This window comes from Misgurnus anguillicaudatus, chromosome 12 (assembly GCF_027580225.2).
Source record: "Misgurnus anguillicaudatus chromosome 12, ASM2758022v2, whole genome shotgun sequence".
Taxonomy (NCBI): domain Eukaryota; kingdom Metazoa; phylum Chordata; class Actinopteri; order Cypriniformes; family Cobitidae; genus Misgurnus; species Misgurnus anguillicaudatus.
This window is the reverse complement of record NC_073348.2, coordinates 27,278,687-27,400,400: the sequence shown is the minus strand read 5'-3', so window position 1 is coordinate 27,400,400 and position 121,714 is coordinate 27,278,687. Positions and strand designations below refer to the sequence as shown.

The 121,714-nt window shown below is 37.3% G+C and overlaps 2 protein-coding genes and 1 long non-coding RNA gene across 4 annotated transcripts; 1 reads left to right on the top strand and 2 right to left on the bottom strand.

Moving 5' to 3' along the window:
* Nucleotides 1-1,813: 1,813 nt before the first annotated feature.
* On the bottom strand, nucleotides 1,814-69,777 carry frem2a (FRAS1 related extracellular matrix 2a). 2 transcript variants are annotated; one of them, XM_073874260.1, is made up of 25 exons: nucleotides 64,636-69,777; nucleotides 59,637-59,726; nucleotides 47,592-47,738; nucleotides 43,693-43,923; nucleotides 33,703-33,828; nucleotides 33,197-33,448; nucleotides 22,176-22,325; nucleotides 19,882-20,091; nucleotides 19,503-19,700; nucleotides 17,696-17,860; nucleotides 16,857-17,039; nucleotides 16,425-16,555; nucleotides 14,063-14,221; nucleotides 13,233-13,536; nucleotides 12,913-13,044; nucleotides 11,721-12,052; nucleotides 7,816-8,008; nucleotides 7,184-7,288; nucleotides 7,030-7,059; nucleotides 6,477-6,604; nucleotides 6,242-6,376; nucleotides 3,875-4,001; nucleotides 3,576-3,763; nucleotides 3,339-3,485; nucleotides 1,814-3,070 (listed from the first exon to the last, which is right to left on the bottom strand). In XM_073874260.1, the coding sequence occupies exons 1-25, from the start codon at nucleotides 69,620-69,622 to the stop codon at nucleotides 2,561-2,563; spliced, it is 9,360 nt and encodes a 3,119-aa protein (XP_073730361.1). In that variant the 5' UTR covers nucleotides 69,623-69,777; the 3' UTR covers nucleotides 1,814-2,560. The 2 variants fall into 2 exon arrangements, with proteins under 2 accessions (XP_073730361.1, XP_073730362.1); XM_073874261.1 differs by having other exon boundaries at nucleotides 7,030-7,056.
* Nucleotides 69,778-89,550: 19,773 nt separating this feature from the next.
* Nucleotides 89,551-101,197, bottom strand: ufm1 (ubiquitin-fold modifier 1). The gene is made up of 6 exons (XM_055208483.2): nucleotides 101,096-101,197; nucleotides 100,949-101,005; nucleotides 100,255-100,312; nucleotides 96,043-96,082; nucleotides 93,735-93,767; nucleotides 89,551-90,279 (listed from the first exon to the last, which is right to left on the bottom strand). Coding segments are annotated over exons 1-6 (273 nt in total). The 5' UTR covers nucleotides 101,098-101,197; the 3' UTR covers nucleotides 89,551-90,196.
* A 12,668-nt stretch (nucleotides 101,198-113,865) lies between these two features.
* LOC129423102 (uncharacterized) lies at nucleotides 113,866-117,554 on the top strand. The gene is made up of 4 exons (XR_012372615.1): nucleotides 113,866-113,954; nucleotides 114,685-114,717; nucleotides 114,843-114,990; nucleotides 116,648-117,554. It is a non-coding gene; the product is annotated as an uncharacterized lncRNA (long non-coding RNA).
* Nucleotides 117,555-121,714: the final 4,160 nt, after the last annotated feature.

Sequence of the window (121,714 nt, the reverse complement as noted above, 5' to 3'; positions counted from 1 at the left end):
TTTCTCCACCAGCAATATGTTTTAAAATTACTGCATTTGCTCCAAAAAGGCAATTCAATTAGATTTCTCATTAACTATGCATTATCCACAACTAAACAGATTAGCGGTTTCAGTGGAAAAATAAGACTTTCAAAGCTGTCAAGTCACGAGACTGTTTATTTTGTGCTTGAAGGCCCGGTAAATAAAAATGTGTTTAGCATTGGAAATATTTAGCAGTGAACCATGTACAAAAGCACAACATCTCACCATAAATACCGTTTCACACATAGAAAATGAATGTTATTGTGCCCAAAATGTCATGTTTACATTTGATTGCCAACCTCACAATGCTCTACATATATAGAAAGTATCCACGGATTTCATTGCATAGCACATTTCTTTTAAAATATTAACAGCACGGTGAGAAAAAATACTATAGTGGTGACGTGTTCAGTGAGACAGACAACATGAGGTTGGTTCTTCACTGAAGTTGACGTTTAAAATCGAGTCTGAGGCTAAAAGACATAAACAATACACTTGAATATATGCATACAGTAGTAACATAAAGAATGAAACAAACATAAATGCAGTTTTCTCATTGTGAATACTGTGCATTAAAAAAAAATACATTTGGAAATCTGAAAGATTTCCAGTGTCACAGTTTTTTCCCCAACAATCAGCTGAATTATCTTGATGATACAGTAGGACTGCAATATTTACAGTAAGAGGTAATATTTGGGTATGCATACCCCCATATGAATACATAAGGAATAATTGATGACAGGCTGTTGAATAATTTGAAAATAATGCACGATGCAATGCGGCAGGATGCAAAGCGGGTGTGCATTATTTTTAAAAAATCAAAAGGACCGGAGTCAAGTATTCCACTTATACCACAAACATTTCTCTGGTGGTTATTTTAAGACATTTGACAGGTCAGGTGTGCGTTTTACAGAAAAATAACCAACAACCATAGAACATTTCTCAACCAATTAGAATAAAGCATTCAACAGACCCGTGGTATAATAGTGTATAAATAACAACAAATGAATATTAATTAAAAACAGCAGCAACCAGATGAAATGGACAACATTTGACTAATTGTAAACTTTGTGACATCAATGATATTAGATCTTACCATTAGGTAATTCACACTGAACAATTGAGAAAATAATAATAATAATAATAATATTTAAAATTATATTCTTCAAAGACATCAAGTAACCCAACCTTGAATATAGCAACCAATACTGTAGTACAATTAACTAAATACAAAACACTTCAGATGAATAACAGTGATACACGATACCTGTGTAAGAGTACGTTTTAGTCCATTTAAATGTGCATACATCATTTCAGCCATAAACAATGATCATTTCTCTCTGCCATTTTTATAGTCGTCTTTGTATCATCGTTACGATGGTTGACCTTAACAATCTGTCCATGGTGGACATGCAAAATATGAAGTAGAGACAATGTTGAGGGAGATTTCTTTGGGCTTGGGTCATAATTTCCCCTTAAAGGGACACTGCCATTTTTTTTGTGCAAATTTTCCAGCTCCCCTAGAGTTAAACATTTGATTTTTACAGTTTACAGAATCAATTCAGCGGACTCCGGGTCTGGACCGGCGTTACCACTTTTAGCACAGCCCAGCACAATCCACTAAATCTGACCAGACCACCAGCATCGCGCTCAAAAATACCAAAAAGTGTTTCAATATTTTTCCTTTTTAAAACTTGACTCTTCTGTAGCTACACTGTGCACTAAGACCGACAGAAAACCAAAGCCGCGATTTTCCAGGTCGACATGGAACCATACTCTCATTCTGGCGCAACAATTAAAAACTTAAAATGAGGCGCAGTGATATTACGTGTGCTCGAAAATAGTCCTCTGCTATTGAAAGTAACCATGGGGACTATTTTCAGGCGCTGCGCAATACCACTGCGCCTGCTGCAGCCATGGTACAGCAGCAAGTCCTTGATTATTACGCCAGAATGAGAGTATAGTTCCTAGCCATATTGGCCTAAAAATCTGAACTTTTAATTTTCCGTCAATCTTAGTACACGATGTAACTACAGAAGAGTCAAGTTTTAAATAGGAAAAATATCAAAACTCTTTGGTTATTTTTGAGCGGGATGCCAATGGTCCAATCAGACTCAATGGACCATGCCAAGCCACGCCAAAAGTGCTAGCGCCAGACCCGGAGATCAGCTGAATGGACTCCAGAACTGCAAAAATCAAAAGTTCAACTCTAGGGGAACTGGAAAATCAGCATATTTTCAAACAAAAGTGGAGTGTTCCCTAAAGTGAAAGTACACCCTAAAATTACGTTATTACGTTTCCTCCCTTTCATTTATTTCTGTCCAACAAAAATGTAAAAAAAAATCTTCAGCTTTGGCAGAAAGAGAAGTCTGTCAGTAAACAACTTGGAAAAGCACAGGGTGAGAGTGAGTAAAAGTGAGTGTTCATTTTTGGGAAACTACTCCTATAAAGTAAAATTTGTCAGAGGCACTTGTTTAAAACAAATAAAACGAGACATCCAATTTACAGACTATATGACGAAGTGTACTCCATTAGTCCGTCAGACCTCCGAACTGTCACCATTATCAAAACTACTGCTAACTATAACAGGCTGCAGGCTAGAAGAGACTCGAGGGGCTGTTTTCGCAGGTGTCCGCCTTGAGCGAACCATCAGCATGGACGCCGCGACAACAAGGATGGTGAGAAACAGCCCTATGAGGGCTCCTGCCACAGTTACTGCCTTCTCTTCTGCATCTCCCCCACTGAGCTCCCTCGGAGACAATCTATCTGCGAACAGCTCCTCCCCAGATTCGGCGCGCCGACGGGTACGGTCCAGTGCAATGTGCATGATGTTTGTTCCTCGGTTGTTCTCAGGTCCGATATCCTCTGCCAGCACCGGGACGTCACCACCGGCCGACCGTTTGAAGCGACTTCTGGTTTCCGCTGGTAGGAGGTCACTGGATGTCATCGAGTGGTACTCTACACTTCGTTTACCAATGCCACGCTTGGCGTTGTCTTTTGAACGGACCGTGTAGATGGTGTGAATGTACCATTCCCTCCCTACTGCCACCTAGAGGATAAAAATAATAATAATGGAGGATTGTTTATAAATCTCAGTATTTTTATCTTATGAAAGTTTCTGAGCCATCTTGGTTAGGTTTGTACATCTTAATAAAAAGCCTCTGCATTTGGAGATACACATTTTATCATTATGTGTGTTCCCTGAGGACCGAACCCATGAGTTCATTCACATTTGCATTGCTACTGCAAAACTCTACCTAGCGAGCTACAGAAACAGTTTAAATCATCTTATCATATTGCCATAAACCACCATTAACCTGAAATAGAGGAGTGGAGTTCATCCTGAATCCATCAGATCCTGGCTGCTTCACCAGAGAGATGGCAGACGGGTCATCCACAGCAAGCAGGGCGTTGAAATCCACATCCCCAAAACTCTTGGCCTGAGTCTCTGGCTGTGTTTTGTCCTGAAGGAAGGTGAATTCACAAGACCATTTTAAACATGATTACATCAGACTGATCGATTACAGATCAATTCGGATGATTAATGTACTCACAATGACTTTGAATCTGTAAAGCAGGGATGGTGAGTCTGCAAGGCATCCAAACTCAGATCTGGTGGGGTTGTATTTAGGTACGTATCCGTCAGCTCCAGTGCACAGATACACCTTCTCAATGTTACAGTGGAAAGAGTCTCCTAAGTTCTGAACAGGGTCAACCATCACCCGTCCATAGACTGTGTCGCCTTGAGGAGAACATGTGCACGAATATGAGTACAAACCAGAACGTGACAGTACTAAACTTTAGTACACAGAGAGTAAATGCTTTAAATAAAAAGGTTTTTAAATAAACACACCCTCAGAAAATGCTGCATCGCTCTCCTGACCAAAGCCCATAGATCCATCTGACAGCCACAATGCTTTCTTAGACAACAGGAACAATTGTGTGTTAAGACTGAACTCCACTGCAACAGGGTCGCTCACCTAAAGAAGGACATGAAAACAAGGTTTCTTTTGTAAGTGCTTTGGGTTTAAATAAAATCATATTACACAATGTAAAGAACATTCTGTGAAAATATAACCTTGATATCTTTAAAGGGACACTCCACTTTTTGAAAAATATTCTCATTTTCCAGCTCCCCTAAACATTTGATTCTTACCGTTTTGGAATCCATTCAGCTGATCTCCAGGTCTGAAGGTACCACTTTTAGCATAGCTTAGCATAATCCATTGAATCTGATTAGACCATTAGCATTGCGCTCAAAAATAAGCAAAAAGAGTTTCGATATTTTTCCTGTTTGAGGCTTGGCTCTTCTGTAGTTACATCGCGTAAGAACGACGGAAAATTAAAAGTTGTGATTTTCTAGGCTAATATGGCTAGGAACTATACTCTCATTCTGGCGTAATAATCAAGGACTTTGCTACCATAACATGGCTGTAGGAGGCGCAATGATATTACGCAACAGCCGAAAATAGTCCCCTTAGTACCTTTCAATAGCAGGGGACTATTTTCGCCTGCTGCGTAATATCATTGCGCCTTCTGCAGCCATGTTATGGGAGCAAAGTCCTTGATTATTACGCCAGAATGAGAGTATAGTTCCATATCTGCCTAGAAAAATCACAACTTTTAATTTTCTGTCGGTCTTAGTACACGATGTCATGAAAGAAGAGTGAAGTTTTAAATAGGAAAAATATCAAAACTCTTTGGTTATTTTTGAGCGTAATGCTAATTGTCTAATCAGATTCAATGTATTATGCTAAGCTATGCTAAAAGTGGTACAGCCAGACCCGAAGATCGGCTGAATGGATTCCAAAACGGTAAAAATCAAATGTTTAACTCTAGGGGAGCTGAAAAATTAGCATATTTTTTAAAAAAGTGGAGTGTCCCTTTAATACTGACTAAGTTAGGCCATGACAAAGATTCAAATCAATGTGAAATCAAATTTACATACTCCTAATCTGTTCATTAGATTATGAGACTTCAGCCTGGATTTGGGATGAAAGATTCATACCTAACAATCTTGCTTTATTTCTTTTATGCGCAAAGTACAGTGGAAGTCCTTATATGGGCACGTTAACCCGGAATAGCGCGCAAACACACAACAAGCAAACGCTGACACAAATCAGCCTCACCAAAGATGTGTGTTGTGGTTTGTGAGGGAAATTTGAGCAAAGAACCCTGCCTTATGGAAACAATGGATATAGTTTGTGTATCCGGGGCAGAGTTGTGAGTGTGGGGCGGTCCCAACCAGGTCATGAGTCGCAAGCGGTAAGTAAAACTGCATCAAATGTCTGTTTTTTGTTGCCAATAGGCATGTACGTGCATATAACGTAAATGACATGAACATGTAGTGAATCATAAGATATTTAGAGCTTGCTTGTGACTCGTTCCGAGTTTGGAGCTTAGTTTTATTCTGAAAGAATCGGTACAACTGATCCAGTGGCGGCTGGTGACGTTTTTTTTCGATGGCGCTTGATGGGAAGTTCGTCACAACATGTATATAGCCCATTGTGTGTGGTTCCTTATTTCAAAATATGTGTTCGGCGCATCGAGAGATTCTGTGTTCATCACGTGTCTTATCAAAATAAGTGCCTGCTGCAGACGAGTCTAAAAGGTTTATGATAAAAGAAACGCTCGCGTTTGCCAGATACTCGCATAATCTCATGCGTAATCAGAGTTTACTGTCAAGGGAGTGTCTTGCGTGTATTTTGTGAACGTGAGCGTCTCTTTTATCATAAATGGTTTTGACGCGTGTGCAGCAGGCACTTAATTTGACAAAACACATGGTTCACATGACGCAACAAACACACATTTTGAAAACGCAGACAACACACATTACACTCCGAACACATATTTTGAATTTGCGCCCCTCGAAAGAGCAGTCACGAGCCGCCACTGAACTGATCTGTCTTTTATAAATCTGATGACGGCTCTTTGGATGAATAAAGGATATAATACTACTCCCTAGGTAGTCAAGATTAACATGAGATAAGCAGAAACAGTGTGTGTGTGTTATGTGAGCTTTAAATGTCATACTGATACAGAGAACGGAACATCAAAATTTTATAATATATGAAATAAATAAATAAAAGACAAGATAAACTTGAAATATATACTTATATTTAATTTGTACTGAACTGAATGATGTCTGATCGCTTATAGTACATTATAACAAGACATTCACGCACCACATTTTATCAGTAATAGCTAAACCTTTGTTTACCTGCTGAAAGCGGATATCCAGATCAAAAGTAACAGGCTCTCTGGGATTGCAGACGGGAGGAACAGTGTATTCGACATTCAGCGCTGTTGTACAGGGGATCAATTTGATTGTGTATGTGCCTGAATAATCTCGAACCTGCAAATCACAGACACATCAATTTTACAGATAAATGCGTCAAATACTTATAAAATGTAATCAAGACAGAGTCTCATCAAATACAGACTGAGAAACTCACAGCAAAGTCTGATATGAACATCCACTGCTGGACAGGTTGGTTGTAAGTGGGCTCGGTCCTTATCAGAGTGAGGTTAAAGGTCAAACCCGGGCGATCTGCACTCAACACCATGGACGTCGCAAGGGATTCTGGGTAATCGGGTGAAAGATAGCAAATTAACTTTATTAATGATATTTGCCTGGAAATATATTTAAAGGAATGGTTCACCCAAAAATGAAAATCCTGTTATCATTTTCTCGCTCTCATGTTATAAATTTCTTTGTTCTGACGAACACAAACGAAGATATTTTAAGCAATGTTTGTAACCAAACCTTTTGTGAGCCCCATTCACTTCCATAGTAGGAAAAAAGAATACTATGGATGTGAATGGGGCTCATGATCGGTTTGATTACGAACATTCCTTAAAATATCGTCCTTCATGTTCATCAGAAATTGATACAGGTTGAAAGTGAGAAAATGATGACAGGATTTCATTTTTGGGTGATCTGTCCCTTTAAGGTAATTTAAACAACACAACTGTTCACATTCATGATCATACGTCGTTTGACCCTACCTGCAGATTTTAGACCCCTCGGATTTGCTGCTGCAAAAAAGGGGAAATTTTGGAAAAGTGCTTGTAATTCATATTTGTTTGCAGGAGAAGTTTGTTGATAAATGAACCTTGCGGCATCTAAAGGAAGAGACTTATAGTAACAAAAAAAACTTACCATGATGTACTGCCACAAACAGGCCCCTAAAGCGAGCTTCAGTCCGGAAGTTCACCACAAGTCTTCCCTGATCATTAATCCTCATGCTGGTTGGATATAAGGCTCCTGCATAAACAAAAAAAAATTTACCTCTAATTTCACAAAACTATTACAGCACTACACATTTAAAAATGCATGAATGTCTTTGCATTTCTAAAACATTAAACTTAGTGGCATCTGCAAACAAATGATGCAAGCAAAAATAAAGCGCTTTTTTGGCAATTTAAAGGTGCACTGTGTAACTTTTAGAAGGATCTCTTGACAGACACGCAATATAAAATACATAACTATATTATCAGTGGCGTATAAAGACCTTACATAATGAACTGTATTGTTTTTATTACCTTAGAATGAGCCGTTTTTATCTATTTTATTAATTTACATTTATTGCATATGGTAGATGCTTTTATCCAAACAACTTACAATATATATCAAACCCATGACCTTTGTGTTGCTAACACAATGCTTTACCAATTGAGCTACAAAAACACTTTCTGGGATCACTGTACACCTTTTCAGGAAAGGAAATAATAAAATAAATGTTGTATATGATGGTGGTACAGTGCAAGGTTGGAGCATTACTTCAGACTTACCCTGTAGTTCTGCCTGCGGAGGGCTGCCGACACCATCTTTCCACAAGATGGCAGTGTCGTATACGAAGGTGAGCCGCAGTTCAGAATGCAGGTCAAAGTGTTGCCAGCCTCCAGCGCCCACAGGCGAATGAAACACATATGAGACATAGAGAGGAACTCGCAGGGTCACGTACGACTGCACCAGGTTGAGCACCTGTTAAGACAAACAATAATGATCATGTTAAACGCTCTCTCATTCGTGAGTCACTTTGAATGTAGCGTCTGCTTAATGAATAAATGTAAATTTCAAAGATGAATAATCAGGTATATAAATAACCAATATGCTCCACTACAAGTTGCTGTAAATCAGCTATTGCCAGCTATTGATTATTTGTCAAAGCAAAGTTCATCAATAATCACGTTTAGTTTTTTAGCCGTCCCAAAGCATAATCTTTTTTGATTGAGTAAAACATTTGCTGATTTACATAGTCAATTATAATCAAAATAGGAGGCGATAAAAATGTGCTCCTCTCTAATGAGGCCGTTCCGAACACCTGTCGGACGAAGTTTAATCAAGATGAGAAAAATCCGTTCGCAAATCTGTAGGGAGAGAGAAGTCAGGCCTTTCATATACTTCATCTGTTCAATATCTTTAGCGGGGTTTGAGCTTGTCCATCACATAAAGTGATTTTAAACCCATGTCTTTAGTTAGAGGAAACAGGTTTAAGAACAATTTTGGTAATAGCACTGAAAATCATTCAGAGGTTTTGATCGAGGGAAAGCTATTAAATAAAGAGCTAAGATTTTGAATTAACCCAGTGGGTTATGGCAAAGTCAATCCTCTCCTTTATTGACCACAGTAAAGAGAGTAATGACTGCCACTTAGTGTCAAGGATTATAATAGACTAAAAAGTACTAAATTCTGAATAAAGAAACTTGTTCATAGCAAATCAAAGCCAGAGTTAGAAGCTGGTCACACTTTAATGATAATATTAACTATGACAATAATAACTATATAATGATAACGTTGTTTTAATGTAAATTCGATTATATTTGGCAGTCAATAGTTTATCGGGGAAAAAAATGCTCCGAAAGTGATTCCAACTATACCGTTCCCTGTATCTGTATTGTTATAGTTGTGGTGCGAACTTCGCTTTTCTGTATATTTTTATTATATTTTTGTTACGGTCCATAGTGTGAACAGTCCTTTAAGCTCGGTACACACCAAGACTATGGTCGGCATTCGGGAAGGTTTTGAGCGTCTTATGGTGCCTTCACACCAGACGCGAATGAAGCGTTAAGCGTGAGTGACTTACATCTAAAGTCCATGCAAAGATGCGATAGACATCTTGCAACGCGAATGACGTGATTCGTGCGAATTAAGCCTTTTAGGCATTTGGCGCACGTAACGTGTAATTCATGTAAATTGCGCAAGTCGAAAAATCAAAATGACGCGAATTTCACGCGAGAATGAAGCGTGTTGACTCAAAATGTTAAAGTGCGAATAGCGCGATTGATTCGCATCTGGTGTTATAATTTTATCATTTGCTTATCCTTGTGTTGTTTTAAATCTGTATGAATTTTTTTATTCTGATGAACACAAAAGAAGATATTTTGAGAAATGATGGTAAGCACACAGCTCAGAGTCGTATAATAAGAGAGTTACGACACTCACATAGACGCCCGTTGTAAGAATGGAATGCGGAAGTAACAGCGTGTCATGGATTGACGCATAGTTACAAACGCAGCACTAAAGCCCATTCAATTCAATGGCACCTGCTGGTAAATCGATGAAATTACCGTTTCTCTTTACATTTTCAGACATTTTATGAATATAGTCAACATTGATATTTTATGAACTCTGCTGTAGGTAATGATTATCGTTAATAATAACTAGTAAAATTTTTATGTTTTAATGAGTTGTGTATAATGTGTGAATAATATAGATTTAATGGTTTAATATTTTATTACTGGTGGCCATCTACTTTATACTTATGTTTTTTTATATATTACGAGTAACACGAGTGATGTATCTTCGATAAATGGTGTATAATTATATTAAGATTTAATGTGTACTATAAATACAATTAAATATTAATTTAGTGTGTTTCTGTTATGTTTCACTGTTACAAATAACCGCGTTGCCGATCTTTTTTGTGATTTTAATACAGTAAAAGTGTAGGAATTATGTTTTTAGCAGATTGATAGCCATTTATATAGCCATATTTTTGCTACAAAAATAAAAGATAAACAGTGTTGCTGTAGTTGGTATAGATAACCACAGTTATCTTTGGGTCACCATTAACTGTTTATCTTTATTAACTGATTTAATGTATTTCCATCACTCCCTAGTAAAAAAAAAAACGTTATAAACATACATAGTAAGTATAGTAATCAATTCACATTACAAGCTAATATTTACCTAAAATAGCTGAAAATCTATGCAAACAGATTGACAGCCCTGCTTGGTTTGGAACTGTAGAACGTTACATGAATCACGTGACCGCGCGGCGGCAAGATCAAAGCGTTTTGTAACTCTCTTATTATACAACTCTGACACAGCTGGAGTAACCATTGACTTCCATAGTAACAAATACGATGGAATTCAATGGGTACCGTAAACTGTGTACTTACCATCATTTATCAAAACATCATCTTTTTTGTTCATCAAAAAAACCAAAACCTCATACAGGTTTAGAACAACATGAGAGTGAGTGAATGATGACAGAATTTTAATTTTTTTGTAAACTATCCCTTTAAAGGATTAGTAAATTTTCTTTAAAAAAAAAAATACAGATCATTTACTCACCACCATGTCATCCAAAATGTTGATGTCTTTCTTCGTTTAGTCGAGAAGAAATTATGTTTTTTGAGGAAAACGTTCCAGGATTTTTCTCATTTTTATGAACTTTAATGGACACCAACACGTAACAGTTTTAATGCAGTTTAAAATTGCAGTTTTAAAGGACTCTAAACGATCTCAAACGAGGTATAAGGGTCTTATCTAGCTAAACAATTGTCATTTTTGACAAGAAAAATAAAAAATATGCACTTTTAAAACACAACTTCTCTTCTATCTCCGGTCCTGTGAAGCGACAGCGCAAACCTCACATAATACGTCATCACGTCAAGAGGTCACGGATGACGAATGCGAAACTACGCCCCAGTGTTTACAAGTGTGGAGAAAGAGGACCGTTCTGACGTTGTTGTTCATGAAATGATACTAATTAATGTCTTTGTGTCAGTTTATTGTTTAAAATGGTCCACAAATGTGCGTTTCATATATGTAACACATGACCTTTCCACGGCATTACACAATTACGTGAGGTCGCGCTGGCGCGTCACAGGACCCGGAGATGGACGAGAAGTTGTGGTTTAAAAGTGCATATTTTTTGTCAAAAATGACAATCGTTTCGCTAGATAAGACCCTTATGCCTCATTTGAGATTGTTTAGAGTCCTTTGAAACTGCAATTTAAACTGCATTAAAACTGTTAAGTGTTGGTGTCCATTAAATTCCATTAAAATGAGAAAAATCCTGGAATGTTTTCCTGAAAAAACATAATTTCTTAATTACTGAACAAAGAAAGACATCAACATTTTGGATGACATGGTGGTGAGTAAATTATCTGTTTGTTTGTTTTTCAAAGAAAATTGACTAATCCTTTAAGCAACTTTGGGCATCTAAAAAAATAGGATACCATTAACTTGCTGAATGCTGACTTAACAGTTTAACCAGATCTGTACTAAAATTACAGTACTATAAACATCTGCAGGTGTTTACGGATGGAGGAACCTAAATGTCTATTGTCTGCTTAAATCTAGGATTCCTTTCATGCCCAGTGTTTTAGCTCTAAGGCAAGAACAGATGCATTTTATACACCATCATCAGAATTCAGAGGTTTCTCGAAACTGTGTGGCGCCCCACCTGCCCATCTGTTCCGATGCTTCCCCCGCAGTCTGTGAGGAGTTCAGACATGTCATAATAACTCACAAACTCCCACAGACAAGCCTCCAAATTCAGGTTCCTGTAGTAGCGCAACGTGCTCTGGCCCCTAAGAGCCACGCTGTACTGATACGGCAGAGTATCTCCGGCGGTCTCGATGTTTTGTGTGGCATCGGTCAGGAAGCCGTGCCGCGTCGAGACCTCGTTGAAGTCCAGCAGATTGGAGCATTTGTGGTTTCCCACCCGAGTGCCGTCGGGACTGAGCGTCAGCTCGAAATTGGATAAAGCGCGTGTGGAGACGACAGGGAGCATGCCTGGTGAGATAACAAAATGTATACAAAACAATGACAGTTAATATTTTCACATTTGTATGCAGTATTACAAAACAGAATAAAATTGTAAGCTAAAGTTTAAAGTGTTTAGTTTTAATATATTTAATATTTAAAAGTTTGTATTCTATTCCACATTCAGTGGTACATTCAATACAAATATAAGCCAATAATTCTCAATCACGTGTAAAAGAATTCGTCTTTTAAATGGCAAAGTTTACATACTTTTGCTTTAAGTGTCAGATAAATAGTATATGCATTGTTTTGTATGATTCGATCAAAGAGTTACGTCAGTCATTTTCGGATGCGAATAGAGGTCATGCGCACCCAACACGGACGACCGCCCACTCTGCGTTAACGTCTTTTTTGCCGTGTGCACCAACGCGCTCATGTGGATGCGTCGCGTATAAACAATACTTTAGAATGACATAAACTATGATTTTTTTTTTCATTTTTAGGTGATCTGTTTCTTTAAATGCACTTTTATTCAGGGTGTCAAGGCACTGACATTACAAGTGGCTTTGATGTGCAGGGCGACAATATTAACATACCTGTATCTGGTCAAACATTTGCATATGGCCTAGATTTCTGACGTGTTGTGATTCCAAAATACCTCAATATGACATTTGGACCTTTCTTTCACAAGAGTTTTGTCATAGGGAGAAAACTTGTTGATGGATTTGGTTTGCAAATTCGTGACATGACACTTATTCGTGTTTATGCATCATTCACATTTGAAACTGACAGCAAATCAACAACAGTAGTTTTTTTCCCAGGGGATATATTTCTGGAGGGTCCAGACTAAGCCAACAGTCTGTCAGCCCGAAGGGAAATGATTGTCTCACCGTCTATATGGGGCATGGTGACAGTAAGCTTGATGAGATTGGCATATCCGGGGTCTTCGGCGCCCGTGTAACGCAGTTTGGCAGAAAAGGGCTCAGCACCCACTGTGCCCAATTTACGTGGCTGGCACATCCCTGCTCGGAAACATCAAAGACATGAAACATCACTTCAAGCGTATTACCACCTACCGGTAGCCTAATTCCACATTGCAAGTGCTATATTATAACCAGCAGCAACGGAAGAGCATAATGTTCTTTGGTGCTGTGATACAAAGCAAAGCATTTTTATATGATCCCTCGTAATTTGATGGTTTGAGGCTCACCTTCTTCCTTACTAATAGTCACAATGGGACTGCCGAGTTCAAGTCCCTCATCCCCGTTCGAATTCACAGCTCGGGCCGCGCACTGCACTCTTGAGCCCGCTTGGAAATAAATGGAGTCTAAGGTGATTATTTTGGAGGAGGTAAAGTAGGTGTCGAAATCAACCTCTTTCATTGGGCTGGTGACACCATCTGGACCACTGGGGGCGCTGATGAGCCATCGGTAACGGGTCAAGGTGTTGTTGATGTGTTCGCTTACGCAGATGGAACCAGTTTTGTCGTAGTCGGGATATTTGGGGTTGCATGCCTGGGAAAGAGGAAAAAGTTGTTTAAAAAATGTTTAATAATATGGTACTGTGTGTCAAACACAACGGTGTGGGGAAAATCAAATCATGGTGGCGTACAAAGAAATGTCATGGAGGATTTATAAGAAAAAAATTTACTGTTTCATAATGATGCTTTGATTTAGGAAATGCTCTGAGGTCTTTATTACAAAGTATTTTAACCTTTAAGATTGTATAAGAATAACAGTAATTGCAATCTTCTACATTCACATGTACTTCAAGTTTCCTTTGAGAACTTTATAAATGCTAACCTATAATTATCATTAAGTTACATGAAATTCTGAATCAAAAAATGTAAATTCAGTTGCATGGTACATGAGTGCTATTCATGGGCTGAACAGCCTAAAAATGTATCCCAATTGATGACAAATGTCATGGGTTTGATCCCAGGAAACACACATGCTAATACAAAATGTATAGATTGAACTTTAAGTTGCATTGGATAAAGGCATCTGCATAGATGTTAAATAAAAATAATGACAAACCTACCGTAACACAGATGACGGGGTAGCCGGCGGGTGGTTGAGAATTCTCTTTGGTTTTACGAACATCATCATAGTGCAGCAGAGACACAACGTGAGGCAATGAGGGGAACGTGACATCAGCTATACTGTTACCCTCCTCAATGTACACTATGACTTTAGTCATCTGCCAATACAAAATTCACAAATATCTTTATCTAAAATAAAATGTTTAAAGAAATGGTTTACCTAAATATGAAAGTACTCTCATAAATTACTGATCCTTCATCCCAAATGACTTTCTTTGTTTGGTTGAACACAAATAATTTAAATTAAAAAGCCATCTTATATCTAAACCAATACGGTGAAGCTCCAAAACCACATACATCCACCATTAAGCAATCCAAATGACTCCAAATGGTGGGTTAATAAATGTCTCCTGAAGCTAACTGATACGCTTGTGAGAGGACACAATATGTTGAGCTTATTTAGCTATTGGCATGCTGATAATGCTAATTTTATTGTTCAATCATTGGTTCTTGCATCTCTTGTCAAATGCATTTCTCATCATCATGAATATTTAGGATTCAATGCCATTGATGTGCCGCCATATAACTTACAAAACTGATCTGTAAGTTTTAATGGATACATGATGTATTAAAAGCTAAAAGGGTCAAAATATTAATTGTTTTCTCTCACAAACGTTTTGTTTCACTGAAGAGCTTAGATGCAAAAGTCGCTAAACGCCACCTCCATCAAAAATGAGATAATAAAATGAGATATTACACAAATGCTCTCGGCACATATTATATGTTAATCAAATACCTTTGCTTCAAATCTGCTTAATCCCAGCCTGAGGCCATTCAGAAATATAAGTTTGTTTGCAGAATCTGCCGATTTTTCAGCAAAGTCCTCTAAGTGCTGGGAAGATGGATCACATTTCTTCATTTTTATATTCTGACTTTCATCATTGGCGACGTTTCTAGTGGCATATTTAGTGATTTTGCAACTATTTACTATGTTTTGTCCATAGAAGTAGATTTTTGGAGGTTTTTGCCAATAAAGCTTGCAATGCACTTAGAGTGTTTTGCAGCGAAATACAGTCAAATATTTGAAATACCAATCAAATGACTAAAGTCAAATTTGTAACACTAAACCCCGGAGTATAGTCAAATATAGTTTTTTATGTGCACGCGTAGTACAAACACACCACCTTGCAAAGTATAGTTTATTTGACTCGTACGTGTACATACGGTTAACGCATGCTCATTGTGCAGTGTTGCCACACCTTAGTTAACTTCAAATTCAAGGACCTTTCAAGGACTTTCCAGGTCCAATACCCTCAAATTCAAGGACTAAATGTGGGGACACATTTCAAGTGAGAGCAAGGTTACATTTTGTTACCTTTTAAGATACATTGTTACAGTATCCTTTCGAGGGAACTCGCGCTGCGTCACTGCGGTGACACTTTGGGGACGCTTCCAGGGGTAAGTGGGTTTGAAAGTGTATATAAAATTCAACCAATGGTGAGGCTTAACAACAAAGACAGGGTGACGCGGGAGCCAGGAAGTATATCGCTATCTGAAATATTACAGGGACGCAGGAAGTATGGCAAGGAAGAAGCAGCGTCTCGTTCCCATCTCAGGGAACAACAGTTACATACGTAACCAGAGACGTTTTCTTGTGTCAAACACAACTATGCAAAAAAGCATTTTGGTATGAATCAACTTTCGCATACAGAAGATATAAGCATTTAAAGCAAACAGTTTAGCATTTGTGCATAAAAGGCTAGAAATTTCTACACAGGGAATAAGATGGATTTTTTTCCAGAAAACGTCTTGCATAAAATGATTCAAGCACTTTCAATGACTTGTATCTATGTGTGTATTTTTTCAAAAACTTCCCAGGACCTTGAATTATTTCCACCAGATTCACAAACTTTCAAGGATTTCAAGGACCCGTGGGAACCCGGATTGTGACAAAATGCAAAGCAGCTCCTGGGATACATACTACATTCTCCTGTAGGCGCATATGCAGTTATATTTCAGCGTTAAAGACATTTTAATTACTGACTAATAACATTTTCATTGGCATTAAAGTGAAATTACTGAACCAAACATAAGAGGCTGACACCCAGTGGAATGTTTTGGATTACTTTAATAATGGATACATGTGATTTTGCTATTCTAAGCCCTATATAAGAAGATAACATGACAGCATTTTAATACAAAATTATTTGTTTGTATTTAATTCAAGAAAATTTGGGATGACAGGAGGATGAGAATATGATGAAAGAATTTTCATATTTAAGTGAACTATAAAAAAATCTAATTTTAGAGTCTGTTTTGTAAACTGAATGTATCCAACCGAACATTGAGAACATTTCTCACCTGTGTTTCAGCAATCATGTTCTCGTCTGGTTTCAGGTGAACCGTGAAAGCTTCTCTCATCTCTTTAACACCATCAAACAGGACCTCCACCTCCACTACGTGTTCGATCTCACCCGCTTTAAACTCGACGTCTGCACGCACACACACAAAACAGCTGATTACACGCACTCCCGAAAAGATAAACACCCTCGTGAAGTATCGCACTCCTCCACTCATCCTAAATGCTTCCACACTTGATTGCACATGTCATTTGCATCCTGAACTCTATATAACCTGATTTAACTGGAAAATGCATGCACGAGGTAGCTGTTTGAAAGCGGTGCTATAAAACACCTGCCAATCTACAAAAGATAATTAGATGCGGCATATTCAAAATGCAAATGACGGGGTCTATCGATGTGAGTTATGCACGGATCTCTGTGGATTCCTCACCCTGAGAGATGGGATGGTAGTCTTCTCCGGATACAGCCGAGCCGTCCTTGGTGTGAACCCTGACCAGGGATACTCTCGAAGCGTCTCCTGTCCGGCGGATGGGAATTTTCACCAGCGTCACCTGCCCGGACTCTTTCGGTTCGCTGACGCTGAACTTGGTCTCGGCAAACTTGATGATGGGCTCTGAGATTGAAAGATGAAGGGTACGAGAATAAAAATGAAGGAAGTTTATCTCTTAGATCTTTAGCTTTTGTTGTCTCAGCCAAAAAAGACAACATCACAGTTTAATGAAACTTTAACCAATTATGGAGATTTTAACGTGTGAGGTATTAAAGGAAAACACCACCGTTTTTTCAATATTTTACTATGTTCTTTCCTCAACTTAGATGAATTAATACATACCCTTCTTTATTCAATGCGTGCACTTTTAATCTTTGTACAGCGCTTCTTAAATGTGTTAGCATTTAGCCTAGTCCCATTCATTCCTATGGCTCCAAACAAAAGTTTTGTTTTGTGCCACCATACTTACTCGTGTAACTACTCATGTAACAGTCTTCAAATAGGGAAAACATGGAAGTGTTTGGTGGCTTCTAAATTCATTCCTGTTTGGATCCTAAGGAATGAATGGGGCTAGGCTAAATGCTAACACATTCACGAGGCGCTGTACAAAAATTAAAAGTGCACGCATTGAAAAAAGATAGGTATGTATTAATTCATCTGAGGTAAGAACCTAGTAAAATATTGAAAACGGTGGTGTTTTCCTTTAATTTTACGATTCATCTTAAGTCTATTAAGAATTCAAAGCACTTTGATGACCAATGTCTCTGTTGCCGCCTTACTGTCAGAGCTGTCTTTGATCTTGATGAGCGTCTCATTTTGAATGCCTATGGATGCCCCGTACGGCGAGTCGCTCTTTGCACTGCCCAGAACTAGGCGCAGTTCCTCTTCTTCCTCATAAATCAGATCATCCACCAGTTTTAACACACATGGTTTGTCAGCCTCACCTGAAGACCAAAAGAGACAAAAAAAATCCCACTTAACTTTGCTCCATTCCTTTATTGTTTTACAAATAAAGCATGCATACACAACTAAAGTCACTTTGATATGATCACAAGAATCCACTTGAAATGTATGAGATCCCCAAATATCACCCACTACCCCTAAAGCACCTGTCTTCATACCAAAACTGAACAATTCGAATACAGCAGATTACAATAAAGAAAATATATATTCGATAAATTTGAGATGAATGTAAGAAAAAAGTCAAATATACCTTATATTTATAAATTAAAATTAAAAATATATACTATATCTTTACAATCATCTTGTATATATAGGTTTTCAAGATATGTGATTTGAATCTGTATTAACACCTGGGTGATTCTCACGAAACCATTGAAACACCACGGCACTAATGATTTTAGCTTTAAAATGTGTAATATAGTAACATTAAAAAGCATCAGAATTAACACAATACTGTGTTCGTCCTTGCACAATGTGTGATTTCAACATAAGAATTTATAATTGGAAATTTTATCTCATTTTCTGCTGAAATTCTCATTACCGCAATGTGTCCGGCTGTGTTTGAACATGCGTTATGTTGTAATTTAATCAAATTAACACAAAAATATTAAGAAAAAAATAAATGGATGTTTTGCTAGACTACTTTAGATGACAGAAAAAATATTTACTGAATATTCATGTATAATAATAATGAAGAAAAATTAGGAAAATGATGTGTCCATGCCTGATGTTCTCATCCTCCGCAACACTTTTTGAGAACAGTTTAAGCACACATACAAAATTTTAATAAAGTTTGATTTTGAGTGACCAAGCACATGGACCAGTTACTTCAAGATGGCTACCAGGTAAGATCGTTTTTTTACAGTTAATTTGAAATATTGTCTTGTCAGAATGCTTACACGACCTTTTGATTATCATTACCGCAACAGATGCTTATTAAATGTTAATTTAATTAATAGAAGCATAATACTTTGATTTTAAATGCATGTGCAGAATCTCCAAATTATGTTCTTTCAGGTTTGTCATGTCATTTTGAAAACATGTCAGTGTTGATGTTTTCTGACTGTTGCGGTAATGAGATTTTTCAGGACTAATTTTTTAAATTATGTTACAAAAAGTGTTAAATGATAAGTAAAAGTTTTTAAATTAATGTTCCCATTTACTCCAGACTTTGTTTTTCAATGTCTGGTGGGGAAAAAAGTAAATTTAAGCAATTTTTACATTTTCATGCTTGACATTTTTAAAACCAAGTTTTCGTGAGAATCACCCACTAATAATACTACTGTATTAGATAATGAAAAACATATTGGGGCAGTTTCTCGGACAGGGTTTAGATTAATTCAGTACTACATCTTTAGGTATTTTAGCACATGTACGTGGTTTTTACAAAAATACCTTACAAAAAACGATACTGGTTCGGATCTTGAGACAAGACAATTGCACTGATATATGTTAAGATATGTCAATACAAGGTGTTTTTAAATTAAAGTCTAGGACTAGGATAAGCCCTGTCCTGGAACCCGCCTCATTGTGATTAATCCAGATTAATAATAATAAATGATTCATAAACTTTTCCTCTGTGTAGTTTTTTCCATCGCTCAAAAGTCTGTAGGGTTTGTTTACCAGGCAGGAAAGTAATGATGGAGGTGTCAGTGTTGGGTCTCTCATCAAAGTCAGACGCCACCTGTGCTGAGCCCTGCCGCGTGTAGCAGCGTACAGTGGACTTGTGTCTAATGTCGCCGCTGCGGTGAATCACTACTGAGATTTGACCTTCACTCTCCTCTGCAGTTATGACAGCTTGTTTGAACTCCACCTTCGGCACTGAAGAGAAAAAATATACGAAAGATAGACACTCAAATAACTTTATAGTAATAAGTAATACGTGGGTCCTTCATGTTATATGAGTAAAACAGTCAGACAATAATAAACAAAAAAATGAACAGTACCAGTAATTCAGACAATTTGAATTTTTAAAAACCCATCTTTGATTATAAACACTCACAGTCTGAAACTGAATCATTAATAAAGATTGTGGCTTTCGCCGGCTCTCCCAGAACTCCGTTTGAGGGCATCCGGAGTACAAGCTCGAATCTCTCTGTCCCTTCTAGAACCGGCTGGCCAAGATCATCCAGGATGGTGACCCGAACCGTCTGCACGTCCACTCCTGGTGCAAAGTCCAAGTTTCTGCTAATTCCCACATAATCCGACCCCGCTGGCAGAAGACAACACAGAGACAGGTTAAGCTCATGCTAGATTTAAAGACAAAGTGCAAGATATATAATCCTTGCTCCGAGACACTAATGTTCCTGTATGGTAGCTTACAGCGCAGTTTGGGCTGACTGTTCAGAATACTTGGATAAACAGAGAGAGATATTTTGTATATATATTTTTTGTTTAAGCTGTGCTCCGAGCAGTGCTTTTGATGCCACATATCAGCATTGAGCAAAAAAGAATTAATCAGAAGTAGGAAAAATAGACTGGGTTGCAGAGACAGAACTAAACAGATGGCACTCACAAAGCATTAAAGAGACCATATCATACACGTTTGTACATATTGCATGATTCGCGCGAGTATTTGTAAAGTTTGTCTGTTATATTTTGATCAAAAAAGGCAGTTTGGTATCACTTTACTTAAGACTGACATGACACCTTCATAATCTTGACATGACATGTGCCATGAATATGAAGGAGTTTTTATGCACATTTATGACAACTGTCATATGTTCAATTATGTCATTTTTAATGCAAAGATGACATTGTTTAAATTGTCTTGGTTATGACAACTTGACATAAACCAATACATCATAACTTGTCATAAATCTGTCATAAACATGACATAGCAGAATACTTATTAAACTTAAGAAACGACCTAGCTTTATGGGTTAACATTACATTAAACTGTCATTTAAATGTCATTAAGTGCTAATATATATCAAATAATTTTAAATACTTAACAAAATGCAACAGACATGTCAAAATATTATACTTAACTTTATGTATGTGTACAATACATAAAAAACTGACAACTAACAAAACTTGTTCTTACTCACACAGAGGGTTCTGACATTTTCTCACATAGAAGAGAAAACAAACAAAACATTTAATCAATTGAATTTTAATGTAATTAACTTTGCAGCGATATAGACCCAACGCTGCATGGCTTAACCCATTATTGTACAGTTTTCATTTAATTTTAGATGAATCGGTCTCCAAATGCAATAAAATATTATTTTATCAATTTGAATTATTATCAATATTATTAATGAATAATATTATTAAACACATGGAGGAACATTAAAAAAACATTATTAAGAATATTTATGACGTTGTTATAAAACTATTTGACAGAGTATTAACACTTAATGACATTTTAATGATAAATTATATTTGTACCACTGTTATTGAGGTCAAGAAAAATATTCATGATGCTGTTATAAAGCTATATGAAAGAGTATTAACACTTAATGACATTTTAATGACAAAATATATTTGTACCACTGTAGCTGAGGTCAAGAAAAATATTCATGATGCTGTTATAAAACTATATGACAGAGCATTAACACTTAATGACATTTTAATGACAAAATATATTTGTACCACTGTAGATGAGGTTTAAAAAATATTCTAGATGTTTTAAAACTATTTGACAGAGTATTAACACCTAATTACATTTTAATAGCAAATTATATTTGTACCACTGTAGCTGAGGTCAAGAAAAATATTCATGACGCTGTTATAAAACTATATGACAGAGTATTAACACTTAATGACATTTTAATGACAAAATATATTTGTACCACTGTAGATGAGGTTAAAAAAATATTCTAGATGTTTTAAAACTATTTGACAGAGTATTAACACTTAATTACATTTTAATAGCAAATTATATTTGTACCACTGTAGCTGAGGTCAAGAAAAATATTCATGATGCTGTTATAAAACTATATGAAAGAGTATTTACACTTAATGACATTTTAATAACAAATTCAATTTGTATCACTGGTAAAAAGTGTTGTCATGATGATGTATTGGATAATGTTAAGTTGTCATAACAAAGACATTTCAAACAATGTCATCTTTGTATTAAAAATTACATAAATTAATGAATGACACTTAATGACAGTTGTCATAAACATGCATAAAATCTCCTTTATGTTAATAGCACATGTCATGATTATGAAGGTGTCATGTCAGTCTTATGAACACCCCTTCAAGTAAACTGTTATACTGGCTGTTTCTTTTGATATGCTATATATAAGACATTGAATTTTTGGAAAAGCTGATGAGGCCTCTCACCTTCTGCAGATACAGGAACTGTTTTACGGGATCTCACAGTGACCGTAGCTGTTTTTGAGAGATCCGTCCCTGTTCTCCACACACGCACCTCAATGTGACCGCCGCTCTCGTCGACATGATACTCCTGATTGCCAAAGTAAAACACAGGAGCTTCGGGGGAAAAGAACCAAACAAATAAAAAATAAATATAAAAACCCAAATAAATGTGTTTAGTTGCCTACAGATATAAAATTGGTGTATAACTGGAAGTCTGAACCTACTGTGTTTTGTGGGAACCAGAGATGATCTTGTTACGATGTTTGTAATAATAATGTTTTAGAAATTCCCTTGTGTAAGTCTCCTAGTAAATCAAATTTTACCCAGTAGTAAAAGTGTATCTAAATTCAGTATTTAATAACCACCAGCTTCAGCCACCTGAACACCAGCATCACTTAAATTGATCTGCACAACGGTTTCCATGACAACAAAGGGACACCTTAAATCCAGGTTTCTCACCCGCGGTGTCTGGGAGCAGAGGTCCCTGCGAGAGGTTTGTCATCTTACATATCTCTACAGGAAATCACTTACAAAAAAATGCCTGTAACCTTTTTGTTTGGATCACGCTCCCAATACATAAAAAGCCAGACTGTAGTGTTTCATTTAAAAGGATTCACATACAGAAGCAGTAAAGATATGCATACCATTGTACCTCTATCGATCTATCAATATCTATATAGATATATCTATCTATCTACATTTAAATCATAATGTTTTATTGTGAATTATGGCCATATGCAGTGTTCCTTAAAGGAATATTCAATTTTCTTAAAAGAAAAATCCAGATAATTTACTCACCACCATGTCATCCAAAATGTTGATGTCTTTCTTTGTTCAGTCGAGAAGAAATTATGTTTTTTGAGGAAAACATTGCAGGATTTTTCTCATTTTAATGGACTTTAATAGAGCCCAACATTTAATAATTAACTCAACACTTAACAGTTTTTTTCAACAGAGTTTCAAAGGACTATAAACGATCCCAAACGAGGCATAAGTGTCTTATCTAGCTAAACGATTGTCATTTTTGACAAGAAAAAAAATGCTCTTTTAAACCACAACTTTTCGTCTAGGTCCGGTCCAGCGCGACCTAACGTAAATGCGTAGTGACGTAGGGAGGTCACGTGTTACATATATAAAATGCAAATTTGCGGACCATTGTAAACAATAAACTGACACAAATACATTAATTAGTATCAGTTGACATACAACGTAGGAACAGTCCTCTTTCAACGCACTTGTAAACACTGGGGCGGAGTTTCGCATTCGTCCTCTGTGACCTCTTGACGTCATGACGTATTGCGTGGGGTCACACTGGCACATCACGACCGGATCTAGACGAGAAGTTGTGGTTTAAAAGTGGATATTTTTTATTTTTCTTGTCAAAAATGACAATCGTTTAGCTAGATAAGACCCTTATGCCTCGTTTGGGATCGTTTATAGTCTTTTGAAACTCCGTTGAAAAAACTGTTAAGTGTTGAGTTAAGTATTAAATGTTGGGCTCTATTAAAGTCCATTAAAATGAGAAAAATCCTGCAATGTTTTCCTCAAAAAACATAATTTCTTCTCGACTGAACAAAGAAAGACATCAACATTTTGGATGACATGGTGGTGAGTAAATTATCTGGATTTTTCTTTTAAGAAAATGGAATATTCCTTTAAGCTCAATTGGTGGAGCATTGCATTAGCAGCACAACAGGTCATAAGTCCCAGCCAACTCACATACTGAGAAAAATGTATTGTAAAAAATGTAAGGCATTGTAAGTCGCTTTGGATAAAAGCATCTGCTAAAGGCATGAATGTGAATGTTGCTTAGTAGTTAATGCACTTGCTTTAAGATATAGAGCTGTGGTTCTCATATGGAAAATGTGCGATCGATCCCAACTCGTCGAATCAATGTCTATTGATAATTGGGTCAATAAAAATGGCAAAAAAACTTTCTATAAATTTCATTTTAATACTATTAAAGACTACTACAAATAAGCTTCAAAAGCTTAAAAATAACGAAGAAATGACTACAGTGAAATATTTAGTGCAATAAGTAAAATTTAAGGGTAAAGCACCGCTTTCATAAGCAGGCATTAAGCATACCCATTTAATTCAGATTTTATCACAGAAGAAGCAACATATGTAAATGACACTAAATCATTCAAGCATTACCATATTCAGTAGGGCTAATGTGGTATAATTCATTTAAAAAGCACATCAGAGACAACATCTGGATCTTACCAGAGAGACTAAACATGCACAAGATTTAATGTCACAAGATGCAAGGAGTATTTAGGAAAATACAATTAGCCAAACTTTACAATTGAGTTTTTTTACATGCACAGTTTAAGGGGGTGTGTACACAAAGGCATTTGCGGCCAGCGTATGTTTTTAATTGTTTTTTTTTTCAATGGAAGCCACACGATGCGATTTTCCATGCACTTTCCAACGTTGCATTTTGAAAAGTTGAAGTATTTTTAACTAGCTGCAGTTCTGACATGCCTGGACATGAATGTGTAGCACTGCATGCGCATTGCGACCATGACGCTCTCTATTTGAGCACGCTTGTCGCGCATCTACATTCAAACACAGTGTTGGGGAAAGTTACTTTAAAAAGTAATGCATTACAATATTAAGTTACTCCCAAAAAAGAAACTAATTGCGTTACTTAGTTACTTTTTATGGAAAGTAATGCTTACGTTACTTTTTAGTTACTTTTTTGTCTATGAGGCTTGATCTCTTTCAGGCCTTGCAGGTGTTTTTATGACTGAAAAGTTCTGCATTGTGTACGTATTGCGTGTACGCATAGAGTGCATAATGTGACTACGTTTAGTTTAATTCAGTAGATAATTTTTTCGAATTATGTTAAACTAATTAAATTATAATTAGTAGTAGAATTAATTAAACTAAAAAAGGAACTTGCATTACTTTTTTGAAAAAGTAACTCAAATATTAATGTGTACATTTAAAAAGTAATGCGTTACTTTACTCGTTACTTCAGAAAAGTAATATTATTACGTAATGCATGTTTACTTGTCGTTAACCCCAACACTGTTCAAACATAATGTATTTAAGCGCGGAAAAGACACGAAACGTGAACATTCTTTCAAGGAAAGGTAACTAAATCATATCCCAATCGGCACAGGTAGATTTCTGCCCATTACCCCGATTTTGCATTGCAGGCAACGCCTTATGGACAGTTCACATTTCGCGGCTAAAACCGCTCCGCTTGCCTCCTTCTTACCCATGCAGCAATCGTAAAAAATGTGGCTGCGTCTTTCTAACGGTTTTGTTTATGTGCACGTCTCCGTTTGTAAAAAAAATCACAAAGGGAAAATAGCTTAAAGTAACGAATAAAAATCTGCAAAATAAACTGCAAAATTAAAAAAACTCATGTTACATTTACAGGTTCTGCAGACATGAAAAGAGATACAATATAGCTTTTGACATGATTTTCAGACGGCTTTTTGAATAACTAGGCGGACTACAGGCGGTGACATCATTGCCTGCAAGAAACCTGACTAATCTCCAAATGCCATGTAAAGTTCACTTTCATGTGAATGCATAAAAACAGGTTTTTATAATAAGCTGATTTTTGATAAACATTCACTTATTTTGGGATATAAACTTAGCAGGTCTGTATCAATACAGACACCTGGTGTTCAAAAGCAGTTCCAGGAAGACAGACAAATAACAATCAACTACACGGTCAGATTCAAAATATAATTATGAAAATAGCTTGAGTTTTTTTCAAAATGTTTTTGGCAAATATTTGTGACTACTTTGAAGTGTCCTGTTCAAATCAAAACCTCAGCATGTCATTTCTATTTCTAGAAGCCTTCTTTCATGACAGTGACTGGCAGTGTTGTTTAAAGCTTTGGGTTATGGATAAAAGTCTGTGTGTTCTCCGGTTTTGGAAAAATCATGTTTGAACTCGCTGGTGTGTTTGTTGGTAGCAGAGGGTGCAGATGGGTTTGCAGAGTTTTGACAGTTTCATGAAACAGCTTTAACAAACTAAGTAGGAACAAACACAGTCAAGCAGTCTGATTTCTGCTGTATGTAGACAGTTGTCTCCTTTATAAAGAGGCTCGAGCTATTTTTAAAGATTAGAAATTACTGTAACTGATTACATAACCCTGTGTGTTTTGTTCAGAATCTTCATTTTCATTTCTTAAAATGTCCTCATCTAAATACAGATTTAAAGGGTACATTTCACAAGCCTTTTTTAAAATGTAAAATACGTCTTTGGTGTCCCCAGAGTACATATGTGAAGTTTTAGCATGCTGAAATTACCATTTTTTAAGGTGTAAGCAAAAATGTGACGTTTTTGGGTGTCTTTTTAAATGGAAATGAGTTGAACTCTGCACTAAATCTCAGTGCCGTAGTTGGAAAGTGCAGAATAATGGGCGGTTTTATCCCCTTCTGACATCACAAGGGGAGCCAAATTTCAATGAGCTATTTATTTATATTTTCTAGGTTGATAGAAGCACTGGGGACCCAATTATAGCACTTAAACATGAAAAAGTCAAATTTCCGTGATATGTCCCCATGGCCACCATTTACCATAGTAAGACCCATAAGAAAAATCACAGATGATCTCTTTAATATCTCAATAATTAGTAAAAATTAGCATGTTAGTATCCTGTGTCTCAGATATTTCTCATGAGAAAAATACATTAAAAATCTCACAAATGTCTCTATTAGAGTCTCAGAAATGAGCTCAACTATGTGAAAAACTGCCAAGGGACTTGCCAATATTATTGAAGATTTTTAATATGAATTTAAACATCAAATGTACCCAAATGTAGATTATTTCACCTACGTTTTATATTTACAGCTCCATAATAAAAACAACTGTTGGATCTTCATATAAATTATAGACAAGTCTTTGTAACACGATGAAGGACAGAGAATGTGAAGCAGATTAGATGAATAAATCTGCCACAGTTTACAGTCCCCACACCACAGTCTGAGTCATCTTAAAATATTCAATGTCCTAAAACTTCCTAGTGGATCACCTGCTGAATATTCTTTATAAAATATATGTACTTAAAAACTAAGTTAGTTGCTAAATTTTGAGTTAATTCAACTTAAAAAAAATATTAGTAAAACTCAAAAAAGATGGTATGTAAAATTTTTTGTCAAATAATATTTTTATAATAAAAAAAACCTTACTTTTTAAAGTTACGTTTAAGTTTTAAGTTTAAGAAGCAACTTTTTTCAGTGTACCCTTAATGCATCCACTTTAACAATTGTCACATTTGTTTCTATTTTTGTTTTTTCTAAGCAATTTTAGCAAAAATATCTGATAAGTTTATACTAAAAAATTGTGTTCAATAAAATATTTATCTGGCTATATAAAACAATAGTAATGTTTTACAGAGAACAATTACTGTAACACTCTTTGCAAATGAAAAATTTCCTTTTAATTGATAACCTTAAGTGACTTTTTTGAAGTATACTTAATATATGACTCAAATAACTGGTTTACTATCTGAACATTAAACTGAAGTAATGCTTTCGTCTGCTACACAGGTGGTTTACTAATGCATAGGTGCTCTTCATGCCCTAGGGTTCTGTCTGCGCTCACAGGTTTATTACTGACAGATAAATAATACCAGTGTGTACATTCCACACCATAATGACACCACAACACAGAAAACCGCACACGGTATTTCTGCAGACAGCTGTGACTCTGATGCCGTTAATGGTGCTGAATGATGAAAAACCATTTCGGCTTAGCATGGAGGTCTGATGCTCTAGTGGTTTTGCGATCTTATATCTACACCCTTGAAAACTAATGGACATACATATGCATGTTACGTGAATGTAATGCTCATTGCATGTTGTATTGAAAACTGTTGGGCTGCCCCTACTTACTATCTACATAGACATACCTTCATAAACAGCATCATAATGGTCACTGAACCATATATATATATGAAATTTACATGAGTTCCAACAACTGCCTGAAAATGTGCCCAAAATTAAGTCTCCACAGGCAACTACCTAGGTTTTATAACAAAGCAGGTGTTTATGTACCAATTTGTTTCATGCTAATATTTGAGTACCTCCCGACAAAAACATTGGCACGTTCTCCGACAATGAACATCTGTCAGAAAGAAGCGCACGCTGTCAGGGATTCATTTCAAACCACAGACAGGTGTCTCCGTAGATTTGCTTACTTCAAACAAACACATAGACCGTGTTTGTTTCCCATCAGCTCCACTTCCATCCAAAGCTTAAACTGTCATACAAACAACGCAGACAAGACAGCGTTCTGACATATCACCTTGGCTAGCACTACAGTATAGGTCAAAAATAACCCATAACTTATTTTCAGTTTTAATCTGCCGGCCAAACAATCCAGAGCTTGGCACCCGGGCCATGTTTGTTTCTAGTGAGAGAAAGTAGAGAGTAACTTCCTGTTGTATTCCATCATAGATGTTCTCTGACAGCCCTCGAGTGACGTGCTTTAAATTTATTTATTGTTTATTTATAGTTCACTCGCCGATCACAAATTTGTTCTCAGACTAAAAGGCACTGTCACACCATCCCTCAATTTAGCACGCAGACAAACTCTCACACCTCTCGCATAAAACTTTGTACAGAAAATTGAGTTTTACAGGATTACTATGAGCCTGCAGCTTTGACCTTCCTTTCCTTGCTTCCTGAGATCTTCTCTCCAGCATTGTGAGATACCATCATTCCTGCATTGCCCGGAGGGCTAAACCTTTGTCTGTTTATGTGCAAACACACACACACAAACACACACAAAATCAAAGTCTTTTCTTCAGTGTCTTGTCTTTTGAGAGTAGTGTTTTGTTTTACTGTGTTGAAATGGTTTCTCTCACCATTTTTGTAGTCAACTATAAAAATCCACTCTCCAATGTTCATTAGGGCTACAACAAAACACTTTTTCATTGCTTGGCAATGAAATTTATGAAACGGCATACTTAAGCAACAGATCCAGGACCACACGTTCAATATTTCATGTGTGCACATGAGTGTTAGTGTGTGTGCAATAGAGAAAGATATGAAACCTATAAGGGGGATAAAAAAACGGAATTGCATTTTTAATATTCCCAGCTCTCCCAAACCTTGTAAACTAACATTATCCTAACACTCCACACAGGCAGCCAGAAACAGCAAAACAGCACTCCTTACATTACACGAAGCCCAAAGGAGACTCATCTCGTAATTGGTTCTAATAGAGTTTGTTTGAGTAACATAATGCATCCTATTTGCATAATGTTAACATAATGCAAAGCTAATTGCATGACGCTAATAAGCATAAAAATTCACAAAACACAAAAATAATCCACTTTAAGATTAGATCAGTGCTACTAATGCTATACTACTGAAGTAAATGCAAATAACATGCAAGCAGGTATCTCTCATCCAGAGGCGGACAGTATTTTTACTTTCTAAATAGAAGTACATTTTCAGGTGTTCGTATTTTATCAGGTTTTTTGTTTGGAAAACAAACATTTCAAAGCATATTATCGTAATTTTTACTCCACTACATTTCATAATTTCAAGTTTTTGGTTTATATTTAATATTTAAGTATATTAAACTTCTAGTAATTTTTTTTACTTTTACTTAAGTAAAAAGTACACAATTTTTATGTAATTTTGTATTAAAGGTGCAGTGTGTAATTTTTAGAAGGATCTCTTGACAGAAATGCAAAATAATTTACAAAACTATATTATCAGGGGTGTATAAAGATCTTTCATAATGAACCGTTATTTTATCTACATACACCGAGGTCCCCTTACATTGAAGACGCCATTTTGTGCCATGTTTCTTCAGAAGCTCTTAACGGATAACAAACTTTTTTATCAAGTTGTCTCCAACAATGACATGTTTGTCCTGTGTCGGCTACCGTAGCTTCTCAGTTTGCAACCTCAACACTAGATGCTGCTAAAATTTACACACTGCACCTTTAAATCAATTTTAATATGCAATATAAAAGGAATACACAGTAATTTTTTTCCAAAGACAAACACTATAATAAAGCACAGATGCTTGGAAAATGTAACTAAAATATTCAAGTAGTGTCCACCTTTGCTCTCATCTGTTTGTAATTGTGGTTTTACTGTGGTTTTATTAAATCAAGGCATTAACAAGCATATATTGTACAACACGTGTTCTGGATTAAGTAAACATATACGTAAAACCACAGATTCGTGTATCTTTACGGTATATATGTTTTTTTAAAATATAGCACTTAAAGCCTTTAGGGGCTTTGACTCACTTTCATGTTATCCATAAAAAATCCCAAGTAGGTTAAGCCCTGAATTTACGCCCTCATTTGATGGCTCAAGGCTTGACTTTTTGTCATGCATGTTTCCCATAGATGTTTTAGTGGTTGACTGATAAGAGGCTCAGATAGATGGAGATACAATCTAATACCGTCTGGAAATTGTACCATAGACAAAAGGATTCACTTTAGTACTGAAGCCTGGGGTTTATTGTTTGTGTGTGTGTGTGTGTGTGTGTTTGTGTGTGTGTGTGTGTGTGTGTGTGTGTGTGTGTGTGTGTGTGTGTGTGTGTGTGTGAAAGAGAGAGAGAGAGAGAGAGAGAGAGAGAGAGAGACAGAGATCATAAAGACGTGCCAAAACAAAGCAATGAGAGAAACCACGCATTAAGCAGTCCCTTACTGTATACCGTATGTACCCTATCCTAAATTGGGACATTTAGTCCACACAATTCAGGCAAAACCTGACACGAACACATCGACTACTACTTATGGATTAAGAAACACTATTTGTCATATATACAGAATGTGACACCCTTTATAAAAATATAGCTTTGACTTGTATCCTGGCATGATGGGAATTACTACTAATCCACAATACTGTATATATATATGTGGGTATAAATTATTATGAGGACACACTTTCTTTTTCCCGAGCGCAATTTCACGCTTTTAGTTTCGAGGTGGGCTATAGGCCAACGGCACCTAGTTTCCACTGCAAACATTTACGAGGCATAAAAACAGAGATAAAAGAACAAAAATCCTTCCGCTTTCCACCAAGAAATTAATTCTCGTGCTCTGAGGAAAGAAGACTTAAGAATAACTCAACTTTATCCTCCTAAAGCCTGAGGAGAAAGACACTCCTGTGCAGACTCAGAATTTTAGTGTTGCCCATTTACATTGCGTTTATTCTGGGTTTATTGGTTGCCTGCTGTATGTGCAGGAGATGCAGAGATTTTCAGGTTTTTTAACACTTTGTTTAAAATTTAAGAAAAGAATTGATCTGTAAAAATAAGGGGAAACCAAACTTTTGTTGGCCAAGTCAAGAGTATCCAAGTGGTGTGGAGAAGCGGAGCATGACATGGGAAGCAAGTTTTTGCCTAAAGTCTGTACCAAACTGTCAAGTGTTTTCTCTCACCAATCTCACATCTATACTACCCAAGTTTGTGTGTTTAGCCAAAGTTTGTTATGAAATTTAAAGAGATGTGTTGAGAAACGGGAAATGTATAATGTATAAAACAATAATGCAAACTGTATAGCCAAATGTTTGTGATATACAGTAAGTACACTGGAAATTCTGTATTTTATTTTGGTTTGAGGTTTTCTCTCGATGAGTGGAAAACTGAAAATCAGAAATGGTTTGTTGTGGAGATTTTGAGGAAATTATTGCTGCTCCATTGACTCACAAACTGTACTGTACCCAATTTGAGCTCAAATCAATATCAAAAGCATGTGTGCTAGCCTCTAACGGTACATTCACACGGGGCAAAGCAGTAAAGGATTAGTCCATAAAAAAAAATCTGGATAATTTACTCACCACCATGTCATCCAAAATGTTGATGGCTTTCTTTGTTCAGTCATGAAGAAATTATGTTTTTTAAGGAAAACATTCCAGGATTTTTCTCATTTTAATGGACTTTAATGGACCCCAACACGTAACAGTTTTAATGCAGTTTAAAATTGCAGTTTCAAAGGACTCTAAACGATTCAAACGAGGCATAAGGGTCTTATCTAGCTAAACGATTATCATTTTTGTCAAGAAAAAAATGCACTTTTAAACCACAACTTCTGGTCTATCTCCGGTCCTGTGACATGCTAGCGTGACCTCACGCAATAGTATGCGAAATTACACCCCAGTGTTTACAAGTTTAAAGAAAGAGGACCGTTCCAACGTTGTTGTATGTCGAATGATACTAATTAATGCCTTTGTGTCAGTTTATTGTTTAAAATGGTCCGCAAATGTGTGTTTCATATATGTAAAATGTGACCTTTCGACCTCATTACACAATTACGGGAGGTCGCGCTGGCGCATCACAGGACCGGAGATAGACGAGAAGTTGTGGTTTAAATGTGCATATTTGTCAAAAATGACAATAGTTTCACTAGATAAGACCCTTATGCCTCGTTTGGGTTCGTTTAGAGTCCTTTGAAACTGCAATTTTAAACTGCATTAAAACTAATAAGTGTTGGGGTCCATTAAAGTCCATTAAAATTAGAAAAATCCTGGAATGTTTTCCTCAAAAAACAAAATTTATTCTCGCCTGAACAAAGAAAGACATTAACATTCTGGATGACATGGTGGTGAGTAAATAATCTGGATTTTTTTTAAGAAAATTGACTAATCCTTTAACGCTTCTCACTTTTACTTTTAATGGGTAACACCATGCGTTGCCAAGCTGAATTGTGAATCCGTCGCGTCACTGCCGTTACTTGCGGCTAAGTTGAAAATTTCTCAACTTTTTAAGCGCCAACACGTGTGTCAGCCAATCAGATCACCTTATGCAAATAACCTAGTGCGAGCCAGCCAATTACGTTTAAGCAAGACCGGAGCACGTGTTGCGGCCACTGTGATTGGCTGTTGGCCACGCTTCAGACGAGCCTTCCGTCAAGCGTTAACGCTTTCGCCCCATGTGAATGTACCGTAAACCACGGCTCAAAATGCTTCATGGGTGTGCAATGATCTAAACGTTTCATTTAAATGTTTAATTTACCAAACAGCAAACATTAAGAAGTGCTTACCGTCATCCTGATCTGGCAGTATATGGACACGAGTGGTGTGATATTCTGGTCCCAGTCGTCCTCCCACAGGCATGCTAAGAGTAATGTTAAAACTCTCCTCTCCCTCATACAGCGAGTCGTCGATGATCACCACACGACAGTGCTTCTCTGTTTCATCTTTATCAAAGCGCAGAACACTGGCCTGCTCCTCCGGACGGGAGATATAGTCAGAATATGACAGAACCGAGGTGGGAACGGTCCCAGTGGCGGACCCTGAAAGAGCATTTATAAGGATAAATTAAAAACCTATTCATAAATGAGTTTATATGATGTTTAAAACACATGCACCAGAAATGTACCAAGACCCTCTTTTTTATTTTTTTTATATATGGTTATTATATTTGTTGTTTTTTCCTAACCCCAAAATAGCTGTAAGAAATCTGAAAAAAAGACAAACCAAAGCTCGGGTCTCCAGACATCGTGTTAACCCATCAATGTATAAGTACAATATGTGTTGTGTGCTGCACCTTGCTGGGTGTGACAGACCACCATAAGTTCCTCGCTGACATCTCCCCTCCTGCGCACCGGGATCAGGAGTTCACCGACATCCTCTTCTACTGCAAAGCTGGCCTGAGGAAAGAACACTGTGGATTCTGTCAAGAGAAAAAAAGATAAAGCTCAGCATTAGAGCTTCTGTTCCCACCATAGTGGTCTGTTATATGAGCCACCGAGGGATTTACAGACACCCTATGAGAAGGTCTATTACTGCAGGGGTTTATAGCACCACAGGCGCTGAATTGATTCCTCAATATATAATTATTTCACATCACAAGAGTCTATACAGGGCGTGTAAAATGCATTTATCTTGCACAAACGGCAAAAGCAAATTTTTTATGAAAAAATTGACGTTTTTGAATTCAAGTGCTTTATATTAGGTTTTTTGTGGCCTTTGAGCCGTGAAGTATCGATATCCGTCCTTGCCTGTTATGCGTCGAGCTGTGCTGCACAGGAAAGCGTCTGGCTGAGTGGGAGACGTTGCTATTTTCAAATACCGGAGGTCAGGTTTGAGTCAACATCTAACAGATTTTTATAGCACATTGAACTGATGGAGAAAGAATGCTTTAGACAGAGAGGAAAAAGGCGGTTATTGAAAGCTCGGTGATGTTTCTAAAATCAGCAGAGACGCACAGGGACCAATAAGGTAAAAGCAAAAGAAGATGCCTTTTTTGCGTGCCCTGTCCCGTCCCAGATCCTTCCATGCAATTATCAGTGAAACTTTGCAAACATCTTCAATCATCATGTTTGCAGGTGATCACTTGGCATAGAAGGAGAATAAAAAGGTTAAAGGTGAGACAGGCTGTCCAGGTAATAGAAGTAAAGAAAGAGTAAATAAAGCAAAGAGTTTGACAGATTAGGGTTTTCAGAGTAAGTGAATAAGCTGTGGTCACACTAGACTTTGAGCATGCGAGTGTTTGTCGGACATTGCTGAGGACAGTAGGCGAGGAGCTCTCATCAATATGACCTTTGGCTTCGTCCATTTGTGCTTTTCAGTAGAGAGAAAGGTCATGCAGTGACGAACCAGTTTTGTACTGTTACAACGCTCCACCTGCTACGCAGCGACCTGCGACATACCGCCAGTCACATTTCCGGTCTGATGCATTCTCATGCATATGAATGGAACTTAGTGGAACAAAAAGTCTAGTGTGACCGCAGCTTAAAGGAAAACATCACCGTTTTCAATATTTTACTATGTTCTTACCTCAGCTTAGACAATTTAATACATACTTATCTTTATTCAGTGCGTGCACTTAATCTTTGTGCAGCGCGTTGTGAATGTGTTGGCATTTGGCGTAGCCCCATTCATTCCTTGGGATCCAAGCGGGGATGAGTTTGGGGGCCACCAGGCACTTCCAGGTTTTCCCTATTTGAAGACTGTTACATGAGTAAGTATGGTGGCACGGAATAAAATGTGGCGATTTTTTAAGCGGAAAAAAATGAGAACTATACTGTTGGAGGAAGAGCAGCACTTCGACCTCGGCGCGCAGTAACATCATCACTCCTGACTACTCCCCTCTTGCTCAGACTTTCATCAATATTACTGCGCCCGAGGTCGAAGTGCTGCAAACTGCAAAAAGTGCTCTTCCGCCAAAAATATAGTTCAAATTTTTTCGCCACGTTTTATTTTGTGCCACCATACTTACTCATGTAACAATCTTTAAATAGGGAAACCATGGAAGTGTTTGGTGGCTTCTAAATTCATCCCTGTTTGGATCATAAGAAAAGAATGAGGCTAGGCTAAATGCTAACACAAGTGCACACATTGAATAAAAATAGGTATGTATTAATTTCTCTAAGTTGAGGTAAGAACATCCCAAAATATTAAAAAACTGTGGTGTTTTTTTCTTTAAGGAGGAGAAGAAATAGAAGCATGAGTGGAACTAGGGGAGGAGCTTAGACTTTTTATGCCTAGTAATGTTTGTCACTTTAAAAAATACATTTAGGGCTGCATTTACAGGGCTCTACACTAACTTTTTGCACTGGTTGCACTGGTGCGCGTAACTTTTCTTAGGTGCACCAGCACAAAAGTTAGGTCCACCCAAATTTTTGACTGCATCGCATTTACAGTTCACCCAAAAATAAATATTCTGTCATAATTTACTTACTCTCATGATGTTACAAACCTGTATAAATGTCTTTGTTCTGGTTAACATGACTGAAGATATTTTGAGCAATGTTTGTAACCAAACCATTCATGAGCCTCATTCAGTTCCATAGTATGATTTTCCTATATGGAAGTGAATGGGGCTCATGCTCGGTTTGGTTACAAACATTCTGCAAAATATCTTGCTTTGTATTCATCAGAAAAAAGAAATTTATACAGGTTTGTAACAAAATGAGGGGGAGTTAATGATGACAGAATTTTCTTTTTTGGGTGAACTATCCCTTTAACACCGCAGTTTAGCGCCCATGTTGGTTTAATGTACAGAATATAAACATGTAGGCTATTTCATAATTTTCATGTCATTCCATTTTTCTTATATGAGTCATGCACAGTCCTGTTTTATGTTCTGAGAAGTCCCACAAAATGAGCCAGATATTTTAGCTATTAGTATAAAATAAATTATCATTATTTTATCATTAGTATGTTGGCATAAAGTGAGTGGATGGTTGTAGTTTTAGCTTAAGTAATATTGAGGGATCCAATAAAATGATTTCTTGAAGATTTATTTTATTTGTATCATTTTTAAATATTTCAACAAAAGGGCTAATGTTTAGTCTTATCCAGAATAGACAAAGACAATGGATAAAAGACCTTGCCAAAGTTAGAAAACACAGCAAATTTGCTATTAAATCAATGTATCGATCACTGCACAGCCAAACTCAAAGGTTGGCATTAATCTATGAATTTAATAACAGTTTGTCCCTCTCTACTGCAATTCATTCTTTTGACTTTTTAGTAACATAATGCAGTTATGACAGATTTGAGATTCAGAGCAAAACCTTCTCTGCACAAACAAATCCGTGCACACTGGTCTTTGAATGTTTTACACAGAGAAGGGTCTTGGATAAAAGAATACCCATTGAAGCCCTCAAGAATAAATAATTGACCTTGTTGTGTACGAACCGAAAGTAAGAAATATCTTCTACATTCTGTGCCGGGTAAAATCATCTGCAGTTATGAGCATAGGTGCAGAAAACAGTGGGTGAACAGAGGGAGACTGAGAAGGTCAAAAAGGTGAGACAGGCTGTCCAGGTAATAGAAGAAAGAAAGAGTTAAGAAGTCTGCCTTGCTAAGCAACCTAAAGTTAGAATAATAGTCTTGTTTTTATGCATATGCGAAGGTCTGCATACAGTGTGCGCGGCACAAATTTTGTCAACAGAAGAGTATGCGTGCACTGTACAGAATTTTGTAACTGTGCGTACTTTGTATGCGTAGGTCATCGAACGTCTGTGTACACGTACAATTCAAATAAACTATGCGTTGCATTTGGCTGATGGTTAATTGTGTAATAAATTGTGACGCTATGACATTAATTGCCCGTTGTAAGGCTTTGACAATTATGACGATTAATTATCTGTTTTCTTTCTTTGACATTTAATTCTCTTACATTTTTTGTTTGTTCATGAAATAATTTTGACACATTGTTGTGATTATTTAAATTAAATATTTTGCAAGGTTTACCTGGCAGTAAATATATATATTAAAATATTAAATACACATATTTAAACGTAATTATTTAATAAATATATGAATAGTTTGATTCCAAAACGCGATAAACGCCATTTTTGAAAAAAATGAGTTACTGCCAGAATCAGTATTATATCAGGTCACTATTTAAAAGTAAATTCTTAATTTTATGCAAAATCCAATATCCGCCGTGTTATTCTGTCATATTTTCTCCCTTTTTTGCCAAAACGTAATAAACGCCACTCCTCCTTTTCTACAGAATGCAATAAATCCGCTCCACAAATTACATGGCATCATTCCACACATTGTAAACAAGCAATGGCGGCGCATTGAGTACACGGGGAATCCTAGTTTTCCTCATCTACCTTGTACTTTGTGATCAACAAACAAACAAAAACAAAATATTACTATAATGGCATTGATAAACCTGTGATGGTTTTCTGTGACGGGAAAGAAATGTAAGCCATCAACATCTAATAATTTACGCGAGAGGCACTCAGGGAGCCGATCGCTTGTTCTCCCGACAGCATCAAGTTTCTCTCATGCTAACACATTGACCCCAGGGGATCTTATGAAAAACTTTTCATAATTTTACACAACGAAAATCAAGCAGGACCAAAACATTTTACAGCTGATCGCTGTCAAAAAAGCTCAGCGACGGCATCCCAAGGATGACAGCAGCAATGACAGTGTTCTAAATATGACAAAGTAAGTGTTTTGATAAATGCCATTAATGTTTATTTTTTTAATCTGTGTATACCACTAGTCAACTAAATTAATATAAAATGGCAAAGATGAGTGCACATTTATCCGTTGATTCAATAGATTTATAGCATTTTGAAAAAAAAACTTGTCATGGATTTATTGCATTTTGTGGAAAAAAATAATTTGCTTTTATAATAAATCTTTGAAAATCAAAGAAAATAGTGGTTTTCATCTTGTCACTTTCTTGGTATAGAAAACACGTTTTTACCGAAATTTGTCAAAATGGATTTATTGCGTTTTGGAACCAAACTCTTCATATCTTTTAAACTGAAAATTCGTCATAAGAAATAAACACAATAAAGTGTCTGAAAAATAACTGAAAATAAAGATACAATGAAAATAAACGGACTCTACCAGAACAGGCCTTAAATAGTAGCCAATCGGTCATATTAGTACCGGACCACATGTCTGTAGTGGCTGCAATAGCATCCTTCACTTCCCTAAATTTGAAATCGCTGTTTTGGAAATTAATGTTTTACCTGGGAGTTCATAGTTAAGGAGCGCCATCGGATACTGTCTCGTTTATACAGCTGCTGCAGCTCCCCCTTGTGTTTTTAGAGAGATGTACAATCATTGCGGTGATCTGAAATCATCGCGATGAGATGATTATTTAATCTTTGTGACAGCCCTACCCATGATATATCATTACCATGTACAGAACTCTTATTATTCATCTATGACTAGGTACATACAGGTTTACATTCTACGGCACCTTTAATTGTTGGTCGGAAACGTGATTTTTACCTTTACCCATTTAAGCAGTTTTCCCCATTCATGTCATTATCATCTTATGAAAATACTGTTTAAGTTCCTGTAGCTTAACTGGTGTAGCATTGCATAAGCAGCTCATAAAGGTCATGGATTCGATCCCTCCACTGATATAATGTAAACCTCGAAATGTTAGGGTTAGGGTTAAGTAAATCATTCAAATGTCAGTACAACCTCAATACATAAACATAATGACATTTTAAAACTACACGATTTATCTGACCTTTTCAAATCCCGTCTTTAAAATAAAGTATTTCAGTGTTGTAAAAGGTTGTCAAACCTTTTTATAGCACACAACATTAAACCCACAAAGTAAAGTTGAAGTAAGCGCCTTTAATTCCTTCCTCTTTTTGTTTTTACTCTTTACACTAATCAGCACTGAAAGGTTCTGGCTGCAGCGCAGGAAGCTTGTCACATCATCGCAGATGCAGCTCCAGATGCACCGTTTGTCTGCGCCGCAGGTCCGTGTAAGCCATCATGTGCGAGCGGCTCTGTGACAACTGGGTCACGCAGGTCTCCAAAGGGCCTTGTGGGAAGACAACTACCTCTCTCTCGCATTAAAATATTCATGCACTAGGATGGCAACTTGGCTGAGAGGGAGCTGACCTCGCACGCATGAACGCTAAAAGGATAATTAACCCGAAAGAAAATATAAATGGATCGCAGCGTGCAGATCGGACACGTCTCCCCCCTCCACACACATTTGCCACTAGAAAGAGCAGCTACTCGTCGTCACGTTAAGCCTCCCGTGAGACTCCAGCCTCGAAAAACAAATCCCACCGTAAAACCGATAATTAGCTCACTGGGGAAACGGCAGAGATTTTTGTGTTTTTGTGTGGCGAAATAACTTCTAGAGATAGCAGGCTTAAGAAACATTTAGATGGAGAGTATCGCTGCGTTTGGCGTGATGGATGAAATTTTTAATTATCTGGGGAACCCATGGAGAAGATAAAGTCAAAAATACAGGCATAAAACAAAGAAAGCCTCCGGTTATTCAGGGCCCACGTCTAAATACGATCGTAATTGTGAGAATGTGAGATACTATTGATGATGAATAGTCAAATAATTCTGCCAGAGCTCTCGGCTAGAAAACTCAAAGCAGACAGCGTGCGATCGAGGCGGTTTGATCAACAGACCGACAGATATTTTGTAACCAGAGATAAAAGTCTGGTCTGTGAAGAAAAGTTTGATGACAGGTTTATCTTCGAATTTCTCATTAGAGATCTCCGCTGTTAAACGCCATCTCTCCGGATCCTACAGACAATGTGCTCTTTCTCGAATTGACCTCTTCTAAACTCATGCAAGTATAACTTTTATATGCGAAGCTCTTTAATTACAGAGGGAATGGGCGCAGATGTGTCAAACCTTTCTCAAACACCCACTGACGGCAAATTACATTTATCGACAAGGTGCTTACGGAATAGAGATTGCTGCGAGCGGAATCTAAGATGAAAAGAAAGGCCGTTGATATGCGGGGGTGGTCATACGCTAACAGCTCGCAGGTAGGATGAGATATGAATGCTATAATCAGAGTCCAGTGAAAATAGAAAAAGCATCTGTAATATGTAGATAAGGCCAGTGGTTTATTTATACGCATCATTCAAAAATGTAAAATAAGACAGATCAAGATGTTTTTAGCAGCTTTGTTGTTTCTGTCCAACCTTTGACTCACTTTGTAGGAGTTGTAACGGTTTTCGGAGTAAGGCATAGAGGTTAAATGAGCTTGAAACAGGGAGTGTGATCTCATTTTATCATTACATAAATCTGGGGGTTGGACAACCAGGAATCTTGTCCTGGGCAGGGAGGATGATGCGGGGGGAACTGAAGTGTAATTGACTCATTGGAAAGAAGGATCCATGCAGAACTGTGATCCTGTATGAAGAGTTATGCATGAGCTAAAGATGACGTAATCCATGTGATTTAACAGGTAATGTATAGCTCTGGTACTGTATGTACAAGAACCATAAACCACGCAAACACATTGCATTATACCAAATAAATAAAATAATGTTGTTTGTAGCAACGAAAAGCTGCTTTTTAAACGCAGATGAACATTTACGAATAGAAACTTTGTCGGCAAACTGGACTGAAGCAGAGATCAGGGAGCTCGTCACTATCTGCGCTGAAGCTAAGATCATTCACCAGCATGACAGAACAGCGCATCACGCGTTCCTTATGATCTTGGCATAAACAAAAATGCATGCTTCTGGTTTCTCAAGTGAAAAATCAAGGATAATTAGCAAAGATCAGACGCTGTGGAAAAAAAACTACCAAGTGCAGGAACTTAAATACATCACGTGACTTTACAGGATCTTTACGGTATATGCGTGAATGCACGCACAGATTTTGTAAAATCTTTGGCAGTGTGAATGAACCAAACATCAAACGATCCCGGAAAAATCCCGGACGCAATTTCCGTGTATTTTCCGTAATCTCTGTGTGAAAAGGGCTATTTATAGACAAACAGACAGGTAGGTAGGTAGGTAATGTTTGAGAATTAACAGACAAAAAGATAGACAGACAGGCCTCGTACACACTGCAAACTTTCGGGAGTGACAACCGCATGGAGTAAATCCCTAAATGTTCGTTTCATGTCGGTACGGAACAAGACTCACTCCCGAAAATGTGATGATTGACACAGAGGTAACCATAGCAACATTCTGCTGTCTCGCATGCTTATCACTCACTAACTGTATCACAGCTTAACCAGAATTTTTTTTAGAGTGTTAAGTTTTGCAATAAACCTGTCTTGGTCATTTTGGCGCTTAAAGGATAATTCCGGTATTTAACACTTTGAGTCTCATTTCTGGTTTGTTTTGGATGAACTACAGTGATGGACACAGAAATTTTGACAATGGGTCATGTCTTGACTTTTCGACTCATTTAGAAGCGTCTCTTGACTGCTTCAGAATGGAAGTGAATGACCATGCACAGAATGTCATTAGAGCAACGCTTAGCGTTCATTTTCGGAACTGTGCTGCTCACAGAGTGGTTCGTGGTGTTCGTTGATGATTAAAAACAAATATATTGGCGCAATGTATGATTTCAATCCGTGTTATTTGCTATAGTGGAATTATTTTTTCAGATACCTCACAACCGCGTATATACTTCCGCTCTATATTTGAGTCTGAAGCATGAATGAACGTAGTCCAACAAACTGTAATAAAACGGTAGCATACTTTCAAAATCAAGTTTATTTATAACAGTTACACCATCCAATATGTTTTTTTTATCAGCAGAACAATAAAGAAGATATTTTGCAGAAACCCCGGTGCTCCGTCATGCAAGTCAACAGATCCGCACACTTTAAGAGCTAAAGCATATATATCCAATACAACAGTAATTCCCCATAACTCCGTGTGACATATTGACATCTTGTGAAGCAAATCAATCAGTTTTTGCAAGAAACTGAACGTTATTTACAACACTATTAGCGTAAATGCCAAAGCAGGAAGCGTGCTTTACGTTCAAGGCGATCTCTTCCACACTGGTGCCGTTTGGTGGCTGTTGGCTATGGATGTTGGTCTGTCTGCGCCACCTATAGAGCGGGAGCGTGAAGCGCACTTCCTGCTTGGCAAAAGCTCTGCATTAACGCTGTAAAATATTTATATATATATTCGAATCTCAAAACTGAAAATCGAATGTCAACCCACGGAACAAATATTCGAATATTCTGGTCCAGCCCTACAAATATGGGAAAAATTTATTCTGAGAGAAACCGAGCGAAAAAACTGCAACCACATGTAAAAACAAACAGACCCTTTTCTGTTTCCCGGCGGCGGAATGATATATCAGCGAGCAAACAGTCTTCCAAGAGAAGTCAATGGAATTTTACAAAATGTCAAATAAAACACAACAGAAACTGTATTTCGCTACACAACTTGTTTTTAATCATCAACGAACATCACGAACCACTCGGTGAGCAGCACAGTTTTGAAAATGAACGTTAAGTGTTGTTTTAATGACATGTTTGTGCATGGCCATTGACCTCCACTCTGAAGCAGTCAAGAGACGCCTCCAAACGAGCCAAAAACTCAAGACACAACACACCGTCAAAATCTCTGCGTCCACCACTGCAGTTCATCCAAAACAAACCAGAAACGAGAATCAAAGTGCCAAATATCGGAATTATCCTTCAACCGTTTGTGGCTTTTGGCTCATGAAGCAATCAAGTTTTTTGGTGTTATTAAAGTGTAAAGATGCCTGTCCCAATATTTTGATTTTTGAGGTAAAGGACCTGGATTTATTTGGGGTTTTATTGGATTTTTCTTGTTCTTGTGCTAGATCTGGCAACACTGGTCAGCAAACACTTTTCTGCACCATGCATACAGAAGACTTTTCCCCTTCTAGACATTTTTTGTTTTAGAAGACAGATCTGTCATGTCCATGATGCACGTTAACTACTAGTTGTTCAGTTCGGTTATGTACACACTATGCAAAGTTTCTGTAAACGCGGTTGTCACTCCCTCAATTTCCCTCAAGTTAATTCGGTTGTAAAATGCGTAAATTACTGAACTATGTGTGTGTACAGAACAGGAGCATTAAAGGGTGAAGTGACAACCGAATTAATATGCAGTATGTATGGGACAGACAGACAGATAGACAGACAGACAGATAGATAGACAGACAGACAGACAGATAGATAGGGAGACAGGGAGGTATGAAAATAGGTAAGTAGGTAGACAGATAGATAGCCAGATAGATAAGTAGGTAGGTAGGAAGACAGACAGAGAGACAGACAGAAAGACATCCTAGGTTTATCAGAAAATATCTGGTCAGCTTGTGTTGGACTCACCATCTCCTGGATCCACGATCTCAATCATGGCTGTTGCTGGAGACTCCAGAGCACCCATAACCGGCTCAGTCAGGATAATCTGGAAATTCTCTGACTGCTCATATTTGCCATCTGGGAGAACCTTCACCGTCCACGTGGCTGTGGTTTGGCCGGGGTTAAACTGCACCTGCTTCTGAGATTTCCCCAGAAAATCCTTCCCCTTCTCAGCACTGCCATCCAGAGTTCCAATACCTTAAAAATACAACAAACAACACAGTTTGACCTCAATCTGTACCAACTTTTCCCAACTTCATATCTCCAGGTGTCATGAGTCATCAGTTTGCAAAGGATCTTCTCAGAGAAGCATATTATCAAATTTATGAGCAGGGATTAGCTTATGTCTGCATTTCCTAGGTTTATAAAAGTGGGGTACAGTAGCTAGGGATCTCTATGTATTGCCGATGCTATTCAGAAAGAGATATTCATTCAATAGATTTCCAAGGTTAAAAAGCCTCAGGGCTGAAGCCCTCCGTTACTCCAAACCTAGTATGGGAACAAATTCAAGGATCATGGACTACTAAAGTACAGCATGTACACTCAATTTAATTCGACTGTAACATTGATAAGAAGCTGTGATGGGATTTTTAGACAGTGGGAAAGCCTCCCCGAAATCGTTTGATCTCTGATACATCAAGCAGGGCCACCGTCAGGGATTCGTCTGCCAGAACCTCCCGAACAGATGTTAGGAACTAAATCACTTCAGTCTTATAAATCAATGCTGGACAGATTACTGATCTTTCAATCCATAACACTAAACTGTATGTTTGAAGGTGATGATTATCAGTTACATGATACATGTTGATTGTAGATATAGGGAGTTTCTTTACTGACACTAGAAACACTGAATGTCTTAGATATCTCATTCAATTGTTGCAAACAATCATACATATAGAAAATATGTAAAATTTCATGTTCAATGTTTATTCAAACTTACATTCAAGATCAGTATATACATGATTTTTAGGAATCAAACCCATAGTTATGAAACAAAAAAATCAAATCAAACCCAAGTTCATTTAGCCGCATGCTATCTCTGAATTTGACTGAACACATGCTTTCGCCACTATGAAGAGAACAAAAACCCTTGCATATGCTTTTGTCCAAGTCTTTACATGTGAAGAAATCTTTTAAGAAAAGCCAAGAAAGTAGGGGGTTGGAAAAAAACTGAAATTGACTAAAAGATATAAGAGAAAGAGCAATAAAAGGGAAACAAGAGAAAGAGAGCTTTCAATTCCATTTCTCTAACAACAGGGGGGCTCATTCTCACCACAACAAGCAGCATAGCAAGAAAGATATGAAGAAAAGAGAGAAAAGAAACGCCAAACGGGCAGGGCTGGGGGTGTAGGGGTTTGGAGGGATGTAAGGATGTTGCAGTGATGTTAGGCATTTACTGCATCTCACTCCAAAGGGTACAGAAGAAGATGTACGTTAATCGCACTTCTACTACCCTACTACCCTTCAAAATCAATGAGAATTGTCGTCTTATACAAAATATCAATGGAAATGATTTTAGGAAAGGAGGTTCATCATATGTGGGGATCTGTGCTATCATACAGAAAACCCCAGTTTGCTTCCATTACACATGTAGCATACGTTGGGTGATTCTTGTGAAAAAGTAAATGCAAAGTAAGAGTATCAAAATAAGAAGCATTCAATTTTAAACATCTCTTCAGGTACTATTTTGTACACAATTTCAAATTAAATAATTTTTTTTCACATTTAAGGGGAAAAGTTTCATTACCGCAATGTGTCCATGACTGGATTTTGGTTCTTTGACATGGAAATATTTATAATAAAAAATATAGCTTCAGTGCATGTTATACTATAAACATTTACAGTAAAGAAACATGTGGTATTTGGTGATCATTGGTAAACGTAGAGACAATAATAAGGAATATAAATGTGTCCAAGAAAAATATCCTCATCCTCCGCAACAATTTTCAGTCATTGTTTAAGCCCCCAAGGAACTAACATTTTCAAAATAAAATTGTTGGAAGGGACATAATTGACTGTGACACTCAATATGGCTACCAGGTAAGCAGTTCTTATTTTTTCTATAATTATTTTCTTTAATAATTCTATAGGAAATATTTTTTTAAATCCTCTAAAAATAATTGTTCTACTAAGTTTTTACCAGTTAAGCAGTTCTTATTTTTCTCTCCAGATAAAAGTTGAAATTTTGTTTGTCATAGTACCTAGACAACTTTTTAGTTCTCATTACCGAAACATGAGTTGCATATATTTAATGTAATATCATGTTGCGGTAATGATAATTTTTTTATAATGATAATCTAAAAAATGTAATAATTCTATAAGAAATATTTTTTAAATCCTCTAAAAATAATTGTTATAGTAAGTTTAGACCAGTTAAGCAGTTCTTATTTTTCTCTCCAGATAAAAGTTGAAATTTTGTTTGTCATAGTACCTAGACAAATTTTTAGTTCTCATTACCCAAACATAAGTTTGTAAATATATATATTTAATGTAATATCATGTTGCGGTAATGATAATTGTTTATAATGATAATCTAAAAACATTTAATAATTCTATAGGAAATATTTTTTAAATCCTCTAAAAATAATTGTTCTAGTAAGTTTAGACCAGTTAAGCAGTTCTTATTTTTCTCTCCAGATAAAAGTTGAAATTTCGTTTGTCATAGTACCTAGACAACTTTTTAGTTCACATTACCGAAACATGAGTTTGTAAATGCATATATTTAATGTAATATCATGTTGTGGAAATGATAATTTTTTATAATGATAATCTAAAAAAATGAATAATTCTTTAGGAAATATTTTTTAAATCCTCTAAAAATAATTGTTCTAGTAAGTTTAGACCAGTTAAGCAGTTCTTATTTTTCTCTCCAGATAAAAGTTGAAATTTTGTTTGTCATAGTACCTAGACAATTTTTTTGTTCTCATTACCGAAACATGAGTTGCATATATTTAATGTAATATCATGTCGCGGTAATGATAATTTTGATAATGATAATCTAAAAAATTTTAATAATTCTATAGGAAGTCCTCTAAAAATAAGTGTTATAGTAAGTTCAGACCTTAATCTTATATGTGCAAAAAAATGGCTTCAATGGCTTTTTTTAAAAAAATCTGATGCTGGACACCTTTGAGTCTGGATATCGTGAGAATCACCCTTTTGCTTCTTACAAAAATGCGTATACTTTCCCATAACGAAAACATTACATACTTTTAGGGCATAGTGTATGTAGGCGAATAAGGATGCAGCGCACACACAACCGAACTCATCTGCACAGGTGAATGGACTGATTAGGGTCACAGAGAAAGCTTGATTAATCTACCGCCCCCTAGAGACAGGGAACGTCATTCATTTTCATTTACCTGCATTAGACTAGACCGCTATTAATTACATCTGCTTCTGCCCCCTCCCTCGCATCTTTTGGACTTTCACATCTTCTCTTTTCACACCAACCACAAAACTAAGCAGCGTGTACAAAGACCCTCGGTCTCATAAACACTGACCACATGTGAAACCGTGCTGAGCGGAGTGCAGGGCAAGATAAGCATATATATCTGGCCACACAAAGGACTGATCCTGAAGAGCGAACGAGGGCTTTCATCTCACAAAGAAGCCAAAAAGCACTTCGAAAAACATCTCTAACAGCTTCCTATTGATAGGCTTAAGTAAAACCAGCTCTCGCTGTGAGGAGAGACACAACAGAATGCTAATGAAGGTACTTTTGACTTCTCGGTTGAATCGTTTCTGAACAGCAGTTTGTTTTTGGCACAAAAATAAGGTAAAGGGAAACTGCGAATGTCAAAAATAAGCACTTTACTCTAAATGCTAGAAATGTAAATGAAATGATGCCGTCGACTCATATTTACCAACAAAGGAAGTTTCTCCAAGGAAACCTCGTCGTCGTAGGACAACCTCGAGAACTTTGTCCTGCTCATCCACAAAGTAGTTTGGCTTCTCCAGAGAAATCCAAGCCCAGTTTAGACGAAACTGCTGGTCCTTCAGTTTGTTTTTTCCTGAATACAAAAAAAGAGGTAATTTTGGATTTAAATAGGATTATTAGGTAATTCAAACATAATGTAAACAAACAATGGGAAAAATGCAGTCCCACCAGATTTTTCAATGTGAAGTATGATTCTTTTTTCTAAAAAATTAACAATTTTTTGCCATACTGATGAAACCATGGTTTACTATAGTAAGCATGTCTTTTTGGTTTTAACTGTAGTAAAACCCTGAATAATTTTTGCACGGGTAAGAAAATGTGAAAGTCATCTGTATGCATGTGTGTATCACAAAACATACAGTATTTCTCAATGTGGTCACACTGAATTGAAACACATTTTGACCTTTACTTGGTTATTACTGTAAAATAAGAGCCACTGTAATGAATCCCAAATGAACTGATGTAAGATACATTTGAGTTAATTCAAAATATATAAAATGCATGACTCCATGCATATATGCATAAATGATAAGGACAAAAGGAAGACCCTTATGTCCCAAAAGTCAGCCTGCACTACCCATAGAGTAAAAATATAGGAATATCAAATATTATAGACATCCATAACTATGAAAGTTATGTTAAAATCTGCATCAAAGACAAAATAGTTTTTCGGTTTAGGCTATCAAAACCAAAGCTGATCATATTACGTTTACACTACTTCTTTTTGGAACCATACAGCCAAAACCTTTTATTGTAAGCCAAGAAGAACAATGTCGCACACCTGTTAGTCCCGGATAGGTGTGTAGGATAGAGAGACAATGAAGTCCTACCATGTATAAAAATACAGGGTATCCCGCACACTATTAAGATGAAAATATTTATTGCGACGTTTCGATCACAAGATCTTTCTCAGGCATACATGAATATGTATGTCTGTATATACATGTATGCCTGAGGAAGATCTTGTGATCGAAACGTCGCAATAAATATTTTCATCTTTTGCAAGTTAATAGTGATACCCTTTATTTTTATTTAAGAGTGTAAGCTGAAATTACTTGAATTAAAATATATTTCACTTCAGATTGATTGAACTAATACAAATTTCACACCCACCCTGTCTACCAAATGTTCCTGAAGAATAGCAGGTGCATTATTGCTTACAAATGCTTACAAATAATTTGCTCTCACAAAGTCCTACTTACTGTAGGGCCTATTTCTGCAAATCTATTTTTTTGTTTGTTTTTATTGAGTGTAAACCAAATCAATTGTTAAGTGAACACAAAGCTGTTCATTCATTCTAAAATAACAAAAAAGGCCGGTGGCATGCAGTTATCTCTTTAGAGAAGGCTGATTTTTTCTTTAAAAACAAATGAAATCTTGAAGCGTATGCTTGGCAGCATTTCATGCCTAAATTAAATGACAAAAGTTGTGAATGTCACTCAAAACCAGGGAAACATTGCGGATTTATAAAATAATTTTAAGCAAGCACACAAGTCTCAAAGCCTTCAGCACAGACAATCTGCTCCACTGAAAACCAATGGTGAATATTTTTTTAATGACTACCCTGAAGGCCGCTCTTTGTCCACTCATAATAGCCACAATGCAAAAATGCCAAACCAGGTAAACTCGCCATACATACCTCTGCCTACATCTGTGCATAACCTAAAATACGTTGTTCCAAGAACATCGCTGGATCTTTTGATGGAATGTGCACAAGAGGCATTTTGTTTTTGACGCAGAATTTAAAAAGTTATAAAGCAGACACATACAAAAATTAAAAGTAGATTTAATTGTATGCATGCAAATGCATGGCATGCCTAAGAGACTTAAAGTGTCCTTGCAGTTTAGAACAAAAAATAAACCTTTAAAAAAAATAGAGAAAAAACAAGCAACTCCAGTGCCTATAGTGAACATGTCAACCCAAAAATGCAGCAATATGTACCAGGAGGAACATATTTTAGGTTATGCAGAAATGTAGGCAGAACTACGTAATTCCAATGAGCCTGGAAACAGCATGGGCTTTAAACGCTGTCTTAGATTACTGGGTCACAAAGTCTGAGAACCACTGCACTACGCGCATATTTATACACGCACAACTTTCTCATTAATATTCACATCATGGATCAGACTCTGCACATGTTTGTAATAACTTACTTCACATTAATGCAAAACATCAGAGACAAATTCTCAATTTCTGTCAAATTCTCAATTTTCTATGCTTGTTTCACATGATGTCCTGGAGCTAACCCAGGGCTCTTGATATCTCAGTCTTTAACTTTGCCTGAGAGATTTTAAAACTGCAACATATTCCCAATATTACTGTATTTTTATGGATTTTGTTAAAGTATAAATACATAGATTTGACATTTATTAAAAATCAGTAGTTTGCTGCATGTGGCTTATTGAATTATTATGGTGGTGTCATAGGTCAGTAAGAATGTATTGTACTGACGCACTAATCTCTGACATTACCTTACTCGGTCAATATTAACAATATCAAGGTTATATTTTTACAGAATGTATTTTACTTTATGAGGGATGATTTTATGTAGAAAACAAAAAAGGACTTTAGCTCGGTTTTCATAGACTGGGTCAGATATGTAAAATTTGTCATTTTTTATAGGTATATTCAAATAGAGCCAAAAATATTACAATAATATGACAGAAAAGTTACAATCTGCTCTACTGAATTGAAACTTTAGCTGGTCCTCCCAGCCCTGCAAAGCTGGTAAAGGTGGTCTTCACAGCCTAACCAAATAAGACCAGCTAAAACTAGGCTGGGAGACCATCTTTAACCAGCCTAAGATGGTTGGCTGGATTTAGCTGGTCTCCCAGCCTGGTTTTTGCTGGTCCTCCCAGCCTGGCTTAAGCTGGTCTTAGCTGGTCAGGCTGCGAAGACCAGCTTTACAAGCTTTGCAGGGCTGGTAGGACCAGGTAAAACCAGGCTGGGAGACCAGCCTATGTGAATGCGCCGTAAGATGGTTGGCTGGATTTAGCTGGTCTCCCAGCCTGGTTTTAGCTGGTCCTCCCACCCCTGCAAAGCTGGTGAAGCTGGTCTTCACAGCCTGACCAGCAAAGACCAGCTAAAACCAGGCTGGGAGACTAGTTAAAACCAGCCTAAGATGGTTTGCTGGACTAAGCTGGTTAAGCTGGTCTTAGCTGGTTAGGCTGGGAGACCAGCTAATCCACCAGCTTGACCAGGCTGGAAGACCAGGGCTGGGAGGACCAGCTTAAACCATCTAGTTCCATCTTAAACCAGCTAAGACCAGCCAACCAGCTTAGCCAAGGTCGTCAAGCTGGTGGGTCAGCTGGTCTTTCAGCCTGACCAGACCAGCTTAAAGTGTCCCAAACGAGGCCTGCTACAACAGCTTAACCAGCTTAAACCTGGATGTGAGACCAGCAAAAACCAGCCATCTAGTTTAGGCTGGGTGGCCACATCCACAATTGAATTTAGAATAATGTGGCTTGTATCAAGTAGACATGACATCTAAATTAAGACAAATATGCTAATAATCACCCTTTAACAGGTGACAATGTGTTATGATACCACTGTGAGGGGAAGTTACCCCGGCTAAAAGCATTGTTATTGTCCTTTTATGACAAAATATAAATGCCGTCAGAGCATTACCCCAGCTGCATTTATGCTTTATTTTCCATCTAAGGTTCGATCAATCTACAGTATTGTATTAGGGATACGCAATAAATTGCAAGTGGTTAAAATAGAAAATATGTGCAATTTCCACACGTGCGAAGAACTTGTAGACTTCAGATTTCTCTTGGTATTTATGTAGATCATTTAGCCAATAAACACAGCACAACCAGTTATACTATTGACTGATTGCTCAGCAGGATACAAGATTTTCCCATTTTATGAAGAAAACGTGTAGCACTTTTCTGTAAAATTACATAAAAAACTTGGGGAAATTACGCTGTGGTGCTGTGACTGGTTACCAAGGCACTGTAATGTAGTTGCTAAGGTCTTTTGATGGTTTTTAAGACCAGGTCCCCAAGATATCCTGTTCCCCATATATGACTCAAATCCCACGTTCAATGTAAGTATAAGGGATGTTTTACATTGTATTGCAAGTAATTGGTGGTTTGATCTTGCTTATATTTCAAATGATATCTATTATATTTTATATTTATTCATATTAATAATACAAATAGTGGGTCTAACTAGTAAAATACCAGAAAAAAATCATTCTGTAACAAGGGAACAACCGTACAACTATAAAAATATGAAAGTCTATTGTATTTCTTCTGTTGTTAAGCTGAACAATACCAAGCCTTCATTATCTTCTCTTCCATAAAACTGTCATTCTGAAGCTCAATGGATTGGTCCACACCCCGAAGACACAGTCTCCATGAAACTTCTCACACAAAAGCCCCTAATGACTTTATTAAACAACAGAGAGTCAGAGCTGGTTTGTTGAAACTGTGTTTTCTAGATAGACATGGCAGCTCACAGTCGCTCAGAAGGCCTCATTAAAGCCTAATGATTGTTTGGTGCATGTGAAGCCACACTCAGTCAAGCTCGATCTATAAAACACAACGTACAAATAATGAATCAGATACACCCCTGTTCCTTCACTCACAGCCCTGAGCAGCTGAAAAAAGCCTGACAGTAGTCAAATGAATCTGACCCCCGCGGGTACTTACAACCTGCTATTTCAATTCATGAGGGTTCATATTATCAGCGCTGTAAAGACAATTGGAGCATATGATTGAATCAAACTGCTCATAATGGAGTATTCCTATGTGGTATAGAGATGAGTACTATTCATTAGTGCATACCAAACACATCAATCATAAGTAAAGTATATATTTTTCAACTAGCCCAACCTTCACACATTTAACTAATTGAAAGCAGGTAAATAAGTCCTACTGATTTGCTATGCTGCGCATTTAACAAATCCAAAGTTATCTGTGTGGCACATAATGGGGCAGTTTCCTGGACAGGGTTTAGATTAAGCCAGGAGTACGGTTAAGTTATCCCACTATCTCTGGATAACTTATGATTCACTATATGTTTGTGTCGTTCACATTATATATGCATTTATTCGGCGACTGCCAACAAAACACCGACATTTGATGCAGTTTTACTTACCACCTGCGACTCACGACCCGGTTGGGACTGTCACTGGAGCGGTACCCTTTCAAAAAGTACAGCTTTGTTCCTTAAGGTAGCATGCATACCAAAGGTTTTACGCCCGCAGCTGGCGTATGTTTTCAATTGTTTCCAACGGAAGCGTATTGTTTTTTTTTCAGCGCTGAAAGTCGGCGCTCAGCGTTGACCGCGGAAAAAACGCCAAGCGTCTGCTTTATTGAGAAATATTCAACTTTGAGTGAAAAGCTCAGCTCGTCAATGTCAGTTCTCACACAGCCGTCCAATCACAGTGGAGGAGGGGCAGGACAATTATCACAACAACCAACCAGTGCATCAAACAACGACTGATAAACAAAGCAGAAGCAAAGCTGACAGTCGGGTAAAAAAAGGCTGGCATTCGGCATCCGCCTGGCGTGTGCTTCGGTGTGCTTGCCCCATAACTGTGGGTTCACACCAGCCACGTTTGAGGCGTCAAATTAACTTGTACCGCATCTAGTTTGCCGCTTGAACATTTACTCGCTTCATTCGCACGTGAAAGCCGTGCGTGAAATTCTAGTTATTGAGACATTCACGCGGAAATTTGCCTCATGGGAGGTGCTTCTGCGACTTTGCTCACTTCCTGTAATCACGTCACTACTACAGCAAACTCCTGATTTGTTAACGCAGCACGTTTTTCCGCCAAAGTTAAAAATTTTCTAATTGCGCATTTCCCGCAGTAACGCTCAATTTGCGGCATTCGCGCGAATAAGGCGGAATCGCATCTACCGCGCCGTGAGACCGGCAGTCGCACGTCAACGCGTCTTCACATTGACTTAACATTGAAATCACTCGTGCTTGACGCCTCTACCATGGCTGGTGTGAACGCAGCATAAGGGGTCGATCACACCAAAAGTGTTTATGACAGTTGCTTTTTTTAATGATATTCTATGGGCAGTGAGCATATGCGTGCTGTTTATGCGCACCAAACGCCTTGCGTTTTGCCGCCAGTCACAGCACGCACTTTTGAAAGAGTGATGAGAGCGGAAAAGCGCCATTCGCGTCTTTCCATTGTCCAATTGAATGAGGAGAGAGGCGGGCTTTCCTTTGTGGTGACAGGAGTTTACAGTTGCTTGAAAGAACCGTACTGCAGTCCCTCACTGTCTCCTGCGAGTTTGTGCGCCTCTCACCCTCAAACAAGGTCAGAGCAAGCGTCCTCTTTTTAAAGTTTCTGCTAATATGACAGTTAACAGCAAAAGAGCGCTCACGCTTCAATATTTGATTGACAAGACAGCTGACTCTGTAATTGCCTTTTTAAAAAAAGAGAGTGCGACGCGCCTTGCGTTTCCAAGTGTTTAAAACGCGTTTGTTGTGATTAGCTCCTAAGAGTACATATTAGTAACTCAGAGGTGCATATTGGTACCAAATTTTTACATATTAAGACCTTTTAATGTACTGCCGAAGTGACAGATAGAGACCATTTTTAACAATTTCCGGTGCACTATAAAATGTTAGCAAATAAAATAAGCAAATGCTTTATTTAAGCATGGCTGATGAACAGGTGCCTCTGAAAGGAGAAAAAAATGGATTGATTTGATTTTCCACCTTTGCATATAAAGAAGGCGTCACTCAGTGTCTCATAACCACCATCCGACTGCTTATATTTGGTTGTTCAATCTGTCCTTAAGCTTGTAACAGCTGCTTGTTCTACATTTTCCGCCTGGCACTTTCCATCTCTCGAATCTCTAGATGATATCACTCATCCTGGCCCGACGCTTTTTATGGAGCTCTAGTTTCTCCTATCCTTCCTCAATGAGCTTTTGGCTGCAGTCACAGAAGCTGTGCCCTCACTTTCTTATTTTGGGCTGGATTAAGAAAGCTGAACTAGTGATGCGACAGCAGCTATATTGTGCCAGAACGCACACCACACACCAGCTTATTAGTGGAGAGAACAGATTGATTTAGCCAATTAGTATATATGGGGATGACTAGGCCAATGGACAAATTTGTCTAGGATGCCCACATCTCTAATTTTTTTCGAAAGACATTGGATTTTTAAGAGTCAGAACCTGGGCCTCATCCGAAGGACGATGCTTTTTTAGACAGTATAGAGTCCCCATCTCTATACTGGGGTGTTAGGACCCACACAGACCACAGGGTGAGAACCCCTTGCTGGTCTCACTAATATCTCTACCAGCAGCAACCTAGTTTTCCCAGGAGGTCTTCCCATCCAAGTAGCCCACTGACCAGACTCAACCCTACTTAGCTTCAGTGGGCAACCAGTCTTGGGATACAGGGTGATATTGCTGCTGGCAGTCCCTAACAGGTCAGTCCCAAACAGGTTAACTTACAGCATGGTGACATGAATTGAGGGGTTAAAATCCCAGTTGTGCATTTTTTCGCAGGTGCCTCGTGCTGCCCTTCGCTCGCCCATGTCGGTCATGCGTGCCTAAATCAGAGAGTAACCTAGACACTTATGTTTGCTGTAGTCTCCAAAAGCTGGATGCTGTCACCACACGGGCTTTGTCATGGTTATTCAAAGAACTCTACGAAAGAGTAACTAAACACATTGATCTAACTTATTGGTCCATCTCCTGTCTACTCGATCACTGTCACTTCTAAATGTTTAAACAGGTAAGACAGAGCATCTGAAGTACCTGACGAGTCCAGGCAGGTGTGGTCTTGCCCCTGAATCAGTCAACCATGCAGGTCTAAGGTTAATCCCGAGCACCACACTGACCCTAAATACCTGCACTACCCCCACATCTCACCTTTGACTGGGTTTTTAAGAGACACCTCTTTCAATGGAAACTAAATGCCAGTTCTTGGTATTCCACATGCGTATGCCTTCCAATCTGCCTTAGCTTATGTAGTCAACAATAGCTACTTGATTTATGTAAAACAGAGCTGCAAAAATATCCATTCACACCATTATTTCATGTCAAACATGTGGTTATCTATATCCACACTAAAATGGCGGTTGTTCCCTATTGTTGATTGGGTTTTGAGCTCCTGTTCCATAAATCCCCAACAAAAACCTTCAAAATACCAGATACACACTTGGCCTGAGACACAATGGAGCTTTAGCAACAAACCAAAAGGTAGTGAGCAGATTGTGAAATTGCTTTTTAGCTAAAAGCTAGTGGAAACAAAGCGGGTTAAATGGCTTAAAATTGGGTCCATACCTGTTCTCAACTTGATGTTGATGCTCGAGTCTATTTACAATAAATGGTAAATCCAAAGCATTTGAGTAGATAATGGCATTTACTCTTTCGAAAGAACACTGAGGTGAATTCACATCGACAAATGTCGAAGAAAATATTCCCACAGTCCCACAGCAAAAAAACACATCCCAAAGCTACGACGTGCCACGTAAAGATTTTCTCAGTTCTCTGTAGCCTCGGTGTCCCTGAAGTCAATCCTGTCATGTTTGTAGCTCTGCCTCTGAGGCTTGACTGTTGAGTAAGGGCTAATAGTATTCAGGATGAGCGCTATCATCATGACCTTTCGCAAAGGAAGGGTAACTGATAAATCTGTCCTCTTTTACTTCACCTGGAGCTCTGGGGTTCCAATTTGCAACATATTTTAATAGAGAACTGAATGTATTAGTGTCAGTCAAAAGGAAAAAAAATCATTACATACATTTTCGTGCTAGTCTAACCTGGTGTATGAGGATTAGTACTTGTCTAGATAGGGAACCAGCACAGTATGTTGTTTACTAAAAATAGTAACACTTTACAATAAGGTTTTATTGATTAGCATCAGTTAATGGATTAGCAAAAATAACAATAAACAGTATATATTTACAGCATATTTCGTTAATGTTAGTTAATACTTATACAACTGTTTACTGTAATTATTGTGCATTAAATAATGTTAGGTTCTAACTTAAAGGAACAGTATGTAAGAAATTTATATCAATTAATCATAAAATGGCCCTGATATGTCACTAGACATTAAAAAGACAACAGTGGTCTGGCCAGGATATTGTCATTTTAAAAGTGGAGTTGCAGCCCCCAACTGATGTTTATGTTGTCATTTTGTATTGGCCACCAGTTGTGTGATTGCAATACCAGTTTTAGCCACAAGTTTTGTGATTGCAATATCAGTTTTGGCCACAATCCTACATGCTGTTCCTTTAAAGGGGACATTACACAAGACTTTTTAACAAATGTAAAATAAATCTTTAGTGTCCCCAGAGAACGTATGGGAAGTTTTAGCTCAAAATACCATATAGATAATTAATTATAGCATGTTAAAATTGCCACTTTGTAGGTGTAAGCAAAAATGTGCCGTTTTGGGTGTGTCCTTTTAAATGCAAATGAGCTGATCTTTGCACTAGATGGCAGTGCCGTGGTTGTATAGTGAAGATTAAAGGGCGGTATTATCCCCTTCTGACATCACAAGGGGAGCCAGATTTCAATGAGCTATGTTTTCACATGCTTGCAGAGAATGGTTTACCAAAACCAAGTTACTTGGTTGATCTTTTTCACATTTTCTAGGTTGATAGAAGCACTGGGGACCCAATTATAGCACTTAAACATGAAAAAAGTCAGATTTTTATAAAATGTCCCCTTTAACATTAGTAACTACTAGAAACACTGTAAAAACTGAAACTCTGATCTACCTAAAAAATTACTTTTGGTAACCCTTAAAATAAATAACATTTTATCACTTTTACAACCTTATTGTAAAGTGTTACCGAAAAATCAAGCTGATCTTACAGAAGAACGTTACTATTTTATGAAATGGGGTTTTCATATGGATTCGTACCTTCGATTCAGATCAGAAAAAGCAAAAATGAAGCTCCACATCTAACCTAATGAAACTGGACGAGAGCAGATTTAAATAAAATATTAGGACATTTTAAGGCCGATTCAAGGCTTTAGTGCGATTTATAGTCGTGCATAGGTTGTACGCCATAGCTACGCCGTAGGCTATGGGTAGGCTTTGTGTACAGGCTTTGCGTAGCCTGACGTGCACCTTTGCAAAATTGTAACGTGTCTATGCGGAACCTGCCTACTAGTCTGGTCTGCATGTGTAATTGCACGTCGACACGGACGACGACGCAGAAGTATATATAAAACCGACGCATATCCAATGGTGTCGAGGCTACACCATAGGATGTACGCACAACTATAATGAGCCTTTTTAACCTTACATCATCCCTAAAATAGTAACCAATTACCATGAGATTGTGTAAAAAACATGCAGGTCAACCACCTCGAAATCATCCAGATTTAAAATTGAACTAATTTGAGCTAATGAGATAAACAGTAGAATAACAAAGAGAGATGAAACTGGTATTCAGCTATACTAACAAAAAGTGAAACTTCTTTTAAAAGTAAAAATAGAAGAAAATAGACAAAAGTACAAGTTATGTGCCTTAGGCTACAATCTTATTTTCGATTCTGATAGTTCTCAGACTTGCATATGGTAAACATGATAATAGTTTTACTTTGCCTGCAAAACTAGTCTCACCATCATTATCGCCTATGCAAGGGAAGAGCATTAAGAAAACAAAGCAATTAATTAAAAGCCCTCTGGTATACTACTTATAATAAATATGTGAGGCGCAGTCTTACAGAGTTCATTAAATGAATGTAGCAGTTTAACACAAATTGGCTTTAAAATAGTTAATGCTGTGGATGTCAGACCCTCTGGAAAAGCAGAAACTAAGGCAGTCTAATTATGTCTTCTTTTTTAGACACGTACAGTGTGAAAACCTATTTGTATGCGTTGAACTTAATGCCAAACCTGTATACACGCCACAGGTAAAAATTGCATGGAAAAAAAGGCTTTGAGGGATCTTTTTCATAAATACAAACAGCTGCAATAAAATGGGTTTCCTAAATGTAAGAAAGCTCTCCTCAAGTGTACTAAAACCAGATGACCATTTGTAGTGTAAATGCTAATTATGTACCAGACACATGGCAATCTCTCCCTAACAAAATCTCACCCACCAGGTGTAAACAGGGTTTGACCGGGGATCATTTTTAAAGAGTAAACACCACAGGTGGACATTCAACAGATTATCTGATGGCACAACTGGCGATTTTAAGCGTGAGAGAGCTTTGCAGAAGTGCAGGGAGACTGAACCAGATGTTTTCTTATACAGCTTGTATTTTCCCAAGTTTTTCCAACTTTAGAGACCCTCTAATACTCAAAGTAATTGAAAGTCTGACAAGGGGCGTGGCTTACACTCAGCGCAGCAAGCACCAATTATGTGTCATCCTGCCTGTAGTTTTATATATCAAACGGCTTTTTGTGATGTGCGTATGCAGGCACTTCTGAGGCAATATCAGTAACCTATACTGTTTCCTGGGAAAAAGACAGTGTCCAACTAGACAGTGTCTTGTAAGTTTATGGTTTATCTACATATAAATGTTTGAATGGTGCTAACTCATAGTTTAAAATCAAACATAAATGATTGTCTACACTTCACCACATGACAGATTTAATTCTTCACACTATAATTCCTCAGGGTCACTCTGACTAGCAGTTACTCACTTTTAAGTTTTTCTATTTGATGTACTGAAAATTAATTTAGAAAATTTTCCAGTTAAAGGGAGCACAGAAAGTTATAATCTCCGCATAGTGACGGTTCAGTCACCTCTGAAGGTAAAAGCCTAATTAAATGTCAACTACATCTATTCAATATCTCTCTCAGGTCTAAAAGTCTGACCATTAATCCTCTAAACTCTTTCGTTTGCAAATTTAGAGCACATTTTATCATTTATGAATTCAGATGATTTCCATTGCATTATCCCTCACATGCACTGAAAATCTTTCTGCTAAACTAATGCATTTAAATTTGCAGTATTTATCCCACTCATTAAAAACAAAAAACTGTTGCATGCACTTTTTATTATAAGGTAAAAAACTTACCGCTGTCCTCTACTGTGAAGCTGAAGTGGTCACGGGTGGCGTTGTTGTTGTCTTTCAGGATATAGCAGATTTTAAGATCATCTATGTCAGCTGGAGACACACAATAAATATCTTATTAAACATTTATTTGCAATTGCATTTATTCATTTAGCAGACGCTATTACAAATGTTAACTTCTGTCATAATTTACTCGCCCTCATGTTGTTCTAAACCTTTCATGAGTTAATTTATTGTGTTAAAAAACACAAAAGAAGATTTTTGATTCTAGAGATGGTAAGCACACAGTTGAGGGTAGCCATAGAAGTGGCGGCCGGTGACTTCTCTTCGGAAGGACGTGAATCCAAAATATGTTTTCGGAGTGTCGTGTGTGTTGCTCATCACGTCAAAATTAGGGCTGGGCAAAAAAATCGCTTTTTCCGATTAATCGTTTTTTAAAACGTGGTCTAATAAAAATCGATTCTCAAAGAGCATATTTATTTCCGCAAACATTGAACGTAAGATTAACTTTAATCTAATTACTAGTCTTCTTCAACGTTAGTGTTGTGGCTTTTTTTTTTTTTTATTAATTACCTACTTGTAAACTGCTGTTCACTGTTCTTTTTTATTAATATAGTATTTGTATTAAATCTATTTTCATTGAGTTGAATCGAGAATCGAGTATAAAAACCTAGAATCAAAAAACTGAATCGAGAATCGAAAAGATTTGATAGCTTGTGAATCAAAATCGAATCGATCTGGAACATCTGAACCGATACCCAGCCCTAGTCAAAATATGCGTTTGTTGCGTCATCTGAACCTGCTGCAAAATACATGCCTGCTGCAGATCCGCCGAAAGTATTTATGATAAGAGATGCTAACTTTCACAAAATACTTGCAAGACACTAAACTCTGATAACACATGAGATTAAGCGAGTATCTGGTAAATGTAAGCGTCTCTTTTATCATAAACCCCTTCAAAGCGTCTGCAGCAGACGCCCTTATTTTGACATGACACGTGATGCACATAAGTTTACATGACGCGCAAAACACATATTTTGACATGACACGCCACACACATGATGGGATAAATACATGTTGTGACAAGCTTTGCATCGTGTACATCGTGCGACTCATAGTATTTGTTTTTCCAACTATAGAAGTCAATGGGTACAGTCAACTTTGTGTTATCATCATTTATCAAAATATCTTCCTTTGTGTTCAATAAATTAAAAAAACTCATATAGGTTTTTACAACATGAGAGTGAGTAAATATAATTTTTAGGTGATCTATCCCTTTAATATTTTGTCAATGAGCTAACAATAAGTATTACTCTACTGTACAGAGCTATGTTTACAAGAAGGACTAGAGTTGAAATTAGGAAATATAAACAACATTAAGGAGAAAATCTTTAAAACCATCTATTAAAGCCCTTATTTTATGATAATGTATGTTGCCTTATATAATAAAAGTCTGCTAAGAAATGATACCGTTCGTTTTATTGCTCAAACCATAAAAGCGTTCGAAAGCTGTTTGATTCAAACAGCACACAAACACGTCTGCAGATACATCTGGTTTTAAACTTTTACCACAACCAGGTGAGAATTCCCACAAAACAATAAACAGACCAGGTAACAAGCGTTTACATAATGACAGACAACAGGAAAAATGTTAAACACAGGATTCCAGCTCTTCTCCACCTGCTCTACTCCAGTATATCCACAATTAAACCTGTTAACCGCTGATACACTAACTACAGTGTAACACTAAAAAAAAACTGGTGCTGTGCTCTCCTTGGCCTGACCCACATCTTTTAAATTATTAATATCAGAAGAAAAAGCCTCATAAAAATGTAAACCTGTGATTCATTATGCTCGGATGAAGCCACTTTTCATATTGAAAATAAAGTGTCCCCTTTTCATTGCCCTGTGTGCTCTCATCGTGAAATATTTAGCGAAAGCCATAGAGCAAGTGGTAGCAGAATATGAGGAAAGGGCAGGGTAAACAAAGAGATGTGATTGTTCCTTCTGCTTCACTGCTCAAGCTGATGAGGCCAAGTCTGGCTTGTCCGATCTCTCTCTCTACCTCTCTCTCTCTCTCTTTCACACTTCTGCCTCTTGCCAATGTCTGCAACACTTATCAGACTTAAGTCAACCTGACATGGATTCGCACTTCTCACTATGCATTCATGTTTGAAGGAGTGCTTTTATGCTTTAGCTGTTGGGGGCCTTGAACCTGTGCTCAGTAAAACACTTCGAAACAAGACAAAAGTTGTATGCTGGTGAATGGGTACAGGTTTTAACACTGTAAGAAATGCAAGACTGTATTAGATGGTACTAAATTAGTTCACCAACGCTGTTACTATAGTGTGACAGTAATTCAGCTTTTTATATGCAAAGGTACTTTTTTAACACATACTGTATGCTGTTTAATTCATCCTGATAGAGATTCTTGTTTCTTGAAATAAATTACATTCTTACTAATCATCCAATTGGCACCATAAGAAAGTGCTTACATATGAAGAGCTCGCATGCAAAAGCCACTAAATGCCACCTCTGTCAAAAATGAGATAATGATATTAACCAAATGCTCTTGGCACATATTATATCAAACACTTTCACTTCAAATCTGCTTAATCCCAACCTCAAGCTATTAAGAAATACAGGTTGGCAGAATCCGTTAAACGTCACAACAATTTTTTTGCAAAGTCCTCTAAGTGCACGAAATAATAATTTGATGAACTAACAAGTTTTTACCCGGTTAAAGGTTAACAGAATATATAATAGTATTTATTGAATTTGTTTGTGCGTTTTACCCGAGGGGCAACCTTGCGATCTCTCTGATAAAGTCAATAAGGAAGTGACTTAAACTGCAATTCATCGACTGGCCGCTAGAGGCTGGCTCCAAAAGGGAGTCAATTCCCATAGACCTTCATGTTAAAATGGCCAACTTTACAGAATAAAATGATATGTTTACAGCCTGGTACGAAATAGTTTTTGGTCTGTATAGCTAAGTTTGCCCTTCATAACAACTGTGAGGAGCGGAAAAATTTTTTGTAACGTTTAAATTATATTAAGCTTTAAAGTTCTGCATAATAAAGGGCGTGGCCACTTGAGTGAAGGGTAAACAGCCACTGCGGTCACTAGAATCGAGCTAGTCGGGCGTGGTTTCAGCAACCAGACACCTCAGCTTCACCCACGTCCCGTCTCTTTACCCATTTTTGGATATCCGCGAGTGATGCGTGATGATAGCGACTGCAGGCAAAGCCTACTTTAAGCTTCAAAAACGATCTTCAGAAACCAATGGGTGACGTCACGGACACTACGTCCATCTTTTTTTACAGTCTATGGTTTTATAATAATAAACCATACAGAAGTGACTTAAACTGCAATTCATTGAGTGGCCTCTAGAGGCTGGCTCCAAAAGGGAGTCAATTCCCATCAATTCCCAGGTCTATATAGCTAAGTTTGTCCTTCATGACAACTGTGAGGGGGTGAATTTTTTGTAACTAATCCATTTAAATTATATTAAGCTTTAAAGTTCTGCACAATTAAGGGCGTGGCCATTTGAATGATGGGTGAACTGCCATTGCGGTCACTACAGTATAGCTAGGCGGGCGTGGTTTCCGCAACCAGCCACTTCAGCTTCACCCACTTCTCGCCTCTTTACCCATTTTGGGTTATCCGCGAGTTATTTGCGATGGCATGCGGGCAGGCACCACCTACTAAAAAGCACTTCACAAACCTATGGGTGACGTCACAGACACTACGTCCATATTTTTACATTCTATGGTTTTACCTTTATTCAGTGAAGAGGGACTGGAGACTTTTTTAAAAATTGAGATTTTTGTATGTACTTAAAGAGACACTCCACTTTTTTAAAAAAAATATGCTCATTTTCCAGCTCCCCTAAAGTTAACCATTTGATTTTTACTGTTTTGGAATCCATTCAGTTGATCTCTTTGTCTGGCGGTCCCACTTTTAGCATAGCTTAGCATAATTCATTGAATCTGATTAGACAATAAGCATCGCGCTCAAAAATAACCAAAGAGTTTCAATATTTTTCCTATTAAAAACTTGACTCTTCTGTAGTTACATTGTGTACTAAGACTGATGGAAAATTAAAAGTTGCTATTTTTCTAGGTCGATATGATTAGGAACTATATTTTCATTTTGCCATAATAATCAAGGACTTTGCTGTCGTACCATGGCTGCAGCAGGTGCAATGATATTTCCCAGCACCTGAAAGTAGTCTCCTTGCTAACTTTCAATAGCAGCGGACTTTTTCAGGGACTGCGTAATATCATTGCACCTCCTTAAAAAAGTGGAGTGTCCCTTTAAGAGGGTTTTGCAGCGAAAGACAAAGTTAAATTGAAATAAAATGACTAAAGTGACGCTTGTGAAAATAAGGCATTTCAATTACTGACTAAACCTTTTCATTCCCATCAAAGTGAAATTACTGAACCTAAACATACAAGCCTAATAATAAATGCTCATTTAAAAGAAAACAAGAACTTAGAGGGTTTTGCATCTGAGCTCTTCATATATACATATACGACAAAATAATGACGGTTGTTGTTTAAACAGTATTGTGTGTAAAACAGTATGTAATTTCTGCATTACTAGCAAGGTAATTAACACCACAAAATGATAAGTTAAAAAAGGATGTGTGACAATCCTGTGTGACAAACAGGTGCCAAAATGTATACCCTTTATAACTTAATAATTGAAAGGAAATGTGTTAACGCTCTAGTTGTTTCATCAAGAATTTAAGTTGAAGGCTAAGAGACAAGAACATCTTGCCGCCTGTGTCATAGTCTGAAAACTTGCATCATTTCCAGCACTAATATCAGCAAAAAAACCTTGTAGGAAAAAGTTTTGGGGTATAAATTTCCTCAAATAAAGATTATATAGAAATAAAATATATTGAGAAGACTAAACTGTAGGCAGTAGTATGATTACACAGGATCCAATCACTGACCTAATTTCTGATAAAAATACTACAGGGCTGAAGATATATTACCTTGTGTAAAGGTGTCGATAGATTCATTCCCTTTGTTCAGGTTGCTCAGATAGCCATGTTCTGGCTGTGTGGTGATGTGAAACACCAAAGCCTCAGGACTGCTGTCCCTGTCCACCGCCTTTAGGACTTTGCTTGTGATCTGATAACCTAAGTGGCCTGTGGACAAGATCTTTAAAGTCGGAGCGTCTTTGTTAACCACAATCTGCGGAATGCCGTTGTCTACAGACACAATGGTGATCTTCATGGTTTGAGGACTTTGTGTTTCAAATACTGTGTCAGGGAAAACATAAAAGTCTGAATGTGTTCCATCCGTGACTTTAAAGGAAAAGCTATCGGCTTTAGACTCCGTGCCGTCGTGCTTGTAGCTTATCATGTTCTCATTTAGGTCCTGCTTCGTGAAGGACATAACCGGTTGGCTGCCGTTGAAAAGCAGTCTGCCGTGAATAGGCAGCTGGGTGACTGTAAACTTTAAAAGGTGTTCGGCCGTATCTTGATCCTCAACGGTCAACTCGAAGGGCGTAATGAGTTTTGTCTGTCCCTCTGTCACTTTAAGGTCGTGTACTGTCAGTACTGGCTTTTTATTGTCAACATCAACAATTGATACACGGAAAGTACGAAACACAGGGTTGTAGCCATCGGTGACCTCAAACTCAAAGCTGTCCATCTTGACTTCATCATCTGCAGTGTGAATGTAGTAGATTTTGCTCCCAGCTAACTGTAGTTGGGTAAAGGACACTATTGGCATGCCTGGCGTGTCTGTGCATTCCAAATGACCCCTAACCGGGGCTCTTGTGATGGTGAAGACTAAGTTTTCATCAGGGCTGTTAAGATCACTAGTGCTGAGGAGGTTTGTAGTAAGTGTTACCCTGCCACCTTCTTTTAGGGACACTCCCTTACTGATAACATCAGGAAATACCATATCAATGCTACCCACTGTAATATAGAAGTATCTGTCAATAAGAGGGTTGATCCCATCTGTTACATCAAACTTGACAAGGTCACGAATGCCTTCCTGGCCATTGTGAGTGTATAAAATGAGACCTTGGTTCACCTCTCTTTGTGTGAAGTTCATGCCAACAGTGATGTTCTCTATAGATCCAACAGATCTTTTATTAACATCACCTGGTGTTTTTCTATAAAGGAAACCTTGTCCGGGGCCATAGCGAATTATGAAAGTAAGGGACTCGTCATCTGAATCCAGATCAGTGGCTTTTAGTACCTTACTATTTATTTCTTTTGTTTCTCCAATCTCAATTTCAAGTCCATCATTAATGGCTAGCCTTGGAGTTTCATCATCCACAGGAATAATCATTATCATGACAGTGCCATTGACTGAATGCTTTCCGTCTGTAAGTCGGATGTCAAACTTGTCCTCTGTGGTTTCAGAATCATCATGGTCATAAGTGATGGTAGAACCTTCTTTGATTTGTTCAAGAGTGAAATTTGTTACTGGGACAGGGCCAGTTGTCTGCTGATTGAGGATGAACCCATGGTTTGGAAGTTTGGTGATGATAAACGTCAACTCGTCTGCAGGAACATCAGCATCGATTCCGTTCAAAAGGGGCGTGTCTATGATAATATTCATGCCCTCCATTACCACAAATTCTCTCATAAACATCTCAGGTTTCTCATCATTGGTTGGAATAATGACGATAGGTAAGATTTGTCCCTCTGAGAAATTCACTCCATCGGAGCATCTAAACATGAACCTGTCTTCAACAGGCTCCACTCCTTTATGTATGCTTTGGACATAATAAATATGACCTTCATTCACATCTCTTATGGTAAAAGCACTTAGTGCTGTTCCTGATCTTGACTTCTCAGAGCCCGGTGCTGGAGAGATGTTCTCCACATATCCTGATGCGGGCTGAATAACGATGGTGCACAGGATGTCATCGATTGGCGTGTCACCGTCCTCAACTGTTATTTGCTCCCTACTAATAACTTTTTTGTCCCCCTCAAAGACATTCAAAGTAGGGCCGACTGTGACCACTGGAGTTTGGTTATCTATAGGGAGAATGGTGACGTGAACCCGGACTCCAATTATTTTGTTACCCCCAATGTTCCATTCATCAGACATGTCAGACAGGGTTAGATTAAAAACATCCTCTATCGAGGTCAGACCAATCTCACCGCTTGTGTGAGCATACACAACCAGACCGCTGATCACATCAGCTTGGGTGAACATGTTCGAGGAAACGCCATTTACAAGAATGTCTCCGAACTTAGGAGGCTCCTCCACAATGAAGGTCAATCTGAGGTCATCAGTGTCCTCATCTTTTCCCTGGATGACGTTGGAGGTAATTTCCGCGGCACCGTTTTCCAACACATCCAAGTGTGTGCCAAGTGTGCCTTTGGTAAGCGTCGGTGTTTCATCATCAATGGGCTTCACCACTATCTTTACAGTGATCGGCACGACGTGAACGCCATCACTAACTTCTAATATGAAAGAGTCACTTGTTATTTCATCACCATTGTGGACATATGATATTTTGCCATCAGAGATGTCCATCAGATTGAAACTACTTCCTTTTTTCAAATTAGTAAGTGTATGTTGCATGTGACCGTGCACTGGAAGTTGACTTAGTGTAAATAAAATGAACTCCTTATCAGTGTCAAGGTCATTCGCGTCAAGTTCGGCACTTGCAATGACGTGCACCCCCCTCTCGAGTACGGTGAAGCCTGTATTCGTTATCTGTGGGGGTTTGTTGTTTACCGGCTGCAGAAAAATGGTAAAAACACCATCAACGCTGTTTCCAGCAGTGTCTTCTACTTTGAAATGAAACTGCACCACATGGGGTGTGATGCCAAGCTCATGGTCTGGTGGGCTATAGGAAATCTTATGATGGTTAACTTGTGCTTGCGTAAATTCTGTTACTTCACTACCGGAGCTTTCGGTTAAAACGATAGATCCGAATCTAACTGGATTATTCTCATCTGTGTCAGTTGGCGGCACAGTTATTGTATATTTCAGGTCGCGATCCTCTGAATCCAGGTCTGTGTAACGCAGGACAATTTTGCTAAAATGAGTCAACTGATATTCATGCACCATCATCTGCAAAGTAGTGCCTGGAAACAGCACAGGTGGAACGTCGTCGATAGGCATAATTTTAATAACAAACGAATTCTCACCAGAGTGGTTGGGAGGATCGGCATCATCTTGTACTTTAAACACAAACTGATCAGTAATTGCTTCTGTGATGTGTGGACCCGTGTGCTTATAAAAGAGCTTTTCATCTGTAATGTCTTTCTGAAGCCACTCTGTCACTACTTTCTCATAAACGCCATCTTCCGCATTAAATTTCCATGAAGTCGGGTCCTCTGGAGCTTCGGATTGCCTCATGAGGACCTCTCCGATATCTGAGAGCGGAGGCTGAAGGCTAAATCTAATGGTGGAATCTTCAGAGTCGATATCTGCTGCGCTAAGCATGAGCTGTGTGATGAGTACCATTTGGTTTTTAAATAAAGTCAGCCCCGTGTTTGCATTTATAATGGGTGGCTCATCGTCTGTGGGTACGATTGTGATGGGGAACAAAAACTCAACTTCATGCTTGCCGTCGGACATCCTGAAAATGATATTATCGCTGTATGTGTCACTTCCATCGTGTTGGTAAACCACAATGCCGACTTCCAGGTCAGCGGGAGTAAAATACTTTCTGTTGGTGCCCAGCAGGGATAACTGACCGTGACGCAGACCATCAACCACAGTTATCTTTACACTGTCCAGGTTGTCCTCATCACTGACTTCTAAATTGTTCTGAGTGAACAAAGACCTAGACTGGCCTTCATACAAAAGCTGACCGGTATTCTTAGTCACAACTGGTGCTAAAGTGTTCATAGGCTTGACAACAATCATGAATGCAAATGGATCTGAAATGCCACCATCTGTGTCTATGACTTCAAACTCTATCTGAAAGATCCGCTCGGTCTCCGAGTCCAGAGACGGAGGTTTGTATGCGATTTTTAGTTCTGTCAAATCCTTTTGATAAAATGAAGTGATGGGTAGATTTCTATCATCTGTACTCACAATATAACCCTCCTCGAATGACAACGGTGAGGTGATGTTGAAAATGAGATCACCAGGATTGGATTCTGTATCTTCGGCCGCCAGCATATCAGGAGTTAAAGCTGTCATAACAAACTGATCAACCTCCATCATCATCATAGACACAAAACTGGGTCTGGGTGGAGTGTTTTCCACACCGTCTTTAATCCGGATCATCACGTGAAAAAACTCCTGCTTCAATAAATTGTTTTCTTTGTTACGGAGCTCCACAACCATCGGGATGTAATCCTTATTAGGAGACTTATGGGTAGATGTGTGCTCATACCGGATATCCGATTTAAGAAACTGCTCACAGTCCATCATCTTTTCCAATTTGCTGTCATCAACAACTTTGCCATATCTAGGTAAAGCACTGCTGGTAACCAATGATGTGACTTCACATTTTTCAGAATCCTTATTATAGGTAAATTCTAGTACTTTTTGGTCAATAGGGTTACTAGTACCATGTTGTTTATCAACAGTTAGTGGCATGTGTTTCGTCACAATCTCCAATTGTGTGAACACAACCGCAACCTCTAACATAAACGGGATAATGATAGTTTCAGTCTGAGTGTCGTACCTGAGTTGTAGCTTCACCCTGTCCTCTGCAGGGCTCCTGGAGCCAAAATGAGTGTACTTGACATCGTTTGGACCAAATTCACACGGGAACTTTTTGGGTGAGAGATGCCCCGGTCTCTGAGACAGCGGGTCGTTATCCAGCACTGTGATACTGCACCTATCACCCGGTTGAACTTCAATGACCAAATCGTTCACAGGATCGATGTACACCGATCTCCCAAAAGGCACGTGTATCCCATTGTTCGCCACCAATATCGCATCCTCCGAGAGTTCCGGCGTGAACGCGTACGACAGCGCGTGTTGATCGACTCCTCGCGCACCTGTCAGTAAAATGAAGAGAATGAGACACGCGTAAAGTTCCATCGTGCACGAGCCTGTACTGTAAACAGCCACGAGAGTTTTGTGGGTGATTAAAATATCCAATGGGATGTCGACTTGGTTTTCTGCTCTTGTGCTTTACATCCACGAGAAGACAGGAAAGTTGAGAATTCCCACACACGCGCCGGGATGCTCGCGCGGCATGCCTACACTGAGTGAGAGAGAGCAGTTTTAAGTTGAGGGTCTCTGTAGGATGGAGTCAAAAGGACACGCCCACAGCTTCAGTTGATTGGATACTGAGTTGCGTTCACGCGCTCGCAGGTGATATTCTGAGGACTCGCGTGTCATATTTAGATGCGCGTCGTCGATTATTTAATAACACACAGTTAGGAAATTCAACATGTTAAATGTAAAACCCTATTTTATCTGACCAAAAAAGAAACAGTTCCAGTACATTTTCATTTTGAAATGTAACACAAAGCATTTATGGTAATAAAAGAGTTATAATGGTCCCATTGTCTACAAAATACAATAAACTTTCTGACACAGTAAGACCAAATAAAAACAATTCATTATATCTGTTTACTATGTCTAGAAATAGAAAACATGGTAAGTTTAATGTGAATTCTCATTTTTTATACATTTTCTTACCCACAACCTAGCCCACATGGAAATAAAATACTATGGTATTTTATATTAATTACTACACTTTGTTAATGTATACTATATAATTTTGTAACATTAACTATAATGAAGTGATAACTGTAGTAAATAACCTACTGAAGTATAATCAAAAATGTACTGACAAATTCAGCAAAGACATCAGTAGCTGGTCTAAGCTGGTCCTCCCAGCCTGGCAAAGCTGGTCAAGCTGGTGGGTTAGCTGATCTTCCAGCCGGACCAGCGAAGTCCACCCTGCTGAAAAAACATTACAGAAAATTCTAATGGTTTCCTTTAAAATAGCAATAGGAACCATTAGCTTTTACCATTAAAACCACTACACTGTAGTGTGTTTTGGACAATATTCCATTAGAACCAATAGAACCAATACATAACATTAGAAACCAACAAAAACCAATACACTGTAGTGTGTTTTGGGCCATATTCCATTAGATCCAATAAAATTACCAATAAAATCAATAGAATTTTCTGTATTGGGGTTGTTGTTTTTTTTCAGCAGGGCAGCTAGACCAGCTTAAAAAGTGACCAAAACACAGCTAGACCAGCTTGAAAAGTGACCAAAACACAGCTAGACCAGCTTGAAAAGTGACCAAAACACAGCTAGACCAGCTTGAAAAGTGACCAAAACACAGCTAGACCAGCTTGAAAAGTGACCAAAACACAGCTAGACCAGCTTGAAAAGTGACCAAAACACAGCTAGACCAGCTTGAAAAGTGACCAAAACACAGCTAGACCAGCTTTAAAAGTGACCAAAACACAGCTAGACCAGCTTTAAAAGTGACCAAAACACAGCTAGACCAGCTTGAAAAGTGACCAAAACACAGCTAGACCAGCTTTAAAAGTGACCAAAACACAGCTAGACCAGCTTGCTACACCAGCAATACAAGCTAAAACCAAGCTGGGTGACCAGTTTAAACCAGCTCACCAGCTTATGCTGGTCTTAGCTGGATTTGTCCGTAAGGATGGTAAGGTTAAAACACTATAGTACAGACCTATAGCCATTTTGCTACATTTTACTATAGTAAATACTAAAGTTTTATGTGGGAACCCTCACACAGACCTCTTAACATTTTTAGATAAGGTACAATATGATTTTTCAAATATATGTGCCTCTTTTTACAAGCATGCACGCACACGCACGCGCACGCACACACACAAGTCAGAGACGGTTCCTCTCTGTTTAGTACAAAGTAGAGGGTCCTCAGAAGTATGTTGAGACGCTTTTAATTACATTATGAGAGACTACGGTGTGGGTTTTATGTGTTCCTGCTGGGAACGACTGTTTCCCACATAACTTCAGACCTGTAATCAATCATCTGTTCAGACAACATAAATATTAGTGATGACTTGAGCGAATAAAGCTCCCTGTATTTCTCTGCTGATCCCAAACTTTCTGTGTAATTTCAAAGCGAAATCAATGCGACTCATTTGACCCAAGAATTAAAGTCAGAGAAAATCTTGCAGGAAAAAGGCTGAGCAATAAAAATGTTTTTTTATCGACTCGGTTCTGCTGCTATTGGAACAAATATTTCTTTAGAGACTTAAGTTTAAACAGCAAATGAAAGAAACAACTCACCAAAAAGATGGCCAAAATTACTAATGTGGGAAAACTCACATTGGGTGCATTATGTTTACATTACTATATGCAATTATAACTTGAGCTGTGTAATATAAAACATATTTGATATAAAGAGGATTTTGTTCTCTTATACAGACATAACAGCATTCACATTTGTCCTTCTTCTCAGAAATAAAAAGCAGCTTTCACAGTTGTTAGATTTCCATTTGCAGGATTTCCCTCTGTTCCTCTGTGATAGCAGCTTTAGAAAACGACAGTCTGTGCAAATACATGCTCACAGTATACAATGGCAAACAGTATGTCTGCTCTTCTCTTTTAATGGTAGATCCATCCCAAACAGACCAAAACAAAATTACACTGTCTGACAGTCTAACAGAATCATATTTGACAGATGTCTCTTCAGAGTCAATCTTTAAAGGAATTTTTGTTTATCAAACTGAACCAGTTTGTAGACACTGGCAGAAACATGGCATAAAAATTAACTGCATTGCATCCTGTAAGTTCATATATTTTCTATTTTAGTGTGCATTTGAAAGCACTTATCTCATGTTATCTTGTGCAATGAATGCAAAATGCAAACAGGTGCGAATTTGTAATTGCCCGTAATGCCTTTGCAGAAGGACAGTTTTGCACATTAATACATTTTGTTGGTTTTCTTTTCCCAATGGATCTGATACACGAGCTATAACACAGTTAAAATACTTTTTAAGTCAGTGTGCATCTTTTCATCTTGGAAACTGCCGAAAAGAGCAAAACAGCATCTTTGGGATTTGTAAAAAGGTATTAGGATTTAACAATACATTTTCCGAAAGGTCACTTGCTCCTCTTGAGTACTGTTGCCATTTCAGTTACACATGCTGGAAAGTAAGGAATAATGTTCAGAGGCCAGAACTACATTTAGTTTTTTTCCACTATGTACCTTTTTCTTAATCTAAAGACATGAAAGCCGTGTCGTGGAAAGGTGTTACATACTTTCAGAGATGTAGGTTTAAATTAGAAGTGGTTTGGAAGTAAATAACAATAATTAAGTAATTACTGTTCTGCTGTTACAGCTGGACTTTCTTCAGACCAGATATACATTTGACCTGTGGCTATTTTGGGTTTAAAGCCAAAGATCTCAATAAAGAAACAAACAACTTATAATGACTTCCTTCTCATATAGTGTGAAAAACTTTAGACAACAGTATCCTTTAATCATAATCGGTTCTACAGTGCATTGTCTGTTGAATACCAACAAAGGCAAACCTCAGGAGTGACATAAATTCACCCAACAGCAAGGCAAAAGGCTGAGCGCATGCCAAGACATGTGAAATATGTGATTAAAAATCAGCTTTATACATCAAACATTAATTTTAAACTGTTATTAAAATAAAAACATAGTATTGTGTTGTTGAGAAAATTCATTTGAACTTTTTTTGCAATATTCAAGATCTGTAAACACTGAATCTTTTCTCTTATTTTGACCATTTTTAAATTTTTTGTAAATAAATGCAAATAAATACATTATTTTGATTAGGAATTTGACAGAAATGTTGTCGGTAGTTGACAGAATAAAAACAAAAATGTATCAATTTAATCACACCCTAAAAAATGCTGAGTTATTTTCAACACAGCATTGAGCCAAAAAGGGACGATGGAATTTCCGTGTTATAGTCACAGAATATTTTGCTCATTTATCCGTGTCATTATCCGTACCACAGATTTTCTTTTCCGTGTCAGTTTTGTCACGAATTGCTTACTCAATTGTTTATCCTATTTTCTTACCATTTTCGCATGGGTTTGGGGTTAGAAATACTTTCTGTAACATAAAATGACATCCTAACCCAAAACCAACTCTAATCCTAACGTCAGGCGACAATTGTTTAAAAATCCGAAAAAATAGTATGAACCAATAGTTAAAGTGACATCCTAACCCAAACCCCAAATCTAACCCCAAGCCCACGCGAAAATGGTTTTAAGATAGAAAAAACAATATGCTTTATGCCCAGCTGCACTGCTTCCTGGGCTTCGGCCGGCTCCTTGTTTCCTGTCTGCCATTGTTGGACAAGCTGATTAATCCAGGTGTTCCTGACCTAAGTTGTCACAACAACAATAATCAGACACACCTGGATTGATCAGTTTGTCCAATAATGGCAGACAAGGAGCTGGCTGAAGTTCAGGAAGTTGTGCAGCTGGGCATAAAGCCTATTGAATAACCAATACGTGAAACTGACACGTAAAAAAGAAAGTCTGTGGTACGGACACGTAAAAATTTGAAGATCTGTGACAATGAAACGGATAAATGAGCAAAATATTTCTTGACTATACCACAAAACCTTGTGAGATCATGTTGAATAAATTAGAAGCCAACATGTTGGGTCTGTCCCTGGACTGGGAGAGTCTAGCACACTCTCAGAAAAAGGTACATGAAGATACAAAGTTGTCACTGGGGCAGTAGCTTTTCAAAAGGTACACTTTTGTACCTTAAATGTACATATTGGTACCTCTAAGGTACATGCTATTACCTTTAAGGTGGTACCTCAAAGGAACATATCTACCTAAATGGTACATATTAGGACATTTTTTAAAGGTAGCGTGCCAGTGACAAAAGGTACCTTTTTTAATATAAAAAGTAAATTTAGAAAAACTGAAAATAATCCTAAAGTGGTCTCCTAATTTTTAAAGAAGATGTATGAGTACCCTTAAACGGGAAACGTCACCGTATTTCAAAATTTTACTATGTTCTTACCTCAACTTAGACTTAATACATACCTATCTTTTTCAATGCTTGCACCTAAACTTTGTACAGAGCATCGTGAATGTGTTAGCATTTACCCTAGCCCCATTCATTCCTATGGCTCCAAACAAAAGTTTTATTTTGTGCCACCATACTTACTCGTGTAAATACTCGTGTAACAGTCTTTAAATAGAGAAAACATGGAAGTGTTTGGTGGCTTCTAAATTCATCCCTGTTTGGATCCTAAGGAATGAATGGGGCTAAGCTAAATGCTAACACATTCACGAGGCGCTGTACAAAGATTAAGTGCACGCATTGAAAAAACATAGGTATGTATTAATTAGTCTAAGTTGAGGTATGAACATTGTAAAATATTGAAAAACGGTGGTGTTTTCCTTTAACAAAAAGTGGACAAGGGCATGCACATATTCCAATAAATCTGTCTTAACTGTACTGCTTTCAGCCCATAACTTGCAATTCCCCCATAATTTTTGCTGTTTGCATTTTATCACTTAAATTCTTTACATTGATGTGTGCTTCCGTTTCTTGTTTTCAATTATAACAACAACAACAAAAAGTAACCGTAGGTTTAGATACAGTATAGCTGTCGGTACTGATGCTGTTGGCAAAAAAATTCAGTCAGTAATTGTGGAAGTGTCAAAGTATGGTAAATACTTAGTTGTCATGTCAGTTCTGCACCTTCTCATTAGTGCTTCATTTTGAAATTTTTCCTCATAATATGTGCATGCATCTTGTTAGCTTACAGAAAAACACAAAGCTAACAAAGCAGAAACACTGCACAACTGATGCTCTTTCTGGTCCCTACTATTAAATATTAGTTATACTATACAGTGGCCTTAAAGACTATATAATTATTGAAATAAGTCACCTTTTTAGTAAATATATATTTCTTAAGGTGCTATTGACATGAAATTTTCACCAGATGTCAGTAACAACCCATGCAATCCACACATGCATAAATAAATCAAATCATAGATGTCCGTAAGGTTATGTGTAATCATGTAAAATGACACAGGAAAAAGTATTGGACCCCTGAAGGAACGGAGGTGCAAAAAGGCATGTAAAGCCAAAACAGTCAGTAATAAAAAAGCAATCCTGCTCCTTGTCCGTGCAAATAACAGCTGGTTCAGTCCCAACTAATGGCCTATATAAAATAGTGTCTCATTACAAAGGTGTCATGTAAGAAACATCTCATGATGAGTAAATCCTAACCCAAACACACAGCCGGGGAAACTCTAAATTGGCTTCAGAGAAGAAACTAAAGATGCTAGAATTGCCCATGCCAAGACTTGAATCGAAAATCTATGGAAAGAACTAAAGATCAGAGAGATAATTTTTGTCATATTTTTATGCAAAAAAATTTAATTAAACAACTTCAACTAGTTTTTTTAAGTTATGTCAACTATTCAAGGGTCAAAACTTAAAATAGTACATTGAATTGACTTGCAAAACCAAGTTGTTTTAACTTCACGATGCATTTTTTTTACAGTGATAGTTTCTCCATACAGGAGGCGTCTTGAAGCTTTCAATATCAAAAGCTTTTGTACAAAAAATTAAATACATGTTGAATACTTTTTGTCATTTTACATGACTTTATTTATGAACATCTATGGTTTGGTTTTTTTGAATGTGTGGATTGCATGAGTTGTTACCAACATCTGGTAAATATTTAATGTCAAGGGCAGCTTTAGAAATATGTTAACTGAAAAAATGGTGATGTAAATACTGTAAAAGTCTAACATAAAAGTCAGCATTATTACAATCATTTGGCAAAAATCCCCAAATACTTGGGCAATAAGATTTACTGTCCAAAAGAGGGCACTGTTGTACCATTCCACATCACAGCATCAAGATCTCAAAAAGTCAACCTTTCAGGAATTAAAGCATTTATACATATCATCACAGGCTTTAAGGGCAATTATAGTATCAATACATTTAATGGGCATGAGAAATTATCATTTAAATAACAGATAAAAGAGTTAAGGAAAGCGAACGCTTTAAACAAATATTTAGTGTAAATATGTATTCAGGCCCTGGCGATTAAAGGCCCCCTAAATTTCCATTAGAGGCAGGCAATCTAAAATGAGATCTAATGGAGGTTCTGTGCACGGTAAACTCTTTGCTATCTATAGGGGAAGAACTGTTCACTCTGAGATCGCTTTCTTAAATCAGACACCTAATGACATTGTAAATCTAACAGCATACAATGAATGCATTAAGATTGTAATAGTTTTAAACAGAACCTCACTGTGATAGAGATTTCTTGTTTAGACTGTGCTTCAGCAAATCTTACGTGAAGCTTGTTGGCATAACAGAGAAAAGTGAGAAAGTCAAAGCTGTAAATTTAAATGAATGATGCCTGAGAAAAGGCAATTTACAAAACCCCATAACCACACTGGGAAATAGTTTATTATTTTGTTTTGAGTATAAATTGTACAAGATTTAGAGCAGAGGTGCCCAAACTAGGCCAAAGTTGGCCCACAATTACCTTTAATTTGGCCCGTCATGCTACGTGAGATCAGGAAAAAGGATAGACATTATTGACGCAGATGTTTATATTTCGATTTTAAAAATTTTTCTAAATTTAACATTTTTTGTTTTATTTGTACATTACAAAAATGTAAATTGAAATTAAAGCAAAACTTAAAGGAATAGTCTACTCATTTTCAATATTAAAATATGTTATTACCTTAACTAAGAACTGTTGAATCATCCCTCTGTCATCTGTGTGTGTGCACGTAAGCACTGGAGCGCGCTGCGACGCTACGATAGCATTTAGCTTAGCCCCATTCATTCAATGGTACCATTTAGAGATAAAGTTAGAAGTGACCAAACACATCAACGTTTTTCCTATTTAAGACGAGTAGTTATACGAGCAAGTTTGGTGGTACAAAATAAAACATAGCGCTTTTCTAAGCGGATTTAAAAGAGTAACTATATTGTATGGCGTAATAGCACTTTTGTGAGTACTTCGACTCGGCGCAGTAACACCCTCCCTCTCCCATTATGAGAGTGAGAAGGGGAGCAGACTTTTCAGGCGAGTCGAAGTACTCCCAAAAGTGCTATTACGCCATAAAATATAGTTACTCTTTTAAATCCGCTTAGAAAAGCGCTGTGTTTTATTTTGTACCACCAAACTTGCTCGTATAACTACTCGTCTTAAATAGGAAAAACGTTGATGTGTTTGGTCACTTCTAACTTTATCTCCAAATGGTACCATTGAACGAATGGGGCCAAGCCAAATGCCATCGCAGCGCCGCAACGCGCTCCAGTGCCCACGCGCACACACACAGATGACAGAGGGACGACTCAACAGTTCCCAGTTAAGGCAACAACATATTTTAATATTGAAAATGAGTAGACTATTCCTTTAAGAGTTTTTGCTCTTTGCTCCCCCTACAGGTTAGAAGCGTAATTGTCCATTAACACTGTCGTAAATACTGCAGCTGGCCCTGATTGGATTGTAGGTCTGCCGTAAAGCAAGTTTTTGTAATTTTCACTCGAACTACAGGACCACGACCCGACGGTTGGAAACTTCTTTAGTGCGGTTTTGGCCGATAGAGGGCTGCAAAGCGAATGTGAAAGTGCCGTTCACCCTGTTTCGAGTGGATGAACTTTTTTGGAAATGTTATTTTTAGGTAAAAAAATCTTTGGTGTTGCTTTAAATGCAAGGAATTATTTTTTTTATGTACATGCATACTTGAAGGTGCATGCATCACAAAACTCAACGAACTTGGGTACTATAGGCTAATAACGGAGAGGTTGAGGCAGTAGCACAGAGAAAAGGAAATGTAAAAATTATTGGCAAAATTATTTCTTTTTTACAACCGTACCTGCATTAAAAACTGCATTATGCATAAACACAGTAATGTTTGCTTATTTGGGTGATTTTCACGAAAACTTGGTTTTAAAAATGTCAAGCATGAAAATGTAAAAATTGCTTAAATTTACTTTTTTTTCCCACCAGACATTGAAAAACAAAGTCTGGAGTAAATGGGAACATTAATTTAAAAACTTTTACTTATCATTTAACACTTTTTGTAACATAATTTAAAAAATTAGTCCTAAAAAATCTCATTACCGCAACAGTCAGAAAACATCAACACTGACATATTTTCAAAATGACATGACAAACCTGAAAGAACATAATTTGGAGATTCTGCACATGCATTTAAAATCAAAGTATTATGCTTCTATTAATTAAATTAACATTTAATAAGAATCTGTTGCGGTAATGATAATCAAAATGTCGTGTAAGCATTCTGACAAGACAATATTTCAAATTAACTGTAAAAAATGATCTTACCTGGTAGCCATCTTGAAGTAACTGGCCCATGTGCTTGGACACTCAAAATCAAACTTTATTAAAATTCTGTATGTGTGCTTAAACTGTTCTCAAAATGTGTTGCGGAGGATGAGAACATCAGGCATGGACACATCATTTTCCTCATTTTTCTTCATTATTATTATACATGAATATTCAGTAAATATTTTTTCTGTCATCTAAAGTAGTCTAGCAAAACATCCATTTCTTTTTTTTTCTTAATATTTTTGTGTTAATTTGATTAAATTACAACATAACGCATGTTCAAACACAGCCGGACACATTGCGGTAATGAGAATTTCAGCAGAAAATGAGATAAAATTTGCAATTATAAATTCTTATGTTGAAATCACACATTGTGCAAGGTAGAACACAGTATTGTGTTAATTCTGATGCTTTTTAATGTTACTATATTACACATTTTAAAGCTAAAATCATTAGTGCCGTGGTGTTTCAATGGTTTCGTGAGAATCACCCATTTATTTATTTTTTAATATTAGAAAATTATACATTAGGAGAACAAGGCAACTTGAATTTTAATATAAAACAGCAACATTTATTTTCGGCCCATGATCTTCAGTCAGGTTTGATTTTTAGCTGAAAAGTTTGGACAATTTACCAATGGTGTATTAAATAACAACTTCTATTAATAAGAGTCATTTAAATAATGAGGCAATTATAAAGATACATTATTTCAAAGCACATCTTATACTGTATCCAAGTTTGCTTCTCCGGTTAACATATAATTTTTAGTGATGTAAGATTTTTATGATTCAGAAAACAAGTCCATCATTGTTTATTGAAGCACTGAATGCCAGCCTGAGGAGAAGGTACACAATCCATAAATCTGAAAATAAACTGAAACAGTTAAACAACAGCAGACATTTGCATTCTGGTCAGTTTACCGAAATGTTTTCACGGCTATTCCATAATTCATAGACACGAGTCATGACAAATGAGTAGCTTTATTAGGCTCATTGTAAAATTGACCGTGTTAATCCGACAAGGGAAAACGCTGCTTAATTTCCAAACATTCCAGCTGAGGGCACTGTAAATATTGTCTCCAGCAAGCCGTGCCAGATTTGTTATAAACCCTCTCGGCTTTCTAATCACAAATCACGCATGAAATGAATTCCTGGCCTGGGGCGCCAAAAGCATCACAACGGGGGAACACATGTTCACGCTGAGTAATACAAACGACATAATCTAATGAGCATAATCTGTATAATCCAATCTTTCTGTACATATACAAAGTACTTCGACTGGATTGCAGTTGGATTCGCGGTTTATAAAATGATTTACTGTATATACAGTAATACAGACAGAAATGGGCAGTCTGGTTGTTAAAATCTTGCAGTTTCCTATAATCTGGCTCTCTGGAGAGCCCTCCTGCTGCTTTGCAGAGCCAACTTTGAACCTCAAGTCTTTGCTGGCTGTGTAGACACTAAAGAAAATAGGCTGTTATAATGGGTTCTGCCACATCATGCTTTTCCTGTCCAAAGTAATGAGAGGAAAGCATGGTGGGAGGAGTGGGGTGAGAAGGAGAGAGAGGAATTGAGGTTAATTATGGGCCACATGCATGCTATAGATGGCGGGGCTGATCGATGCTGAGGAGTGACATAATGGATCTCACATAAGTGGTCATTTGGACAAATAGCTGTTTAGACTGTTACGCAGGAAGAAATGTTGCTATTGCACGATCTTCACGGCCGAGACTGAAGCAGGGGACAAATATCGAATAACGCATTTATGGGGAGCTAATTAGGTTGCTACCGTCTGCCTGTAACATTTGGTAAGCAATACCAATCAAACAAGTGATCATTAGAATGCCGGATTTGATGAGTTGCGGGGATTTCTGCCAAATCACTTTTAGTCGTCTAGATTTCGGAGATACATTTGTATTGTGTTTCACCTTAATCCTGTTTTGTTGGTTAAATCATCATCATCAATGAAATTTGGAAGTATTAGACTTTTGTTCAGATGATGGTATATTGCAATGCAGTAGACTCTTTAAATAAAGGTGCTACAGAAGGGCCCTTATAGTGATGCCATAGAAGAACCATTATTGATTACCCAAAGAACAATTTATTGCTTAATTCTTAAGGACCTTTCAAGGACTTTCCAGGTCCAATACCCTCAAATTCAAGGACTAAATGTGGGGACACATTACAAGTGAGAGCAAAGTTACATTGTGTTACCTTTTAAGATACATTGTTACAGTTCCCTTTCGAGGGAACTCGTGCTGTGTCACTGCAATGACACTTTGGGGACACCTCCAGGGGTAAGTGTGTCTGAATGTGTATATCAAATTCAACCAATGGTGAGGCTTAATGACAAAGACAGGGTGACGCAGGAGCTAGGAAGTATATCGCTCTCTGAAATATTGCCAAAGACGGCGTTACAGGGACGCAGGAAGTATGGCAAGGGAGACGCAGTGTCTCATTCCCTTCTCAAGGAACAACAGTTACATACATAACCTGAGACGTTTTCATGTGAATCAACATTCGCATACAGAAGATATAAGCATTTAAAGCGAACAGTTCAGCATGTGTGCTTAAAAAGTCTAGAATTTTTATGATATTATCCTACATTACACAGGGAATAATATGGATTTTTTCCAGAAAACTTCTTGCATAAATTAGATTCAAGCATAAACTGTATCTATGTATGTATATTTTTAAAAACTTCCCAGGGCCTTGATCCCCCCCCCCCCAGATTCACAAACTTTCAAGGACCCGTGGGAACCCTGTTAAAAAGAAATGGTGCTAAAAAACTTTTAATCATAGAGGAACCACTTTAGGTGCCATATAGCACCTAGCACCATATTGTGCTCCGTAGAACCATTATTGGTTATAAAGTGGTGCTATATGGTTTTTCATGGTGAAGAATTTTTATTTTATTTTAGATCAGGGGTGTCAAACTCATTTTAGGCTGAGGGCCGGATGGTAAATAACGCCACAAAGTGAGGGCCGGATATTTTTTTTAAACCTTAGTGTGCTGATAATTTTCTTAAAATTAACTAAACAAACCAATTAATTAGTTTGTTTAGCAAGAAAACCAGAGAAACACAGCTCTGTGAAAACTACATTTCATAAGTCACACTCATTTTGTACATATTATACACACAAATTTACATCTGTACAAAACCCAATGGTCTTAGGTTGAAAAGCTTTAATTTAACTTCTTTTGCCTTAATGCCAAAATTATTTATAAACCATTCACTTTTCTTTGTAATGAGAACAGTCATTTAGAAAATGAAAATGCTAGATGGGGCAGTGGCCCAAAAGCAAAAAGGGCACTATGGGGGGTGGTACTATTATTATGGTTTTAATGAAGTATTATAAATATGATGTGTTATATTACTAGCATCAACTTAGACAAGTGATTACAAGTGATTATAATGGGAAATATAATAACAAGAATTAAAGTCTGCTAAACATTCAATATGATTTACCTGTTGGCTTGATGGAGCTTTGAATCCATGTTTGCAATGTTGAACTGCCTTTAGCAGCCTCTCTTTCCGTTCTCTGTCTTTATTGTGTGAAAGCATTTGTGTTTTTTGTATTTTTTTTCTACAAAGTGTGCCAATAACAGCAAATAATACTATAATGTGGATATTTTGTTGTTGTTTGCTTGCTAAGTTGTTAGCACTTTTAGAACACCGACAGCAAATCATTACCGGAAGAAATACATAAACAAACTTACAAATTACTAATTCTGCGGTTTAACAATTGATACTGTAATGAATTAATAATGTAATGAATCTACCTGTTAATGCAACGAACTTCGGAAACTGTCGTTTTCGCTCTCCAGGCAGTCAATAGGTTTTTAAAATATGTATTTAATATTTAATAAAACTGTATAAAATGACCCTGTCCAAAATGACGCACTTCATGTGGACTTTCAGTCTTGTGGCCTTACTGTACGTTCACACCGCCACAGACTTGAGCTTCCAAAGAAGCTCAGGCCGCCCGGTCAAGGACGTTTGTCAAAAAGTATGGGGAAGCTTGTTGACACTTTGGCCACTCTGAAGTTTGTTTTCTCTGAACTAATGTTTTGGTAGGAACGAATGTTTACAGCGTACTTTGAAGAAGTCCACAAGTCTGGAGTGTTCCATTTGGGACAGGGCCTTTCTATTCTAGCTCATTAGTAGAGAATCCAAAATGAGAAATAATGGGATCAGATGTGGGAGACATCCAAAACGTGCAATGTTGGTGTGCCTCCAGGAACAGGGTTGGGAAATACTGGCCTCAAGAATTTATTTGCTAAAAAAAAAAAAAATTTGGAACTCAAAGGTTCTTTGGATCTTAAAGGTTCTTTATGGAACTACAAATCCAAAAATGGTTCCTCTAGCACGGGTGTCCAATCCTGCTCCTGAAGGGCCAGTGTCTCTGCAGTGTTTCGCTCTAATCCTAATAAAACACACCTGATCCAGCTAATAAAGGTCTAACTAGCCATACTAGAAACTTTTAGGCAAGTGTGTTGAGAGAAATTATTGAAGACACCTTTGTTCTAAAGCATCCCAGCAAGCAATTTGGCCTAAAAGACGCCAAATAGCTGTCAAGACATAACCTAGACGTCAAGGCTAAAACTAGACAAAATTTGGGCTGTCACGCGCAGGCTACACATAGAACATATTAAAGGAATGAAACCAAACACCTTATAATCAATAAGTTGTTTTGCTTACATGATGAAATATCATATATCTTCTGAGTTACTTATGCAAAAACAACATGTAACCAAATTAATTGTCGGCTATTGCTTGTTGGGTTCTTCACAGGGATGCCATAGAAAAAAATATTTATTTGTCATCTTTCTATAGTCTGCAAAACCTTTTTTGACTACATAAAAACCTTTTATGCAACAGAAAGGTTCTGTGGATGTTAAAGGTTTTTTATGGAACCATATAGCCTGATAAAGACTGAAAGAACCTTTATTTTTAAGGGTAGACCTTTATTAGCAAACACAACCCAATCTCAAGACATTTAATGGTAGGCTAGTCACAAAATAAATTGATTTATTTATTCATGGACACAATTTTCCTCTTTTTTGTGTCACTGAGCACAAATGTCTTTTCGTGTCATTTTATATATTGCTTTATAATTTTTCAACTATTGTCGCTTGGGGCTGGGGTAAGAACGACTTTTTGTTACATTTCAGACATCATAACCCAAACCCATACATAAAGTTACATGAAAAATAAAGTTAAAGTCTTGTAATAGACACAAAAACCAATAAATAAAAATTTGTGCTAAAAGAAACGAAAAGATATTCGTGCGCAATATCAGACACGAAAAAGAAAATCATTTCCATGAACTTGAAAAAATAAATTAAATATTTTGTGATTATACCACAAAATGCCTTGAGGTAGGGTTGGCAAACTACACACATTTTATAGGGCCACTGAATCAAAAGGGCCCCATTGTCAGAAATGATTAGTAATGATTTTAGTCACAAACATTTAGTAAAAATGTAAAATGATGTGCAAATGTATTAACTGTGACTATTAAGACCACCACTGTTAAAATCACCTTAAAGTGTATGTGCTGGGGGGACATCATACTTTCATTACATCAACAACAATGTCTCTCTGAGACCACACTGCTATTTTCCGGCTGCTGTTTACCAGATATTGGATTGATTTGTTGAACAATATGTATCATATTTTAAGGAAAATAATTTATATAGCAAATTCGAAGGATTGTAAAAAATGTGCACCTATAAGGAAACATCAGATAAAAATAAATTTTCATAAAATGTTACAATCTGCTACCACACTAGAACACTTTCACGCACCATTGCTAAAATCCCGTTTATTTATTCCTGTCACATCAACTGTAAAATGAAACGATGCCAAGCTTTAAAAAAAGGTTAACCTCGTGCCTGCACCATCACACCATCTAATAGAATTCAAATCAGGTCAAGACATCTCTAGAATATATATCAAATAATTAATAGAGGTGCAAGAGAAGAAACAATAAGGTGCATAATTTACATGCTGGTTTTGTGCTGGTTTAGCTGGTGGTCACCAGCATAACAGCACCAAAACACAACATGTGCTGGTCTTGCTGGTTTTTCCGGCAGGGTACGTCCTGAAAGAATGTTTGGATGAGAAAATTTGAACTTTAAAAGCACATTCAGCGGTATCACATCAAGTCATGTATATTTGTATAGCGCTTTATTGCAAATTTGAATCCTTCATAGCAGCTTTTTAAGAAAGATGAAGAAAAAAAAAAGAAGAAACAAGCCCTACTGAAAAATCCAGCTAAGAGCAGCATAAGCTGGTGTGCAGTTTTTAGCTGGTCTCCCAGCTTGGTTTTAGCTGGTACTGCTGGTGTAGCAAGCTGGTCTAGCTGTGTTTTGGTCACCTTTAAGCTGGTCTTAGCTGGTCAGGCCGGAAGACCAGCTGACCCACCAGCTTTAGCAGGCTGGGAGGACCAGCTTAGACTAGCTACTGCCACCTTAAACCAGCTACCTGCTTATGCTGGTCTTTGCTGGATTTTTCAGTAGGGAAACTATCATTAACCGATGGTTTCAGGCGTTGCCGCAATTACGTGTCTATCGTGAAGTTAACGCCAACATCGTAATACCATTCAGGTAGGCTACACATACAGTATGTATACATTTGATACCAGTATGTACCTTTGAAGTAACTATTTAGGTGTACTTTTGGAAAGGGTACCACAGTGACAGCTAGAGACCATTTGTTGACCTTTTTTTCGGACAGTAGCCTATAGCGAGTAAAACATTACAGTGAACCCCTACTGAAAAAATGCTTAAACCAGCTGGTCTAGCTGTGTTTTGGTCACTTTTTAAGATGGTCTTGCTGGAAGACAAACTGACCCACCAGCTTTGTTAGGCTGAGAAAGAACCAGGACACACACATTTAAACATTTGATTCTTACCGTTTCGGAATCCATTCAGCTGATCTCTGGGGCTGGCGCTACCACTTTTAGCATAGCTTAGCATAATCCATTGAATCTGATTAGGCCATTAGACCGACAGAAAATTAAAAGTTGCAATTTTCAAGGCAGATATGGTTAGGAACTATACTCTCATTCTGGCTTAATAATCAAGGATTTTGCTGCTGTAACATGGCTGCAGGAGGCGCAATGTTATCACGCAGCAGCCGAAAATAGCCCCCTTAGTATATTTCAATAACAGGGGTCTATTTTCGGGCAGTGCGTAATATCACTACACCTGCAGCCATGTTACGGCAGCAAAGTACTTGATTGTTATGCCAGAATGAGAGTATAGTTCCTAGACATATCAACCTAGAAAATCACAACTTTAAATTTTCCGTCGGTCTTAGTACACGATGTAACTACAGAAGAGTCAAGTTTTAAATAGAAAAAAAATATGTAAACTCTTTGGGTTTTTAAAGCGCGATGCTAACGGTCTAATTAGATTCAATGGATTGTGCTAAGCTATGCTAAAAGTGCTAGCGCCAGACTCTGAGATCAGCTGAATGGATTCCAAAACGGTAAGAATCAAATGTTTAACTCTAGGGAAGCTGGAAAATAAGCATTTTTCAAAAAAAGTGGAGTGTCCCTTTAAACCAGCTACCTCTTACACTCTGAGGGTATTTTGGGGATTTCCGCCTGGATTTGGCCTACCCAATTTCAAAAGCTCCTCATACCCACAAGCAGAGGTGCAGATACAAAAGTTTGGTATCATTTTACAGGAAACCCTTTGAAATTACACAAAACACTGTTAAAAGTGCTCAACATGGTTGTATGTGTTGTCAGTCCTCTAATAAACACAAAAATAAATTTGCTTTTTGATGTTTTTTTTTCTAAAGTCTGTATTTAAAAGTGTATAACTCTGGCCCTGAGTGGGAACGAAACCTGCAGACAGTTTTGTTTGATTCCAGCAATAGCCAGCTTACAGAGGAAAAAGGATTTTTTTCTCTATCATAATAAATGAAAAAGTTATTTTACTCCAACTGATAGGAGGAATAATACCCTTTTTGTATAAAATTTCTGCCTAAAAACATTTGAAGTGCTCCCATAACCACATACAGTGGAATAAATGCAATATGTTTATATAATTTTGCAGAAAACCCTTTGAAGTTACATAAAAAGCTGCTGTTTGTGACAAATAGTGTTATTTATGTTGTTTTTCATATGATAATACACCAAATTTTCTATTTTTATGTTGTAAATACTGTCTTCGATAGTGTATAACTCTGGTTCTGTGTGCTCTAGCAGACTGCAGACAGTTCTGGTTGTTACCAGCAGCAGACAGTAAACACCCCAAAAAAGAATTAACTCTTTAGCATGTCGCATTCAAAAGATATTCTTAATATAATGAAGGGTGTGAAAATAAATTTTTCGTATAAATAATAATTTTTTGTTTTGATCATATAATAAATAGCAATGGATTAATTATGCACACAACCAAAGAAAATGCTGTGAATGGACTCATTTTTTAGAGTAGGACCTAAGAGAAAAGATGGTGTATCTATCATTTGTGGCTATCTGTGCTATCTGAGGCAGTCCACAGTCAAGTTTCCCCTTTTTACCTCATTATTCATTTGACGATTGTTGGATATGTGATGAAAATAGAACAAAAATAACACTGTAGTCTTATTCCTGAGAGTGAGAGCTTTCATTTGGTATAAGACTTGCCCATGTTTGTCATACTTGAAAAATATGAAATATGTGAATATTAAATCATATAAAAAATTATGGGGAGGGGGGGTGATAGTGTAAATAACTTTCTTACAGTAAAACATATCTCAAAGTGATGCATATCTGCAGAAAGTAGAGAGCCTAAGCTTTCAAACAGTATCTCATATGTGGTACTGGGTCCATGACAGACCATTCAAAATTAAAGGAATATTTTATATTAAGTAATAATAAGATAATTCTTGACCTGGTACAGGGTCCACAGAGTCAAACAAGTTAAATCAGCTAAAACCATGCTACCAGCCTATGCTGGATTTTTCAGTAGAGACTGCAGATATGACCAACATTATTTGGTATTCAGACACTGCTGCTAAGTTACTTTACTACACTGTAAAAATACTTTGCTGCCTTAAAATTTTTTGTTAAATCAACTCAGATTTACAAGTCATGTCAACAGAGATGAGTTGTCACAACTTATAAAATATAGTTGAGAAAAGTCAACTTAATTTTATAAGTTATAACAACTCATCTCTAGTCAAGATAAATAACAGTAAGTTGAAATGACTTGTAAATCTGAGTTGATTCAACAAAAAAAAATGTAAGGCAGCACAGTATTTTTACAGTGTATGTAAGGGTTACATAATATTTTATGTTGTTATTGTCTTGTGAAGTCCAGTCTTTATGTGGTGACAGAAACAATTCATCAATGTTTCCCGCTACAATATGAATAAAGAGATACACTTGGTAACCGCAAAAAAGACAAACCCACATTATCATAAAGGCCAAACCAATTCAATGATGTACATCAGCAAACCTAGTATTTCTTTCAACCGAGCAAACAGCAAATTAATTCCATCTATGAACTCAAGAAAATAAATGCACTGCTTGAACGCACAAGCTAAATCCAAATTCCTACCACATATCTGTGCGATACATTAGGTGAGAGGTGGAACAGACAGAGCTTATCTGTAATACATGTGGACGGCATCCAGACACTGAGGTGGGAAGGGGAAATGACTTGTTTGACACCAGCAATCCAGCGAGGCCCTTTGTATGACTCTACCAAATCGCTCAGGCTCGCTTTTCAATAAAATAATAGAGTTTTGCTATTTCCTGGGTGAGAAAAAGCATTTACTTGGGTTTGTAAGCACATACAGCGGTCAGACCTAGACTGTTTTATAGGACGCTGGGCCTTTAACATGGTTAATACGCTTGACAGAAAGGTTGCCAGGCAATGGCCTCTTTGTACCTCTACATCTTGTTCATGGCACCTACATAAAATCAACATAACAGGAAAAATATTCCTCAATTCTTTCAAGCAGGGCCCTTTCACCGTGGACACCAAATTGAATTTATGCAAATTGCAACACCATTGAACGCCAACATACCTCTTTCAAACAAAGACGACTCCGCTTTATAACATGGTTAACGGTTTCATCTCTTTAATTACTGAACAAATTCAGCATCAAAACACAAAATGAAAAGACCACATTCATCTGCCAAATCCAACATTATTTAATTCTTTCCTTAATGTACTAAGCAACAATGTCAACAAAGGTATCTGTAAACATTTATTTTCAATTTTTTCGATTTTACATAGGTGAGAGCATTTACGACTAATGAACGAACCGCATCATTGCCTGCCAAATAGGGCTGGAGGGAAGCGATGCCCTTTAAAAACGTGTTGCATGCTCGGGTCTGAATAATGTTGCCCTTGCTGTATTTATAATGCACTTCTCCTCGCTTCTCAGTAATAAGCGGTTTGGAAAGGGCAGTGCATGTCTGCTCTTTTATTAAAACAAATGAAAGCTCATTACGACATCAAAATTGAACAGTAAGACCCTCCTCCTCCACATCCTAAAGACTAATGGAGAGCGTGAAAGCAAAGGCCTGTCATTTAATAGCCTAATGTACTATTTCGTTTTTTTAAAGCCATGATTTTTAATGCACAAGGAAAACGGCTGACTTAAGTAACTAATAGATTTTCGCTTTTCTTTACAGACAAAATAATCAGGGCTAAAGTTTTACGTAACAACGTCATTTTTAATAACCAGGGAAGATGTTATTTTACTAAAGGTTATGGTTGAACAGTACTGTAAGTACATTATGAAATATGTGTTATGCATTAGAGCTTGTTTAAACACACTTCTGTATCATTCGTATATGCGATACCATTGACCTACAAACCAGCAATGTGTCATTACATTTACATTTTCATGACTTGCCCCTGAAAACAGCTGTTTCCAAATGCTTGCGTATCTTTGATAGAAACTATAAAGTGTTTAAAAAAAGCAAAAGATGACACGATCATCAATTTTTCAGGTCTACTCAAAGTAAAATGGAAATTACTTTTACCAGCAGTATTTGAACAGGCTTCATACAAAAATTATGCAGTGTGACTTCAAAATGACTTTGAAAGTATGAATTATGAACGAGTACGATTCAAAAATTGAAAAGTCTAATGGGTTGCATGTCAAACGTTGTGAATGAACACCTAGTGGATCTTAATTCCTCTCATATATTTTCTAGATGGTGGTCACTTTGATTTGTGAGGTACTCTGATTTGGAGTTGCAGCGGTGCGTGTTGGAGCAGCTGAGAGTTGACATCTCACAGCCAGACAATAAATACTGAAGTATGTTCATCATCTGTGACAAAAAGTCTGAACAGTCACATCTGTGGACAGCGCTCTCCTCCAACTCTATCTCTGGGAATGATGCGGAGCTCTGATCCGTGTTTTAGGAACACATTTCCTGTTGATATAAAAAAGAAAACACATTAAACACAATATGTCGAAATTCAAACCAAGTGCTGTTTTAAATCACTCATAATGAACAGAAATATGATACAAGACACCAATGTTTTATAATAAAAATGATTAAAAGGCAATAAAGGGACCCAGCACACTAATACACAATGTGCTACGTCAGTTGTGTGTTAGACATCCAATCAAAAGGTAGATAGGAAACATCTGTGCACTGTTCATTGTTAAGCTAGAAGCATAGTTTGATTTTTAAGCGAGGGTCTACATACCGCCAGAATTTTGTAACCAACCGCACATATTTGTCGCAACGCGAGACAATAATACTTTAAGGTAGTAAAATCTATTTAAAAAACACATTGACATTGTCATCATAGGTGCATTTCCACTGTGAGAGGCATAATCTAAATAAAAAAATCCAGAAATCACAATGTATGATTTATTTGTATGATACATCTGCAAATAAGTATTTGAACACCTGAGAAAATCAATGTTAATATTTGGTACAGTAGCCTTTGTTTGCAATTACAGAGGTCAAATGTTTCCTGTAGTTTTTCACCAGGTTTGCACACTGCAGGAGGGATTATGGCCCACTCCTCCACACAGATCTTCTCTAGATCAGCCAGGTTTCTGGCGTGTCGCTGAGAAACACGAAGTTCAAGCTCCCTCCAAAGATTCTCTATTGGGTTTAGGTCTGGAGACTGGCTAGGCCACGCCAGAACCTTGATATGCTTCTTACAGAGCCACTCCTTGATTATCCTGGCTGGGTGCTTAGGGTCATTGTCATGTTGGAAGACCCAGCCTCAACCCATCTTCAATGCTCTAACTGAGGGAAGGAGGTTGTTCCCCAAAATCTCGCAATACATGGCCCTGGTCACTCTCTCATTAATACAGTGCCCTGTCCCATGTGGAGAAAAACAACCCCAAAACATGATGCTACCACCCCCATGCTTCACAGTAGGGATGGTGTTCTTGGGATGGTACTCATAATTTTTCTTCCTCCAAACATGTTTAGTGGAATTATGACCAAAAATTTCTATTGTGGTCTTATCTGACCATATGACTTTCTCCCATGACTCCTCTGGATCATCCAAATGGTCATTGGCAAACTTAAGATGGGCCTGGACATGTGCTGGTTTAAGCAGGGGAACCTTCAGTGCCGTGCATGATTTCAAACCATGACGTCTTAGTGTATTACCAACAGTAACCTTGGAAACGGTGGTCCCAGCTCTTTACAGGTCATTGACCAGCTCCTCCCATGTAGTTCTGGGCTGATTTCTCACCTTTCTTAGAATCATTGAGACCCCACAAGTTGAGATCTTGCCTGGAGCCACAGTCCGAGGGAGATTGACAGTCATGTTTAGCTTCTTCCATTTTCTAATGATTGCTCCAACAGTGGACCTTTTTTCACCAAGCTGCTTGGCAATTTCCCCGTAGCCCTTTCCAGCCTTGTGGAGGTGTGCAATTTTGTCTCTAGTGTCTTTGGACAGCTCTTTGGTCTTGGTCATGTTATAAGTTGGATTCTTACTGATTGTATGGGGTGGACAGGTGTCTTTATGCAGCTAACAGGTGCATCTAATTTAGGATAATAAATGGAGTGGAGGTGGATTTTAAAGGCAGACTAAGAGGTCTTTGAAAATCAGAATTCTAGCTGATAGACAGGTGTTCAAATACTTATTTGCATCTGTATCATACAAATAAATAGTTTAAAAAATCATATATTGTGATTTTTTTTTTAGATTATGTCTCTCACAGTGGACATGCACCTATGATGACAATTTCAGACCCCTCCATGATTTCTAAGTGTGAGAACTTGCAAAATAGCAGGGTGTTCAAATACTTATTTACTTAGTTTCCTCACTGTATATATATTCATATAAAATATTGTAAATTATGCAAATTATGTGACAAACACATTTTTACACGATTTCTGGGTAAGGAAAGCATGACTCTCTCAATCTCTGCAGTCTCTCTGCTATGTGCATTGAATAAACCTTTGACTATACATAACTTTTTGAAGTATTAACATCATTCAATTATTGCAAACCATCACGCTATGCATATTGCGGTATGCAAATTTACATTATCTGTGGTATTTCGGTATATCTTGCCGCCTTATTGTAGGCCTTTGGCAGATCCTTTTATTCAAACTGACTTGCAGTGCATTCGAAATATACGTTTGCACCCTGGGCTTCAATCCCACAATCTTTTTGCACTGTTAAGGCAATACATTACCATTTGAGCTACAGCTGGCTTTCAGCGAGACCCGCTGGGAAAAGGCTATTCTCTCCAATTAATATTCATGAGCCATGATGACACATTTTAGCAGGGGAACAGTGCACTTACATGGGAATTTAGAGAACAGGAGCACTTTCCAAAGTAATAGGAAATCACTCGCACATTGTACAACAGGTATCTCCAACCCTGCTTCTGCACGGTGAGCTACCGTCCTGCAAACTTTAACAACCCACCTTTCTGTAATTATCAAGCGACCCTGAACACCTCGTTTAGCGGTTTAATTGGGGTTGGAGCTAAAATCTTCAGAACGGTTGCTCACCAGGAGCAAGGTTGGAGTTCCCTGTCGTACAACATCTAGAAAACCTGGGACTTTCAGTCAGGTCAATTGTGTTTATCTCTCTACTGTTTTTGAATGAAAAATCATCCTATTCAAGTGATAACAGTAAGCTATATTTAGTATGTCTCCATAATACAAACACGCTTCATGCTGGGAATTCTAGTGAACATGTCATTATTGTAAAACGAATGAATTACTGCGTCGTCTGGCATTTAAGGCCTCAACCCATGATGGGTATGATAAAGCTTTGTCTATTACCATGCGGTTGCATGCAGCACAGGGCTTAGAGATTAAAAGCCACTGACACTACACCATTGGGACGGCATATTAGAGATCCTTCTAGATTTCGAATAATGGATTACAGAGAAGCAAAGACCAGAATGACAAACATCTAGAACATTTAGACGGGTGAAAAATCTATGGGGAGTGATGTAATTGACGCATGCATTCTTAAAGCACATCATAAATATTCATAAAGTAATATGTGAAATTTCCATGCAAGGCCTATTGGAGCAGAGTCATCGGATGCTTCAAAAGGTCCCCAGGCAGGCAGGCAGACAAACAATATCAGTAAACAGAAGCGAGTCTCATGCATTCGCTTGCAGGAGATTATGAAGGACAGGCAGGAAAATGGAACAATATCGGTCATGCATCTAAACGTGTGCAAGTTAGATGAGATGTTTCATTTGGGAAGATGGATGTGATAAGGCGCAGGGAACGGGGTGGAAACATGGAACGGCTAACAAAATGGGTTGCATCGGCAGACAAACAGACAGAACAAACAAACCTCTATTTGCACATTAAAAGGACAGAGAAATGATATATTAGGATGCAATTTATTGCATATGCTGATTGAAAGCAACTATACCGACCTGCTGTCTGTGCGGGGTTGATTCCGATGCCATCTACACAAACAAATCATTAAACAGATCATCATCATCACAATGTTAATACATTCCCAAAACAATCATTCATGAAGACAATCAATAAATCAGACTGATTGGAAACTACACAACACACCGGTGATGGGGGCGATGCACCGAAACGCTGAACAATCACACCTCAAACAATCTCATTTACAATAACTGGCTGTTCTCACCAGAGGAATGAGTTATTTCTGTTTATTACTTGTTTGATAGTTATTACTTAAAGGCAGAGTAGGCAGGTTTAAGTCTAAAAAAAGACTAAATCACTTTTTTTCCATATTTGTTTAAACTGTCTTTATATACCAATACATAAGTAAAATGTAAGTACTCTGAAAAAGAGAGTATAAAAATCGAGTGTCTGTAGACCTCTCACAACTGTTTTAAACACGACTAATTTTCCATTCACTCCACCCCTTCCCTTCTGTGTTTCTTCTAAAGCAACGCCCACAAAACACATGAATGCGCGACGCTGACTGGCTCTGCTGGGAGCAGCATATTTACCTCAGACGAGCGGAGAGGAAGGTGCACAGTTCATGTAGTAACATTACATGTAATAATTAGGGATGCACCGAATCCAGATTTTTTAGGTTCGGCCGAATCTCGAATCCACCGTTTAAGATTCGGCCGAATCCGAAACCGAATACCGAATCCTACTTGCATCCTTATTCCATTAACACAGTAAAACACATTAATGAATTATACAACGTCCACAGCAGTGTATTTTTCATTTTATTTAAATTTAACTGTACATTATGCCAGGATGACAAGTTGGAAAACTATTTTGACAATTACCATAAGCCTATGCATAATGAAAGCGATGCGTTGCGACATGCTCGTTTTTCCAATAAGCAAGCAGCTCCGCGCTGAAAACTATATTTAACTTTGAGTGAGAAGCTCCGCTCGTCAATGTCAGTTTTCACACTGCCGTCCAATTACAATGGAGGAGGGGCGGGACATTACCACAGCAACCAACCGGCTCACAGCTGAAGCATCACAGCTACCAAGCGCTCGGCTGAAAAACAGCTGGCATTTGGCGTCCTCAAGGCGTTTTCAGCCGTGTTTAAACGTTTTTAAAAGTGTCTAGCCCCTAAGGCTCACCGAAAGAAAAAGCTCATCTCCACGTCAGCACCCGATGTGTGTAATCAACGGCTGCGTGACGTCGACCAGCGTAGCGCAAGCCTAGGGTTCGGTTCGGTGGAAAAAAAGTCTAGGATTCGGCCGAACCCGAACCCCGTCAAAAAGCCCAGTATTCGGCCGAATCCGAATCCTGGATTCGGTGCATCCCTAGTAATAATACACCTAACTTTATCACTATGAATATAAACAAATAGGATGGCTTTTAGTACTCACTATTAAGCTAGCATATCGATGCTGGTAAAGTTTAAAATATATTTTGTTTGATTCAGTAACAAACAAGCTGGTTATATTTATAAGACAAAGATAAAAACAAGTTTTTTAGTACCATCAGTTACACTGTGATGAAAGTGAATTTTCGTGGAAGATTCATAACAAATAGGGTGTTTTGCATGTAAGAGTTTCCGTGATGAAAGCATTGTTGACTCTGATGAGGACTACACTCCGGAGACAATACCGCTACCGCATCGTCGACTCAAGGAAAAGCCACGTGATATTTACCTTCGTTTGATTCCTTCGTTTATTCCTTTTTTGCCTTGTTTGCCTTCGCTGACTGCATATGCAGGTACTGTGAGTTCTGAATGCTCTTTCTCTGCCGAACTTTTGCTCTTCCTAGAGTGCCTCGTGCACATTCAAATCAATCGGGTGTGCGCATGTGTGGGCAGATCCCATAGCAACAGGGGTGGTGCCATAGTCGCGAGAGAGAGTGACAGTCGCGCAAGCCAATCATTTGTTTCGTCCCGAATGGAAATAATTAGCTGTTTAAAACAGTCGTGAAAGGTCTACAGACACTCGAGTTTTATACTCTCTTTTTCAGAGTACTTACATTTTAATTATGTATTGGTATATAAAGACAGTTTAAACTAATTTGTAAAAAAGTTTTTTAGATAATTCCTGCCTATCCTGCCTTTAAGAACCCACAAAGCAGCATTATGTCTTGTATTAATGCATACAATAAAAAAAATCAGTAACAATATTGCTGATTGCCTAAGGAAGTAGCTTATATGTAAACAGTAAAAATTGTGTATAGAGGAATAAACAAAGGCATATGGGGATTAGAATGACATAAAGGTGACAAAAAGACAGAATTTCTATTTAAATTATCACGCTAACTTCTTACCGTTTGTGATGATAGCACTTGTGGCAGCTGGCACTTTAAACTTGAGGAAAAAAAAGTGAAAGTTTATTGCATCCATCAACAGCCAGACATCACACATAAACAATCGTCCTCCACAAAATGATTCTTTCAGGATGGAAAAATTCAATTCTAGTCAAGTTCACGTCAGTTTTGTGGAGCGGAAACTATCATAAGCATAAGGTACTGTAAAAGCTCTCTGGGCTGAGCTTGAAGAAACTGTCACTGTCGATCACAAAGAGCTGCTTATGATAAAAAACTGTGATGAATTTGTTTTGAAAGGGTTTGGGAAAACTCTTTAGGTGTCCTGAAGGCATTCCTTCACATTTGAACAGCACTGACGAGGAGGCAATACTGCGATAGCTCTCTGAATGAAGTACTATTTGCATGGGATTAATATTACCTGGTGACCTTTAGTGATTTGTAATAATTGCAGATCCCGTGTGAATCTGCCATGTCTGTAATTTGTAAAGTAAAAATTTCCCCGCAAATGACCTACCATATTTCGCCGAACACAGAGGTCCTGTGAGGCTGTCAGATTTGGCATTTCATATTAGCCCCGTGCATATTGGCATCTCTGTAATTTGGCCAGGATTTGGCGGGTCGTATATCATTTTTCAAGGCTTGTGTTACCCGCGTGCCTTTTTTATTTTGTTTTTCTCTGTTCTTTCTGGGCCTCTCGTACTACAGCTGAGCAGCGCAAATACAGAGACACATCACTCTGCTTTTTATGGCTTTCCTTATGAAAGTTCAGGAATTTATTATACATATTTTAGATTTTGTACATCAGTTTCTCCTCGTCCATGTTTGATGATGTTTGAGATCTCGTAAGTTTAGGCAAATCTGTCAGTTGCAACATCGCAGAACCGATTCTAATTAGAATCCACTGATGCTCGATGTATCGCTTCGTGACCCGACTGATTAATCTCTGATTAACATGGCAAAAAATCCTTTTACAGCGTGTCGCTGTGTTGTGGGTATAGGACAAGGTGTTATGCAAAGCCTCAACATCATACCCGGGAGATTAGTCAGTAATTATGAGTCAAATCACAGGCTGTGCTTATCCCGTGCGAAGCGGCGACACGAAAATCAGATATAGGGGTGCAATTTCTAAATCACACGTGGTCCCAGATAATACTTATCCTGTAAAATAGTACTTTAGTCACCAAAATGCAAAAAGTTAACTTATGCTGCAATGAACATAATAGTAACAGACATAAGATGACAAGATGATGGATGGATAGCAATGCTAAATTCATTTTCTGGAGTTTATGTATTTTTTTATTTTAGACGTCATTGTCTCAATACAATTTGTACGTGTTTTTCAAGGTGGCTAATTCGTACCACATTCGTACAATTTTGTATGATTTGCCTTTGCCCCGTGACTATGGGTTTAAGGGTGAGCTTTCATTATTGTTTTTTATGATAATCGTACCCTTATGTATGATTCACTTTTGTACAAATTCCTACAAGTTAGCAAACTCATAAAATGCACATAGATTTTTGTGTGATCAGACTGGAAAGATAACATAACTTGAAGATCACCAAATTAGGGATTTTTAAGAGGGAATTAATGCTGAAAATAAGCTTGTGTTTCATAATAAGCTTTATTATTCTTTTTGGTTTTCACCTAACACATTACATCTAACACATAACGTCTTCCTATTATGAGGCTGTCAGATTTGGCATTTCATTATTTTAAGAAAAAAGCAGCGACCCGAGCAAAACTGCAACATTACTCTGCCAAGCCTTGCATCTGCGTGCCCTGAATATAGCTTTGAAACATACCTGCCAGTGAACTCGAAAATGACCCCATACTGGCCAATTAACCCTTTCCCCACCATTGATAAGTTAACTCATCAATTGATCATCTCTCTGAATCAAATTTCTATCAAAAATCTATTTTCTATCTTTTTGCACAAAATTTGGTGTTTTTGAAGAAACCTACCCATATTTAAGAGGTGATAAAAGAGTGCAAATGAAGGTAAGATGAAACAGAGGGTCTGGCCTTTCATTTGATATGTTTCTATATTTAAAGAAGAACATTTTCTGAAAGTGTTAAACTTTTGTGAAAATTATAAAAAATTATGGCGCTGGCTGGCAACTTTTTTTTTAAATGCTGGCGGGGAAAGAGTTAATAGTCCTGTCTATTGGCCCATACGTCTGATTTTAATTAAAGTATATCATTTTTATCATTGGTGGAGTATTGCTATCACACAAAATGTTTGACTTAATATATTTGTCAACCCAAATTTGGATGCATGTGAATTCCTACTAATCACTTGCTGGCAGTAAGGGCTATTATTGATTCTGCAATCTCATTGGACTTTAAAGATAGCTAACAATTTTAAGTGTTTATGCATTGATCTTGCTCTGATTTAACAAGTGACTGTGGAGTATTTAAAAAAAAGGATAAAAAAAATACTTGAAGACAGACACTTAATATTAAAACTACAGGACTATAGAGATCAGTTCATGTCAACCCTGTTACATATTGTGAATTAATGATGCGCAGGTCATCTCACAACCCACGGGTCACCCGGGTAAAGAAATGGTCACTTTATTTGCTGGGCAGGTCATTAAAAACAAAATAAAAAACATCTATGCTACATGTAATTCCAAATTTCTAAATACATAAATTCTAAATACATATTTTCATTTTTATTAGGTTCTTTGATAAGGTTACAATATGTAGGCCTAGCAACGTGACTAGCGTGATGTCCTCAAACCTTTGGCTTCACATCACGAAAGCGCCAAGCAGCTCCCACCAGCCACAACAACAAAACAAATGGAGGAATAAAAGTAAGGATGGAAGACGAGGTGTGTAGAAATTAAGGTTGGGAATTTACATTGTTAAAAAAAAAGGTCAAGCTGCTAAAGCTAATGTAGAAGTATTTATAGTTCTTCTATACAGATGAATACAAACGCTGCTTTGTAAATGTTGAAAATGTTTATCATCATCCAATCTTGCTATTAATATTACCATGCTGGTTTCTATGGTTCATAAGCGTATGTTGCTGCCAGTTTACATGGCAATTTAAAGGAATAGTCTACTCATTTTCAATATTAAAATATGTTATTACCTTAACTAAGAATTGTTGATACATCCCTCTATCATCTGTGTGCGTGCACGTAAGCGCTGGAGCGTGCTGCGACACTTCGATAGCATTTAGCTTAGCCCCATTCATTCAATAGCGCTCAAAACGTAGCGCTTTTCTAAGCGGATTTAAAAGAGGAACTATATTTTATGGCGTAATAGCACTTTTGGGAGTACTTTGACTCGCCTGAAAAGTCCGCTCCCCTTCTCACTCTCATAATGGGAGAGGGAGGGTGTTACTGCGCCGAGTCGAAGTACTCCCAAAAGTGCTATTACGCCATAAAATATAGTTCCTCTTTTAAATCCGCTTAGAAAAGCGCTACGTTTTATTTTGTACCACCAAATTTGCCCGTATAACTACTCGTCTTAAATAGGGAAAACGTTGATGTGTTTGGTCACTTCTAACTTTATCTCTAAATGGTACCAATGAATGAATGGGGCTAAGCTAAATGCTATCGAAGCGTCGCAGCGCGCTCCAGCGCTTACATGCATGCACACAGATGATAGAGGGATGTATCAACAATTCTTAGTTAGGGTAATAACATATTTTAATATTGAAAATGAGTAGACTATTCCTTTAATTTAATGGCTGTTTCCAAGCACTTTTAGGCTAAAATAAAGCCTGTTTTTATTTACATTTCAATGCCAAGTATGTCTATTTAACGGTCGCGGGTGCGGGTTGTAAAAATATATACAGTGGTGTGGGTCGTGCTGAATCATTTCATAAAAGCGGGACCCGCTGGTTAGACAAAACCCTGACCTGTGCATCACTATTGTGAATTATTGGATATGGATTAGATTTTCTACCAATTTAAATCAGTGATTGCTCAAAATTTGGCAAATATTAATGAGATTTTTTTGCATAAACCATCCTACCATCCTAATGTAAAAGAACATTATGCAAAAATACAGCCTTAATATCTTTAATATTTACTGAGTAAGGCCATATCAAAGATCAAAATCATTATAAAAATCAATTATTAAAATGAAACTTTGATGCTCCTAATCTCATAGTTACATTTAAAGACTGGACTTTATACAAAATTATGGGTCATTTTCAACCTGGGTTAAATTACTGTACATAAGGTGAATTATCTCACCTCTTCTGCTGCAAATTTCAAAACCGCAGTGAAGGGCGTGCTCTCAGGTACACTTAATCTAAAAAACAGAGAAGACGATGCATATTATGTATAACGAAAACACACATGCACACAATGAATTTTTTTTTCCAGTTTCATGACTCATCATAAAAGCAACAACAACAAACAGCATGATCAGGTGGAACATCAACCAAACTGTTGGCCAGTATTACAGATGCTCAGGTACATCAGGCTGTTTGAATGACACTTGATAGCAGACCACTCAACCACTCAGCCTGTAATGTGTGTCTGGAACAGCATGTAGCCATCATAGTGCAAAGTTAACACTGTTCAACTATCAGACAGCATGACATCTGTAGATTACCACACAGTACTATAATTAAAATCAATCTAGTATAAACAGATTGACAACTTTTGTTTCTTATTTCAAAATGTTCTCAGTAAAACGTTGTACAACGCAGCATTAATCCTGGTAGTTACAAACTATTTCTATTGATTGTATATTTGAGGAATAAAGAAAAAAACTGCCCACATCGAAATAGTCTGACAGCTGGCTGGTAAAGACATACAGTCAATGATTCTTTCATAATAAATCGAACCAAATAAACAAAATCCAAGTGTATTATGTTAAATCAATGCTTAAACCGTAAAAGTAGGAGTATGTATACGTAGTGTTAACTGATATTTCACTCACACTTTATAAGGTAACCGAGGGTCCGAAGTCAGGGTGATTTTAAACGTTACTTTCGACCTAACAGAGAGAAAGGAAAATATTAACTGGTCTGCATATAAATAATAACAATACAGAACAGGTTGTTATATGATAAATGATCATACTTACATCTTCCAGATTTGTATGAGAACAGCCGCACACTGTTTACTCAGACCCGGAAGTCACAGTGAGGCGACGATGTAACACGTCATCGGATGGATGGACCGCTATCTTGAACTTTTCTCTTTTTTCATTTTTAATCACCTTTAATATGATTTATTATGTAAAATTGTATAACTGAAAAGGTTATTTTAAAGTCATACATCTATTAATACGTAAAACAAAAATACGTGTATTCGTCTAGCGCATTTTAATCAGGCAAGTTTCAAGGATACCTCAAATGTGTTTTACCGTAAAGTGTGTATTTAACGCGAATTTAAACATTCACAGACTTAGGCTATTAATGCAAATACTATTTGTTAAATAAGTTGTTATTGTGTTCTTGTAATCTTATTGTGTAACCTTTATGTATTATGTATTTTATGGTATGTTTTGATTATTTTAGCTGCCGTCACAGTTTACATAACATCATAGCACTAATAAAAAATACTGTGGTAGTATTTTTACTATAGTAAACTGTAGTAAAATTCCTATATACAAGTTTAACCACATATACTGATCTTACCATACTAAATAGTACTAAAGTAGTAAATACTTCAGTATTTTTCGTGCAGGATTAAAACTTGATGCTTGATAAAACTGCTCTTATATTAGCGATTTTACAGCTTTCCCAGATTTGCCTGTTACTGTATAAAATGTAACAGTGCACTTCTACACTGGGAATCATTAGTTTTTACTTCAAAATTCTTAATCAACATTCTTTTTATGTTCAGATTGTTCAATATGGATCATGTATCATTTTTAGGTTTGACTATCTCACATTTTTAAGAAACTATGTGAACTATGGGAGGCTTGACCACCCTGCTGAAAAAAAACCAGTAAAACCATTATAGAAAATTCTAATGGTTTCCATTAAAATACCAATAGGAACCATTAGCTTTTACCATTAAAACCACTTCACTGTAGTGTGTTTGGGCCATATTCGATTAGAACCAATACATAGAACTGATAGAACCAATACATATCATTAGAGACCAACAAAGACCAATACACTGTAGTGTGTTTTGGGCCATATTCCATTAGAACCACTAACGTTCCCAATAAAACCAATAGAATTTCTGTGATGGTGTCTATTTTTTTTTTTTTAGCAGGGCAGCAATAAAATATACAAGATTTGTAGCAACACAGATGCAAATATATGCCTGCTGCCTGCAAATGATGAGAAATCCTTTCTTCATAACAGCCTACTTATGCTCAATTAGGAATCAGCAGGGAATCGTGTTGGCACATTTCATAAATCATATATTATATAGGGCTATGTGGATTCATCTGTTTGCCTCAAGGCTCTGTGTAGCCTACTCTTAAAACGTGAGTGTCATGAGTCATCGGCATCATCACGCTAACCCTGTTTCTGGCACCATAGGGCACGCCGCCAATAGCTTCCCTAGAGGAACACATGGGTGTTGAAGAAAACAGATTTCTTGGTGTGAAACCCAAATTCATTTAGCTTTTGCCATAGGCTGACTGAAAACACTTAACAGGGTAGTTCCCCCAAAATTACAATTTGGTATCATTTACTTAACTTTTGTGTTTTGAAGTATCACAACCTTTCTTATGTGGAGCACATAAAGGTGTTGTAAAAATTTGATTTTATTTGAATCCCCCCCTTTTGGGGGAACTTTCAAGAAAGATATGAGGGTAAAATATAAAACATTTACTTTTTTGGCTGAGCTATAATTTTAAGTAATCCTGAATAAGTTGTTTTAAAAACATGTAAAAAAATAAACATAGAACAGTGATGTATAAAACATTGATTAAAATTCCAGTCATCTACACAAAAATATCAGTGTAAATTCCTGGCTCTGTGTCTTCCAATGCCTAAATTTCTTCTAATCATGTCCCATGCTGATAGCTGTCATTGTAAAGCCAGTGGCGACAAGCAGCTGTGCGATTCCCACTGTGATGGGGATGAGATACAGGAATGTCAAGTGAGATTCTCTGTATAGAACAATCAAACAAGGTTTTCAGCCGTGACAACCGATATCAAAAGTGTGTCAGTAGGTTGTTTTAAGAATTTAAGTTCAGGACATTTTTATGTGGATATTTGCTTAAATCTTGGTAATGCATTTAAGTTGTTAGTGCTATAATTGTTATGGTTTATGGCAAGGTATAAAGGCAAGACAAGGTGTGGATCCACATGCAGTATTAAGGTTTTAATAAATATAAAAAGGGTAAAAAACAAGGAACAGGAACACAAGGCAGACAAACATGGCACGGCATAACATTAAATATCGACTGACAAACAGGTAATGAACAAGCAGAGTATTTAAACAGAACAAGAACCAATGACAAAGCAGAGACAATGAATCACTATGACAATAGACAAGAGGTAATGAGTGAGTTCAATGAATGTCCATGCTAACAAACAAGGGGGCGGAGCAACACAAGAACAGGAGGGAAGGCAAGCAGACTAAAACAGGGTAGACACAGACAGGACTCGTGACAATAATGTGTACTAATTATACAGAAAACTATAACTGTAATTAACGAAATACATTTTGTTTACAAAGAAATATGTAATTTAATCAAAAATAAAATTTATTGATTTATTGACTAGTCACTAAATAAAATAAATAACAATATCCATTAATCACTGAAAGTTAAAGGGGACATATCTGACTTTTTCCATGTTTAAGTGCTATAATTGTTCCCAAGTGCTTCTGTCAACCTAAAAATGTGAAAAGAACAGCCCTGTAACTTAGTTTTGGTAAACCATTCTCTGCAAGCATGTGAAAAATAGGTCATTGAAATTTGGCTCCCCTTGTGATGTCAGAAGAGGATAATACCACCCTTTAATCTACACTATCCAACCACGGCACTGTCACTGCTCGCCGCCGGCTCTCATTGAAAATGAATGACTTCCGGCCACTTTGACGCTCTCGTCGGTGGCGGTATGAATGTAAGAGATTTTAGATACATTTATCTTTCACATACTAATTATATACTATAGAAAATATATGTTTTAAGTATAAGTAAAACGTAACCCTGGCTGCAAAACCTATTTTTTGTTAATTTTTTGTTTTTGTTTTCTGCAAAAAATCATCCTACAAAATGTAATTAACATTCTGTGAAAATATAACCTTGATGTCTTTAATACTTACTAAGACCAAGTCAAATATAAACTCACAATTCGTTTATGAGAATTTAGCCTGAAATTTACAGACATGGCCACATATTCCAGTGGCTCAAATTAAATAATTAATTGTATAAATGGTGACACATTTTGAAGATTAAGAGATGAGGAAAAGTACTTTTTAATATTTTACATGTTTTACGTTTTTACATGTACTTTTACAATTTGTCCTTTGAATGAAATTGTCTATTTTTGCCCTATTTGGATAATAAGGCAATGGAGTCATAAATAATAATATCGAGCTCTGCTCTGATTGGCTCTGCTCTGAGGCTCATGCCAGTAGCTCACATTAGTAAACAGACCTTATATGTTTGAGCCTGTATCAAGCGAAAATATAGATTTTGAGGAACAACTAATTGTTTGGAGATTGTTAATGGACGTTTCTGTGTGGTAACTTTGTATTTTTTTCAGTATGGACCTGCCAAACGTAACTGTAAAGTCAATAGTGGAACTTCAGCCTAAATGCTAACATATAGTTATTCTTTGGCACCTTAAAAGTGCACCTATTTCAAACAACATTATTTTGTGTATTTGGTATAATACAAAGTGTTTGCGTGGTTTATGGTAAAAAACACACATACTGTGCATTTTTGTAGCTTCAGATATCCTGCCTTACCTCAAACGCATTGATTTTGTACAAAGCTCACCGATCTGAAAAGCGCTCTGCCCCTGACTGGCCAGCTAATCTGTACGTTGTGACTGGCCTGAATACCTCTGACATCAGCCGGAAATGTGACCTCCTTACCATATTTGAAAGATTCGCTCACAATGCAATGCTAACAGGAGTTAACTTACAGGCTGTGAGTCCAACAGGAAACTGTTGCTTACAATCCGTGTGTTTGTTGCAGTCTAAGAAAAAAGACGTACGCTGGAAACGATAACTCGCATCACCATTTACTTTGGAGTTAGTACCTTTTGCAAATCGTTAACATGTACTAATACACACTTGCACACCAAAGGAAATGTAAAATTGTAAATCGGACGATAGTTGCTCTTTAAGTTCTCCTAATGTAATGCTGTCCATGGTGCTGGATCCAGAGCTGAGGAAAATTAAGCAAATGAAGTGTCATTTGTCCTAAAGTGTCATTTGTCCACATTACCAGAGCAATGCAGCAGAATAAATATAGAGATGACTCATAATGGAAACAAGGACTCTGTTCAGTTTTCCTTATCTGTAAGATACAATTTCTTATTCGTATCTAAATGGCTTACAGTTGTTTACAGAGATGCACGCACTGAAATTTACAACATTTTGTATAAAATGAGTCAGATTTTTGGAAGATAAATCATTTTTGTTTTCTTCATTCTATAAATAACTCCAACACCTACGTGTGCTTTTCTTTTGAGCCTTAATTTCAGACATTGTTTTCTGCCTGGTCTTTGCAGATCAGATATCTTTCAGATGAGTAACATCATCATCACTGAGCCTTTATATTCAAACTGACAGTTCCCAATTCATCATCAGTATTTAAACACTTCAGTTCACCCAAAAATCTGCAATTTAGATCACCTCATCATTTATTCAAACTTCCTAACTATTGTCTATGACAATACCTCACCTGTGGTATAACACACTATTAACACATTTAGATGGTTTTGCAGTTTTAGGGTCTTGACAACAGAATCTAGAATGCTATTTCAGACAAAATTTGAGTGTTTTCGAGAAGGAGTGGGGATTTGGATGACAGGCTTAGAACATCTGCTGTCTTTTGATAAGGGCAAAGGAGCACAGGATCTTCCCTACAGTGGAACAGGACAGTATTAGAGAGGTTCAGGATTGCCCTCAAGGATATAAGCTTCTAAATATCTTGCTTTTGTGCAGAACTTTGCTTTTTTTAAATTTGCTATCAAAAGGATTCTTAAAATTGAAACTAAATATATATTTGGTAGAAATATGTACGTTTGATAGATACTAATGTGTATCGTTAAGGTACTAAAATGCCCTCTTTGCTATCAGTACTCTCTAAAAATGGCTGGGTTATTTTTACCCATGTTGGTTAAATATTGGACAGAACACACGGCTGTGTTAAAATTGACCCACACTGTTAAAAACATGCAGCATTTTTGTTAAATCCCCACATATTTTTATTTTACTTTAAAGGTCACGTTCTTCCTGATACCATTTTTAAACCCTAGTTAGTGTGTAATGTTGCTATAATAGCATAAATAATACCTGTAAAATGATAAAGCTCAAAGTTCACTGCCAGGCGATATATGTTCTTCAATAGAATTCCTCTTTAAAAGTCTACAACGAACGGCCGGTTTGGACTACAGCCCTCTATTTCCTGCTTTAATGACGTCAGTAAAATGCCCTGTTGACTAAACTCCGCCCACAGGAATATGTCAGTCACCAGCTTTGGCTCAAATGGCTCTGCTAAGCTAAGCTGCTATCGAATCACAACACACTAAACAAACTACACAATCAGAGCTCGTTACGTATTTCTGAAGGAGGGACTTCACATAATTCAATTCAATTCAATTCAATTTTATTTATATAGCGCTTTTCACAATTTGGTAATTGTATCAAAGCAGCTTTACATTAAGAGAAGCAGTGAAAAGCACAGAAAATCGACAGATAGCACAACATAATACACGATAGCACAAGCAGCTAAATTTGTTGCGGCTATAAATCAACATTAAAGCGAATGTATTACTAATGTAACGTATAGAAGTTAAACCCAAGAAGGCTGCCTCCCCGGGTTAAAAAACCCCCTAGGAGAAAAAAACCCAGAATTTTTAACCAGGGAAGTAAAAAAAGTCCTAGGAGGGAAAAACCCTTGGGAGATATATATATATATATATATGGGATATATATATATATATATACATTGAAACGGATAAGGAGATTAAGCGGAGATTAAGCGGAGATTAAGCGAGTTCTGCCGGCGGTCATTGGTCATAACAAGGAAGACATCAGCCTGTTTTGAGGACAGTGAAAACAGCGCTATAAAGATAAGTAAATTGTGTAAAAAATACCGTGTTTTTTACACGTGAAACATGAACACATGTTATATTGCCCACTATAAACACAATCAAAGCTTCAAAATCACAGACAGAAAGGGAGCTTTGAGGTTAAAAAATTAGTTAAACAATTTCAACTTAAATGTATAATTTACTGTATGTCCTGTCCTTTTTTTTATGGGTTTTATTACCCATGGTTGCATAACAACCCAAAATTTATTTTTCACTTCAAGGCCCCTAGTTGCCCACAACAATATTTGAAGGCCCCCCACTCAATTTCCACATAAAATTAACTTGGAATGACTAGACAGATGTATATTTGCTACTACAATTGCCAAAACATCTTGATTTTTGCTTATTTTAATGCATGTTTTGTCCAATAATTTTAAGTCAGCTTGAGGCCCCCTTGGAAATCTGCTGAGGCCCCGCTGCGAGCCCCGGCCCCCTGGTTGGGAACCACTGCTTTAAAAAGTAAAATGATTAAATATTGATGTTGAAATGGGAGCTGTCAGTTTGAATAAAACGACTTGATGATGATGCCTCATCTGAAAGATTTTGTCGACCGCCATTCTCTTATTTTCAGTCTTTAGAAATGCTACACACTGCTGCAAGGCTGTGAAAAGAAGAGCTCCGTTTATCATGTAGACCTGCTGCATACATCTGAATGTGCCTGTCAGGTTTAAATGAAAGTGCTTGCACAACAAAAGGAATAAATACATAATTCAGAAAAGGCCAAATCTGTGCTTCAATTGAACACATTTTCTAAACAAAGAGCACCTGCAATTAGCACAAACTTAACACTCTTTATTTTGTAAGATTTAATGCTCTGCTATTGCCAATGTTCTATTGTGGATGCTTTGACCACACAGTTTGAGTGCCATTGAGATGTGCTCTTTAGTTAGACCCTCTTCTATCATAATGAACTATAATTGGTGAAAATTAGTCAGACTATACTGTCAATTTAAGCGTAATTTTATCTGAAGATTAATGGAATGCTCCGAGCACCTTATTATGGCCTGCACTTTTATTAATAACGCTGGCAGACTCTGCTGAAATTTAAAAGCACTTATTTCGCAGCAGGTGCAGAATGTGTGATTTATCATGTGTGATCATATTTTGACACCAGTTCAGGTGAGTGACACAGCTTAACACACTGCAGATTTCTATGACCACTGGGCCATAGTAGGAGTAAAACCACATGGTATACCATCATTTTCTATAACAGATGAAGTTGACCCTCATTGTGTTGTGCAATGAATTTACTGTGCTTGTTGAGTCACCAGCTCAGAACAGATACAATTCCAAACATCATAAGCATTAGCATGTGGCCCATTGTGGCTCATTTTCTAAAAAATCCTTATTAACTTTCTTTTATTTTAATTTCCTGCATTCTAATTATAGTTTACATAATCATGCTTGTATGATTTCTGCACATGGATGATCATAATGATTGTTTCAAACTTTTAGAAGTGCACACAAGGGAAAGGTGTCACAGTAGGCATGGGCCGGTATAAGATTCTGGCAGTATGACACTGTTAAAAATTTCTGTAGAAATTACAGTATTACTGGATATTACTGGCAACTAGCTGCCAGTAACTTGCTGTAGATTCTACATTTATGTTATTTACTAGCAACAGTTTGATCAAAGTTAAATGAACATGAAACATTTTCAGTCTTTATCTTCTACAGTAAGTTACTGGCAACCAGCTGCATAATTACAGAATTTTTTTTACAGTGGACCTTTAGCAAAAAAACCACGGTTTCACATTGTTGCGGTATTGCCATTGCAACACTAAAATGTGTTATTTTCAAATGCCAGGTAAAAATTAAGCCTTTAAATTATAATATGCTTTCAAAAATATATTATATTATAAAATCCAATATCCGCCGTGTTATTCTGTCATCTTTTCTCCCTTTTTTCCCAAAATGCGATAAACGCCACTCCTCCTTTTTTACAGAATGCAATAAATCCATTCCTGAAATTACAGCCCACCAGTCACGCAATGTAAACAAACAATGGCGGCGCGCTGAGTACACGGAGTCCTAGTTTTCCTCATCTACTTCAGTGGTTCCCAAACTTTTTCAGCGTGCGGCCCCCCTTGTGTACGATGCATTCCTTTCGCGGCCCCCCAAAGAAAATTTTGTGACAAAAAACTGTTCTAAAACTCAACATTTTAATAAAAAAACATTCAATTATACAAAAAAGTAGCTATTTTGGTTAGTAGCCTTATTTTTTTTAGGTTTAATTACACAGAATTCATGATAAATTAATGTATTTCATAAAATGTCATAAAACTGGGGCCCCCCTGGCACCATTTCGCGGCCCCCCTGGGGGCCCCAGCCCCCAGTTTGAAAACCACTGATCTACTTTGTACTTCGTGATCAACAAACAAAACAAAATTATACTTTAATTGCATTGATGAACCTGTGATGGTTTTCTGTGACGGGAAAGAAACGTAAGCCATCAACATCTAATAATTTCCGCGAAAGGCACTCGGGTGCTTGTTCTCCAGACAGCATCAACCTTCTCATGCTAACACATTGACCCCAGAGGATCTTATGAAAAACTTAACATTATTTTACTCAAAGTCAACGAAAATCGAGCAGGACCCAAACATTTTAATCTGATCGCTGTGAAAAATGTAAAGAGACAACATCAAGTTTAACTGCAGCAATGACAGTGTCCTTAATATAACAAAGTAAGTGTTTTGTTTAATGCCATTAATGTTTATTTCATTGTATACCACTAGTCAACTAAATAAATATAAAATGGTAAAGATGAATGCACATTTATACATTGATTTAATAAATTTATTGCATTTTGAAATAAAAAACTGTCATGGATTTATTGCATTTTGTGGAAAAAATAATTCGTTTTTATAATAAATCTTTGAAAATCTAGTTATGGATTTGAATTTTTTATGTTTTTATAACCTTAAGATGCTATGTGAAAGTTTGTAACAGAAAATAGTGGTTTTCATCTTGTCACTTTCTTGGTATAGAAAACACGTTTTTACCAAAATTTGTCAAAATGGATTTATTGCGTTTTGGAACCAAACTCTTCATATATATATTTACATTACATTACATTATTTTAATGTATTAAATATTAAATGTAAACATCAAATCAATCACATGACTTAATGAATTTTATAACGCAGCTCGTACTTTGGAGACGGTATCACAGAACATTTTAGTGGTTTTGACACCTGTTTAAAACCTCTGTATACCTTGAAACTGGTAACCTAGGTGTCAATATGTCATGTTGTTTATTTTTGTTGAGGTCCACAGGTTCCATATACTGTATAGTTTTTACTTATTGGAAACAACTCAGATATCTGGACAGACAGGGGTGGTTTCAATAAAGATAATTTAACTGATACTATGTATTTTGGATTGGATTACACAATCATAAGTCGATTGGTGCAGCAGTGAAAAATAAGCTATTTGGCTCGGCAAGGACAACAGCGATAAAAGCTGCTTATTTGTCTCTTCTGGGTCTTAACTGTGTAGAGCTTTGACTTGTTTCTTTGCAATTTCTTATATTTTTAAGTGTGAATTGTAGATCACTTTCCTATTGTTTATGTCAGAAAGTGTATTGCATCTTCTCTATCCTCTGTACCAATAAAGTTATTTTCTATATCTGTCTGTAAAAATATATGTTTTGAAATACAGTATGTGTCTGTTTCCCAGCAGTTGTTTTTTGTGATTTACTGTTTTCTACATAAAATCAACTTAAATAATATAAAGAATATTCTGTGAAAAAATAACCTTGATATCTTTGCTGTTGATTAAGGTCCTGCCAACTTTGAAAACAGTGACTGGAATCAAACTTGAATAGTCCAAATCTTATGAGACTTTAGCCTGGATTTCACAGACAGGGTCATATATTTAAAGGTCTCATTCTTTCTGTGTTTTTGAAACTTTGATTGTGTTTACATTGTGCAATATAACATGTGTTTATGTTTCACGTGTAAAAAAACAGGTATTTTCACACAATTTACTTATCTGTATAGCGGTGTTTTCACTGTCCTAAAAACAGACTGATGTCTTCCTTGTTCTATGAAGTCCCTCCTTAAGGAATACGTAACGAGTTCTGATTGTGTAGTTTATTCAGTGTGTTATGATTCGACAGCAGCTCAGCTTAGCAGAGCCGTTTGAGCTTAACTGGCGACTGATGTATTCCTGTGGGCGGAGTTTAGTAAAAACAGTTTTATTGACGTCATTCTATCCGGCCGTACGTTGTAGGCTTTGAAAGAGGACTTCTGTTAAAGAAAATATATCGCCTGGCAGTGAACTTTGAGCTTTATCAATTTAGCAACATTACACACTAACTAAAGTCTAAAAAATGGGATCAGGAAGAACGTGACATTTAAAATAAATGAACAAAAATGAGCATTCATATAGATGAACTGCTAAATTATAAGGCTATAAATAATTGTGAGGAATGACAGGAGTCTATTTAAAACCTTGTTAAAACTCATTTAACACATTTCTATTGATAGATCTATACTGTATAAAAATACAGCGGTTTGCAGTGAGTGAGTGGATTATTTCTGGTCTGTGAAGGAATTGTGTGGTGTGGATGTCTACATTTCATCCTTCATGCAGGTTTAATTGATTTGCATGTGATGTCAACCATCTGCGTGTCCGCTTGCTTCAGACGGCTGTCTGCTGTCTGCATGTTTCATGCCAAACACAATCAAAGAAATCTAAATATACATGTAGTCATGGCAGCAGACCCACTTTTATATACAGGTGGATATTCAAATGACTTTCAAATGCAAATGCATATTTATTTTGTATTTGTTTTTGCTTTTTGTTTTTTTGCTTTCTGGGCAATTGAAATATTTTTCTTTCTTAATAACTTGGCATATTTTTACTGGTTTCATTAACTTTTCGGAGAATCGTAATTAAATTTAAGTTTATTTATAAAGGCCTTTTCACAATTTACATTGTTGCAAATGAGGTTTACAGAAAATTGGGGAACAGGCAAAAATATCAAAATAGAAGTAGTGTCTGATATTTTTAAGTCTGTAAAAGTGACATGTGATCTCCCAGTGATCAAGCCAAAGGTGGCACTGCAATAATGTTTAAGTGGAATAAAGACCTTGGGAGAAACCAGACTCGCACATGAGGACCATTGTGAGAGATAGGACTCATACAATACTAAGGATGGCATAATGTTTAGTTCACAAATCTTTATCTATTTTTGAGTATCATACAAAAAATGGTTTTAAAGGAACACGTCCACATTTTGGGAATTTAGCTTATTCACCGTATCCCCCAGAGTTAGATAAGTCCATACATACCTTTCTCATCTCCGTGCGTGCTGTAACTCGGTCTGACGCAGCCCCGCTAGCTTAGCTTAGCACAAAGACTGGAAGTGAATGGCTCCAGCTAGCAAACGGCTCCCAATAAGTGACAAAATAACGCAAATATTTTCCTATTTATGTGTTGTGGTTTGTATAGTCACACGGTGTACAAATAACAAGGTCATATGAAACACAGTCATCTTTTAACAGTATACATATATTCTCAGAAGGCGAAGCACTGCTACTTGGGCTGAGTGATTTGCTCGCAGCACCCGAGAAGCCCCTGGTGAGGAGCAGAGAGTTCGGTCAGATTTGTGAAAATCACTCCGCCCAGTAGCAGTGCTTTGTCTTCAGAGAATATAGTTCTCAGTATGTATACTGTTAAAAGATGGCTGTGTGTGACTATACAAACCACAACACATAAATAGGAAAATGTTCACGCCACTCTGTCACCCATTGGGAGCAGCACGCCAGCTGGAGCCACCCACCTCCAGTATTTGTGCCAAGCCAAGCCAGCGGGGGCTGCGTCAGACAGAGTTACAAAATGCACGGAGATGAGAAAGGTATCTATGGACTTATCTAACTCCGGGGATATACGGTGAATAAGCTAAATTCCCAAAATGTGGGCGTGTTCCTTTAAGCTGTCACTGGAACAGCACCCTTAAAAAGGTCCTAATATTTACCATTTAAGTACAGATATGTATACATTTGTTACTTTTAGTATGTACTTTTAGGTAATATGCACCTCTAATAATTTTTAAAGGGTACCGCCCCAGTAACAGCTAGAGTCCATTTTATTGATATTGTATCAATATGAAAATCATTTATCTGAGTCATCTAGAGACAAACAACTGAAGAGCTCAGATGCAAAACCCTTCGACATGCAACTGACATGTTTTCTTGTAAATTACCATTATTTTTTGTCAGACTCTTAATGGATTTTGACAACAAACTGGTATTTCTAAATGGCCCGAGGTGGGGATTAAAGCAGATTTGTATTAAAGTATTGATGAACATACACTGAAAAAAATGGACTTAGTGGGTCTTTGAATTTAAATAAAATAAACATGTATATGCAAAACAAAATATTTATATTCCTTGTGTAAACATAATTTAATTGATTAGGATTAAAATGTTTTGTTTGAATGTAAAATGAACACATTATATTCACATTGATTAAAATTGATTGAATTGAATACTTAAAGCAATAAAATTGGGTTTGCACACAAAACGGCACCTCCTGAGCAGCAGGGGCAGTATAGCTCAATGAGAAGGACATCAACTGCCATAAAAGAAGAATAAAGATCGGTTTTTTTTGGGCGCCAAAATGAAGACTAAGCACAGCAGTCACTGCCAGTCAGTCAGAAGAACTCTCTCAGACGGACACCACGTTATTAAAGTAAGTTCTATTATTTATTTATGTTCGCTTCATACTTGATATATCTTCACTAGATAGACTATTTTTGTTTACAATATGTAGCCATTGCAATGACTTGTAGTAAATATTAGTTTGGAGGAGGTTGGTGGAGTAAGTTAACAGTCAGTCAAGCTCATAAAGAAAAACACAGCGTTTTAAAAATGTCAGCTGAATAACGTTATTTCACGTTTGATAGTTTTATCCGAGTTGAAAACTGTCAGCTTTGAGTTGACTTTTGAGGCACTTTTTACTCAGCTGTTCTATGGAAACGTATCAGGACAAATAAAACGCTAACCAAAAGTTATTCTGTCCAGAGTAACGTTATGTAAGTAATTTACCAGATGATATCAATTGACTAAATTAATAATGACATTGCGTATGAAACAAACGGTCTGCTTAATCAGATGAACAGACAGGCGTCAGTTATTCATGACTTCGCTACGCCACGAGCAACACTTGATTCTATTAGAAAAAGCTTTTTAAATGTCTCGCGTGACGTCTGCTATATTAACTGAAAAAAAAATCGCTTTGAAGTGCCACACCTTAAAGCTGACGTTTTCAGAAGAGAACCTTGTTGTTTTAAGATCTCATTTTGTCCAACATTGCGTCCTATGACAGATATAATACTTTTTTCATTATTGCTCTATGTATGTGTGACCTTCATCATTTGAGGTTATGTGTTGATTTCACCTCTGAATATTTCCTCTTATAGGTCCATCATCCTTGCATGCGCTACACAGCATTGGTAAGTCATTTCTTTTACTTTGTACTGCTGTTAGGAGCTAAATCTTATTTTTGTAACTAATATACATGTATTATTCTTTGACTCGCAGTACTCAAATATATAATGGTTGGTTCATTTGTTTTCAGATAAATGCTGAATTTAAAAGAATCACTACTGTCTTATGTTCCTGCGTGTCACCTGGACCTCCAATCCAAAAACCTGATGAAACTTTTCTATCAGAAAGGAGGACAGCTAGCAAAAAGACTTGGAACAATCAATGATCAAATGACAGAAGTAAGTAATATAGATTCATAGACATAAAAATGTGTAAACATTGTTGGAGGTACAGAACGTTTAGTATGTTTTAGTTACAACATCTTTTGGCACACGGGTCATTAAAACACCTGGGAAGATTTAAAGGGGTAGTTCACCCAAAAATAAAAATTCTCATCACTTACTCCCTGTCATGTTGTTACAAACCTGTATAAATGTCTTTGTTCTGTTGAACACTAAGGAAGATATTTTGAGGAATGTTTGTAACCAAACCAATCATAAGCCCCATTCACTTCCATAGTGGGGAAAAATAATACTATTGAAGTGAATGGGGCTCATGAACAGTTTGGTTGCAAACATTTCTCAAAATAAATATCTTCCTTCATGTTTATCAGAACAAAGACATTTATACAGGTCTGTAACAACACGAGAGTGAGAAAATGAGAGAATTCACTTTTGCTGTGATTGTCAGGTATGGTAGCACACACTCGAAACGTGGCCTCTTTATTTAACTCATTCCAGTGTAGTGAACACTAGGGATACTCCGATCAGGATTTTTGCAGCCGATACGATCACCGATTTGTAATCTTCGTGATCGGCCGATACCGATTCTGATTTTTTTAAAGCTGATATGCAAGCTCTTTGATGACTGTAACTGTTACATTTTTTCTAGATAAAATAATACCACGGATGTTGCCTTTGTTATATTACTTGCTGTAATTAGGTATATTATTGTTTTAATAGTGACTCAAATAAATAAGCACAACAAATATTTATTCTGCATAGAGAAATTTTATATGGCTTTAAAAAGGCGTATGTCTCCTCAAAGTACTTAAAATAAAACACTTCACAGTCTTTACTGTATTAATTAAATATACACGCATTCGTATGAAGTATAAAAGTTCTTTAGTCAAGAGCAGAGAGTGATTTTATTGAGAGATGAATAGGTTACTGCAGCTTTAAGACGTGAGAGAGAAATCGCTCTCTTCACGTGCACTGATGACAGGCTGCTGTGTGTGGGCGGCGGCTGAACGCAGACAAGCAGCTGTGAGGAAAATAAAAGTTTAAACGCTCAAAACTTTAAAACGCATGCAAATAAGAAACTTTTGGCATGAGGATGCAATTGTCCGTGATAGATATGTGTTGTATACGCTGTTTGATGGGGATGTGAAGACGCCTCGCGCTGTTGACCGGAGCACGTCCTCATAGAAAATACGCATATCTCTGTAAAGGCAAAGAGAGACATACAAATCTGCACGCCGCACATGAGCAAAGGGTTGTAAAAATGCTCATGCTACGTAAAAAAATTTCTTTAATTGCAGCCACATTCAGGATCCTTTTGATGACAAAAGTAAACAGAAAGATTTATGAGATCGGCAGATTTAGCGAGCACTGATCGAGTCATTTAATGCCATTATCGGCCGATCGATCGGAGCATCCCTTGTGAACACACACACACACACACACACACACACACACACCCAGAGCAGTGGACAGTGCAGCTGCCTTGCTTTGTAACCCATGTATTTGTTACCAATTGTAACATGCTGTGGCAATGCACATGGGTCTGTATACTTACATTTATATTTGTTTGCATTGTACTAATTTCCAATGACACTTTTATTGTAACGGTAACCTTTTTTCTGTTTCTTTAACTACATTTGTTTGTTTTGTACAGGGCATGGATGAAGTCAGCATCAGTGAGGTCATATGAAGACACCAATGTTGGGATTTGTGCTCTCAAACAACATGCTTCTTGTGATGAAGAAGAGGATCTTTGTATAGTCCTGGAAGCCATGAAGGTGTTGCAACATCGTGTTTGAGCTGATGTATGCCTTAAACCTGATCTCCGCTTTATTTTTGAGGAATCCAAACTGCATTGAGAGTAACTTTAACGAACAGTTTCTTTCAGTGAAAGGATCAGAAAGACTGTGCTGCTCATTTTTGACTTTTTAATCTGTTTTAAGTGTTTTCTCTTATTAATACATTAACAGTTTGCTGCTCTGAGTCGATTTTGGAAATGGTTGTTGTATTTTGTTTTTGTTGAATCTTTTATTAAAAGTTTATAAATGCTGTAGCTCTGACTTTCTGAAGGAGTGTTATTTTCCAGTTTGTAAATCCATTTTATAAATAATAGTACTTACTGTTTTGCATGTCTCTTTGGAATGCAGTGTTTGTGCTTTAGCACTTCTAAATCTACTGTGATAGTAACTATTTTAAACATTTGGGTCAGTTTCACAGATGGGGCTTTTCCTAGTCCCAGACTTTTGCAATGCCTTAATTTGAAAACGTATTGCACTGACATATCTTGACATATATCAGTGCCATTGTTTTGTCTGAAGATGTACTCCAGTGTTGTTTTTGTAAGGTAGGTTTGTTTGTAAACTTTATTTTTGTAAAAATATCCTAATATAACTAGGGCCTAGTCATGGATTAATCTACAACCTGTTTGGGAAATTGCCCCTTTATGTATGTACTGCATGTGCTGATTGTTGTAATAGTTATTGAATTAATGTGTAGTGATTTAAATGAATTGATGATCTGAAAGCAGTGGTTTGCCTCAATATCACTAAACATTTGTACAAAACTCTTTTTATGCCAATGCAAATGTATTTTGTATTTAAAAAAGAAATAAATAACATTTGGATAATTATGAGTGATTATTCTGGTGCCAGAGACATAATGAAATTGCTTTAGAGTTACATAATCCCATAATATAAGCATTAAAAAAGCATGTTGGAATTACAGATGAAAATCTAGTCCCCTTACATAATTAAATTACTTAAACATTACAAAATAAATGTGTTATAGTAAAGAGAAATAGCACTTTGAGTCAACATATTTCTATTAGACTACTTAAAGTAATTAAAATGTTTTGGTCTGACATATAAAAATTAATTTGAGAAAATTATTTTGGTTTTAAACAATCGGATCATGTGGGACCGATGTACACATTAAAATTACGTAAATTGAAAGGATTTTTTTTTTCAGTGTACGTTGCTTTAAAGAAACATGTTAAATGGTAGGTAGGTCCAAGCTTGTGGATCATTGTACATCAACCTGACATTTTAAGCTGATTCATGTTTTTTTAACAACATTTTCTTACTAATGGATATTGCTTAATGAGGTTAACTAAATGAACTGTTTAATGTTCTGTATAAATATATAAAGCTCAGAAAATTCTCATTATCACATGTACTCACGTTCATATTTTGACACTGTGATACTTGGGGTACTTCTACTTGATTTCATACACAAAGAATCATGCTATGCTTTTTCTTTAATAGCGCTATATTTAGCTTTCATGTTCAGGCTGTGATGACAGGGAGTCAGAGGCCTGAACCACAATCACAGATTCGCTAATTAGCGCCTTGAGCTTCATTTAGCGCGTGGGCAGCTCAGACTCCCGCAGAAATACAGAGAGAGGTACAGCTGGCATTACTGCAAAAAATATATAAATAAATAATAAATGATCAATGCCATAACAGTTTTTACATTACAGTACCATAATTGACTCTCTAGCTGACTTTGCACTTATTATAGTGTTTACTTATTCCTTACATTTCCAGACTTCCTCCAGTAACCTTTAAATGAAACATAAGCAGCGTGGAAACATACACCAGGCTTTGCGTCATCCAGTATTGCTTTTCTCACTGGAAAACCATTTTTTCTCTCTGCTTTTATACTTACAACTGCCCACAGTGTGTGTGACACTGGCGCCTGCCCCATTAGCAGATGTCAAACAGGCAAAGACATAAAGACCCACACTATGAGGTCACACTCATCGGGTACAACATGAACAAAATTATTCTTTTTTAATGTCACCACTGCCAGAACACAGAAAGAATGAAATACAATTCTCTTGTCTCGTGGTGATAATGAAGGCAGCTGTATGGTTTATTTCGAGAGCGAAAAGTCTCATTACAGCTATACACATCTCCACTCTTTCACTTGAAATTGTACATCACTGTTTGATGTGGGTTTAAGAAACAGCGCATACATTTTGCTTTAAAATCCAACCAGTGACTGATACATTATAGTGCACAAATAATGGAGATTTTGATGAAGACAAAGTATTTGATGACAACAATCACTGATCTATAAATACTTTGTAGGGACAAACACTGAATAAACATTCTGCAACTGTTTAAATGACCCATAACATGTAGCTCAGTTGTAAGTTCCTGCAGCTCAATTTTAAGTAACTGTAGCTCAATTGTATGTTCATGTGGCTAAAATAAAAGTCAGTTCCTGTAGCTTATTTGTAAGTTCATGTAGTTCAATTGTAAGTTCTTGTAGCTCAGTTGTAAGTTCCTGTAGCTCAGTTGTAAGTTCCTGTAGCTCAGTTGTAAGTTCCTGTAGCTCAGTTATAAGTTCCTGTAGCTCAGTTGTAAGTTCCTGTAGCTCAGTTGTAAGTTCCTGTAGCTCAGTTGTAAGTTCCTGTAGCTCAGTTGTAAGTTTTTGTAGCTCAGTTACAAGTTCCTGTAGCTCAGTTATAAGTTCCTGTAGCTCAGTTGTAAGTTCCTGTAGCTCAGTTGTAAGTTCCTGTAGCTCAGTTGTAAGTTCCTGTAGCTCAGTTGTAAGTTAGTGTAGCTCAGTTGTAAGTTCCTGTAGCTTAGTTGTAAGTTCCTGTAGCTCAGTTGTAAGTTCCTGTAGCTCAGTTGTAAGTTCATGCAGCTCAATTGTCAGTTCTTGTAGCTCAGTTGTAAGTTCCTTCAACTCAATTGTAAGTTCCTGTAGCTCAGTTGTAAGTTCATGAAGCTCAATTGGAAGTTCCTGTAGCTCAGTTGTAAGTTCCTGCAGCTCAATTGTAAGTTCCTGTACCTCAGTTGTAAGTTCATGCAGCTCAATTGTCAGTTACTTTAGCTCAGTTGTAAGTTCCTGTAGCTCAGTTGTAAGTTCACGCAGCCCAATTGTCAGTTCCTGTAGCTCAATTGTCAGTTCCTGTAGTTTAATTGTCAGTTCCTGTAGCTTAATAGTCAGTTCTTGCAGTGAATTGCAAGTTCCTGTAGCTTAATTGTGGGTTCATGGCCTAATTGTCAGTTCTTGTAGCTTAATTGTCAGTTCCTGTAGCTTAAGTGTAAGTTCCTGTAGCTCAAATGTAAGTTCCTGTAGCTCAATTGTAAGTCCGTGTAGCCTAATTGTCAGTTTCTGTAGCTTAATTATCAGTTCCTGTAGCTTAATTGTCACTTTCTGCAGCTCAATTGCAAGTTCCTGTAGCTTAATTGTAAGTTCATGTAGCACCTCAAATGTAAGTTCATGTAGCTCAATTGCAAGTTCCTGTAGATTAACTGTCAGTTCCTGCAGCGTAATGTTCAGTTCCTGTAGCTCAGTTGTAAGTTCCTGTAGCTCAAATGTAAGTTCCTGTAGCTCAATTGCAAGTTTGTGTAGCTTAATTGTCAGCTCCTGTATCTCAATTGTCAGCTCCTGTAGCTTAATTTTCAGTTCCTGTAGCTCAATTGCAAGTTCCTGTAGCGTTATTGAAAGTTCATGTAGCAGCTTAAATGTAAGTTACTTTAGCTAAAATGTAAGTTCCTGTAGCTTAATTGTAAGATCATGTGGCTCAACTGCAAGTTCCTGTAGCTCAGTTCTAAGTCCTACAACTTAATTGTAAGTTCCAGTAGCTCAATTGCAAGTTTGTGTAGCTTAATTGTCAGTTCCTGTAGCTTCACTGTCAGTTCCTGTAGCTCAATTGTAAGTTCCTGTAGCTTAACTGTCAGTTCCTGTAGCGCAATTGTAAGTTCCTGTAGCTCAAATGTTAGTTCCTGTAGCTCAATTGCAAGTTTGTGTAGCTTAATTGTCAGCTCCTGTAGCGTTATTGAAAGTTCATGTAGCAGCTTAAAGGGCGTTTTGCAGGTAAAATTTTTCAACGAATTTGTGCAATTTGCTTGTTGATAATAAACATTTAAACTGTTATCCATTGTATTTTATGTTGTTGGGTATCACAAAACCCGAAAAAGTATGAAAAAGAACAGCAATTTGCAATGATTCTCCTTTCCCCCACAACGCACTGTATGACGTCACGCTGGGGAGAGAATTGACCAAAGCCGCCTTGAGAGCATTGAGAATGACTATAGAAAGACGAGTAAAGTACAGTTCTGATAGCGCAGATTATAGATAAATACATACATACATACATACATAGATAGATAGATAGATAGATAGATAGATAGATAGATAGATAGATAGATAGATAGATAGATAGACAGATAGACAGATAGACAGATAGACAGACAGACAGACAGACAGATGGATAGGCTAGTATAGAGAGATAGGCAGACAGCCAGATAGCATAAGGTAAGCATATCTTCGTGTAGAAAGTAAACAAACAATTAACATACTCGTGCATGCTGGCTTGAGGGGGTCCATGATCCTGCCTGAAATGGGTGTAACTTTATGCGATCTTCAGCACAAACGGTTTTGGCAGCATGTCTCTAATCCTGGAAGGTGAGGGAAGCACGTCACGTCTGTTCGCGGGGACCAGCGACCCAAACGCACTCACTTTCTTACAGCCAGTAGCGGAATGGCAATCGAGAGAGTCGGGACTTTCCCGGGCCGATCTGATAATAGTTATACATTTCGAGTTATATTAGCAACACCGTCTGGTTCCCGCAGCCCGCTGGTCAAACTGTGCAGGCAGCCTCTCTGCTCAATAAAGTATATAAAAGTGCTCAACCTGTTCGGCAGGTCCAAACATGTACAGGATTTATAAAAATACGGTGATCAATGAGCGGTTCCTCCATGG

Bases quoted from the DNA above. Each gene is read 5' to 3' on its own strand.
- frem2a (XM_073874260.1), bottom strand. From the start codon at position 69,622: ATGGAACTTTACGCGTGTCTCATTCTCTTCATTTTACTGACAGGTGCG. The intron at 59,727-64,635 runs GTAATATATCTT...GTGTGTCTCCAG, and splicing joins TATCGACACCTTTACACAAG to CTGACATAGATGATCTTAAA. The intron at 33,829-43,692 runs GTGAGTCCAACA...TTCTCTTGACAG, and splicing joins GATCGTGGATCCAGGAGATG to AATCCACAGTGTTCTTTCCT.
- ufm1 (XM_055208483.2), bottom strand. The intron at 100,313-100,948 runs GTGAGTGAAATA...TCTGTTTTTTAG, and splicing joins CCTCGGTTACCTTATAAAGT to ATTAAGTGTACCTGAGAGCA. The intron at 90,280-93,734 runs GTCGGTATAGTT...TTATATCAACAG, and splicing joins CAACCCCGCACAGACAGCAG to GAAATGTGTTCCTAAAACAC.